This window comes from Equus asinus, chromosome 22 (assembly GCF_041296235.1).
Source record: "Equus asinus isolate D_3611 breed Donkey chromosome 22, EquAss-T2T_v2, whole genome shotgun sequence".
Taxonomy (NCBI): domain Eukaryota; kingdom Metazoa; phylum Chordata; class Mammalia; order Perissodactyla; family Equidae; genus Equus; species Equus asinus.
Window position 1 is genome coordinate 41,193,834 of NC_091811.1, and position 144,179 is coordinate 41,338,012.

Genomic DNA, 144,179 nt, shown 5'->3' on the forward strand with positions numbered 1-144,179 from the left:
ATCTAAAGAAATAAGAATAAAGCAGGGAAAAAAGAGCACGCATGAAATATTTAAGATGGCATTATTTATTTATTAATTTATTTATTTCCAAGAGCCCCCACTGAATTGCCAGTGATCTTTATTAGCATATTTAATGTTGGCCAAGATTTGCAAACTTGAAAACTCAGAGCTGGAAAATAAAAAATTAGTGTATATTACTATGATCTTTAAAAGCATTACATATATTGAGGTTTACCAAAAAATTATGCACAGAAAAAATAGAGAAAATAATTCTGAGATATTAATGTAAGTTTTCTTTAGTTAGAGGGACTATAACCGTAATAATGAGTATTAAGGGTAGTACACCAAATAAATATCAAAAGAATAATCAAGAGATGGTGTCAAGATGGTGTCATAGGCAGACTCTGAACTCATCTCTTCCTACGGACACAACAAATTTACAACTACTCTTGGAGAAATTACCCCTGAGATAGAACTGAAAACTGGATTTAAAAAAAACCCACAACAAGGGACTGTGCTGACTGATTCGAAGAGGGAGAAACTCCATTCTGGAGAGAAAAAAGCAATGTTTAGCTGCGGTGCTTCACAGCCAGCCAGGAGCAATCTTTTTTTTTTTTTTTTTTTGAGGAAGATTAGCCCTGAGCTAACTACTGCCACTCATCCTCTTTTTGCTGAGGAAGCCTGGCCCTGAGCTAACATCCGTGCCCATCTTCCTCCACTTTATATGTGGGACACCTACCACAGCATGGCTTTTGCCAAGCAGTGCCATGTCCGCACCCAGGATCCAAACCGGCAAACCCCGGGCCGCTGAGAAGCAGAATGTGCAAACTTAACCGCTGCACCACTGGGCCAGCCCCCAGCCAGGAGGAATCTTAAACTATGATGAAGCCTTCCCTGGAGGAGTGGGGCATCTGAATGGGGGAGCATTACCACAATGAGCGGCTTTTGGACTCAGCACAACCAACACGAGTGTCATAATATCTGGCTTTGTTAGCTATTAACTACAACAGCGACTATCCCCAGAAAAACTGTCAGACATAAGGGAAAAGACAGGCTGCTTTTAAAGGGCCCATGCACAAATTCACCTGCTTTGGACAGCAACTTAAAATCACAAAAAATGATGATTAGTGGCATCATTTATAATAAAAATAAAACAACTTAAATGTCAATAATAGGGAAAAATGTCAACGATTGCTCTTAGCAGCTTATTTTCAAATACCATGGCTGACTGGACAGGGGAAACAGAAAAAATAAACAAATGGGACTATATCAAATTAAAAAGCTTCAGCACAGCAAAGGAAACTATCAACAAAACAAAAAGACAACCTAACAATCGGGAGAAGATGTGTTCAAACCATATATCTGATAAGGGGTTAATATCTAACATATATAAAGAACTAATACATCTCAACAACAAAAAAACTAACTACCCAATTAAAAAATGGGCAAAAGATCTGAACAGACATTTCTCCAAAGAAGATATACAGATGGCCAAGGGGCACAAGAAAAGTTGTTCAACATCACTAATTATCAGGGAAATGCAAATCAAAACTACAATGAGATATCACCTCACACCTGTCAGAATGGCTATAATTAACAAGACAGGGAATAACAAGTGTTGGAGAGGATGTAGAAAAAAGGGAACCCTCGTATGTACATGCTGGTGGGAGTGCATGCTGGTGTAGCCACTATGGAAAACGGTATGGAGATTCTTCAAAAAAATAATGAATGAAACTGTCATATGATCTAGCTATTCCATATGATCTAGCTATTGGGTATTTATCCAAAGAACGTGAAAGCATAAATATGCACCCCGATGTTTGTGGCAGCATTATTCACCGTAGCCAAGACTTGGAAACAACCTAGGTTCCCATCAAGGGACAAAGGGGTAAAGAAGATAAGGTGTATATATGCAATGAAATACCCCTCGGCCATAAAAAAGGATGAAATCTTGCCATTTGTGACAACATGGGTGGACCTTTAGGGTATTATGCTAAGCAAAATAAGTCAGAGGGAGAAAGTCAAATACTGTATGATCTCCCTCATAAATAGAAGATAAAAGCAACAACAGATAGAGACAGAGATTGGATTGGTGGTTACCAGAGGGAAAGGAGGGAGCAGCGTAAAAGCGATGATTAGGCACGTGTCTAGTGATGGATTGTAATCAGTCTTTGGGTGGTGAACATGTTGTAATCTACACAGAGATCGAATTGTAATGATGTACACTCAAAATTTATATAATGTTATAAACTAATATTACCATAATAAAAATAAATAAATTAAAAAGGCTTTAAGAAAAATCCTCAAACAAGAATGGGATTAATGGAAAATAAAATTTTTTGAAAGCCTAAAGAAAAATAGAAAACTCAGGGGCTGGCCCTGTGGCCAAGTGGTTAAAGTTTTGTGTGCTCTGCTTTAGTGGCCTGGGGTTCGTGGGTTTGGATCCTGGGCGCAGACCTACTCCACTCATCAGCCATGCTGTGGAGGCATCCCACATACAAAATAGAGGAAGATGGGCATAGATGTTAGCTCAGGGCTAATCTTCCTCAAGCAAAAAAAAAGGAGGAGGATTGACAGTTGATGTCAGCTCAGGGAGAAGCTTACTCACAAAAAAACAGAAAAAGAAAAATCATTAATAACTAATAGCAATGTATTTTGTTCTGGGAACATGTATTTGTGGTAATATGTGTGCTATAATATAACAATATTTTCTGCTAGCAAAATTTTTCCAGTGTGTAGGATAGAATTAGATGCATTCATATTTCATTTGTTCTGCAAAAGACATCCTGTTCCATAAAGAGTCCCATGGCTTCCAGATGCTATGTTAATAAGGAAACTTGAGACCCACAGAGGGGCTTGTTTCATAAGGTCTGCAGCAATTCAGAACTTCTTTGTTTAGCCGTGTTATGTGGAGGTATGGGGACCTTTTATCTTCCCTCCCTGGAGAGAATGGAATTTCACTCCTAATATTAAAGACCATCAGGTATATTAATGTCATAATCACTTACATTTATTGAGCACTTATGTTGTTCCAGACACAGTGGCATACAAAATCTGTAACTAATTTAGTCTTTACAATGATGCTATGAAGATAGCACTATTATTCCTCTTCCCATTTTGCAGCTGAGGAAGTGGAGGCACGGAGGTTTAATAATCTGCTCAAGCTTGCAAGCACAGATGTGTTTGAGTTGGCTGTGAATTTAACCCTGGCTCTGTATTGTTCTGACTTTCCTATAATATCACATTGCCTAAAATCAGAATAAGTTTCAAAATAAAAACTCTTCTTTTTTGAGTTTTTATTCCTTACATTATGAAAACATTACGTGTGACGGTCAAAAATGTATTGAGTAAATTTTATGTTTTTTTTGAAAGAGTCTTCTATAAAGAAACACATGTTTCTGAGCTTTTCCAGGAATAACAATAACAATCATCTGCAAAAAAACAGTTTAATAAATAAAGTCAGCAATCTTTGGTATATGCTGTCATTTCTTTCCATGTAGGTAACTGAATCTCTATTAATCTACTATTGTAAAGTTATGGGTTAGACCCTAGTAGCTAGGTCTTTAAACTCTGGCCTTTTTTGATTGCAGGGTAATTCCTTAAACCATTTTATTTAGGGCCACCTTGTAGTGGACACTATGTTAAGTTTGCATCTACTGTGATGAATGGCACAACGCCTCCAACCTCAGGGAACTTATAGTCGCATGTATAAATAGACATTTGGTCAACAGTCATCCAACAATACAGTAGGATCCTGACATGGTGTTATATGTTGAAACTCACAATGACAAATAAGACACAGTCTATGGTCTCAAGGAGATGTAAATAGTTAGAATGCAGTATGATTACCCGTGGGTTACATGTAAAGTGTCTGATAGGATAGGAAAAGGATAGGGAAGGCTTCAGTCAGAAGATGATACCAGAATTCAGTCTTAAAGGGTGAGCAGGAGCCTACCAGATGGGCAAGATGGAAAGACCATCTGAGAAGGACAAATCAGCTGGAGCAAAGGCACAGTTATGTAGGAGAACTTAACGATGTTACAGGATGTGAATGGCTGAATGTGGCTAGAATATAAGGATATTTTGAGGGAGTAATAGACAGTGAGATTGGAATAATAGGGAGGGCTCATATCGTGCTTAACACTCATTTATTTCCTCATAATAATTTATTTCACCCTAACTATACGTCAGGTGTATATATAAAAGATACAGAATGTCCTTTTCATGCTGTGAGGATAGTTTGACCCTAAATTATTTTTTTGAAATTTGTACTCTTGAGTAAGAGTCAGCTTATGTATAGCTGCATATAACTTTATTTTGGTCTTTCAAAGATATGAGTAATTTGAGAAAAAACACACAAACTACTCAGAGACTGTTAAGCCATATTATGAGAAAAAATGAGAAAATTATTCAGAATGCTTGAGATTTATATTTATTTTTTGAAAGAAGAATACAATTGTATGTCCCGAGAACATTCTGATCAGTTAAAGAGATTTTATTACAACGTTTTAAACAGCCACAATAATTATATATTTTGTTTAGGTAGCATTTGTTATTTTGGTGTTCTTTCCAACCGTCTCTGGTCTTACTTTGCAGATTATTAAAAGCAATTGCATTTGTTATGATCTTGAGAGCCATGATTCTTTTTATAGCTGACATTTTAAATTTATTTGTAATCTCATTTGCTATTTGACTTGTATTTTGCTTCTCTTCTTATCTAACTGCTTATTTCTTATTTGCAAGCCTAGCGCCTGCTCTCTACTGAGAGCTTGTCTGCATTTTTATGTGCATAAGACAAACAGAGAAACTACTGAAACCAAAAAATATTCAAAGGCGACTCGAGTTCAGTTGCTCAGTGCTTTTGAGTTAGTACCTTTTTAACTCCAGGAAGCGTCTGAGTTAAAAGGTGGCTCCGTAAACAAGTGAAGATGATTCCGCTGATCTCTTATTCTCCAGGGAAATTTCTCCACAGTGCAGTCTCTTAGAATAAAGATTTGAATATTGCAGATGGTGAAGTATCTTTTCCTTTTTGGAAGTTCTTTCTGCATCTGAAATATTTTGTGGATGTCAGCAGGCATTGAACAAGTACAGGGTGATTAAATAATTGACATATACAAATATTTTTTCACTATATACCCATCAAGTTTCTCTGTGATATTTCAAAATTCCCAGCAATTCAAGAAGCCTACCCTAAGTTGGATTTTTCTTCTCTTCCCGTTTGCTTCTAATTCTCTATGAGACATTTGCAACAATATCATCTGGGGAATTTTTTTCTTCCATTCGCTCTGGGGTGGTGGATTGAAGGTAATACTAAGGAAAACAAGACACAATTCCTTCCTGGAGGAACTCCAAATTGACTAGCAGCTATCCAACTAGTAAAGATGAAACTCAATAATAAGATGAAGCCCCAAAAGATAGGTCAGAGTCCAAGTGAGGAAAAGATCACTTTTAAAAAAAAAGCATTAGAAAGATACGGGATTCTAGGTATAGATTGTGTGGGTGACATCTTCCTATGCATAAAAAATGAAAAAATAATGAAATCAAGAAAGTATGGGGACTCCTTGGAGGGACAGAGAATTAATTTGGCTGGAATATTTAATTAATTGAGGGTAATTGTAGAAGATAAGCCTGGAAGGATAGTTTGGGGCCATATTGTGGGGGACTTAGAAAGCAAGGCTTGGAGGTTAAGATTTAATATGCTGAGACAAGTAAGGGAATTTGAATAGGGGAGGAGCATGGACAAATATGCATTGAGAATATTTGGCAGCAATGTGTCAGCAGACTGGGGTAGGAGAGACGCCTGAGTTGAAGGTCCAGCTAGAAGGTGTTTGCATAGGTAAGAACTAATGAGGCTCTGAATCGGAATAATGGAAACGCATTCTGGAAACAGCACTTCGTGGGGCCAGCTACAGGACTGACCATGTTTGGTCTGCGTGGCATAGGGAGAGGAAGAACCAAGACTGAATTAAGGTTTTCTTTGTGACCAAGAGAACTGTGAGGCTCTCATAAAAAAGAAAAGAAAAAAAAAACGAGTCAGGAGGAGGAGTAGTTTTGAAAGGATAAGATGATAATTTTAATTTTGTTTATATCAAAGAGGAGATTTTGGCAAGACGTTTTTGGTATAGATTTAGAAGCCATATGCAGGGGCCGGCGCAATGGTGCAGCGATTAAGTTCACACCTTCTGCTTTAGCGACCGGGGGTTCACCGGTTCGGATCCTGGTTGTGGACATGGCACTGCTTGGCAAGCATGCTGTGGTAGGTGTCCCACATATAAAATAGAGGAAGATGGGCACGGATGTTAGCTCAGGGCCAGTCTTCCTCAGCGAAAAAGAGGAGGATTGGCAGCAGTTAGCTCAGGGCCAATCTTCCTCAAAAAAAAAAAAAGAAGCTATATGCATAGATAGTTGAAAGCATAGGAAATTATAAGATCCTTCAGAGATAGAAACTAAACAAGAAAAAAAAAAAAAGAATTTCAAGAAGAAACAAATAGGCACACATCCTTGGAATTGAAATACACTGTGGTAGGAACTACCATAAGGCAAAAAAGGGTTCTGTAGATGTCTACAGGGTCATTTAGGGTCAGGAGAAGCTTTCCAAAGGAAGGGAAGGTAGGTTGATGTCTGAAGCATGACTAGGGGTTTGCCAGAAAGAGATGAGGGTGACAGATAGAAGGCACTGTGGATTAGGGAGGCGGACTCCTCAGTGGGCCCTAGGAAGGCCTCAGTCCTTTGTGAAGTTCCTTCCTTGGAATCTGAGAACAACATCTACATACTCCTTTGGGCATAATTCTCTTACAACATTTACAACATTGGGCTCCGCTCACCCCCCCCCCCCCAACGCACACAAAGAAGCCCTCTGACTTGTAAAACAATTTTGTTCTAGAAGATCTTGTACAACTCTGATTTTGCTTAATTCAAAATTGTACATCTAAGTTGATTTTCTGGGTAATAAGCAAACAGAGGTTTTAGTTAATAATTACCAATATATTGGCTATAAGCAAAAATTTAAACCCATGTTTTACAAAAAATCCTGCCTTTTAAAAATCTTTTTTTGAAACATATGCTCTACCTGAAATTTCTCCCATGTCTATCCACTTTTTCCCATTGAACATTGGCTGTACTCTTTGACGATTTTCTTCTGTAATTTTTCCTAATATATTAAGATGCACATCTGCTTTTATTTTTCTTACTTTTTCTAGCATCACTGGAAGCTTTTAGATTCTGAAATTAGCAAGAGATTTTAAATTATTTTATGATTCCATTAATAGTTATAAACTCTGCTTAGCATTATTGTAAGAATAATAGGAACACCAATACAGTAATACCAAGTAGTAGTGATACCAATCCTACTATAATAGTTAATGCTAAGAAGTCTTTGTGGAGTGTTGACTACATTCCAGAGCGGCTTTCTTCAATACAGTACTTGTCAGCACTAGTGTTGGGGCCCAGGGCAGGCCACCCCAAATATCCCACAATAGCACGTTGATTATTTTGAATTAAAGTTACTTGAGAAGCAAAAAGGACATTCTGACCTTCCTGTCTGTGTTGCCCCTGAAAGCAGGAAATAAATCTCCCTCTGGAAAGGGCTCCCTGTGCATCCTTACCACTAGAGCTACGGGATTCAGGGCCGAGAAGAACGAACCTTGCTAATTTACTACCTGAGACTTAAACTCTGCTTGGATTCCTCACTAATCACGTAACCCAAACCTAAGTTTCTTGCCCTGTTGTTCCTCATAAATTTATTGTTTCTTTGTATAGGAGATATGTATGCTGCCTGCTTTGTTTACTCTCTCAGCATCATTTCTCTATGATCTCCATTACATATGTATTCAAATGGGTTTTTCTCCTGGTAATATGGCCTTGTGCCAATTTTATTGTTAGTCTGGCCATAAAAACACAAGAGAGATAGAAGGAAGGATTTTCCTCCCTCCTCAACACTAGTGACATGTGGCTATTGAGTATTTGAAATAGGGCTAAGCTAAATTGAGATGTACTCTAAAGTGTAAAATATGCATCAGATATAAAAGATGCTGTATAAAAATATAAAATATCTCATTAATAATTTTTATATTGATTGCTTGTGAAAATGATGATATTTTGGGGGGCCAGCCTGGTGGTCTAGTGGTTACATTTGCACATTCCCCTTTGGTGGCTCAGGGTTCACTGGTTCGGATCCTGGGTGTGGACCTACACACCACTTATGAAGCCATGCTAAGGAGGCATCTCATATACAAAAAATAGAGGAAGATTAGTACAGGTGTTAGCTCAAGGTGCATCTTCCTTAAGTAAAAAGAGAAAGATTGGCAACAGATGTTACCTCAGGGCCAGTCTTCCTTACCAAAAAAAAAAAAAGGGGGATATATTGTGTTAAAGAAAATATATAATTAAAATTTATTTCCTCTGCATTTTTTAAAAAAATGTGGCTACTAGAGTATTTATAATTACTTGTGTGGTTTGCATTTGTGGCTAGCATTATATTTCTATTGGACAGCACTGTGCTAGGGCATGGTGATAAAAGCTTTATACAAATTCTTCTTTTTTAAACTCCACAAAGTCTCCAGTGGGGTAGATATTATTATTATTCCATGTTATAGATGAGGGAACTGGTCCCATTCCAGCTAATCAATGGTGGAGAAGAGATCTACTCACTCTCTGGCTTAAACCAAAGATTGGTTGTCAAATAGAAGAGAGAGTTGTTTTTAGGCTAAGAAGCACACATTTGAGAATTTGCTTCCCTCTTTACTTTGATAGTAGTTTTTCCATTTAATATATGACACCACCATTATCACTGTCAGTTTTATGGGTACAGAGCCTTTCGCATAGGTGTGCACTATTCAAGTGTATTATGTATACCAAGATGTATTACATACACCACAATGTGTAATGTATATTAACCTGAGTCTAAATACAAGGCTAAGTAACTTACCTGGATGTGGAAGTTGTTGCAGAGACAACGGAAAGGCCGCTTTTAAATTCTGTCCCAGCTGTATGTTTCAGTGTTAGAATCTAGTTCATGAGTGTAGGCAAGTGTATTGCTAATATCTTTGTGATCCGTTGGGATGAAACTTGATCCCAGTTGAGATTCCATCCTCTCCCAGTTTCTAATGGGAGCTTGGAGCTCTCATTGCCCAACAGATCCCTAGGTGGTGCTTCTTTTTAATGAATTATGGAAAGCTCCTTTGGGTCTAACTTTGATACTGGTTCTGCTCTTGCATGGAGATAAGGCTCAGAGAAATCATGCTTCAATTTTTTATAAAGACACTTCTTTAGTCAAATGTGATCATGCCTATAGCTGTCCTTTAAGATAGAAGAATTCGGAGCATACTCTGTAACCCTATAAGCTGTCAACTCTGAAGAATCTTAGCTCCTTTCTTCTCTTTCCCCCTCAGCCTCCTAATATATCCAGAACCCGGGAGACTGCATCTTCTTTTCACTTGGTCCACATTTACCTCTTTGACTTTCGTGAGTGCCCCAATATTTGGTGAAATCATGAATGTGCTCATCAATTATTAGTATCAATATATGCAGTTGTACATTGTGTCGTGGCTCTGTATTAATCCCGTGTGGTCAGGATGAACTAGTTTTTTATATTTCAGACTCGGTAAGAGGTGTTTTGCAACTTCTCTTGGGGAGCGTTGTTCTATTGATGTCCTTTCAATCCTACGGCACATTTGTTTTAAATGTTAATAGTACAACACAAAAGAGACAATGATGATTTGTTGAAATTTATTTAAAGGACCTCAGGAAGTATTCAAAAATATTTACCATTTTTGTTTCTTGGAATACTCGTGTTTCTTCAGTAAACCATGCACGATTATAATTAGGCTTCTTGATAATTCTCAAGTTTTAGCAACAGTTTATAGTATTTTTTAGAACAATTTATGTAACAAGCACATACCTAGTAGTACTTTCTCTATGCCAGGTACTATTCTAAGTGCATTAGAAAATATTAATTCATTAGTACTGTGGTTAGAAGATGTAAATATATATATCCTGGTGACTTGAATGAATGGTTAAAAACAGCAGATTCTTGGGTATAAAATATACCTTATTAATTATTTTAGTAATAATAAATATTTTTGTTGCTTAAAAAGTATGTTGAAAAGCATAATACAGCACTAACATTGACTATATTTGAGGATCTAAGTTTTTTAGATAATTAGAAATATCATGTATCTGGGAAAACATCTACCTATCCATTCATTCATCTGTCCATCCATTTATTTATTTATTTATTAATAATTTAGCATCCTTTTTACTTCAAAAGAATTTTTTAACGACCTGTAGTGTTTAAATATATAAAATATAATAAAATAAATAAATATAATAAATAATAAAAAATAAAATATAATATAAAAGAACAAATGGCTTAAACAAATGATAAGAATGATCAAAAATAATTTGGAAGAAGAAAAATATTTGTTATGGGATCTCTGGAGAGAGAGTCACAACAACAGCTAAACCCTCTATTTTTGTATTCTCTCCCTCACTAAAAAATGGAAGGAACATGGGATGAATCATAATTTTTGTATGATAAAAATTCAAATCTGAGTTTGTCTGGAAAGTTATTTTTTTCTTGGTACTAAATTCTAGGAGAAAATTTTTTTGGTGGTTTCTTACTTAAGGGATGCCAAGTGAAAACATACTTCCACCGTGAGAACTAAAATCTTCAAATGGCATAAGATGGCAACTCGATAAACAGCTTTCTGCTAGTCACCGTGCTAACATCATCTAGGTACTCTATTTCACTAGATGGAATTTAATAAATAGAAAGCACACAGAACACCTAAATAAACAGGCAGGGCACAAATCTCGTTGGTGCTCACAGTCTAAACTTCACTGGCACACTTTCAGCTGAACTTCAACATAGTCTTAAGAGCAGTTAGTTTAAGGTAGTGCTTTCTGGTTGGTGATTATACTTTCTTCCAACACTTGGGAGGAATTCTATATTTGATAGATAGTTAATATGCATTCTGTGACACTGAATAATGCTGTGATATCCATCCTCACCATTCAAGGCTCAGAGAGGGTTAGAACTTCTAACATACTATTCTCCCTGTCTTCAAGAGATGTCTCTCTATGCATTCCAAAGTATCATAAACAAATTTTATCATAGCACTTACTATGGAGGGCATTTAAATTTAAATTAAATTTATTTATTTATTTTTTTGAGGAAGATTAGCCCTGAGCTAACATCCGCCACCAATCCTCCTCTTTTTTGCTGAGGAAGACTGGCCCTGAGCTAACATCTGTGCCCATCTTCCTCTACTTTATATGTGGGATGCCTGCCACAGCATGGCATGCCAAGTGGTGCATAGGTCCACACCCGGGATCTGAACGGACGAACCCAGGCCGGCAAAGTGGAACATGCGAACTTAACCACTGTGCCACGGGGCCGGCCCCTTTTAATTTATATTTTGATCTGTCTTCTCTGGTCTCTAAGCTACTCAGGAATGGGCATTCTCATACTCATCATTGTATTTCCAGCATCAGAACAGGTGTGACACAGAGAAAATACTCAGTGCACATTTGGTAAATAAATGAATGAATGCATGATTAATTTACCACTGATTGGTATTTTCGTCTAAAGGATTGTGCTCAGCAGAGACCTCTAGGGATACAGATAACAACGCCCTGTAACATATTTTTGAGTTCTGTGATGATTTTATGCAATTACTTTTCAAACTTTCTATAATTATAGATAAAGTCGTATTCAGCCAGGAGGCTGTTCAGTGGGATTGTAATTTACCCGAGGCTCTGTTCTTCAGTTTTCCAGCACCAGAGAACTGATTTGTCATGATTTTATCTAGGATTCGGTTTCATGCTGGTCAAATTCACAAGAGATGAATTTGCAAATCAAAATGCAAATTTATTGATTTATGAGAGAGATCTTTACTTTGGAAATCAGAATTATTGGTGGCAGGGTCTTTCGCTTCTGGGAAGAGCATTTCATATAAATTACAAGTTAGAAGATTTCATGATGAACAAAGGCATAAAACGATTTTGGGTGCTCATGAAGTTGTCTGGGTTATGATAGCCAAATGGATCTCTCTCTATTTTTTTTACTATAAAGGGATTTTTTTTTTTTAAGATTTTATTTTTTTCCTTTTTCTCCCCAAAGCCCCTCTGGTACATAGTTGTATATTCTTCGTTGTGGGTCCTTCTAGTTGTGGTATGTGGGACGCTGCCTCAGCGTGGTTTGATGAGCAGTGCCATGTCCGCGCCCAGGATTCGAACCAACGAAACACTGGGCCGCCTGCAGCGGAGCGCGCGAACTTAACAACTCGGCCACGGGGCCAGCCCCTATAAAGGGATTTTTGCATAAGGAACTGTCCCTGTCCATTGATGAGTTGATGTTTCTGGTGGAGGGATCATAGAACATACATCTAGCAGATGATGACAAGTGGACCATGAAAAAGTAGTTTCATGGTGAAATAAGTCTGAAAAAAAAGTAAAGTATAGCCTATTCTCAGTGATTCACAATTGACAATAGGAATCTTTCCATAAAGAAATGTTTCCCTTGGTTTTACCTAGGTTTCATTTAATGAATTTAACCTTGGAACAATTTCTACTGACTTATCTATAAAAATCTATTAAAAAGTGTATGGAGCAAGGATTGTGACAGTTACCTTGCAAGGAATTCGGGCGATACATCTGTGAATTAGACCAACACGTCCTGTGATTTCTCAGCACTAACAATGTGGTGAGATGGGAGGGGGTTGTAGTGGATAGTTGATAGAGAAGGAAACAAAGAAACAAAAAGAAATTATGACTTGTTATATATGCTATAAAGGAACCAAACAAGATGCTGAAATTCTGAATCACAGGAGAGAACTATTTTACATGGGGGCAGATCAAGGACTGTGCCTTTGAGGAGGCAAGGTATAAACTGTATGGCGTGGAAACTGCGAAGGCTGAGAAACAACCAGCCACGCAAAGTAGAGAGGATTCAGGCAGAGAGAAGACCGTGAAACCCTAGGCTGAAGTTGGACAAAATTATCACACAACTGAGAAGAGTACATGGAGATATCAGTCCACTTTGGAATCTAAGGGTCACTTGGAAGGAAGGAAGGAAGGGAGGGAGGGAGAGAGAGAGAGAGAGAGAGAGAAAGAGAGAATAGCACAACATTCTTTCGGAAGCGGTGTGGGCTGCAGTCCCAGCTGAAGGAGGTAGACTCAGGAGGCCCCAGTGATTACCGCCATGTGGAAACGTGATTGTGGAGGACTAGATGTCTCAGTTTCGAAGGGAAACTGAAACTGAAAACTCAAAATTTCCTGTGAAATATCCTTATTTTTTAAAGACTGGTAACTCACTCATTTTGTGTTTGTTGTTTGAGTGGGAAAAAAAAATTGGACCATTGGCTACTACTTTATAGTCTCTTAACTAGCGAGTAGATTGCTGACCTTGCTCCTAGAATTAGTGATTATTTATTTGTTTACTTTTTGCAGGGGGAACTTGTCCACCACCCTGGGGTCTACAATTATAAAGATATTTATGAATTTTTGTTAAATGAAAAAGTCAAGAAGCTAGGGTTGGGAAATGTGGAAAAGCCTAAAATCAGAAAAGGCTCAAAATTAAACACATGGCCATTTTTGAAAGAGGGAAACTCTTCAATGAAACTTATGTTAAAACTGGCATTGATTATTGATTCATTCATTGAGACTCTAGCATTGAGGAATAGGCCACCTTGACAGGAGCCTTGTAATGGAAAGCAGGAGCAGTGATGACTTCTCCTCAGCTGCAAATCGTGTTAAGGTGACCTTTATTCAGTTCACACACATTGACTTTAAAATGGGTACCTCTGGGGCTGGCCCCGTGGCCTAGTGGTTAAGTTCGGTGCACCCCACTTCAGCGGCCTGCATTTGTGGGCCCAGATCCCAGGCATGGACCTACACCACTTGTCAGCTGTGCTGTGGTGGTGACCCACAGATAAAAAAAAAATGGAAGAAGATTGGCACAGATGTTAGCTCAGGGCTAATCTTCCTCAGCAAAAAATAAATAAATAAATAAAAGAAAATAAAAATGGACACCTCTATACGTACTTCACTGAAATACTGATGATCAGAAGGAATGACCTGAATAACGTGAAAAGGATAGATAATGGTAAAGTTATAGGAGAAGGTTATTATCAAAGAGTAAACATCAGCAAGTAGGTATCAAGGGAAATGTTAAATTGTAGAACTTAAATGTTTTATTCTAATTTACACATTGTTTTATGTATTTTTCTAAGGTACTAGATCTCTAATAAAGAAAGCATGGTTTTTGTACTCTTGGGAGCATTTATATATGTCTCTAATTTATATATGTCTCTATATGTTCCTTGTCTGGTTTAGTCTATGATACACAATATTACCAAACTAAAATCGAGAGCATTTAGATTTTTCATAGTTGGCTAATTGCAATGAATAAGCTATCATTTCCACTATTTTTATTTTCCAGTACAATATTAGCATCAAAATATTTACAGTATTTAAGAAATCAATTTTTCTATTATAAAAGAAGAAATCTTTGCATTTAAAAGTTCCTTTTGAATGTTACTGCATTTGAATTGTCTTCAGCAACCGTGTTAATGCTGATAAGGAAATCCTTAGTCTCTGTTAATACACATTGTTCTGAAGCCAAAAGAAATAGGATATATGTGAGAGTCAATTTCAATCCCTGGTTTCATCAAAGTGATGGATACTCTATTAATAGTCTGCTTTTCCTCTTGTAATTTTTCTGCAGAAAGGCCCTAGATGACCTTGCATGCACTTGGTAATAACGTTTCATTTACACATCTTTGAAAAGATGAAATGATTAAATTGAAAAGTATTTAAAAGAGGACTCAAAGCTCATAAAAATAAATCTTAGTCAATTATGATAGATCTCATAACAAGCTGCTATATGCCAATAGTCGTGTTTAGAGTTCATATAAAATAAGGATTAACTTCTATAACTGGAGGAGAAGATTCAAAATTGAATTATCAATGCCATGAAGTTTGTCTTTAACATTTTTTAATCTTAGGTAGTAAAAGTAAATTTGAGCATTTTAATTTCAAATTCTAAACCAAGAAAATTGAAACTAAAAGTAAACAAAATAATTAGAAATGATAGAAATTTAGAGTAGCTTGACTAGTGTTTGACCTGTCGAAAAACTAATGTTGGGTGTGTGAAGATTAATGATAGAGAAGAATCTCTGTGCAACAGAAATCTCTATTTTTTTTTGTATACAGTATTAAAACATTGTTTTCTCTATTTTATTAGAACTGGTAAATGGGAGGTGGTTAGCGGTTTATTTTGAGGGTAATGGGCAATGGACTAAATGAAAGGCAATAAGGAAAGTTAACATATTGAGGTATATAAGCCATTTTGGTTTAAACCTGATTTGGCCTGTTTTTCCAGAATGGCCTGATTTGTCCTGTGAAGCATGCATTGCACATCTGCTGTAAACATTTACAGTATCTCAAAGCAAAGAACGCTCTTTAAAGATAAGGATGAATGCCTCCCTCCCATATCAGCATTTCTTTAAGGATGAGCGTTCCTTCCCAGAAACCAGGGTCAGATTGACCTGCTATGTACACAGCAAAACATCTTGTGACTGTAGTAAAAAAAAAAGAAAAAGTATTCCTGTCATATTTGATGTATGTTCCTTGTTCCAAAATGGTGTATAACCATGCTGTACACCTCACTTCTCCAGAATGCTTCCTTCCCTGGTGCAGGTTGGTCTCTCGGGCTATAGTCCTCAGAACTGGCCCATGTATTAAATTCACCTCAATTTTGACCTATAGATTGATTATTGGTTACTGCATCAATAGAGTTACCTTGTATTACCAAAAGACACTGGTTTTGCCTGCCTTCGCGTAATATTTTAAAGGCATAGAGCTCGTTCATATTTATAGCATTTGGTTCTCACATCACCAACTTGAAATATGTAGGGCATCTATTTGTATTCTCATTTTACAACTGAAGAATTTGGTTTGCAACAAGTACTTATAGTAAGTACATAGTGGAGCCAGGGCTTGAAGCTATGCCTCTGGATTCCAAGTTCAATTCTCTTGCAGAGGATTTACAGTCTTTTCTCAATAGTAGTCCTAAAGTCGTCCGTTATTAGCTCAGACTGGACTCCAACCCGGTCTGACAAAAATATAAATTCTAAATTTCTTTTCTCCACTGTCCTACACTTATTTTGACATCCCCATATAATACCAAGGCTTTAGTTGTGTGCCTTGGAATAAATTAATCTTCCTCTCTCTGTAGGTAAGTTTCTCTTGGGTACAATCGATGCAACGGGACTTTTGATTTTTTTGGTATTGCCCAGTGATCCAGTGTGAAGTGCTCTTGAGTAAAAGGCAGTCTACACTTGGGAGAACACATATTGGCAACCTAAGTGCCATATATTATTAATATGCAAAGAAACAGAAAAAGTAGCTTTCAAATACATAAGAAAAAATGCGCACAATAAAAGTGTGCAAAGGATTCAAATACGCAATTTGTAGAATTATAAAAATGACCAATAAATGTATGAAAAGGAACACAACCTCTCTGGCAAGCAATAATAAGATTTTTTTCCCAATAGGTTAGCAAATATTAAAAATTATTGTTAATACTAGGTATTGACAAGGTTGTGGAGGAAACAGATTCTCCTTATAGAGTAAGTAGAAACATAAAACAGTCAGTTGATTTAGAGGGTAATTTGGCAGAATCTATCAAAAAAATCAAAATGTCATATCTTTCAAATTTTTCATTCCTAAGTATCTATTCACAGAAATATTTGTATATGTACACGAAGAGACATATGCAAGAGTGCTTATTACAGCATTGTTTGAAATGCTAAAAAGTTGGAGGCAATCTAAATGTGCGTCAATTTAAGGATAGTTAAATTATGCTTCGTATATACCATGAAATACTAATCATCAGATAAAAAAAATGAGCTGTGAGCTCTCATGAAAAATACCCTAAAATATATTAAATGAATAAAGTAAATTGCAAGACAAAATATGCACTATGATTACATTTGAATAACTTCGCCCCATGACCAAAAAAAGCCAACCCTAGTATATATTTCACACATGTAAAATCACAGAAAGAGATGTGACAAATATCCACCAAACTGTTAACAGCAGTTTTCTTTGAGGCAAGAAATGAACTTGAGTGTTGGGATGATAGTGTGACTAGAAGTTCCGTTTTGTGGTGTATATTTCTTTATTTTTTAAAAAAGTATAACCAAGAATGTATTTATATTTTATATCAGGTATATTAAGACTTCTAAATTTGGGTTTATTATTCTCCATTCATTATATCAAGAGGAACAGGATGTCAACTTGTCCCATTACTAGTAATTTTATTTTATTTATTTATTTAAAAATTTTGGTGAGGAAGATTGGCCCTGAGCTAACATCTGTTGCCAACCTTCCTCTTTTTTTTTTTCTCTCCAAAGCCCTAGTACGTAGTTTTATGTCCTAGTTGTAAGTCCTTCTAGTTCTTTTATGTGCGATGCCACCACAGCATGGCTTGACTAGCGGCGTGTAGGTCCGTGCCCAGGATCTGAACCAGTGAACCCCAGGGCACTGAAGTGGAGCACGTGAACTTAACTGCCTGGTCACAGGGCCAGCCCCCTATTACTAGTAATTTTAATTTGATCATTTGATTAAGATGATGTCTATGCTATTCCTGTCAAAGATACCTAACCTGAGTATAATTATGAGGAAACATCAGACAAACCCAATTGTTGGAGGAGGCCATGGAAAGGATGTGACCACCGGTTGACCTGCAAGTTGGACCTGGGCAATTGGAGCCTCCTCTCCTGCTCTTTTGTCTTTGGAATGTATGTTCCACCCACCCTTCCCATAGCCAAAACTGGTTCAAGGACGCAGCCTTGAGAGAGTAAGATGTTGTTGAGACCATCTGGACTGAGTACATGACTGAACCCAGTTAAGGCCTCTATATACACTTTTAAGATTCTGGTGGGCAGGGTGGAGATCTGCTCATCTTGAGGCTACCCAAGGCAAGCCTCTTATGTAAGGTCCCTTGCTTATTAAACCTGTTACCTACCGATGTGAAGTGGTCTGCCTTCTTCTTCAGTCTCTTCTTGCCCTTCCTGTGTGGAGGCCAGTTTGTGAACCAACACCAATTTGAGAGAGCTTTTCTTTAAAAATGTCAATGTGAAGAAATGCATAAAAAGATGGTGGAACTCTTTCAGATTAAAGTAGGGTAAAGAGAAGTGACAATGAAATACAATGCATCATCTGAGATGTTCCTTGGCAATAAAGAATAACATTGGAACAACTGGAGATATTCAAATGAGGTCTGAAGATTAAAACATGCTAATTAATAATTAATACTTGACTAGTATAAAATTCTAAGGTCATTCTTTCTTCCTTTCAAAATTTGACTGCATCATTACACCATCTTCTAGCAAGAGTTCTTCTGTTGAAGTCTGAGGTCGACTTGGCCTGTGAATTTTTGTTTTCCTGCCTGAAAGTCTGTATGATTCTTTCTTTGTGCTTGTAATTCAATAATTTCCTGAGGGTGTGTCTCAGTGCTGATCTATTGTATTGATGTTTCCTGGAACATGATATACTTCTTTGATCTGCAGACGAAAGCCATCATTTCAGGATTATTGTCTTCTGTTTTAGATTTGAATATGTTTTCTGTTCTATTTGCTCAGTTCTTTTTTTCGGGAAAACATACTAATGATGACTGTTAAATCTCTTTACCTCCCTGTCTATTATCATCTGTATACTCAATTTTAAATCATTGTTCTTTTTCATTTTGTTTGCTGTGAATTGCAGAATTCTATCACTATGTTCCTGACTGTGTCTTTTCAATTACGTGTGTATGCTATTTTGTCTCTATCGTGTTATTTTTCTCTTGCTTTTCTGTTCTGAACTCTTAAGCTCCCTTTTCACCTCCTTCTATAATCTTCTCTTTGAATCTTTGAACCTGATCATTGCCTTTTTTAAAAAAGAGAATTCAGAGCTGTAATTTTTTTGAGAGAATAGAAACTCTTTATTTGTCTGACTTTTCACGTTTCAGTGGATAAATTTCCATTTGGTTTCTTTTCCTCATCTGCCTCTTATCACTTTTTTCCCCAGATTTTTTGGCATATTTCATATTGACTTCTTTCTGATTACGACTTATTCTCAAGTGGAATTGTTTAACCTCTGGATGAACAGAATGGAGCAGGAGAAGCGACATGAGGAGGGAAGAGATCTATGACTAAATGAGTTACCATTTGTGGCCTTCAAGAGACTTTCATCAAATCTGCCATTTTATTGCTTAATCTGGGATACATCAGTTTTTCTCCTCATCAGGAGGACGGTATGGCTCAGAACAAAGCTCCTGCAGGACGCAGGCTCTCTGTGTTGCAATCTGGTGACTGTTCTTCCTCCTAATCACTATTCACTGCTGGTGATCTTTGCTCTACTGAGAATCTAGGGGTAAATAATAGAAATAATGTGACAGCATCATTTGGCCCCCGACGCTGAATGATGCTGTATGAATATTAAAAGGAATGAAATCTTTACAGGACCTCCAGCTCTTCTCCTGTTGCCCATCCATCCTTCACATTTTGACGTTCTAATCAGAATCATAGGTTAAATTCTTCTAGACTGGGGTACTCATTTTGGGGGGAATTCTGTACCTGCCAGAGTCCCAGTAGGCGTGAGTTGAGTCGTAGCACTTCTGTTCCTCCTGGTCCAGATGCCATGGTGTTTGGCCAGTGAACTTCATTGTATGAGCTTTGGAATTCAGAGGGTTATCTTAACTCATGGACTATGTATTATGTTTTCTGTTTTTCAATCTTTTTGTTGCTTTTGGTGAGGTTTTTGTTGTTTTGTTGGAAGGATGTGGGGGGAACAAATAAAAATACCTTTATTGAACAGTGTAAAGATAAGGTTATTTAGGAGGTAAACTATTATTTTTTGTATTCTTATTTTCTTTATATTTAGTGGAGTCTGTGACATTATGGAAAGCAGAATATGACTTATAATAAATGGAATTCAAAAGAGTTTGCTATCTTGGAGGAAATAAAAGTTGTTAGCTTCAGATCTTTGATGTGAGCTTTACAATCTCACTTGGGTTTATCGGCAATATACTGTATGCTTATGAATATGCATTAAGTACCACACAGATTTTGCTTGAAATTTTTTTGCTTAATTTTGTAGTAGCAGACAGCCTGAATCTGTAATTATGCTACCATTTACTGTTGTGTAAAATTCCACTCGATGCTAATTATACTTAATGATTATAGTTCTTAACAGTAATTACAGTAGATAATCTATAAAGCAGAATTATCTTTACTCTTTTAGTAGGCTGGATTTTTAGTTAGTAAGAAAAGAGATCTAAAACTTTAGGAGTATAGATGTCTCAGCCATAAGTTATATTTAGCATCTCAGTAATATTCAGACTAAATCATTTAGTGCTACGTTAGAATTATAGTGGACTTCATGGTGAGTTTTATATGCCTTCCCTTATCAATCTCATTTTATCTTTATGAGGTAATGATGAGAGGTAAGTAACTTTCACGGCTGTAATACTTAAAAAAAATTAAAGACTGAATTTGAAGGCTATCTTTGGTGGTGACAGCTTACATAATTCAGACCAGTCCTCCTAAAAAGAGAACAAATAGATCTGGGGGATATAATTATTTAAAAACTATTTAAATTTAAACATGAGAGCTGATACTGTAAAACTCCTAGAAGAAAATATAGAGAGGAAGCTCCTTGACATTGATCTTGGCAATGGCTTTTGGATATGACATCAAAAGCACAAACAACAGAAGAAACAATCAAAAAAATGAACAGACAACCCATAGAATTTGAGAAAATTTTTGCAAATCATGCCTCAAACATGGGTTAGTATCCAAAACTTATAAAGAACTCATATAGCTTAATAACAAAAACCCAAACAATCTAATTAAAAATAAAGAGAGGATCTAAATAGACATTTTCCAGAGAAGACATTCAGATGGCCAACAGGTACATGAAAAGATGCTCAATATCACTAATCATCAGGGAAATGCAAGTCAAAATCACAGTGAAATATCCCCTCACATCTGTTAGAATTGCCACCATCAAGGAGAAGAGATATAAGAAATGTTGGTGAAGGTATGGAGAAAAGGGAACCCTTGTACACTGTTGGTAGTATTGTAGATTAGTGCAGCCATCATGGAAAACAGTATGGAGGTTCCTCAAAAAAATTAAAAATGGAACTTCCATAAGACCCAGCAATTCCACTTCTGGATATATACCCAAAGGAAATGAAAACAGGATATTGAAGAGATATATGCTGTCCCATGTTTATTTCAGCGTTACTCACAATAGTCAGCATATGGAAACAACCTAAGTGCCCATCATCCAATGAATGGATAGAGAAGATATGGTATCTCTCTCTTTATATATATATACACAATGGAATATTATTCAGCCATGAGAAAGAAGGAACTCCTGTCATTTATGGTAATATGAATGGAGCTTGAGGACATTATGCTAAGTGAGATAAGTCAGACAGAGAAAGACAAATACTGTATGATATTACTTATATGTGGAATCTAAAAGAGCCAAACTTGTAAAAACAGAATAGAATGGTGGTTACCTGGGGCTGGGGTGGGGAAATAGGAGAGATGTTGTTTAAGGGTACAGGCCTGCAACTAGTAGATAAATAAGTCCTGGAGATTTAATGCGAAACATAGTGATTATAGGCAACGATACTGTATTATAAACATCAAACTTACTAAGAGATTATGTATTTTTTTTATTAGTTTATGTGGCTTTCCAGGATTTCTTTATGAGGATATAGACACTAAGAGATTATATCTTAATTACTCAAAAAAGAAATGATAATTATGTGACATGATGGAAGTGTTGGTTAAAGCTACAATGACAATCATATTGCAATATAAATGTATTAAATCAACATGTTTTACACCTTAAACTTTCACAATATTATAAATCAAATATATTTCAATTAAAAAAACCTAAAGAACAAACAGGATAGCACATAACGAGTGGGCTAGAAATAGGGAAGGACAGAGGCCCAGAAAGGTGAGGTGGGCATTTTTGGCCTATTTTTCTCTGGGTTCTTTGCAGATTCTGCAGGAGGTAGATGAGTGACCAATTGGCTGAGGTACCATGTGTACCTGTGACAGTGTCTTAAGTTGAGTGAACAGCAATTGGCGTCCAGGAGCCCTGGGGGGAGAGGAGGATTGCAAAACTCCTTGCTTTGAATGGGCCCCAGAAGGGACTGTGTGCATAGCGGTAAGGATGAACAAGAAATGGGCATGGGTTCTCTCAGGTGGCTCAGTTTAAATTCACCTCAATTCATGGAAACTGGATTGAGGAGATCTCAGTCTGCTAGTGGCCCCAGGTGCCTGGCAGAAGCAAACATAAATATTCCCTAGAGGAATGTTATTTCCACCAACAATTTTGCAAATAAAATGCTTGTTTACAATAAAATATAATTTGGGAAGTGAGAAGACAAGACAGCACAAAAGAAAATAAACAGAAATGGTGAACAATAGAAAAAGACCATTAAAGACTCCTGCTTTTAGATCTATCAGACAAAGACTAAAATATACAATGTTTAAAAATATTGGCTAAATGCCAGGGCCTAAAGCCAATGTCAAAAAATGAAAATTATATTTAGTGTTAATTGCCACATTGTTATTATGCTACAAATCAGTAACAAAAAGATACCTAGGAAATCTTCACTTTAGGGAAATAAGAAATACATTTCCAAATAATTGGTGGGACCAAGAAATCATAATGGAAACCAGATAACATTTTAAACTAACTGATAATAAAATAATACCTAATAAAACTTGTGGGAATCAACTAAAGCACTGCTTAGAGGAAAATATACAGCTTTAAAATAACATCCTAGAAAAGAAATAAGGCCAGCAAGCAACGAGCTGGAGAAGAAAAAGCATGATAAACCAAAGACAGTAGGAGAATAAAATAATAAAGATAAAAGTAGAAGTTAATTACATAAAAAAGAACATACAATAAAGAACAGTAATAAATCCAAAAGTGGAGTGGTTGTTCAGAGAGAGAAAGAGAGAGAGAGAGAAACCATCAGTAACTAATATCAGGAATGTAAAAGAAGATATCATTACAGATCTCACAGATATTAAAAAGAGCATAGAGGGGCCAGCCCCATGGTGTTGCAGCTGAGTTTGGCATGCTCCGCTTTGGTGTCCCAAGTTCATGGGTTCGGATCCCATGTGTGGACCTATACCACTCCTTAGCCATGCTGTGGTGGTGACCCACATATAAAAAGTGGAGGAAGATTGGCACAGTTGCTAGCTCAGGGCTAATCTTCCCTAGGCAAAAAAAGAGGAGGATTGGCAACAGATGTTAGCTCAGGGTGAATCTTCCTCAGTAAATAAAAAAAAGAAAAAAAGCATAAGGGGATATTAAAAACAGAAAAATTTTATAGCAATAAATTTGAAAATTTTGATGATGTATATAAATTCCTAAAAAGATGCATTCTAACACAATTGATAAAAGGAGAAATTTTAAAAATATAAATATCATAATATTGAAGAAATGGAATCCATAATATAATCCATTATTATAAATACAATTCCCACAAGTCCATGCTGATAAACCTTAAATGATGAAACCTGCCAAATATTTAAAGTCACGCACAATCTCTTCTAGGAAATGGAAAAAGAGGAAATACTCTGCAATTGATTTTATGTAGCCAGAATAATCTTAATATAAAAACCTGACAAGAATATAAAAGGAAGAAAATTATAGGACTATCCCACACAGATGCAAAAATCCTAAATAAAGTAATAATGAAATGAATCCAGGAGTTATATACGTGGTGCATGTGTGTGTGTGCGTGTGTGTGTGTAGAGAGCGCAAGTTATGTGTAGGTGTGTAGTATGTTATGTGTAAGAATATGTCTGTGTGGAGAGAGAGAGAAGTTATTCGAAAAATACAAGCTGGGTTTAACATTGTAAAAACCCATCAATGAAATTTCCATGTTAAGAGAATAAAGGAGAAATATCATATGATCATCTCAATAGATGGAGAAATAACATTTGTAAAATTCAACATCCATTCATATAAAACACTATTAAGAAGCTAAGACTACAAGTGACCTTTTAAAACCTGATAAAGTGTATCTGTCTGCAGGGAACATCATATTTAATGGTTGAAGTTTGAAAGATTTTCCTTTGAAATTGGAGGCAAGACAAGGGTACCCTGACATCTTATCTCTGTTCAGATTGTAGCAGAAATCCTAGCCCATGGAGTAAGGCAAAAAAAAAAGTAGGAGTCAGAAAAGAGAAATAAAACCTGTTGTTATTCAGTGATACAAATAGGAAATCCAAAATCACTTATGGATAAAAAATTAGAATTAATTAAAAAGTTTAGGAAGTTTGCTAGATAAAATATCATGTTATAGAAATGAATTTAGTTTTATATACTTGTAACAAACAGGAAATGACATAATAAGACTACTAAAAATTAAAAAAATATATGATAGACATCTAGGAATAAATTTCAAAAGATGTGTAAGATGTCTACATAGATAACTGTAAAACTTAATGGAGAGAAATTAAAGAAGATCTAGAATAATGAAGAGACATAATATATTCATGGATTTCTTTGAAAGTCTGATAAAAATCTGTAAAAATACCGATCCTCACCAAAGAGATCTATAGACACGATGCAAATGAAATCCTAATTGGTTTTTCATGGATCTTTCTATGAATCTTGACAAGATGATTCTACAGTTTATACGGAACACTAAAACCAAAAAAGCCAAAGAGGACTTGTTCAAAGGGAGAATATGAATTTGTAAGAAAACTGCAGTAATTAAGAAAGCATGATAATGGTGGAAATGTAGACAAATAGATCAGTGGAAAAAAGTAAATAACCCACAAAGAAACTCAAACATATATGGACACTGGGTTCATGACGAGTGGAACTTCAGAGAAGTGAGGAAAGGACAGAATATTCAGTTAATAAAAGAGCAACATCATTGAATATGCATAGGTGAAAAAATTAAACTTGACTCTATCTAACACTATACACAAAATAACCAAATGCTGGTGGTGGATTGTAGAAATAAAGGTGAAAGGTGAAACAAAGCCTTTAGAAGATTATAAAAGAGATTTTTTTCATGATCTTGTTATAGGAAAAAACTTCTTCACAGGAAATAAAAAGCACCAAGCCAAAGAAAAAGATTGATAAACTTGACCACCTTAATATTAAAGACATTTGTTTATCAAACACCATTACAAAAGTGAAAAGGCAAGTCACAGAGTGGAAAAAAGATATTTGCAAATATATAACCAACAAGGGGATCATATCTAGAATATATGAAGAACTCTTATAAATCAAAAGAAAAATAACTCAGTAGAAAAGTGCACTAGGCGCCTAAACAAGCACTACTCAAAGGAGGATATCCAATAGCCAACACACAGGTGAAAAGATAGTCAAGCTCTCTGGGAATCAGAGAACTGAAAGTAAAAACCATAATGTGATACCAATATACAACCAATAGAATGGCAAAATTACAGGCTGTCAATACAAAATATTGTTGACTATGTGGAACAAAAGGAATTTCTTCAGTGCTGATGGGAATGTAAAATGGTGTAACCAATTCAGAGACAGTTTGACATTATCTCAAGTTATGTATAACCTATTGCCTAGCAATTCACTCCTAGGTATACACCCAATAGAAATATATACAAATGTGTACCGAAAGACATGTATGAGAATGTTTGTATCACCATTACTCATAACAGAAAAAAAATCTAATCTAGAAAATTCCTAGTGTCTATCAACAATAGAATGGATAAACACATTTTGGTATATTCATGCAATGAAATGTACAACAATGAAAACGAACGAACATCTGCTATTTAAAGAACATGGATGAATTTTTAAAATGTAATGTATTAAGAGGTCATACACAAAGTGATACATGTATGATTTTGTTTATACAAAATTCAGAAAAGCAGGCAAAATGAAACTATTGGGTTTAGAGATACCTAGTAAAATGAAAAAAAAAGGAAGTGATACCATAAAATTGTGGCTATTTATTACATCTTCTGGACAAGAGAGATGGGATAGGAGGGCTCCTTCTAGGGGTCTGTCAATGCTCTTTTTTCTTGACAGGGGTCATGGTTGCATGGGTGTTCATTTTGGGATACTTTACTGAGCTGTACTTTTGTTTTGTGTATTGATGCTCCCATTGGTGCAGCAGCGAAATGTACTCCGCTGTGTTGGAATACAAATACAAAGAAAGTGTGGCCCCTCTGAATTTTAATCTATAATGGTGACACACAACTTAGAGATTTGTAGATGAGAATTTAAGAACTTTTAGAAAGTCATGCACAATTTAGTACGAATTAATAGACTTAACTATTTAATATTCTGTCTTATTTAGAGGTTAAATCTCCTGGAGCATGAGGCATAGTTCATGGGAACACAGGTGCTCAATTCTTGTAAAAACAATAGTTCTTTGTGACACACGCCTATCCAAAGATTCTCATTGATGAGAGTAATCGGGAAGAGCAATAAACTAGCAATGACTGAGTGAAAGAGCCTTAGAAATCACGGAAAGACATTTCACAAAATGCAATCAGTCATACACCAAAGCAATCATTAGCTCTTCTAAACCAGCCAGTACACAGCAACGTGTTTCATGACACAATCCAAGCAAGGAAGTGATTGAAATAAAGACTAAGGCAGGAGTGAGAAAATGTAGGTAAACCTTTTTTTATTCTTTTTTAACTTTAGAGGAGTTTTGGGGAAGTAACATGTCCGGTGAGAGGATAAAAACATTTTCGTAAAGTTTAGAAAGTCCTTGAGTTCAAATTTATTCGTCTCATTCCCTTCAGTTAAATTTAAGTAAAATTAAATTTTCTACTTTTATGAAAAATCCAATGTATCCAAAGTTCTCTTGCCATTTTCTTTTAGTATGTGCTCACATAATGATGTGTCTGGAGTAATATTTACCCAATTTTAAGACCCTTATTTTGGTATCCTGGTATTTTGGCAAAAATTTTTACATTCTTTTTACTTTTGGATTACTTAAAACTTTTATGGTGGACATGTATAATTTTTTTCTAAGTTAATAGTTTTGAAAAGATTAAACTGGACTCTGAAGTTGAAGGATCAAGAAGTGGAGGTTAAATATACTAAGCGTATTATTTAAATTTATAAAAATAATGGGAAAAATAAAAATAAAATTATAACTGAGAGATTGGGAGGTAGTCAAGAAGAGGTAAATTCTTTGTCTTCCATTTTATGGACTCAGTAAATATTATGTGGAGTTGATAGGTCATCAACTAGGGGATGTAGGATGGAGGATAGGATGTAATAATACTATTTGCTTGTGCGCATATTGTCAACGCTGCAACTAGGTTGACTTTTAACAAATTTAAATCAGATAATGAAATTTCCTTGCACAAAGCACTCCAGTGACTTCGCACTCCACTTTGAAATCTGAAGCCCTTATCGTGGAAAGCTAGTCCCTGTGTGGCTGGAAAAGCTGCTTTCCCCTCATTCCTACCACTCTCCATCACTCACTGGGCTTGGGGTGACTGCCTCCTTGCCCTTCCTCTACATGCTTTCAGCATCTTTACCTTAAATGCTCTTTTTAAAAAATGAACTATTGTCCTGTCATCAGCCACTTCATGAGGGGAATTTTGAAAAAGCGTTTGGAAAGAAAAGAGGGAAAAAAATGACATAGCAGTGTACTTAGTCATTTATCTTCGTAATGTAAACAAAACATCTTTGTTTTAGGGATATAACATTTTGTTTATTAAATTTCTAAATATGTACAGTGCTTTGGAATGTGCAATTGTCATTGCTGAAAATAACTTTCTTTTATAGAATCATGTTCTTAAATAATTGTGTATATTTGTTTTATTGAAAAAATAAAGATTGCCTGGAAATTTTTGGTCTTATCTCTTAGGTGTTTTTTAAAACAAATCGTATCAACCCAACTGCTATCTGGACCTTGTATGTCACAGAAATAATAAAAAATAATCTTAGCTATCATAGGTTATTTACTACGTGCTGAGCACAACTATATATAAGACCTAAGTTCATCTTGAAAACAAGTGTATGAAGTATTTGTTATCCACATTTTCTCGAAGATGAAACAGGTTTTTAAAAAGCCGCATTGGACAAGGTTAACCAGGCTACGTGGCAGAGCAGAGCTTTCAAACTGAGTTGGCTTAATTCTGAAGTCTTCTGTGCTCTCAGCTTCCAACTTAAACTGACTCTCAATGTCTTCTTTCTAATGTCATAATCTTGCCTTGATCCAATCTGACAATTCCTATCAAAGATAACTCTTGGGGTTAAAATACACAGAGGTTAGTTGTGGACAGAAAAGATTTGTTTATCTTTAAAACTGTGAGCAAAGGTTGATTGCAAACAGACACTTCAGTCATTAAATGATGATAGTAATCTGTTAGTATCAACTACTAATTTTGGAAAGAATTTTATTCAAATTCACCTAGTAAATTTCAATTTTCCCCTAATATCTATTGTTTTTTCTTTTAAACTGAATGTTTTACATTTTCAAAATTTTAATAAAGGTTTGAAATTCACTTATATTCTGTTGAAAGATCTAGAATAGAAAATTATTTTATCGAGTTCATAATATGGCACAATATGATTATTTTTAGGAGACACACTGTTTTTGCCAGCAAAATGATATAAACAGAGAAAATTTTCACAACCACGTTTTAAAAATGCTTTCTCCAAGCATGCAATTCTTTCAGAAAACTTTTTCTTCCTTGATAATTATTAAATATCATTTTCACTTTAAAAGGCAGGTGTGTGTGTATATGTGTATTATAGAAAATATTTGCTAGGTAGAAAGCACATTGTCACTACCGAAGAGGTCAGCAAATTTGAAATACTTCCTTTTTGTGAAAGATGTATGTGTAACTCATCTTGAGGTTTGAGTGCATTTTCAATACCACATGTTTCACTACGATCGCTATCACATGTTTCAAAAGTTTTTCAGGCCTCTCCATGTCATTTCAAAGCATCACAATGATTATTGGGCGTTAAGTATCTTATTATTGTGAAATCAAACACATTGATCGCATCCTGTGGCAATTAAAAAGGATGCACCCTGATATAGGCAAAGAAAACAAATGAGTGATGGAGCCACTCTTTACTCGTCCTCACTGAACTCTCCCGTTCCTTGAGAATAACGCTAGAACCACATATGATGCCTGGCTGGCTGACATGTGAAACGTAGGATGAGCCAGCCTCAATTTATTTATTACATTCGAGTAGAACTTGGCTTCTCTAAGGAAGAGAACTTCATATAATTTCTAATAATTTATCACTACACTCCAAACGATTATCTTTTGTAATCTCCTGGTGTGGTCTCATCTCACTTTTCAAAAAACTGTCTTTTAGGAAACTACTGTGAAAAACACTCATTTTCCTTTATAATTTTCTTTCCTTTACTGTGTTCCTTTACTATGCTCTTTCCTTTACTATGTTAGAACTATCTTCTAACATACTTCCTCTTTTATCACCATGGTACACATGCTTTACATACATAAATACATTACCATGTTTTATACAATTTCTTCTAACTTATTGTCTTCTCTAATAACCTAAACATCATTCAGTTTCTCACCAGCCCCATTCTTGGCTAGGTTCCTTCTTTCTCCTAGTCTCTTTTACTGCATTTTGTGGACCCCTTACTCATCTATCTATAAACTTCAACCTTTGACTTTTTCTCACACCATCGTTTCCTTCCTTATCTGGTCAATAAGTGCTGCCTCAACTTTCTTTCACTGTTTCTGTCTCAATCATTCTATTAAAATTGCATTTATTCTTGGTTCCTACCTTCCTCCCCGTAACTTTCATCAATGTTGGCTACATTCAGATATTTGAATTTGGTCTTTTCTTACCTGCCACTACACTCCTGTGCTGTTTGCTGACTACCCTCTTATTTTTTTAATTAGCTGTCTTTTTTAGATTTTGGGGGCAGTTTGTCCTTCACTGAAAGATGTTATGGTGTTCAGGGTTCGCACCTAACTCATTGCTCTTCACAGTTTACAGACACAGAAAGTAACTTGGTTGTATGATTGATCACTTATTGCATTATCATAAGAGCTGCTGACAAGCTTTCCTTCCCTTTCCACTGATAGATAAGGATTTTAAATGTACTACTTTTAGGCAAAATTGGAAAGGAATGTAAGGGCAGTGAATAAGTATACAGGTAGCTAGCGGCAAGAAAGAAGCTTTGTTTCCTGGATTAGAGTCTACCAAGTAATTGCAACAAAACCCTGCCATAGAGTAGGGTTTATAATATCAAGACTAGAAAGAATACAAAATTGAGAGTCCAGAACTCCAAAGAGAGGTTAAGAATAAAGATTGGTAAAGATAGTGTGGTAGATCTGGCCAGAACTGCCATGCTCAATCCCTCCTAATCTTCATAACATTAAAAGTAATAGACCACACATGTGCACAGACTGGTTGCAAAATGACTATGGACATAAGACAGATAAAAATTATTATATAGTCATGGTCAAGGTAGGAAGATGACAGTGATGGGACTAAGTCCAGAAACTGATGACCAATCCAGGTTCTCTGCTTACTAAAGGCAATCTTTTCAACCATTTAAACTACATTTAAAAATTTAAAGTAATGATACTGCTCTCTTAGAGTGACACTATTTGTTCATTTGTCTGTTTATGTTTATGACATACACTGTGACTTCCATATGCTTCATGCTTGAGAGTGCTCATTTCACCAAGGCTCCAATTTAGTCTCTGGGAGAACTTCATCGGGTCATCCACTTGCAGGTGATAGTCCTATAGAAGATGCTTAAATTTAATAGGCTTCAAAGGTCTTTCCAGCTCAAAGATTCTATTTTTCCAAGCCATACTTTCTTTTACTTTAAAGAAATTGTAGCTTGATTACAGAATTTTTCCAGTTTTCTAAATTAATTTGAGGGGAGACAATAGAATCTAATTAGCTTGTTATAATACTTCTTAATGTGTGTAATTTATGCATATGTGTATATAACATAGAGGATGATATGAATATATATGTATATGGAGTGAAATTGTTACTGAGCAAGGGCTCACTACCCAATGCACATAGAAGCCAACACTATGGCACTGGCTTTTGAGAAAAGAAAAAGCTTTTATCGCGAGGTCTACCAGCAATGAGACAGGAGGCATGGCTCTCAAATCTGTCTCCCAGATCCAGGGTTTGGGGTGAAATTTGAGGAGTTAGGGGAATTTCAAACTTGGCAGAAGCTGATTGGCTAGTCTCAAATCAGCCCATATATGGTAATCAAGCTAGTTGGCTTGCTGGAAGCAGGATTTTCCTTACTGAAGGACTTCTTACTTCATAAAGGGCTCTGGTGGCAACATTTCTGAAGATTCTTGGTTCTGGGGTCATCCTGGGGCTATGAGCTCACACCTGGCACTTGTAAAGTGTTGTCTCTGTTATTGAGAAAGGTTTTATTACTCAACAACATGTTTAAGGAAACAAAACCAGTTTAAACTGGTCAATGTTTTATGTGCTATTTCAATATGAATATGCATGAATATATATGAATATATATGGTATATATATGAATATGTATGAATAGCATATATACATGAATATATGTGGTATAAATATATAGGAATATACATATACAATATGTAATTGTGATTTTTTTTCCCATTGTAAATATGCATGAGACTGATTATCAATCCTGGAGTTATTTGCCAAATTTTTTTCTACTATGTCTTTATATATTTAAAATCTTATTAGCTGTAGATGGGTCACTGTTATTGATTATCCTTGGATATGTGGTATGCTATATGGAGTTTTGAATGAATATCAGTCCAGTCATGTCTAGTAAGTTGACTACCTGTAAATCAACATCAGAAATTGATTCTACTTTATTAACAGATCAGCAGCAATCAATTTGATTTTAGGTATTAATTGTTGATAGGGTCAATTACTGTTTTAACTCTCAGACTGGTCCTTTTAGAATTTTTGTCTAGTTTATGCCAATGCCTGCCCACATAATACCCAGAAGATAATTCACTCTTCTGTAGAGTCAAGAGAAGTCTAGAGATGTCTTCCTGTGCAAGTTAGAGGATACTGATTGTCCCTGACTTTGTTCGTTATAATCCTTAGAAAACTTTTAAAAAGTAATCTTTCTGTATTTGTATGTTTTTGCAAACTATACTTAACACTTTTCAATAGGAGTTTATGTAATCCTTTGAACACTTTTCAAAAAATGTGACTTACCTAGTAATGCAGAATCGTCAATGATAATGTGCATAATTAATGCTGTCTCTTTCACAGAGACCACATTCTTTCAACAGCTTTTCTCCTTATAAATTTGCCAAAGAAGTAATGAAAAATAGAGCTCCAAGTTGCTGTATTTAAAGTAGCTCATATAACATATAAAATTTAATTTTTATAAACTAAATATTTAGGTACCCTGTTGGAAATAAAGTATGGAATGAGTAAAAAAAAAAAATCTATATTCTTATGTAATGGCAATGAAATAGAATATATTCATTTGATGCATAATTGTTTAAATGTATTTTTATGTATATTTCATTGAAAAACGATGGGACTTTATACCTTGACATATTTTTCAATAAGTTTGCAACTCAATGAAATCAATATGATGCAAAAGCAGAATAGCTTTCTGAAATTAATATTTGGGAGTCTTTTTAGTTTTCTTTAAAATATTGCAGACACCAGGTATTTTGGAAAAATGACCTGCAAAGTGTGCAAGTCCCAAAGCAGGTAATATGCAGTCACCAAAATCAGTGAAAATCTGGAAGATATTCATGGACATAGACCTCATTTCAAATTAAGCAGGTTATAGATTTATGAGTTCTAAGTAAGAAATTTTCCACTGCACATAACAGAAAAACTTGCATTAAACTAGTTTAAAGTACAAGTAAGCTTATTATCATATAGGATAAGGCAATCCAGAGGTAGGGAGCACCTCGAGCATAGTATTGATTGGGACTAAACGATGTCAGCAAGAATCCAGGGTCTTTGATCTATCTGCTAAGCTGTCTCCAGAACCAGCTTCATCCTAAGGCTAATTCTTCCTTCCCGGCAGTAGGATGTCTCCTGTGGCATTTTGGGCTATTTGCTCTCTTTTTCATCTGCAGGATGAGAGAGTAAGAAAAACATACCTCTTCCACCTCTGAAGCATAAGTCCACCAAGTTTTATCACATACCCATGCTCGGGTCAATAGCATATTCCATGGGACTGTCCTGAGATTATAAGTTTAGACAAAATAGGATCAGTTGGAACCCAGGAATTGGGAATGATTCAACTTGCTGGACACTCCCGGTTGGGCAGGTAAGGAGGGGTATCTGAATAAAATCAGACTTCCACTGGGAAGGACTAAGTGGAAAAATGAGTAGATAATAAACAGTACCTGCTAGTACTCACTACAATAAATATTTTGAAAAGTTGAAGGAAATAAAGGACTGTCCATAAATAGTGTGAGGGATAATGGCAACTATATTTTGGGTGAAATAGTAAAAATATGTATGAGACCCACACTTTTTTGGTAAAATCCAAAAGCATAACCACAAAGCATTAACTAAAAACTTTGATTCCCTAAGAGTAGGGCTGCCCTCATGTGTTGGTCCAGGGACATATTCGATGTCTGAGAGGGGGTTTGGTAATAGTTGCTGCTACAAGGTCATAGATGGTTGTCAAATTTATTTTATTTATGTGGCCCATATGATCTATCCTTCTGAGTGTTCTGTCTGTGTTAACTCATCTAATCCTCATAGCAACCTTAGGAGGTAGTTACGGTATTGTCATCTACATTTTACAGATGAGGAAATGCAGACGGAGAGAGGTTGGGTGACTTGCCCACCTGGTAAGCTGGACTTTGAATGGAGGGGTCTGGCTCCAAAGTCCGTGTTTCAAACCACTACCTTATGTTCCTGATGGTTATTTTCTAAAGGAAGAAAAGAATGATCCCAATACTCTCTCCCTGGAGCTGAGTCCGGATGGAATTGTCTTCTGTGTTCAGGAGTGCGCTGGAGTTTGGAACATACATCCCAGGGCAATCCCCAATCAAAGGTCGTACCGTGCATCTGGATAGAAGGAAAATCTAGAACCATGCAAGTGCAAACCAGCCAGGCATGAGGTGACATCCTGTTTGGAGAAAATAAAGCTTACTCAGAGTGATGGCCTATTCCCTGTCATGAGTGCGTTCACACTAGCACAACGCAGAGACGTTGAGCCTTGTTTTTGAGCAGTCAAGTTCTGTGCTTACAGACAATTGACAGTCAAGAAAGACAGGGAGATAGAACAAATTAGAATAAATGCATTTGAAATACAATAGACATCTTTTAGTAGCCTTGTTACTCATTTTGTCAAAATGCTGGCAAGCAGTCACAAAGTGGTTCATAGCATATTAGTTAACAGAATAGCCATTACAGCCAGACTATGTAGGTTTAAATCTGGGATTCACCAACCTACTAGCTGTGTAACCTTGGCAAGATAGTTAACCTCTCTGTGCCTCAATCTCATCTGTAAACTAAGGACACTGTTATTACTTTCCTTATAGGATAACTGTGAGAAGTAAATGCATACATATGTAAAGTATTTAGTATAGTAGCTGGTATATGACAAATGCTATTGAAGTGTTTGCTATGATTCTTAATAATTGATTTATATTCCACATAAATCAAGTGGTTACCATCTTGTCATTTCTATAATAATATTTATTTTACAAATGGTATATTTTGAGTTTAATAATTTATTATTTGGGATAATAGAGTGTCAGCTTTTTCAATGCTCCCCCTTGCCAAATACTGGAAAGAACAACTAGGAAGTAAAGAACTAGTAAGAACTAGTAAGAATAATTTACTAGTAAGATATTAAAGGAGAGAAAACAATATTCATTGGAGTAAAGCTTTGCCTTTTAAAAAAAGTTGTTTCATAAACTGTATTCTGTTTATTTTTATAAGTTGCCATTTGATTAGTAACCTAAAAATAAAAATATACTGTCTGAAAAAAATGCCATTGCTTTCTTTTGGGGAAATACAAATATCAAGTTTTTGTGATTAAAAATAAGACAGATTTAGATTACAGATAGAAATGACTTACAACCTGCTCTTCTGGTAATATCTTCAAATTCTCTCTTCATTTGTATCCAGGATCATTGTTCATTAATCTAAGTGTTTCATATATTTTTAATAAATAAATGTTTTCAGACAGATTATCACAGCAAACCTGAAACTTAATAGAAGCTAATTTTATACAGTGGTTATTTGATATTTAGAGAAAACTCTTAGCACTTACTATTTGAATTAATTTTCACTTTTTATTTTTAGAAAATTATTAGTCTTGCAAAGATATGGACAGTGGGGAAAGAAAGTACTTTTTAATAAATGGTAGTGAGGCAATTTTCTATCCATATTAAAAACGTTAAATGACTCCCTTTCACACTGTATACCTGATTACTTGTAGGTGAGTTATGGATTATACATGTTTTATGTAAAGCAATGAAATAAAATTTTTAGAGGATAACATTGGAAAAGATCTTCACGTCCTTTGGGTAGGGCAATATTTCTTAAACAGAAAACAGAAAGTACTTGCCATAAAGGAAAAGGTTTATAAATTGAATTTTATTAAAATTAAAAATTTCTGTTTATCAAAAGACACCATTCAGGGAGTGAAAAAGTAAGCAATAGGGTGGGAGAAGATACTTGCAATACCTTATCTGTCAAAGAAATCATGTACAGAATGCATAAAGATTTCCTTTTAATTAATATGAAAATGACAGACAATTCAAAGACGGGCAAAACACTTGACTACTATTTCACTAAAGAGGATATCCAGTTGATTTTTAAGCATAGGAAAAGGAGTCAAACATCATTAGTTATCATGGAAATGCAAGTTGAAGGCATAATACATACCTCTATGCACCTGCCAGAACAACAAAACAAAACAAAAGAAAAAACTATTATTATCAAGCATTGGCAAAGATGTGTGGCAACTAGAACTCTCTCTCATTCACAGCAGGAAGGAGTATAAATTAGGCCAACTACTTTGGAAAATTGTTTGGCTTACCTACTAAAGCTGAACATTCACAAGCTCTATGACACAGCAATTCTACCTCTTAAAAAGAAAGACATTCCATTCCTACCCAAAAGAAATACATACAAATGTGTTCTAAGAATACATTTGCTATATGTATATTTATGCATATAAGTGAAATACTATCTAGCAATGAAAAAGAACAAATCACTGCTACACACAACAGCATGAATGAATCTCATAAATATAATATTGGAGGAAAGAAGTCAGACATAGAGCAGTACATACTCTATAATTCCATTCTTATGAAGTTTAAAAAGACAAAACTAGTCTATGGGATAGAAGTTTATGTGGTTTCCTTTGTGGAAGTGACTGATGTTTGGGAATGAATGTGAGCAAGGCTACCATAGATGCTAATGGTGTTCTATCATATCTTAATCTAGATAGTGGCTACATTGTGTATTTATGTTTGAAATGTCTATGGAGCTACACACTTAAAGTTTATGAACAATATTTTATGTTACCTGTCAATGAAAAGATAAAAAAATTCTACAGTGCTAGTGTACTCACACACAAAAAGAATTTGTGCAAACAACATACAATTTACTGGTATCAAAAACTAGCTGTGAGCTCAAGGGAATGCCAGAGGTTTGCTCTCAAAATGGGAGTTTCTCAAGGACAAAACAAAGTTTTGAAATTCCTGTACAAATTAATGTGATTGATATAATTCAAGATTTTAGACATTTACTGAGCATCTGCATTGTTCTTATCATTTTTCTAGGTGTATAAATAAGTCATTTTGGGGTGCCAAATGTTCAGAATTGTTTTAGAATTATTAGAGCCAGAATAGTAAAGTAAGATCGTAGTTTATGTACTCTTCTATCTGTCCAGTGTTGAGTGAAATTCTTGTGTGTCAGCTGAATGAGTAGCTGTAGCTACCGCAATCCTTCAGGCTAGTTGGCAAACATGGGCAGTGCTGCTGCCAGGGTGACCGCCAAACTCTTTTTCTCTGATGGTCTAGTCTCTGACCGAGGATTGGTTTAGACAAATGGATGTGATTGATCTGGATTATGAAATGTGTGAAGAAGCAAGGTGATAATTAAGTCTGAGTGAGAAGACATAGACCTATCTTTGACCCTTTGACTTATGGAAGCGGGAACATGGGGCAGGCGGGAGGGAAGTTATCTAGGACATTTTATAATCTAAGGATAAACTGCTATAACATTATGGGCAGTGAACTTGCTGGGTTAGGAAATCTTTAAAATCTATCACAAGGCTAATTTAATTGATTATTTTGAAAAGACAAAGCCAGTAAGGACTTTATTTGGAACTGCATAAAACATTGATTCTTTAGAATATCATTGATGTATGATTAGACAAGACATGTGTCTTTCCTACAATGAGCAACAAAAGAGTTTTTGTTCCAAGAGGAGAAGGATTAGATTGGTGGAGACTGTGTTTAAAAAGAATCATTCCCTTCATTAGAGTGCCTGATCAATTATTGTGAATATCATTTTACTAGCCCCGTCATGACTGCTCATTCATTATATCAATATGAAATTTTCTTTCTTGGACAGATTTCAAAACATCTTAATCTTGGTAATAGGCATTCGCTACAAACTTAGAATGATAATCTTAGTCAGATATATCCAATAAAACAATAAATAAGTGTGTTTACTCTAGCTGGCCTGAGTTTCATATGCCAAAAAAGCATATCCTATTTCCACATACAAAATAGCAGTTGAATGTGTAAGCTCACCTTTTGGACAGTAAATTTCAAGACCTCTAACTCCTACCATCTTCTATGGACCAGAGTGTCTCTCAGCAAAGTCAGGTTGCTTTGTCTTTTTGAAAAAAATACAACCCTCACCCATGGTAATTTGCTACTGGTGTTTTTGTCTTTACTACGTGTTTTATAAACACATTGGTAATACCATATTATTATGCATATTCATTGGTGAAATGTTTATGAGTCACAAAAATGAATTGAGGTGTATAGGCTGTGGTAGAGGGCTCTTGAGTGGGGTCCCTTGCCCTCCTGCCCAGTCTTTTATCCTCACCGCTTCAGCCTTCTACAACTTTCTCACATGTTGTGACAGGTACAAAGGGGAAGAGGTAAGTAATTGAACCCAAAAGGAGTTCTCAGCTATTCTTAGGAGAGCAGCATAACAAGTAAGAACTTGGATTGGGAATCACATATGCCTGGGCTCAAATCTCAGCTCTCATACATACTTTCTGTGAAGACTTGAACAAATTATTTAACTACCAAGAGCCTCAGTTTCCCCATCTGTACACTCTTCCTTGTAAGTCTACTGTGAGGATTAAACAGGATAAAGTATGTAAAGCCCTTAATCAGATCTGGCTACCTGGGATTAAATCTTGGTTGCACAAGTGGCTATATGTGTGACCCAGGGTAAAGTACTAAATGCTCTAAGATTTAGTTTTCTTATCTGTAAAATGTAGAGAGCTAACTGGACCTCCTTCTAGGACTGCTGGGAGCAATAAATGAGATGACGTACAGTCAGCTCTCACTGGGCTACTGGGGCGGTAGAAAAGGCTTATCAAGTGTTAGCTACAGTAGTTGTGCTGCCTGTACTTCTCCTTAAACAGCTAACACAACAACCAAAGCGGGCTGCTCATCACTCCCTCACATTCCCCATCCTGCCCCCGCAAGCTCTGAGAATAACATTGATAATTATTGTAATATTGTAATGACAATATTAGTATAATGATAAATATTGTAATGACAGGTTATAGTTTACAAAGAAGACCACTTTCTGGCTTTTTGACCTTAGGAAGACTATTTAACCTCCCATTGCCTCTATTTTCTCATTTGTGAAACAGGACTAATAGCACCTATCTTCCAAGGCTATTGTAAAGAAGAATAAAGTTATTCAAGTAAAGCTCATAGGACAGGATTTCGTATCAGTAATACTCTATTAGCTTAAAAAAGTGTTTTTACATATATAATCTCATTTGGCTGTGACAGTCGTTTTTTGGGGTGAGACTTCTTAGTAGATACTAAGACATCTTGGACATTTTCTAAGACATATGCAAATAGACATTTTACTTGAACTGGTTTTGGCATGGACACGTCAGTGTGACTTTTACAAGTTGAACAGTCCTCTGGCCCAAACATACTCCTCCTCCTCCTCCTGTCAGGACTGAAAGCCAATAACTGCAGGTATTCCTGGAGTAGTTCCAATTAAACAACATCCGTCATTTATACTTGAGTGTACATCAATTTATTAAGACATTTCCTGAGAGTTTTGACAGGAGATGTAGGGGAAGTTGGATAAAGCAAAGCATCTTGAGTGCCTGAAGAGGGAGATAAGGATGCTAAAAAAAGGAAAAAAGACCTAAATCAGGGAAACTAACAATGCTAGGTGACACATGGCTCCTACTTAGAATGTTTGTCTGTGGCTGACCCCAAATGTCGTCTCGTTCCTGATAGACATCACTCTAACCGTATTGGCAGCTCCTCTGAGGATGTTTTGGCTCTCTGCCTAGAGAGGGTGTTTTCGCTTGTATCCCAGACAATCGAGATGAAAGATGTGTCATGCCACTGGAGGAAGTTATTAATTCTAAATAAATCAGAATCTCAAACATGCTTAAGTAATTTCTGACAAAAAGTCATTGGAGAAAAACCAACAATTCAAAAACAAATCTTAAGAAAAACGAGAGTGAATTACTTATACCTGATGTATTGATTACAATTCTTGTCCTTTCAATGCTAAGAATTGCAAGGAAAAGAGAGGAAACTTCCGATAACGACTTTATGTGCCCTAGCTCAAGAGCGCCAGATTTTTCACTAGGTAAGTACCATAGTGCTTTGCTGGAGCTTTGTGTGTGTTGAACAAATGGCTATAACCTGCCAGTCTACGTTGGGGAGGGGGGTCCTTATGAAAATTTGCTCTTGTTTTGTTTTAGCTGCTGTAGAAGAATTGAAAGAACCAGACATTTTTTCCTTGCTCTGCATTTGCTTGACCCTCAGAAGATGATCCCTACTTAGATTTTGGTTGGAGAGAAGGACCACTAGAGAGAATGGAGAGCGATGAGAGCAAGGAAAGAAATGGCAAAGGTGGCTTGATACAGGGAAAAGGTGCAAGTGTACCCAAGACCGGGAAAGGCCCAGAGATTTGAATTTTTCATCTCAAATCTAGTGCACCGTCCTGGATGGGAGAGGCAAGAGGTGGCTTTGCTGTCTAAGGTGGGGTCAGGAGAGAAGGCCACTAGGAGGTGCAGGTATGCCACATGCAGCACAAGGCAGAGAGCAGAGCTCAACAGCAGCATTGGTAGCAGAAAGAGTAATCGTATTGACACCAAAGACCAAGCCTCAGGCCTTGTCTTCCACTTTCTAGATATTATAAAATTTCCCAACCTTTGGGCTCTCCGAATAGGACTGGATTAGATTTCTCCACACTCTATTAAACAGGCTCAGAAGAATATTTAGTTTGATTTAGAAAACAGAATGATTATTCTTTCACCTACGTGTTGTGGGACAGACTCTTAGCTATGCTCCATGAGGTCAGCATCCAGATATATAATAATGTATACAATATGTTATATAATTATGTATTATATTACTATATGTTATGTAATATATAAGTATATTTGTTGAGAATAAATAAGTGAAATGACTAAGTGGAAATATATTAAAACGTAAAAGATTCAGTTGAATCCAAACTGTTTCTAATACTCACTAGGTGAAGCTTTGGTGGAGGGTAGAGTTTCTCAACCTTGGTCCTATTGACATTTTTATCCAGATACTTCTTTTTGTGTGTTTGTGTTAGGGGGAAGTCTTCCCTGCATGTGGTAGAATGTTTAGCAGCATCTTTGGCCTCTGTCTAGAACATATAGAAATAATCAAGCATCAGAAAATTAGAGTTTAATTTTCTAAGTGAAGGTGGTTTCCACAAGTAATGTCTTTGAAACTGAGATTGTTGTTATATAGGACTATCAGGTTTTCTGAGTTCACCTATTAGTTAGCCTTATAATTGAGTTTTGTATGTATGGAATTTACTGATATGAGGCAGTGATGTTTTAAAAAGAACATGACTCAGATTTATAGATAGAGGATTGAATTCTGACCCTTGTCACTTACAACTTTTGTGACACTTCCAACTTTTCTGTCTCTCGATTTTTCTTATCTGTGTTTCGGGAATAATGATAAACACCTCATAGACAGTTGTGAAAATTAAACCACATGAAAATATCTATTCATTCTTAACACACATTGATGGGCTATTGCGCGTGGGCTACCATTTAAAATGCTAATATCCATGGGAGTGGTAACTGAAAGTAAAAATGGACAGAGTCAAAGATTGAAGAGGCTAAAACCAAATTTCTCCTCCTTGCTCACAGTTCAACTGTGGATATGGGTAAATGCATGGAACATATAATATTTGCCAAGCAGTCACAGAGCACACATGCAGACTTCAGGGAAGTTTGAAGATTAAATAATCTAGAGTCAGGGAAGCAGGTCTAGATGGAAGTCGTCTAGAAATCATGAAGAAGTTTTAGAGGCAGAGAGAGGCCTGGCCTCACAAAGGTGATACTTTCACAGATGGGAAGATATCCTGATCAGCCTCCGGTACAGCTCTGGCCAAAAAAGGACTTCTGGGTAAAAAGGAGATTCCTGGTGTTTGGAACCATGATTGTCACTAAAGATGTGGGGTGGTCCTGGGAGAACACTCATTTCAATGCGAAGTGACTCCTGGCTTTATGGTGAGGAAAAAGGCATAGTTCTATATCATCAGCTTTGGTGATGTCTAGTCTTATGGAAAAATCATATAATGAAGATTTGATAGTGAAAAGACAGCTACTAAAGCATAGATTTGGGGTTATATTTATTTTGTTTTACATATTGATTTATGTCCTGGTGAACTTTCAGGAAACATACACTCTTGTACAGTGATATACTGCATTCCTAGTCTTCTTCAGTCTTGCAGTTCAATAAGTTATTCTTATAAGTTAAAATAAAATCAGTAATATTCAAAACCTAATCTACAGCCTGAAAATTATGGTCTGAGAAATGAGAGTATTACATAACTACTATGCCACATCTAGAACTGTGCAGTTATGTAAGCATCTCTATCAGGGTGAAAAAAAATCTTTTGGAGGAATGGTTCACCGTACCAGTGCACAGAATTATCCAAGGAAACTTTAAAACTATTGTTCCAGATATGATCCTGAAGAGATTTGAATTTAATAGATCTTGGGTGAGACCCAGGAATCCTTATTTTTTTATTTTGAAAAAAACTCCCAGGTGATTTTAATGCACACTATGGGTTTTAAGAAGTATTATGGAAGGAAGTTTTAAATGCCCAGAAATTTCCCTTTAAATTGTATGAGGTGTTCCTTAAATGGCCCAGTGAAACTTTTAAAAATTTTTAAGGCATTTGCTTTAGAACTTAAATTTCCACAAGGCAGTCTTATTTTTCTTATGTACCTGAGAAATCAATCATATCCATTCGTCAGGATATAAATCCATAAACCTCAAAGCAGGGAGCTTGGCTCTGTGCTTCATGTTGATGATTCTGCTTCACCTAAAATGCCTCTGATGTGATTACAATCCCTCCATCAACAGACAAAGGACCCTCTGTAGGTTTTGGAGGTTGAATTTTCCATTCCTGTTTTGAGCACATTTTGCTCATGCCTGTTATGGTGCTCTGACCATCTGTCTGCCTCAGTGGAGAAACACTAGGTGCCACCTGCACTTTCAGTAGACAATTCTTTCCCCTCCTCTAATCAATATAAAGAGTCTGGTAGAAAGGGACTTATAAGTGCTACCACAACTCTCCCTTGAATGTCTATTTTGGCTCCTTTATTCGTGTAGCTGAATGATTATGATGAAGTTGAAAGATCATGGACTTTGGATCTGAATTTGAATTCAGGTTTCGTGGTCTCATTCATTCACTCAACAAATATCTATTACGTGTCTACTCTGTGCCAGAGGCTATTCTTGGGCGTAGAGCTAGAAAACATGAGACTGTGTCTTCAAACACCTCTTAGGCTTATGGGAAATAGACAAGTAAACAATTATTACATAAAGTGATGAGCGTTAGAAGAGATGGAAGCACAGGGTGGAAAGTCTGAAGAGGGTGTCATAACATGAATTTGGTGTTGAGGGTGGGCCTGGTTGGGAGGGTGTTGGAATTTTGAGAGAGTCTTTCAGGAGAAGGTTTCATCTTAGTTTAAGGTTTAGAGGAATTTTAAGCTAAGTGAGGGGAAATGTGGGGTAATTCAGTCTAAACAAATGTGTGTGGTGTGTTTGAGGAAACTCAAGGAGTTAGAAGGGCTAAAAGAAAGGACGGGAAAAAAAGGATAACAGGTGAGGCTGGAAAACCGGGTGAAAGCTAGGTTATTAAAGGCTGAGGACTTTATTCTGAAGGCAATGCAGAGTGATTGAGTGGGGTTACATGATCAGATTTGTATCTTAGATAGATCACCTTGAAGAGGGACACGACTTTTAGGCTGTTGAAGTAACTCAGACCGGAGAGGCAGTGGTGCTGGTGATGGTAGTGAGGAAACGGATTTCAGAGTTATTTAGGAAGTTACCTTGACTGAACTTTTATCCTTAATCACATGCATGTGAAAGGGATAGGAAGTAGTTTAGGATGACTGGCAGCTTAAATGGTGGTGTCCTTCACCAATTTAGGTAGCAGAGGAAAAGGAGCACTTTTGGGGGTGGGGGTGTTCTGGTCCACTGCTCTTTGAGAGAGCTTTTTTCAAAGGCTTACCATAAGCTACCAGATGGTATGAATTGAATTTCCCCCCTATTGTGTTGCTAAAGGCAGAAGTAACAACATCAGTTCACAGTCACCAAAGGCATAGATGTATTGAGATTATTCTGATCAGATGTGATGCAGCAGAAATATAATATGAAGTAAATTGCATGTAATGTAATGCTCGAAGACTCTTTCCTGTGTCACCAGTGCCCAGCTGTCCAGGTTCTGAATGTGACCTTATGAAATTAGCCTGGAAAAGAAATTAGAAAGAGGCAAATATTCTGGTGTTTGGGCAGCATGTAGATGCACCTTCCCACCTGGAAATTCTGCCAGTTTTAAAATATTTATGAAGCTAAAGGCTGCCACATGCCCATTGACAAGGGCTTGTCTGATTTCTAGTGAGCTGGAAGGGGATTGTGAAGTCAGTTTTGGGCTGTGCTTCAGACAGCCTGAAAAGTCTGGTATTGTGACCCCTAGCAGGATCACAAGTGGGTGTGACCATACAAGGGTAGATAAGTGGGAGATAACTTTACGTATATGAGGTCTGGGCCTTTATCTTCATCAATGACCTTATCCTAACCTTGTTTCTGGGAGCCAGGTATGATTTCCCAGATTATAGGGACCTGTTTTTTTTTTTTTGGCTGAGGAAGAGTTGCCCTGAGCTAACACCTGTGGCTGATCTTCCTTATTTCGCTTGAGGAAGGTTTGTCCTGAGAAAACATCTATGCCAATCTTCCTCCATTTTGCGTGTAGGTCACTGCCACAGCATGGCTGCAGACCAGTGGTGTAGGTCCTTGCCTGGGAAGTGAACCTGGGCCGCCAAAGTGAAGTGCGCCAAGCTTAACAACTAGGCCACAGGACCCGTAAGGGCCTGTTTTGTGGTGGAAGCATTGCAGACATGTTGGTTTAGGGAGAGATTTAGGGGGCAATTGCAAATATAGGTCTGGAGTTCAACCTAGCTATCTGGGCTAGATATTGAGGGAGACTTTTCTGTATGTCTTGTGAACCTTAAATTGACTACTTTGGATATCTTGAACTCATTTTTCCTCAGCGTTTTAAATAATAGATCATCATCTACCAAGTACAGTATTATAAAGTCCTTAGATGATCTTCGAAAGGCCACTGAAGATTTACCATTTTAAGTTCAAGTACACCTAAGCCAGAAGTACTAATTTTTGAATTTGTAATAGGACTTATAGATTTTTATGTTTATAGACAATAAAGCAGTTCCCGTTATGAACTGAAGTGTATTGCAAGTTGAGAAACTTAATTATGCAGAAGATTAAAGCTTCTCAAATTCTTAATTACCTTTAAATGTTTGTAGAGTTTAAATACTACTCATTAAATTTTTACCTATACAAGTACTATATTTTGTGCTATATATAACCAAGGAAAAAAAGACATAGCCTAGTCTTCTAGAACTTTAAAGTCCAATATGAAGTAGAAAATATAAAACAAAAATATAGAGACGTATATTCCAAATGAAAGAATATGATTGGTGCTATTAGATGCACCAACATAGTTAACCAAATTGCTAAGTGTTGGCCACTTGATACCAAAGAGTGCTAATGTAATCGTGTGGCTTACGTGTGGAATCTCAATCTTAATTATAATCACTAGATAGAAAATGTATTATTACTTTTTTACTCTGCTATGTCTACAAAACTTAAACAGATCTATTGAAAATAGTAACAACAACAAAACAAGCACAACTAAAACAAAGCAAAAAGCCCAACATTATGTTTTTCCAGTTTCCTTTTGTCTTCACCTTACTCTCACATCCACGTGGGCAAAAGATACTGCAACCTTTTAGATTAAGTTGTCTTGCACTTTAAACTTTAGCTAATAACTGGCAAAACCCTTTCAAAAAAAGAGGAGTTCACACTGCTTGAGAACTGCCCCTCTCGACCCAGGGACTGTACGTAAAGATCTTCCATCTTTAATTACATCCTGGCAGCTTTGCTGGTGAAGTGAATGTTATCTATGTTTTAGGACAGGCCTAATTGTGGGAGAGCTGTAGTGACATTTATACAAATAAAGGCTTAGCCTTACAATTTCTTCAGCTCCTTTGGAGGCTGTGCAAGGAAAGACTTTACTTTTAATTCCTTTTTCTTTGGATATGCTTTTCATTCTTGCTTGTGATCAATAGATAAAAGAGCAAAACATCTGTTCCATGACACTTTTTAAAGTGGGTCAGTCTACAGCGAACCCAGGACTCTTGGCCAGGCAGAAGCATTTGGGGATCTTTGGGGCCAGAAGAAGTTTTTATGAAATTCTTTGGGTCCTCTTTAGCTCGATGACGCTTACTGGCAGCAGGCAGAGGTAGGGCATGAGGGAGGGGCTGAGCTGAGCGCCACCTCCTCCGGGTAAACAATGCTATTTGCTGGTGATATTTTTCTTGGAAAAAATGTGGCTAAACAATTTTCTTACATTTTCTGAGTTTTAGCCTACTTTTAGGGGAAAAAGTAAGAGACTAACATGAATCTACTTTTTTTTATTATCCTGTTGTAAGCATTCAGCTAATATTATTGAGCTTCACTAAGTGCCAGGAAGTGGTTTAGGTGCCAAGAATATAGTGTTGAACAAGATAAAGTCTCTGCCCTTGTGAAGATTAGTTTTTCTAACAGAGGCTCTTTGAGACTGCAGGCTGTTTTTGTCATTTATTCACTTCTTTCCTTCCTTTCTTATTTTGTGGATGTTGTTGCGATTTGAGGAGGAAATGGCCCTATGACTCTCACTCCATCTTTCTTCCCTGCTCTTGGGATGCTGCTGGCTGAAGAAAACACTCTTCATCCTGCATGTTCAAGGGGCAGAGACGCATGTGGGAAGGAATGAGGTTGTTCAGTGCTGCCTGTGGCGAATGGTAAATTGAATTCAGGGGTTTAGTACGAGGAAGACCATTTCCGCTACATGCATAAGCATGTTCCCTGATCAAGACTTTATTAACGATGTTGATATCTTGATCTTTATCTGTTAAAAAAATTATTTTTGGTCTTATTTCTCAAATGATTTAGAACTTGGGCAGGAAAAATAGATGCTATTTATAGGCCCCCTTGAAACATCAACTTCTCATGAATATGTCAGGAATTTTGAGATGTGGATAAAGCCCAGCCTTTGGTGAGCAAAATAACTTTGACTAGGCCATTTTTAGTTTGATGCCGGTTTTTCAAATTGGATTTTTGAACTTTGCCATGATTCATATTATTCCACGAGGCTGGATTTTTGCAGTCAAGTGTCCGTATTTAACTGTTTAACCTACGCAGGCAGTTTTAGAATTAAGCATTATCCATATGGGATTTTCACAGTGACAAGTCACTACAAGTTAAGACGGTTTTTCCCCAAGGAAGGAGCTCTTTTTAGCTGGAAAAAGGCTATTCTAAAGAAAGAGCAGTATTCATGAGACCTTGAGCAAATGGTGCATGAGTCTCACCCACTCTTTCGATGATGGTTTAGTGCAGAAAACAAAATACTCTCAGAACCTCAAATGTGGTGGGATTTACATTTGAAATTACCTTAGGTGTGTTGATGCTGGTGCTGTCTTGATCTTAACAGAAGTCGTCAATGGAAGCATTTCAAAAAATTGTGTCATGAACATTACATGGTTAACAGAGATTGTAGTAAAGTCATTGATAATATGATGTACCCCAAATTCAGGAATGTAAAAATATTTAAACACCCCCCCAGATCTTAGAATTGATAAAATATATAGGTGCTTTGAAAATTATTGGAAGTGCTAAAGAATTAGATGTTTAGTTGGGGATCCGAAAAGATTTTCAGGACAATATAGGGCTGATCTGCTGAGAAAGTTACTACCTCTGATGTCACGCTTCAAGTTATGTTAAAGCCCGAAGCTACTGCCACCACCACAATAGCTTTTCATACTCAGGAAACTGGAAAATAGACATTGAAATTCTTCCCAAGGAAGCCTCATATTTCCAAATTCTTTTTTGCAAAAAACACCAGCTGAGAGCAATAGTAAGATGACCTCTGCCTTATGTTTATTTTTGCAGGATTATAATAGTTCATCGAATTTGTGGAACTTAATTTGCATCAAGAATTCTAGCTGCAAAGGAGTTTGGTGAGTGTAGATTGTAGCTTTCCAACTTCTCCTATTAGAAGAAATGTAGAATGAGGATTGGGAATCCTCACTATTAAGTACCTTAAGCGAAAATGAAAGTCTCAGGAGGTGCTGAACAAGCTGCTCTTAGTGTGCAGGTTGCTGCAGTTTGAGCTGAAACTATCTAGGTGCACATGTAAGGGCACCAAGAATGCCTTGAGAGACCTAGGTAAGTGCCACCACCTTAATAAGTGGGTGCAGCTGGGGAGGGAGTAGATTATAGGGAAAAGATTAGCTCATAGGTGGGATTATCCATCCCAGGAGAATGAAAGCAGACAAGATTTTGTGAGCAATGGGTTCTTTTCACAGATTTTTTTTCACGGATTTTGTCTTTCTCTCTATGGGACATCTTAAAGACAAAGTTTGGATGAATATCATAGGAGAACAAATGCCAACTAGAATTGAAAGAGAAAATAGAAGGAATGCAGTCATGTAATTCCAGACAGCGTTGCTGACCTTTCATGTTGTAGAGAAGGGAAGGGATCAATTTCAGAAGTAGGTTGCATTATTGGAAACTCATGTGAGCCTCATTTGCTATAGGAGAAGAGCAGAGGGAAATGAAAGACTAGAGGTATCTCATACATCTACATAAAAAGATGGCACAGAATGAAAATCTCCTCAAAATTGGAAAAGTTGCAAAGTACAGAGAGACGTGTCTTGAAAAGCACATGGGGAGATATTGGTCCTCAGTAGGCCCCAAGAGCACACGCTTCAGAAGCATCAGCAGCAGCTTCAGTCTGGCAGTCTGTTGGGGGTGATTCTCCAGCTGAGGTAATTGTAGGGATGAGGGACCAACCTGTCCCAGAGGCTTACGCAATTCCAAAGCAAGCGGTAACAACAGCAACCACTGGGGCCCAGGGCAGAAAGCGTCTACACCCAAGATATGATAGTTTTGACAAAGTTGGATGTTAAAACAGGCACCTAAAACAAGACTTGGCCAGTGGGACTGCCACCATTATAAACTTATAAACTTTTTCAGAGGGCAGGCCAGTCACCGACGCTACTGTCAGACAGTGTACAGAGGTGGATTTCTCCTCAGACATGGTAAATACATGCTAACTATTTTGCTGGAAAATTTTTCTAACTACGTTTATAGTTCAAAGACTCGAGGTATCTGGCAGACTGGTTGGCAACCTGACAGGATAAAACAAATAATTTTTTCTAAAAAGGACAATATATTTTATTTTTTTAATGTATAGACTTTGTTTTTTATTTTTTAAATAGACTTTAATTTTTAGAGAAATTTTAGGTTCAGAGCAAAATTGAGTGAAAGGCATACAGATTTCCTTTATACCCCCTGACCCCATGCATGCACAGCGTCTCCTGTTATTAACATTCCTGACCAGAGTGGTACATTTGTCATAGCTGATGAACCTACATTGATGCATCCTTATCACCCAAAGTCCGTAGTTTACATTAGGGTTCACTCTTGGCTTTGTACATTCTATGGGTTTGGACAAATGTATAATGACATGCATCCGTTATTATAGTATCATATAGAATCGTTTCACTGGCCTAAAAATCTTCTACACGCTGCCTATTCATCCCTCCTTCCCCCCAAACCCCTGGTAACCGCTGATCTTTTTACTGTCTCCATAATTTTGCCTTTTCCAGAATGTTATATATTGTTGTCCCTCAGTATCTGCTGGAGATTGGTTCCAGTATCCCCTCACAGATACTAAAATTCAAGATGCTCAAGTCCCTTGTATAAAATGGCATAGTATTTGCACATAACCTACGCACATTCTCCCATATACTTAAAATCATCCCTAGATTATTTATAATACCTGATACAATGTAAATGCTGTTAAATAGTTGTTATACTGTGTTGTTTAGGGAATGGTGACGAAAAAAAAGTCTGTACATATTCAGAACACATGCAATCATGTCGGCCTTTCAGTCCATGGTTGGTTGAATCTGCAGATGCAAAGGGCAAACTGTAGTTGGAATCATATGGTACGCAGCCTTTTCAGCCTGGCTTCTTTCTCTTAGTAACATGCATTTAAAATTCCTCTACATCTTTTCATGGCTTAATAGCTCATTTCTTTTTAGTGCTGAATAATATTCCATTGTTTGGATGTAGACAGTTTATCCATTTACTTACTGACAGACATCTTAGTTCCTTCCAAGTTTTGGCAATTATGAATAAAGCTACTATAAATATGCAGGTTTTTGTGGAGGCATAAGATTTCAACTCATTTGGGTAAATACCAAAGAGGGGCGTTGTTGGATTGTATAGTAAGAAAGTGGTTAGTTTTTTAAGAAACTGCTAAGTTGTCTTTCAAAATGGCTGTACCATTTTGCCTTCTCACCAGCAATGAATGAGAGTTTCTGTTGTTCCGTATCCTCTTAAGCATTTGGTGTTGCCAGTGGTTTGGATTTTTCCCTTTCTGATGGGTGTGTGTTGGTATCTCATTGTTGTTTTAATTTGCAACTCCCTAATGACACGATGTTGAACATCTTTTCACATGCTTATTTGCCATCTGTATATCTTCTTTGGTGAGGTGTCTGTTCTGATCTTTTGCCCATTTTTTGATCAGGTTGCTTGTTTTTTATTGTTGAGTCTTAAGATATTGTTGTATATTTTGGATTACATTTCTTTATCACATATGTTTTTTGTAAATATTTTCTCCCAATCTGTGGCTTGTCTTCTTCTTCTTCTTAACAAAGTCTTTCACAGAGTAGAAGTTTTTAATTTTAACAAAGTCCAACTTCTCAATTATTTCTTTCATGGATCATGGATCCATGGATCACTTTTTTCTTCTGGTTTCATTCAAGACTCTTTCTTTATCTTTGGCTTCCTGCAGTTTTAATATGAAACGTCCAGGTGTAGATTTTTGACATTTATCTTGAGTGGTGTTCGCTGAATTTTCTGGATCTGTGGTTTGTTGTCTGTCAATAATTTTGGAAAAGTCCACTGTGGCTTCGAATCTCTTTTCAGCTCCTTTCTCTCTTTCTTTTTCTGGTATTCCACTCATACCTGTGTTACTTCTTTTCAGATTGTCCCAAAGTTCTTGGTTGCTCTGTTTGGTTTCTTTTCTATTCATTTTCATTCTTTTATCTCTTTGCACTTCAGTTTGGGGAGTTTCTGTTGATTATCCTCAAGCTCATTGATTCTTTCCTCAGCCTAGTCCAGTCTACCAATGAACTTGTTAAAGGCATTTTTCATTTTCATTATAATGTTCTTGATTTCTAGTATTTACTTTTGAATCTTTCTTAGAGTTTCCATCTCTCTTCTTACATTACCCATCTGTTCTTGCATGCTGTCTACTTTTTTCATGAGGGCCCTTCATGTATTAATAGTTATTTTAAATTCTCTATCCAATAATTCAAACATTTGTGTCATACCTGAGTCTAGTTCTGCTGCTGGTTTTCTCTTTAGAGTGTATTTCTTCCTGCCTTTTAGCATGCCTTGTAATTTTTGTTGGAAGCCAAACATGATGTGTTGAATCATACGAACTGGGGTAAACAGGACATTAATGTGAGGTGTTTCGTTAATCTGGCTGGGAGTTGGGCTTTCGTTAACTTTTACTGTATCTGTAGGTGCCAGAGGCTCCAGATTCCTCTGGTGTCCTTCTGCTTGTCTTCCCTGTTGACTTTGGGCTTCCCTAAGACTCCTCCTCAGAGAGTCTGAGACTCGCAGCTCTTCTAGCTGTAATCCACTGTTATTATATTGGAGCCTGGTAGGTGTGGTGAAAAGGCATGGAAGAGGGGAAGCATTTTGTAATCTTTTCATTAAATCTCCGTTTTTATTGGGACTGTGTCCCTGGGCCTTCACAGATATTTTATAGCCATTCCTTCCCTTTCAATGAGACAGGAAGGTTAGAGGGAGCTAGATGGTAGCAATGCTCCACCTCCAGGTGAAATAGGACCGTGGGGAAAATTTTCCCCCTGGAGACTTGGCCTTTTTTAGCAAGAGTGGCCTGGGTGTATTTTACCATGACTATCCTTCCTTCACCAGCCAGACCCAGGAGGAATCTTTCTCTACTCTTCACTGTGAGTACCTGGTGGGATTCCTGGTGGTAAAGCTCCCAGAAATTTCTTACTCTCATGCTAATGCACACTCTTTAGTCCCCAGCAATTTGTCAGAATTACCCTCTAAGTGTTCCTCCTAGTTTACAGTTCTGGTTGAGTCTGCTCCAGGTAATTATATCTCATCTGTGAATCTTGGACTCACCTGTCTCTAGATTTCAGAGTGGCAATTTTCCCTGTGACCCCAGTTCTCTAACTGGTGGGAGAGAAGTCATTGATTTTCAATTTGTTCAGCTTTTTCTTGTTGTAAGGATGGCTGTGATGACTTCCAAGCTCTTTACACGTTGGAGCTGAAACTGGAAATCCCTCTGATAGGCTTTTATGGATAACATGGACATAATATAGGATGAGAAATAGAATAGAAAGGGAATTTTCAATCTTGGAGTGAGTGATCTCAGAGTTGTTTTGATTGAGGTGCTGTTTGGAAGTGTTTCAGTGCGTTTTAGGGGGAAAATCAACACCACCTATCAGGTGGATCCTAACAAGAGAAGTTTGCATGGGTAGTAGCTTCATGAAGGTGAAAATAGGATTGTTCAAGAACTTATGATCGCCTCCTCAAAAATGAGATAACTGTACCTTGAATTTACCCTCATCTTAATCATTAAGCTTAAATGGCTAAGAGATAAAACACTGAGGAAATGCTAGGAGGGGACATTAATTCTCCATTTCTGTTTCCTTCTAGGCAGCTCTAGTAGATTTATACTCTGGGTCTATCTCTGCCTTCTCATTCCTTTCCAGGGTTAGAACAATGATTTACTCTTGATGAATTTGGTAGAGAAACTAGGCATGCATAGCTCAGCCCTTTTACTCCTTTTAGAAGCTAGTTACCTGTAGAATGTATCCATTCTGTTCTACCCCTCCAAGCTATTTGAAAGGTAAGACCCTACCTGGGGAAGCCTGCAGTGGTCCCATGTAACTCTAGCAAGTTTGCCTATTTCTGGTTGTGTAATTAAAAACTCTATATCACTCCACACCTAAGCCATCTCATCCAACCTAGGCTCTATTAGTAATGGAAGAAATATTTTGATTAACATCTCATTGACTATTACTTTTGATAGACTTTATTTTCAAAGAGTTTTACATTTACAGAAGAGTTGGACAGTTCCTGTATATACCTGACAGTTTCCCCTATTCTTAACCTCTTACATTACCTTGGTAATTTTGTTACAATGAAGAAACAGATATTGTTACATAATTTGTAACTACAATCCAAACTTCATTCAAATTTCACTAGTTTTTTCATTAATGCCCTTTTATTGTTTCAGGATCAAATTAGTCATCAATTGGTCTAGAATGGTTTGGCAGACATTCCTTGTTTTTTAATGACCTTTACTGTTTCGAGATGGTTATTTATGTTGTAGAATGGTCAATTCGAGTGTGTCTGATGTTTCTCTCATAGTTATATAGGGATTATGGATTGGAGGAAGATTACTACAGAGGTGAAGTGCTGCCCTCATCACATCATATCGGGGTGCATGCTATCAGTATGACTTATCACTGATGATATAAGCCTTGATTACCTGGCCAAGGTAGTATTTTCCAGATTCAGCCATCATAAAGTTTCTCTTTGCACCCCCTTTCCCATACTGTAGTCGTTGGAGGCAAGTCATGGATTACAGTTCACACCCAAGGGGGATATTTAAATATTTTTGGTCTAACTTGCAATTAATTTATAAATCAGGCAGAGCAGAGAGTTGATATTTATCAGACCACATGAAACCTCAATATTAGTAAATATCTACTTGCAGAATTAGTCAGGAGAACACATCTGTTAAGTGGACAGAAGGGGCATCGTGGTGAGATGAAAAGGAGTGGGATTCATGGCCAGGGGCTTCTTTGAGGTGAACAACTGGCCAGAGAGTGGCCAGTAGTACAAATATGGTCTAGAACCAAAGGTAGAGGCAGTATGTTCCCACTGGAGGATTTTAGTACATTGAGCATCAGCTAAGGAATGCAACATTTGCCCAAACCCACACCAGGCAATCAGTTCCTCAGTGAGTTCCACAAATGAAAAAAAAAAATCAATTTTCCTGTTTTGATTTATATGGAAACTCAATGTTCTTTTGCTTGTTTCATCACATGCATGCGTGACTGATGGCCAGGAAAAACCAAATGGATGAAATTTTAAGGGCGACCTCAGCTCTGGGTCATCTTTGCTAAAGAAAGACAAGTGGGTGGGTGAAAAGACAAATTAAAAATCTTCCACTGTCAACTAAGTTATCTCAGTTTATATCAAATGCCAGGAAAACTAATTTAATTTTATGCTGTTTCCTTCCTAAAGCTCTTTCTCTCAGTAGGTTATTGCGACTATAAAACTGACGTTATTTATGACTTCTTAAATGAATTAAAAAAATGGAGTCTTAAAGGCAGGTCACTGGCTCGTTAGTTGTAGAATCTTACTCTTTTCCAACTAAAATGACCTTAACTTTTATACTTTTTATTCAACCATCATATAATTTTCTTTTAAAATTTATATTTGTCAAAATGTGTGTCTGAAATGGATAGCTTCACAGACGAGAATCACTCAAATATTTCAAGCTAACAAATGAATGGTTTGAGATGCTAAAGCTTGAGTCATTAAAGTCTCTGGATTTGCTAATATTTTCCTAGATTTTTCTATTATATTCCTAATGTCCTTGAGGAAGATAATTATATGTACATTTATGACTTTCCTTATGCTCATTTTAAGATCTTTTGGTTATACAAGGAATTCATGCCCATCATGCAAAAATTGAAAAACAATATTAGGATGAAGATGATTCTGAAACTGTTTTCAACAAATATTTATGCAGCATCCATTATTGGCACTCCTCTCAGTGCTGGAGTTACAGCAGGGAACAAAACAGAGAAAAATTCATGCCCTCATGGAGCTTTCATTTTAGTGGGAAGAGACAGACCAAAAAAATAATGTGTATGTTTTAAAGGATGTAATAAGTGCTAAGAAAAATAAAAAGGCAGGTGGAAATGGGATTGTGTGGGGGGAAGTGCAGCATTTTTACATAGGGCTGTGGGAGAAACTTTACTTAAAAACTGACATTTGAGGGGCTGGCCCAGTGGCGCAGCGGTTAAGTGTGCACATTCCCCTTTGGTGGTCCAGGGTGCACTGGTTCGGATCCAAGGTGCGGACATGGCACCACTTGGCAAGCCATGCTGTAGTAGGCATGCCACATATACAGTAGAGGAAGATGGGCACAGATGTTAGCTCAGGGCCAGTCTTCCTCAGCAAAAAGAAGAGGATTGGCAGCAGTTAGCTCATGGCTAGGGTTAATCTTCCTCAAAAAAACCCAAAAAACAAAAAACCTGACATTTGAGTAAAGAATTGAGAGCTGAGGGAGAGATCCGAGTGTAAACCTGAAGCAAGAGGATTCTAGGCAGAGCAAACAGCAAGTCCAAAGGCCCTGTGGTGAGGTATTGACCGGGGTGAGTGAGCTGGGAAGATTTAGAGAGTTCTAAGCAGAGGAGAGACTTAATGAGTTAACTTTTCAAAGAATCACTTTGGCTGCTCTGTGAGAACAGACTTAACAGGGTAAGGATGAAGGTGGGGAGACCATTTTATGGCTCTTGGCTAGGGTTGTAGCTTGGAGGTGGTGAGAAGAGCTTGGATATGAAACATATTGACGGTGGAACCAATACAGTAGCCAGAGGATTGGATAGGGAGTATGAGATTAAGCGAGGAGTCAGTTCTGCCTCAAGGTTTGATCGGAACTACCAGAAAAATAGAATTGCAATTTACCAAGATGAGAAAGATTGCAGGAGAAGTGGATTTACGGCAAAGATCGAGTTTGGTTTGTCAACATACACTCTTTTTCCTTCAAATTTTCTTTCCTTACGTTTTTAGTTTTCATGAATAGTCTCCTTTTTACCAAGGAAATAACATGTTATTTCAAAGACAATTTTTTTTCAGTTGTGGAGTGAGGAGAAACTCAGTGTGACTACAGATGGTCAATACAAAACAGCATTTATTCTGCTGGAAATCTGTGAGCCCGTAACTGAGTAACAAAACTCATTTTATTTTAAATAATATTTTATAAACTCTCTTAATATGCGTTCTATTACCTTATGTCTAACCACTTCTGTGAGATTAAAGAAACGAAAATCACACAGCAAAATCTGCCTATGGATACTGGTGGAGTTTAGGTTCAATGATAGCTCTCCTGATTCCTAGACTTTTTGCTTCTGTAATAATTGCACTGTTCTTCCAACATTATGATTTGTGGTCTATAACAATGCTCAGAATAATATTCCTAGTTTATTTTTTAGTGATGATTTTTTTTTTAAAGATTTTATTTTTCCTTTCTCTCCTCAAAGCCCCCTGGTACATAGTTATGTATTTTCAGTTGTGGGTCCTTCTAGTTGTGGCATGTGGGACGCCACCTCAGCATGGCTTGATGAGCGGTGCCATGTCCACGCCCAGGATCTGAACCAGTGAAACCCTGGGCCACTGAAGTGGAGTGTGTGAACCTAACCACTTGGCCATGGAGCCAGCCCCTTGGTGATAATTTTTAATTCTAGAGCATTTATGCTTGTTTTGTTTTTCAGTCAACTAAAATAAGTTTTTTTTCATGAAGGTTATATGGTGTATTTTCTGAGTTCTTGCATTATTGAGAATTGTTTTTTAAGTATCAAAACAAGACAAAGCCAATTTTGTTGAACATACAATTTTTAATCACTGTCTCACCACTTAAAAATTTTACAGATATTGTTTTATTGACTTCTTGGCAGAGGAAAAATTGGATACAAATTTGATTTGTGTGTGTGTATTATATTTTTGGCTTGAATGTACACAGACTTTTCTTTATTTAGAGATATAAAACAAATTGCCGGTATGGTTCTAAATTTGGTCTTTTAAAATTAAGTTTGACTGGAATTGAGTGATTTCTTTCAGTCTGCATTTATTTACATAAAGGAATTTCATCACAGGAATTTTTCTTCTATTTGTTTTTTGATTATTGTATTTTTTCTAAGTTATCTGGTGTATTACTTGGACCCATGATCTTATATTGTCACAATTAAGTCTCATTGTGTTTTCCTCTCTGTTGGTTTTACTATTTAAATGAGAACTCACAAAATTTGCCCTCCTCGGAACGATTAGATTTTTAAAAGTTTTGCTGTGTCAGTTCTGCTCTCTGTTCACCCTATTGAAGTTTTAAACCCCACGGTTGCATTTACAGTTTCTCTGCAATGTGTTTTGAGGCAGATTTTAATGAAAGTATGAGTTATTAGTTTGGACCTAGAAAATCTTGGACAAAGACTCTTATGGTCATGCTTAAATTGGTAAATGTTTACCCTCCTTCACTCTACCCACCTCCACATACAAAACTTTCAAATCCCTAAGACAAAGGAAAATAGAAAAAAACCCCAAACAGTTATATGATCAGTAGTGGTGAAGGCCTATATCAACCAACGATGTCCATTAACTTTGCTCAGATTTATACCTCCTGCAGACACAGCAGAGGAACAAATGCAGGCCTGCCTGGAGAGCACATGGTTGGTGAGCTTTTCCAAGCCCTGCTCACTATCATTTCTCTAAGTGCTGCAGCATAATTTTATACTGCTTTACAAAATTGGCAGAATGAGGACCTGGGAAAGGATCTCATTCTCTCTTGGTTTTCTCTGCCCAACATCTTTTATTTAAAAGAAATATGTAAACATAGATATCTCCTTCAAACAATTGAAAATTAGTAATAAAAAGTCTGCACAGAAAATATTTCTTATGGATTTCACACATATTGGAAAGGGGTAATGATGAACAATGCAATTCAGTCAAGGAAAGTGTTTCCATCATGTTATAACTCTGCATCTCACCTGTCTCCTATTGATCTAATGCTGCATTAGTTATTTCCATTTTCTTCTTTCTTTCTGGCTTTCCGGTCCCATTTCAAGAGGCTATATATTTGCTAATGCAATTGAGGATGCCAAGTATTTTTCTAAAATTTTCTATGTACATTTCCTCTTTTGGTTTTCTTCCCCCGTCTGTATCATTTGGTATGTTTTTGTTTTACTCATTCTCAAATAATAACAAATCTATTGAGCCTGAGAATTTGCCAATGGAGAGTGTTTTTGCAGGGCATGCCAAGGAATTGCCTTGGGTGCCCTTCTGTCTACTTGTCTGAATCAATTCTCTACTCATTCCACAGCTGGAAGGCAGATAAATAGGCTAGCTCCTAGCTCAGCATCCAATAGTCTTTCATTTGTTTTAGCTTTACTAGCCTAAGATAGGATGACCTCCTATCTCCACTGTCTGAACAGATGGGATGCATGAAATGCTACAATTTCCAGTATTCACTGCTACCAGATGGCTTCCATCTTTGCCCCAATGTATCCCTCTTTATTTACGGGGACTGCACATTCCAGACTGTAATGTATCACTGTCCATCTCATGCATAACTTACCTACTGCCATTTTTCTGAGTATTGCCATCACTGAATGCATGCCGAAAGAGGTACACATGGGAGAAGCTCAGGACCTTGACTGCCCCAAAATCAATCTCCATGAACAAAAGGAACAGATACTATATATTCGGGTGCCTTCCAAAGCTATGTTGCCCTCTTTTCTGTTGCTGCTGACACTACTAAACACTTGGGCACTTCTTTTGGCCCACACTTTTGACATAGCCACCACTTGAAAAATGTGTCAAAATAACCTCTTAAGTGTGGGCAACTTGATGATTGCTTCAATAAAAAATGTCGCAGAGGCCAGCTTTGTGGGGAGCCCACAGTGGGCCCTCTGGCTCTGTTGTTCTTGACGCCACTCCAAGTCAGAGACCCACAGAAGTATAACATCTACATGGGTAATTCCCCAACCTGTCTTTCCAACTAGGTTTGGCAGGGGCTGCATCAGGGCTTCTGCTGTTTTTTGATCCTTCATTATCCTTCTCTCTAAAACTTACTGATAGAAGAAGGCTCAAATTTGAGCGGCAGAGACTCATGGTCTCTAGACTCATATTCTAAATGTTAGTGGGAGCCAGCAAGTCCACTCTACCTAGCCTAATGCCTATTCAGCAACAACTTCATATTAGCTTCCTTCAGTCTAGTATTTTTCTTTCTTTCTCCTTTCCTCTCCTTCCTCCCCAACTCTTTCTTTCCTGCCGATTTTGCAATTACTAAATCCTAATCAGTTACCTGGTTTTTGGTGGTGCTATTGGTTTTTCATCTTTTGTGGTATCTTCTTAGTTATCCAAAACAAGAGGCTCCCCAGTGGTGACTTTCACTGTCCCATGGAAGAACTAGGGTCCACAACAATCAGGTTTTTACTGTCCTTTTTCAGTTTCCTTCCCTGGCATGTTGACTAACTTTCACTTCTGCCCAGGGGAATATGATGATTTATTTCTAAATGTCTTCTTTAGGTCAGAACTGTTTTGCTTATACAAGCTGAATCCCAGATCTTATGGTTTTATTTGCCTCTGACAGAAATCAAGTACCTTTTAATTAAATTTTCTTTCTAGACATACTTCTGTTTTGTGTGGAAACATCCCCCACCGTGACTCTTCTCTGTTCCCAGATTTTTCTACTGGATTTATCTCACATCCCTGAGTGTGCTCTTTCCTGCCATATGTTGAGACTCTCTAACTTGGATGAATTTACTACTTTTTTCCTAGTTTCTTGAAGCCAGTGATTCTCAAAGTGTGGTCCCTGGACCAGGAGAATCAATATCATCTGTGAATTCATAAGACGTGCAAATTCTTAGGCCCCATTCCAAACCTACTGAATAAGAAGCTTTAAAGTTGTGTCAGGCAATCCGTGTTTTAGTAAGTCCTTCAGGTGCTTCTGATGCGTGCTGAGGTTTATACACGCCTGCTCTCCCAGGGCATTTTAGCTTTGTTGGAGGTAGGAAAAGGAAGAAACTTGGCTGGAAGGATAAATAAATAAAAAAAAAATGTCCTCAGGGTTTTTGATATGCTGGTCTTGTTTAAGAACCATGACTCCAAATTGCTTCCCTTTTTTCAGCTTGAAGACTCTATCCCATGTTACCAGCTGGCCTTGTTCTAGTAACCATCTGTCAATTTATTCTGTCATTAGCATTTCCAAAGCGTATTTTACATTGGATAGGTTTTCATCTATGAGGGAAAAACAAAGATTATGATACACCATCACAATGAAATTTGATGAGAGAAAGTATTCTCACACGTAGTTTTTGCTGCTCTGGAAAATCTGGGGACACAGGCCATGAGGAGCATCACAAACCAATTTATACCTGGTTGACATCGATTTGTCATCACTACATAACATAATGGTACAGAATTAGTGAGAAGTAGTCTCACCTGCTAGCTGGCCATTCTTTTATTCTTGCACTATTTATGTTTGCTTTTGCAAGGAAGAAAAGGTAAATTGTCTTAAATCTCTTGATCTTCATAAAGACATTTAATGACCAAGGCAAGTCTTTCAAATAGGAAGTCTAACAAGCATTCTCAATTAGAAATTTCAATTAAAATGGCATGAACTATTTTTAGGCTGATGGAGAACAACCTGTTTAGCCAGTTGGTTTCATGTTGATTACAAAAAGTATACAATTGTAACCTAGCAACACACACAGAAAGCCAAAAAAATGAGATGAGTAGGTAAAAAAAGGCAGCATCAGCCCAATCTGAGTGCTCTGCATGCACGCCTCATATATCTTTTTCACCTTTCTTGTTTTCATTTTCTTACCAATTTCCACCACCTGCAACATGATGTCTTGGAACAAGAAAATTAAAATACTTGCTCCCAAATATACTGCTTTTTATGTAACAGAAAAACAGTGTGTGAAATAGTTTTAAAGTTGGCAGTGGTTAAACACAATACTCTACAAACAGATAGAAATGCTTACAGGCACTTTCTCTTACATCACCTATATCTGGAACTACGAGGTGACTGTTGGGTAATCCAGGGCCTAGCTCATGCAAATGGTTTATTCTATGAAAAGTTACACTTTAGCTTTTAAATCATTTTGGGCTGAAAAAAGTTTGATTTGTTAGAGGATACCCTTCTGGTTAAAGGGAAATTGTAACAGATTGAAATTCAGATCTAAATGAAGGAATAAAGAGAACGAGAAATGGTAAATAAATGGGTAAACACAAAAGAAGGTGTGTTCTTTTTTTAAAATTTTTTAGATTAAAAAATTTTTTTAAATGTGTTTTATTCTTGTTTTTTTTTTAAGATTGGGACCTGAGCTAACATCTGTTGCCAATCTTCTTTTTTTTCCTTCTTCTCCCCAAAGGCCCCCTGGACATAGTTGTATATTCTAGTTGTAGGTCCTTCTGGTTGTGCTATGTGGGACGCCATCTCAGCATGGCTTGATGAGCGGTGTCATGTCCCTGCCCAGGATCTGAACTGGCGAAATCCTGGGCCGCCAAAGCGGTGCACGTGAACTTAATCACTCAGCCACAAGGCCAGTCCCTGTTCTTTCTTTTTATAATTTACTTAAAAATAATTGCCTGTTTAAAGCAAAAATAATAACACTGTAAAATAATGTTTGTAACATATAGAAGTAAAGGTGATAATTATACAAAAATTGAGTAGGTGTGTAAATGAAAGTATACTCTTGCAATATGTGAGGTTATTCAATTTGTGAAGTGAGGAGTATAAAGTGTGTGATAGACTGAATAAGGGTCTCCCAATCATATCCATATCCTAATCCTTAGAACCTGTGAATAGGTTACCCTACATGGTAAAAGAGACTTTGTAAATGTGATTAAGTTAAGGGTCTTGAGGTGGGGAAATGATCTTAGATTATTTGGGTGGGCCCAATGTAATCATGTGTCCTTATAAGAGGGAGACAGGAGGATCAGAAGCAAACAGAGATGATATCAAGATGGAAGCAGACGTCAGGAGAGAAGATGGCACATTGTTGGCTTTCAAGATGGAGGAAAGGGCCACAAGGCTGTAGAATGTAATTGGCCTCTAGAAGGTGGAAAAGGCAAGGAAATGGATTCTTCCCTAGTGTCTCCAAAAGGAATGCAGCGCTACCAACACTTCAAATTTGGGCCAGTGAAACTGACTTCATACTTCTGACTTCCGAACTATAAGATATTAAATTTATGTTGTTTGAGGCTCAAAGTTTGTGGTAATTTGTTGCAGCAGCAATCAGAAACTAACACGTGGGGCCAGCCTGGTGGTGTATTGGTTAAGTTTGCAAGCTCTGCTTCAGCAGCCCAGGGTTCGCTGGTTTGGATCTGGGCGTGACCTACACACCACTTATCAAGCCATGCTGTGGCAGGTGTACCACATAAAGTAGAGGAAGATGGGCACATATGTTAGCTCAGGGCCAGTCTTCCTCAGCAAAAACAGGAGGATTGGTGGCAGATATTAGCTCAGGGCTAATCTTCCTAAAAATAAAAAGAAAAAAACAAGAAACAAAAAACTAAAACAAGTGTGAAGTGGGAAGCATCAATATTTCCAAGGTCCTCTGACTTTGTGAGACTCAACCTCCAAACCTTATTCCATGGGCAGATATGGTGGGAGAAGGTGGAAAGGTGAATTAGGATCTGGAAATATCAAATGTGAAGTGTGATGTGTGAAGAGGGAAAGTATTGATTCTAGTCTCTGACAAAATAAGAATGCAAAATGTTAGCTCTAGAACGAATACTAAGAAAATAATAAAATGAGATATAGCTAAGAATTCAAAATAAGAAATACAATGGAACATTAAAATATATTTGATTAATCAAAAATAAAGTGAGAAAAATGAGAAAGAGAAATAATAACGAAAAAGGAAGAATCGAAAAGAAGTAGTAAGAGGGTGGGCTTAAACCTAATAATATGAATATTTTCACTAAATATAAGTGGACAAAATAACAGAGCATCAAAATTCATGAAGCAAAAACTAACTGAATTAAATAAACAAATGAATTTACCATTACAATAGGATATCTTAACAATCCTCTCACAGTAACTGGTAGACCACGTAGCCAAAAATTTAGTAAATATATAGATGCCAACAGTATACTAGATTCTTTTTTTAGTTTAGGTTTTTTTTTTGCTAAAAAAAAAAATCTAGTATACTGTTGGCATCAGGATAGGCAATGAAATAAATAAAGAGTCCAGAATTAAAACCACAATTAAAAAGGTCAATTGATTTTAGACAAAGGTGCAAAGACAATTTAATGGAGGAAAAAATAGTCTTCCAACAAATGGTGTTAAAACAACTGGATATCTGTAGAGTGAAGAAATTATTGTTGACCCCCTACCCTACACCATACAAAACTTTAAGTTGAAATAGATCTTAGATCTAAATATAAAAAGCTGTAAAGCTCTGAGAAAAAAATATAGTAGAATATTTTCATGATCTTGGCACAGGAAAAGATTTCTTAGACAAGATATAAAAAGCACAAGATAAGAAATTTTTAAAATGCTAAATTGGGCTTCATCAAATTAAGTCAGTCTTCTTACTATTACAAAAATAAACTGGCAAGTCACAGATTAGTAAGAAGCAAGTCTTCTTTTACAAAAATAACTAGGCAAGTCACAGATTTGGAAACTTTGGAGAAAATATTTACGATACATACATTTGACATAAGAACTTATCCATAATTTATAAAGAATTCCCCCAAATCTATAATAGACAAACAGCCCAATAAAAAGGGAGAAGGTCTGAACAGACACTTTACAACAGATGCAGGAATGGCTGCTAAGCACACAAGAAGTAGTACAACATAGGTATTTATCATGAAAATTCAAATGAAAATCACAATGAGGTATCAGCACAAACCCCCTGGAATGGCTGAAATTAAAATCCGACAATACTAACAGTTGTTTAGGATGTGGAGCAACTGAAATTCTCACGTGTTGCTGGTGGGAGTGTAAAATGATACGACTTTGGAAAACAGTTTGGAAGTTTTTTATAAAGTTAAATATATACTTACCCTAGGATCCAGAAATTATACTCCTAGGTATTTATCCAAGAGAAATGAATAAATATCTCCAAAAGAAAATATGTCCAGAATGTTCATAGTGGCTTAATTTATCACAGCCAAAGCTAGATTTAATTCATATGTCCATCAACGGGAGAATGGATAATTTGTGGTATATTCATGCAAAGAACCACCACACAGAAGTTAAAAGGATGAGCTGCTGACACATTCAACAATATGGATGAATTTTTATATATGCTGGATGAAAGAAGTCAGACAAAAAAAATAGTACCTATAGATGATCTGTTACGTATGGAGTCCTGGAATAGGTAAAACTAATTTATGGTGAAAGACATCAGAAAAGCGGCTGCCTCTGATTGCTGGTCTGTGCAGCTGGAATTGACCCAGAAGAGGCATTAGGGAAATTTCTGGAGTTTTGCAAATATCTTGATAGACATATGGATTATGTGGATGCATATATTTGTTTTATTTGCTAAACATCAAAAGATTCATGCTTAGAACAACCTGATGGATGTACAGATTATGTGTCAAACTTTCTTTGTCATAAAGCCATTAGTAAACGTTAGAGAACTCTACAGGAGAGCAAACAGCCATACCAATAAATATGCATTTCTTAGAGCAGTAGCTTGCAATATTGTTATGCGTGTATACCTCAATTAAAGTAAATGGCCCTAGCTGTATTCTACAAATTTCATGCCAAGTTTCACATATTTCCATAGAGCACATTTACATAGAATCCATCACAATTTTAATGGTTTTCCCTATTTCATTATTATTTTCCCATAAAATCTCTTACCTTCAACACATAATTTACATGTCACCCAAACAGCAAGAACGAACGTAGAAGCACCGAAATATAGCTCAGGGTGTGTTCAGGTTTAACAGGTTTAAAATTTTTGTTGATAGTCAACAATGATATATTTTTTTCTTTTACTTTTAAGTAATTTCTCTGGATGTGTTTTTGAATTCTGGTTCCCAAACTATGGAAATGAGTGTCATCCACAGAGCTGATGCAAAATGCATTTACTAGATCCCAACCCAGATGTACCAAATAAGATTCGATTGGTATTCTTCCAGATAATCATATTTTTTTAAAAAAATCTCTTGTTGATAATTCTAATGTACAATAAGGTAGGAAAATCTCTTTTCTAGGCTAGAGGTTCTGGGTTTGGCTGCACATTAGAATTATCTGGGGAGCTTTAAAATGTGGACCGACTTTCGCCAACACCATTCCTCAACTGTCTTGCATCGAGTCGGGCTGGCCTATCACATAGGTGACGTCCATTTGGTAAGTTTCAAAGGCACAAAGAATTCCATGTCCATCCATAATAATTCACTTGTTTCCTAGTAATGCTTGATTTTTCTTCCCTCTAAAAACAACATCCACACTTCTCCATTAAAGATAAAGCTTAAAATGCAAATATCGCCACGAAGAGAAAACTTTTATTTCCTACGAGTGGTGCTGTTAAGTACTGAAAGGAAGAAGGGAAGAATCACCAAAGAGGACGAGGTGCGGTGGGGGAGGGGCGCCTGCAGGGTTACTGAGATGCTCAACGTAGAATTTTTCTGTTCATAGTTTTGCCGTAAGTTAGTCTGTACTGGAAAGCGGAAAACGTTATTGGACTCAGATTGCCGTTACGGAGAAGAGAGAAGACACAGTGTCTGCCTTCCAGGACTTTATGATCTAGTAGTAATGAGGGGCTCCCAGGAGTTATGGAATTTACAGAGAGAATGTGGACTCTATAATTTGCCATTGACTTTTTTCTGGAAGATCTGCAAAACTTCTCTATAATCCACGGAGCTTTGTCTAGGAAGACTGACTCTGCCTATGTAACTTGAACGCCAGGAGTCATCCCCATTCTAAAGAAGCAAAAGAGCGTTCAAATAAAAGAAGTTTTCTGGACAATACATCATTAACTGGAGAACCAAGGAAGGCTTGTTCTGCATTTAGTATCTGAATAAGCGCAAATCTTTCTATCCTACCAAGCAAAGTAAATCTCTCTTAGTTTCTAATTTGAGCAAATGTCAAAACCATATAAGAGATAAAGTAATACCTGAGTTGAGTTTGAGGGTTAAAAGTTGGATTATGGACTAATCTAAGATTTATTGGTAAAAACCGGTGCAGTTCCTTGCATTTTTTTTTTTTTTGAGGAAGATTAGTCCTGAGCTAACATCTGCTGCCAATCCTCTTCTTTTTTGCTGAGGAAAACTGGCTCTGAGCTAACATCCATGTCCATCTTCCTCTACTTTATATGTGAGGCACCTGCCACAGCATGGCTTGACAAGCCATGCATATGTCTGCACCCAGGATCCGAACCAGTGAACCCTGGGCCACCAAAGCGAAACGTGAACTTAACCGCTGCACCACCAGGCTGGCCCCATCACTGAATTATTTTAAATGCTGGTCCCCAAAGTGAAAGATGTGTTAGAACTTTTATTTATACTATGTTTGTCTCAAAAAAGAAAGTATGCTTTAGTAGTATCAGATTGATAGTAATAAAGTATGTTGTAGATAATGTATAAATAAGCATTTATATGTTGGAGGTACATGTTTAAAGAGTTGTTACTGATGGGGTACGTGATCAAAAATTTAGCGATTTAAATTATTTCAAAAAATTGTGAGTTTTACTTTGGGAGGACTTGTTTATACATTGCTGCCTTTCGCTGATGCTGATTATGACGTAGAGTGAATGGCAGCACCTAAGAAGTATCTGGGATTAAGCCAAGAAGGGGGCTCCTTGATACCACAAACAGTACTGTTTCTATTTTTCTGTCGATGTCCAATGTGCTCACCAGGAGATAGGGACTGTTAGCACTAAAGGGGCATCTGCTTTGCATCTAACCTGACAAAATGAAACCTTGGGTGTGATCACTGCTTACTATTTCTGACAATCGTAGCTGCCATCTGGCTGGTAGGACTGGAAGGAATCTCTAAATATTTAGCTATTATTAAGAGGAAAGTGAAAATAATTTTCTCTCTAGTGGAAAATAGGAACATTTTACACAGAGATTTTTTCCTTTTACTCTAAGTTTTCTGTATTATATATGCTTTTGGATATAATGGGAACTGTATCTGTAGGCTGCTTCTTCAATAAAGACATATTTGTTATTGTTCCAGGTTTTCTAGCATCTATGTTGACATACAAAGAAGTATAAGACATCTGTGGGGAATCAAGACTAACTCACATTAAATAGTTATTTGAGAACAATATGCCCAATTACAGTCTAATTTGGAAGGTATAGGTGATATATAATATGGGTGATATATAATATAATATGATATATAATATAATATCTAATATATAATAGTATTAGAAATCAATTTGCCTTTTAAATCAATGCTTCCTCAGAGAAAATTAGAGAAAATGCTGTAATATTTCATTTCCCTGGCCTCTGACTCCTGTCGCCATTCAGCCAGGCCTTGGGACAGCAAGGATTTAAGCTGCCTTAGTTGCTGCTCTGACTCAGGTTCAGAATTAGTCGCCCTCAGGAACCCTTTGTCTGACGTCTTTCTCTAACGTCCTTTCTTCCCAATCAAGCTTTGAATCTGGAACTCCTGAGACTGCTGGGCTCCTGTATTTCCCGGAGCTCTACTTCTTCCAGAGCTCATGTGTGCCAGGTTCTCAGATTGAAATTCTGATTAGTTTTCTGCCACTCTGTCTTATTTTGTTAGTTTCCAATGACTGCAGTCTGACCCTGCAGTCTTAGCCTTGGCTGGGGTCTGCTACTGCACGCTCCTAAGGTTACGGTCTGCCTGCTGGTCATTAGAAGCTCTGATTCATCATATTATTAGGAGACGCTTACTAAATGCCTACAATATTCTCGCCAAGAGAGAGTCTTTAATGCTCCTTCCAGAAAGGAGGATCGGAAACTTGGTTATAATACCTTGAAGTTTGGCTCTTGCATGCAGAGTCACTGTAAGGGAAAGATAATTAATCCTGGAGAAATGGACACTAAGCATGGATGTATTTTATTGCTGTCACCCACTCTCAATGCCAGAAACCTAAAGCAGATGCAGAGGTTTTAGCATGAAACATAAAACATACGCAATACACTTTTAGCCTCCCGGGAGAATGCATCTCGTTGTCCTGGCATGCTGGGTGCCGGTCTTGTGTTCTGTGGTCTGGGAAAAGATGGGGCAATGCATTTGTTAGCAACAAGCCACCAAGCAAATGCAAGCCTCTGTCAAAATAACAGCCGCTTATTTTTGAATTTTTTTCTTTTAAAATAATGTCAAATTTATGGGAAAGTTGAAGGAGTAGTAGGGAAGACACCCATATTTTTACTTATTTTCCGCATTTCTTTATCAGGCCCTTTTAGCCCTTAATATTTCAGTGTGTATTTCCTATGAATGAAGATATTCACTTTCATAACCATAGTACAGCTGCCAAATTCAGGAAATTTAATGCTGCTGAAATAATTTCTGGGAAATTTTTGTGAATATTTCATGTGCATTAAAAAGCATATAGTGATGTTTGCTATCCATCCACAAGCTCAACCTTTTTGTTTCTTCTGTTTAGCTCATCTATACATTCATTTGCTGGTTTTTTTTTGGTCCACTTAACCTGTCTTGTACTGAGTGTTATGCTAAAGTCTTTTTTTAACTAGTGTTGTTTTATTTTTTCTTACATTTCCTGTATTTTTGGCTTTATATAGGTGGTTGCTAGTTTTTTTGTGTATGAAGCTATTTATAATTTGTGCATCTTCGTTGTACATTGTGCCATTATAAAATAATTTTCTTAGTCTCAGTTAATGATTTTTGGCCTGAATTCTACCTTGTCCAATATCGGGATCATAACCTGTACCTTATTACTGTTATCGTACATCTTTGCCTATCTCTTTATATTTTACCTTTTGAATCATTCTGTTTTGGGTGTGTCTTTATTGATAGAAAAGAGCTGGATTTTACTCTTTGAGTTAATTAAAACTTTTAATAGCAAGGCAAGCCCATTAACATTTACTCATGTGACTGACAGGTTTGGTATTGACTCACCAAAATGTTATTATTTTATGTTTGTTTATTTTATATTTTAATTACTATGTGTATTATGTTACACATACGCTTCCTTTCTAGGAGAGTCTCTTCTTTTCTCTTTTTAAAATTTTTCTTTTCTTATTTAAGAAGGATTGCATTTAAGCTTTCTATAATAGTCTTCTTAATTCTGCTCTTTTAGCCAAATACTTCACTGTCTGGTTTGTCAGTTAAATGATATACATTGACTCCAACCTATTACCCACACAATAATCATGAGTCTTACGTACTGTCTTCAGTATCCCCTCCTAAGTTACTTAGAGAGTAATCTCAAACCTTCAGCCCGGTCTTCAATGCCTAAGGGAGTTATTATTGAGAGATGTGTAACTTGGCACTGGGATCCTAAAATCTTCCCCCAACCCAGAAAACTCTCACAAAGGTAGCAGAGAAAGAAAACAGTTTTTTTTTTTTTTAAAGATTGGCACCTGGGCTAACAACTGTTACCAATCTTCCCTTTTTTTTCCTCTACTTTATTTCCCAAACCGCACCCCCCCCCCCCCGTACATAGTTGTATATCTTAGTTGCAGGTCCTTCTAGTTGTGGGATGTAGGACGCCGCCTCAATGTGGCCTGAGGAGCGGTGCCATGTCCGCACCCAGGATCCGAACCCTGGGCCGCCGCAGCGGAGGGCGCGAACTTAACCACTCGGCCGTGGAGCCAGCCCCAGAGAACAGTTTTATCATTGAATAAACATTAAACCAAAAAGGGGTACACATCAGAGGCAATCTGCTAAGAGATTGCAAAGACCTTATGAAATCTCACCCTTTTTGTATATTTTGTGCATATTTTGGGTGTATGTATACACACATACATGCATACATATCATACATACCCTGTGCATCTCTTCATCTGGATGTTTGTATCATATCCTTTTATAATAAACAATAAATAGACTATTTTCCTGGATTCTGTGAGCCGTTCTAACAAATTTACCCAACTTAAGCTGGAGGTCATGGGAGCCTCTGACTCATGGCCCATTGGTCAGAAGAACAGGTGACAAGCTGGACATTTAATTCACATCTGAAGGAGTTAGGGAGTCTTGTAGGGCTGAGCCCCTAACCTGGGATCTGACGCTATCTCCAGGTAGTGTGAGGATTGAGTTGAATTGTAGGACATCCAGCTGGTGTTGAAGAACTGCTTGGTGACATGGAGAAAAAACACATATCATGCCTCCTTAACGGCCTCCCTTGTTAGTGCATTGTGTCCGATACAAAACAGAACCCAACAAATATTAATTTTTCAAAAATGTTCAGCTAGATAATTCAATATGCTTTTTTTTCCGTATTATGAGTTCCAAAGCAAAAGTATATTTATCTATTATGTGTATACTCAAGAACTAAGATAAATTTGAAAATAGAAAGAAGTAGGCAAGAACAGTGTGGCATGGAAGAAAAGGCAATGAGAGACCACAGCTTTGATTCTGTCTTCAACATTATTGATTTGTGTGATTTTCCTAAAACTTTATACGAGAATTTTGACCTTTAAAATCTCTTCTAGATCTAAAATTATATGATTCATTTAATTTTTATTCATCTATTCACTCATTTTTAAATTCAAACTCTGCCCAAGCTCTGTGCACATCACGAGGGATACCAGGGAGCATGAGGCCAATAGACTGTGTCCTTTGTGGAATTTACATCCTAGTGTTTCTTTCCTTTCTTGTCATTAAGAAAAATAAGATTAGAGGAAGAAATTTTGAATTTATTTCTGATGGTTTTTGTGAGATTATATTAATTGGATGTGAAAGACAAACATATTCTTTTTTTTGATTAGCACCTGAGCTAATATGTGTTGCCAAATCTTTTTTTTCATCTTCTTCTTCTTCTCTCCAAAGCACCCCCAGTACATAGTTGTATATTCTAGTTGCGGGTCCTTCTGGTTGTGCTATGTGGGACACCACCTCAGCATGGCCTGACGAATGGTGCTAGGTCCACGCCCAGGATCTGAGCCGGTGAAAACCCTGGCCGCCAAAGCAGAGGCCATGAACTTAACCATTTGGCCATGGGGCTGGCCCCCAAACACATTCTTAAAATTAGGAAACATCACTGTACTTTGTGGTCACTTATTTTCTATGGGAGGTAGGTGGGGAGGACAGCCCAGGGCAGACTGACTGCTGTCCACCCTCCCCATTTTATAGTATTTTGCTGCTCCTGCATTCTTAGCCTACTGGCTGTCACTTAGATTTTGAAGAGAAAGTTAAACTATGCCTCGGATATTCATTTGTCTTCCTTTTACGAATTCTAAATAAGTGCATCATGGGTTGATACATTGCTGTCCAGAAAATATGAATTCTACAGCATCTACGTCTTCCAAGGTAATGCTTCTATACATTCGCCCCAGCAACAAAGACATTTTTTCATAAATTTATCAAAAAAAGAACAATATGAAGGCATACAGCTCTAAAACCTGTCACACATCACAATGTCAGGGTAACTGTTCTTCCAGAGAAATGAAGAAATATTGAACAGCAAAATTTCAGAGTGGAAGACAAGTTAATATAGTTTCGTGCCACTAAACATAATGTTATTAAACATCAGACTGTTTTACTAGCTGGGTTTTAACACATTTTAAAAGCTAAACTAATTCAATTCTAGCAGAGTTTGGGCAAGGTTCATGAAAAAGTTGAATCAAGCACAAACAAGCAAGTAGAAATATTCAAATACATGCAAAATACCAAGTGAAACTAGTAACTGAGATTGAACACAGAAAGGAGCTTAGAATCAGAGAATTTTACTGCCAGAAGGGGCCTTAGAGACGATCTGATTCAATTCTTAGTGAAGCAGGCAAAAAATAAAGAAAACAACTTTTCTGTGAATGTGTGATTCCATCACCACAATCTGCATTAAGGGAGAAAAAATATAATCCTTACTATATAATTTTATATGTCATAAATAACAAAGATGATTATGGTTAAATAAAATACAGAAAATAGGAAATTTAGTTGCTTGCTCCCTGTGTTATATTTTACTCTGTCTTTGTAAGAAAAAGGTATGAAATACTTGAATGTGTGGGCAGGAAGAAAAACACATTTCTATGTTCAGGGAGAGACTTGCAAATAATAATGTTTTCTACTTACAAAAGAAACAAAATGAATGTTTATTTAATAACATTTGGCAAAAAAAGAAACAAGATACCTCTGGAACGTGACCGCTTTTTATCATTTACTATCCATCCTTTCATCTTTTGTTTGTTTTCCACATGTCTATTTTACATAGTTGAACTTACACTGTTTCAATTCTGCTTTGTACTGAGTTGGGTCAGTGCAGGGTCTGTGGGTGTGTGTAGTGTGACAGTTTATGAGAACCCACCAGAGGCCACATACCGTGTCTAACAGGAGAGGTAATTTAGGCTGGGGCCAGACCATGAAAAGCCTTGAACACCACACTGTTGCAATGAATGCTCTGAGACATCCCCTAAATTGGGAAGACTGTAGCCACTATTCTACCCCTACTCTGCACGCTGATGTGGGGACCTCCCCTGGGGCCCTTGTGCAATGCTTATTTACTAAGCCATGAAGAGAGTTGGCTTGTGATGTTCCTTGACTACAGAGCCTGTTTTACAGCAGCCCAGTCATTCACCCTGGCAGAGTCCCCTGGACCCGAAAGTGACCCAAATGACACTCCAGTGTAGGACCCCTCTTCCACACTCACCCTCCAAACTATGTCCACTTTGCGCTTCCTTCCCGGGGATCAACGCACGTGGGAAGGCTGGGGCTGTCGTTGTTTCTCCTACTGCAGTGCACTCAGCAGCCCAGGAATAGCTGCCCAGATATTTAGCTAATTTTGTTGGTCCTGCAAACTTTTTACAAATGGGTCATTTTAACCACCCCCTAATCTGCCTACCTAATAGATAATCTAGTTACCTAGATTTAGAGAAACCACTAAATTATTTAGATAAATTATTTAGACAAACCACTAAAGAAATTAGAATTTGAAAAGGTCATTGCCATAGTTCTGTTTTGATTTTGAAAAAATCAAATAGGAGATTTTAACTGGTCATAATTGCAAAGCAATATAGTTTGACCCACATCATTATTATTATTAGTTATAATTTATAATTATATAATAATAATTATTATTATTTTCACTTTTTATCTTAATGTTGTATTTAAAAGATGTATTTTTAATACAGATCTTTGGTTTTATTTGAGATGTGTTATGGCTTAAGCATTTCCTAGGCTAGTTCTAAATATATTCAAGTCAACAGACAAACAAACCTTATTTTCCTTTCTATTATATTTGTATTGTCATTTTTTTCAGGAAAACTCTCCAAATTTTGTCCTGGCAAACTTCACTGATCTGCAGTAAGAACTAATCGTGCCCATAGAAGCACTGAAGCAAGCAGAAGGAAGAAGCTACACACTGAAGTGCAGGGCAGAGCGAGTTTAATTCACCCACAGAAGTTAATGCTACTTAAAGAATGATATTTTTCCGCGGTCTGAGGATACGTGGTATGTAATTATTACTGATATTTTAAGAACTTGAGACTTTAAGCAGCCACCCACTTTTCTTCATAATGAAGTCCCAGTTTCATTCTTAAGCTGCAACCTAGTGTATGATACATAGTATGTATGTGCAGCCTAGTGGCTCTTAACTTGATTGTCTCTGGTGCAGACATGTTCCTTGGGTTTTTGTTTTGATATGGTCAAATCAGTGACCAACAAAGCAATGTAAGAAATCCACTACTTGCACTGCGTTCCTGTCAAGGGGTCTGAATTGCTCTAAAGCTTCTCTCTTGGGTTTCTTTGGAATCATTTTGCTATAAAATAGCTTTGGTGTGATGTTAGTGCCAGAAAGTATTAATTGCAGAGAGCCTGCCTATGAGAGCTGTAGGACTTTCACAGGTGTTGGAACCACAGGATAAGAACAAGACTGACATTTAACAGTAATTTTCATGAATATTAATTTCATTCAGCTGTCCTTTTGGGGAGCCATTTATCATTTCATTTTTTAATCCTGGTAAATGGAGGCAAGTTTATGCTCAAGAGACAGATAGGAGCATCAGGAAGCCTAAATCTAACTGAGAAACTACTTTCAAACCCATATTTTACAGTAAACTTAATTGCCAGGACTTATCACTGGGAAGAATTATGTCTCAAAGTTAGTTTTAATCATTCTGAGTTGAATCTATAAGACCTGAGAAATTATTCTTTTTTGCTTTCATTTGATGCATCACACAGTTTAGGTTTAATTAAAAGAATTGATTACCTTTTTTAGGCACTCAAAGTGATAATAATATTTCCAGAGATATTTTATTCCATCTAAAAGGGGGCACCAACCTGTTAAATAGGCCAAAACTTGGAGTCCCGAGAGTGATTAGCTGTTTGAAGGGCAGCCTAGGGCAAAGCATGAGAGAAGAGAAGAATCTGTGAGCACCAAGGAGAGGAGGCAAGAGAGACAATAGGTCCAACTTTCCTCCTGTGAAAGAAAATGCTGCCTGTAGGAGGGGAAATGGCAACGTCTTTTGATTCTGGATTGCACACAATTTCCTGACCATTTCATGATGTTTTTACCACCACTTTTAAATTGTTTATAGGATATTTATGAAATATTTGAAAGATGTAAAGAAAATAATGAACCAAATGCCATTGCATGTCATCCTATTCTGTGTCCAACTTAAAAAAGAGAGCATTACTATTGATGCCGGGCCCTGATAACAGCTCCCCTACGTTAAACCCAGCATATGTGGGGTTAAAACCAAAGCACTCTTTCCCTGCTTACTCCCTGGCTCCCTGGCTCCAGAATCCACTATGCAGCATGGACACAAACAGCCAATGTCGCCCACCTGGATTCCATATCATCTCCTCCTGCCCCCTGCAAGCAGTGCCCCAAGGCTGAATGCAGGCTGGTGGGAAAGCTCCGACCAGCAAGGCCACTGACTCCCTCCGTCTCTCTAGAAGCAGCCACATTCCTCACAAACCTTTAAAACTGCTCGACTCCCCTCTTTCTTGGAGACGAGATGAAACAAGACAAATTTAAGGGCTCACTCTTGTCTCCTGGCTGATGTCATCCGAAATAAAAACACTTTCCTTGCCATAAGCCTGGTGTCCAGTTTTTATTTGGCCCCTCTTGTGTGGCAGGTAGAGAACCTACGCTTGTAGGCACTAACACTATTACCTTTGAGGCAGTGAGGACTTCTCTGGCTGAAGTGGTAGAAATCTGTTAGAGTCAGTGGATAGCCGTGGTAGATTGTTGAGCAGGAGAAAAGATAGTCTAGAGAGTTTGTGGCTGCATGCAGAGGAAATCGCTTCTGAATTTTATGCGTATTCTTGCTTTTCTTTATAGTTTGTAACTTATGTTTGTATCTCTAAACACTAGTTTGTTCAGTTTTGTGTGTTTATATAATAGAATATATAAATGGAATCATACTGTGTTAATCTTCTGCAACTTACTCTTTCTTTTAATATTATGTTCTTGAGGTTTATTCACGTTATGTGTAGACATAATTTATTCAATTAACTGCAGTTGTGTTCCATTGTATGAATATACCACACCTTGCAATTATGGGTTTGCATTTTTCTTCCTTATTAGACTGAGAGCTTTTTAAGGTGGAGGAAAAGTTTTGTTTGTCATTGTAGAATTGGCATAGGCTTGGCCACAATGCTTGCCTGGAAGAGAGTATTCAGTAAATGCTTATTTAATGGTAACTTTTCAACAGGGCAGTAGAAAATGTAAAAAAATTCTCTGAGACCTAAAAATGTAATTTAGACATTCATACCTCTAGTCCAATAACAGGGCAATCCTCAAAGAAAAAAATTCTGGATGCATGTCTTCTTATGATAAAATGCATTTTCTCCCCCAGGCTTAATATCCTTAGCAATAGTCTCTAATAGGCATGGCAGGATTGGATGTTTTGTTTTTTCCTTTGAGTGGATGTGTCCTGATGATCTTTATACAGTAAGTTTGAAAAAGGAGAAAGTGAAGGTTGATCTTAAACTGTTCGTCCTCTGTATTCCCAAGGAGCTTAGTTAACATGTTGCTGCATAATCTAAGCAATTAAATGCCTTAGCAACATGACAGATAATTAGCTACTCTACAGAGCAGGTAATTTTTCAGGTTTGTTCTTTGCATAAAGAAAAAAACCCCAAAACACCCCTGGGTGTATTTTTTTGTTTGTTTCTGAGCTACTCTCTTATTCTTGGAAGTGGGATGGAAAAAAGATTGGTTTAATTTTAGGGCTTTATGTTTTTCACACCCAAACACTTAAAATCATCAGCTTTATTACTATAGATTTTGTTATATTACTCTCTTCCCAGAAAGTACCATTTTTAAAATATATTTCATTAACTGCAAAAAATAAGAAATATTGTGTTTCATAACCAATTTTCCTATGAGCAATCACAATGGCTCCTTTTCAGCTAGACCTGCTGAGTTAAAGTTTAAGATTTAAAATAATGCCTCCAAACACATGGGTTGTGGATTCTTGGAAAGCTGAAATGTTAGTGCCAGAATTGTGGAAATCTGTTATGTATATACATCATTTTTCTGTAGCCTGAAGACAGTTTATATATTTATATATTAAATTTGCATATTTATATATATAGGTTTATATATTTATATACTAAATATTCAAATATAGGTAGATGCAATCATGTTTTTATAAAATAAAAATGAATTTGAAATTCCTACTAAATATGTTAAAGCTATTTCTACTTTTCTTTTGAACTTTATGTTTTGTGTGTGTTAAATATGTATGTAAACACAATTTTGAAAAATCAATGAGCTTATACTGGAAACAAGAGGACTTCTGTTTCAGCCTTATCTGCCCCTAGTGCTGCCTCTTCATAGGCAATTACTTCACAGTTTTTAGTTATTTCTTCTGATATTTGTTTTCTAATTTCTAAGTAATATGCATATACTTCCGCTTGTGGATTTTTCAATTTTAGACATTACTCATTGATTTCTAAGTAAGGAAGATAAGCATTTAGCCCTCTGCCTCTCCAATCATCTGTACAATTTTAAAAAGTAATCAGATTTTATATTATTAGGACTAAATAAGCATTCATCTTAGCTGAGTCACATAATGATAAGTATGATACGATTATCTTTCAATTTTTGAACAATATGTTTTGTTTTGCCTTTTTTTGGGAATTAATAACTATTGTATTTTTGGCATTCACTTAATTAACATTGTGCTTAACACTAATCCCTAATTTCCACCAGAAGTGTGTCCCTGATATTCAAATCATCAGATAGTCTTTAGTTGCAAATACCCACCATCTGTTAATCTGTTATCATTTCCAATCTGGACTAGCTGTTCTTGAAACCTGCTGTACCACTGACTTCATAATGCCTGCTTCTCCCTCATCCTAGATATCTTGTGTGCTGGATTCTCTGTTTCCTGGTGCCTAGGAGGTAAAATGTTTGGGATCTTGCATGTCTGAAGATGTCTTCATTCTACACTCAGACATGATTGATAGTTGGGTTGGGTACAGAAGTCTCGTTTGGATATCATTTCACTGAGAATGTTTAAAGGTATTGCTACATTTTCCTCAATTTCCAATTTTATCTTGCCTAATACCATTCTGATTCCCAGTCCGTTGTCTGCGGGTTTTTTTTGGTTTGTTTTCCCCTCTCTGGGATGTTTAAGATCCTATATTTGTTGCGAGTGTTCTAAAATTTTTACAGTAAAGTAACTTGATATGAGTCTTTCAAATTCATTGTTCAGGGGACTTTGTGGGGCCTTTTAATAAAAGTCTTGAGCAATTTCTTTGAATAAATTATGGTAAAACATCATCTTCTTCATTTTATTTAGTCTCTTTTCCTGGACCTCTTATTATGGGATGTTGTATCTCATTGATTGACGCTCTGAATTTTCTATTTGTATTTCCTGTTTTCCAAACTGTTGTATTTGTTTTATTTTCTGGAATATCGTTTAAATGTTATCTTTAAATTCTTCTATGAATTTTTCAATTTGGCTGTCATATTTTTGAATTCTAAGAATTCCGAGTTGTTTTGCTTTGTTTTCTGTTTTCATTTCACAGATGCAATACCTTTGCTTATCTCTCAGAAGATATTAATTATATATTTTTTCAAATTTTCTTCTGTTCTCTGCATTGTTTCTGTTTCTCTTCTATTCCTTTTTTTCCCCTAAAACTAAATGTTTTATTTTATCTCTGGCTTTCATGTAAGAAGCTTTCCTCAGATTTCTAGTTACCCTATAGTCAGTCATTTTAGGCTTGCTCATATATTTAAAAGCGACATCAAAAAGACAATTGGAAGTTCTGTATGAGTGGGAGGGTCTTGTTCATGGTGACCTTCATTATAGGGCAAGTAGGTGAGGTCCTGGACAATTTGTTGAGTCCCCTCAAAGTCTGTCTCTCTAGATTTTTCTTCTTGGGCAGGTCACTCACTCCAGAGGCTTCCTTCAATCTCTTCCCTACAGAATATATTCCTAGTTGGCATACTGGGTTTCTAGTAGGTGGGAGTCTTATCAGTTATTATTCAGACTTACACTTAAACCCCATGTTTGCTTCTCATTCATCTGTGGCTGGTATCCCTGACTCCAGAACATTTCCCATTTAACTTCTTCAGAGTGTACATATCTTATCTTCTGTTGGTGTGGGACAGATCAGTCACCTGGGTGTTTAGATCAGAAGAAGCGTACATGGGCCTAAATGCCTCTTGCGTGGGCCTTCAACCATTCTTCCTTTTGTCAGTCCCACTTGAGCTTTGGCTTTCTCAGATTTGTGGTGTCTGCAATTTCTTGTTTTTGAACATCTCCGATTCACTATCCCCACCTGCCCATAGGCAATACGTTTTCAGATTTCTCCACTGCATTAGGTTAGTTTTCATGACTCTGTCTATTCTTCTGGTATTTTATTGACATCTTTTGTCATTTCTTATATACTTATTCTCTTTTTCCTATGGACATACACTTTTCTTATTCCTTTACTGACATTAGATGAGGATTTTGGAAGTGAATGAAGAGAAATGACTCTTTAAGACTGTCTTGTTTGCTTCACTATATTTTCTTCATCCATTGATTTTAAAAGTATTGTGGCTATTAATAGTTAAGGTGTTTGCGAATTGTTAGGGTGGTGTGTTGATGCCATAAAATGATGTCTGGTCATCCCTGGCCAGAAAGGACCGAAAACTTCAGGTGAGACCTCTTGTGTTTATGTCTTTAAAATGCAAGTAACCATAATTGTATTCTTTTTTTTGGTGAGGAAGATTGGCCCCGAGCTAACATCTGTTGCCAATCTTCCTCTTTTTGCTGAGGAAGATTAGACCTGAGCTAACATCTGTGCCAATCTTCTTCTATTTTGTATATGGGATGCTTCCACAGCATGGCTTGAATTGCAGTGTGTAGGTCCACGCCAGGGAACTGAACCTGTTAACCCAGGGCTGCTGAAGCGGAGCATGCAAACTTAACCACTACGCCACTGGGCCAGTCTCTATAATTGCATTCTTATAGTCACAAGAGGAGAAAACAAATTTATCATTTTAGCATCTCAGAGTCAGTTTTTGAAACTTTTAAAGCAAAAAAATCTAAAATTTGGGCTTTTCCTTGGTATACTTACTGAAACTATAGGTTACTTCCTATATTTTCTGAATTCCACAGTCCCCAGAAAACTAGATTAAAAGGCACAAATAGTGCAGCATTGTCAAAATATTAAACTTTCCATACATAAAGCAAAAGAAGCAGGAAAAAGTGAAACTACATATTTTTAGGTCGTTGCTTAATTTTCTCAAGAATATATTTTCCCTTTGGTCTCTTTCATGCGAATGTGCATGGTTTTGTCCACCTCATTCTCTCTCCCCTCCCTCAGTCAGGTCTCACTTTGGGCATTTAATTTAAAAGACTTTAATGATAATCTTATTCAACCTCATTTTTACAAATGAGAAAATTGATGAATGTAATTGAGATTTTGTAGCTTTCCTAGGTGATACCTTAGAAATGGAATTGGAGTTTAATTACATATTTTTAGTTAGTTTAACCTTAATGTAGATCAGACTGCCTTTTTTAGGTAAACATTCAAAGACCTCGCATGAACATAGTTGTATTTATTTTCTGTTGATAGAGTAAATGCACGTAGGTGAGAAGACACCTTTCAAAACTAGCTAAATAGCATCCCCACAACCACTATAGTCCCCATATAGTTCAGTCCCATTGGTTGGATTATTTACCCTAATAGGGAAGACCAAGGAGGATCCAAATCAAGACACTTTGATTTTAAGTTAAATTCTTAGTCTCAGGCTTATGTTAGTAGGATGGTGGTCACATCAAAATGCTGCATTCTGAAAATTTTATTGAAGAAGAAATAAGGTTTTACAACATTTAACCCTGAAAAATTCCTGAAATTCCTGGACAATTCCAAGAATAACAATAGTACAAAGAATACCCACATACCATTTACCCAGATCCATCCATTATTAACATTTTTATCTCATTTGCTTTATCATTTGCTCTCTGTTTCTCTATCAGTCTATATAATATTTTTAAACTATTTGATATTAAGATACATACATTGTGTCCCTTTAGTCTTAAATTTCAGTGAATATTTCCTAAGCATAGGTCTTTTATATCCTTAGTGTAGTTGTCACAGTTATCAACATGACAGCCTCTTATGTAGCCCCAGAACAGTTCTCAAATACACAGCATATTTATCACCTTCGGGAAATTTAGCATTGGTATATTACTTTTACCAAATCTACCACATATATTAGAATTTTGTCAGTTGACCCAATAAAAATCTCTACAACACTTTTCTTCCTTCCAATTTAGGATCCAATATAGGAACAAGAATTAATTTAGTTGTATGTCTTTATTCTCCTTTTGTCCTTATTATTTTCAGTTTCTTCTGTTTTTGATGGCATTGGCATTAAAAAAACACAGCCTTTTAAAAATTAATAGAATGTTACTCAATTTGGGTTCATCTGATGTTTTTTCTTGACTTTATTCAGATTACACACTCCAGGCCAGAACACTACATCAATGATGCTGAGCGCTTCTCAGTGTATCCGATCTGGAGGTGCACATGTCCACTGATCTTTATTGGTGATGTTGATTTTGATCACCCAATCAGGGTATTGTCCAATTTCTCTACTATTTTTTCCGTTGGGACTTACGAACCATCTGTGGGATATACTAAGACCATGCAAATATCTTGATTTTCATGAAAATTTTCCCTTAGATTTATTATATACATGCTCATATATACTCATTACACTTAAGACTGAGGGTATTTAGTGAAATTCTGTGTTTATAAACTACTCAGATTAATTCTTTCGTCCTCCCCTTCAATGTGGTTACAGTATTCATCTGAAACACAATAGGTATAGAAAATTCTATAGTGACTTTAAGTTGCAAACAGTCTTAATTCAATAATCGTAATAATTCAGGCTTCCAACCTCATTCAATGGCAAAAGTTCTCAATCTTTCTCCAGTCTGGAATCTCTTGTAGGTTGGTATCCTCTTTTAGGAGAAGAGGGTATAGAAATCTCTTTTCTTTTCACTTAGCACTATTCCTACTTACTAGCCGTAATTACGGACTCTTCAGGAGGTGGATGGGGGTTGAAAAAATAGAGGCAAAAAGAGAAAAAAAATCTTAGCTGACCAGTAGTGCTATTGTGAGATGGTTTTGCCCTCCTTGGGTCTGGTTGTGCTTAAAACTGACTCTCTTCTGGGTCATTTGAATGTGTGTGTTAGAGTCCCTTCACCAACTGCTGGTGGTTTTTCATATGCAGTTACTTTTTTAATAAGGGCAAACATGCTCTTCTAAGCAGTCACTTCCTCAGACTTCAGAGGACTTTTGCAGTGGTGAGGCCAGATTTTACTTCTTCTCTCCTGATTGTGCCTTTCCAAGAGTCCAGTAGAAATTTTTTCTTTCTTTCTTCCTTCCTTCTTTCTTTCTTTCCTTCTCTCTCTCATTATCTATCACAAGGAATTGGCTTACGCTATTGTGGGGACTGTTAATCAAGTTCGAAATCCATAGGGCAGGCCATCAGGAAGGGCAGGCTAGAAACTCTTGGGCAGGAGCAGATGCTGAAGTCCACAGGCGGGATTTCTTCTTTCTCAGAGAAACCTCCATTTTGCTCTTCAGGCCTTCCAACTGATTGGATGAAGCCCGCTCAGATCATTGAGGATAATCTCCTTTACTTAAAGTCAGTTGATGGCTGATGTTAATCAGATCTACAAAATGCCTTTACAGCAACATCTAGATTAGTGTTTGAATAATGAGGGACTGTAGGCTAGGCAGATTGGCACACCAAACTAACCATCACAGACAGGTACTCTAAAACATGCCTACTAGCAGCAACATAAGGAAGTGGAAGTGCGTTAGAAGAAAAAAGTTGTCTGGTTTCGGGCATATAGGTTTCAGTGTCCCTGAGTCACTGACGTATTCTCTTTGTGTTTTTGTATAAAGAGGCAGTTTTAGATGATTCTGAGCCTTCTTTCAGTTATAAAATAATTTCTAGTATTTCCACATGCAAAAGCAATAGAGATTCTTAACAAAAGGCAATTGTCATTGCAAAGAGAATAGCCTTGCAGAATTGACAGTTTTCCCTATCTACTGCCTCTCCCCAAAGGAAAGATAGTAGAATGAATGAATTATGGCAGAGAAATACAGCATTCATTTAGCCATTTACTTAACACACCATGGGCCGTACACTACGTTAGATGCTACAGATATAAAGTGGAATGTGAGCCAGTCCTGGACATGGAGAAATGTGCCTAATGATTATGAGCAAATCAATCATTTCAGTACAATGTGCTAATACTATGATGAGGATGAGTATAGCACTGAGGAGTGGCATCTGAATCAGGCTAGGCATTCAGGGAAGGCTTCCTGGGAAACACATATTTGGAACTGAAGTTGAAGGTTGGGGTTCAGATAACTGAGAAAGTGGCCACAGGGAGGGGCAGCTGCTGGGCAATGGCAGTGAGGGGGCAAAGAAACCTCGAGGAAGCTTCTGCCACAGCTGGTAAGGCAGACAGAAAAATCGTCATGAAATTTGATGGGCTATTTAATTTTTTGAAAAGTGCTTTAGGTTTGCAGGGAAAAAACGTATTTGGGGGTAATAAGGGGAGTCATGTGTTTTGATCAAAACCTTGAGAGAAGAGAAGGAATTTCGAGGTGCACGCTGGTGGGGAGGGTGGTTGGGGATAGGCATAACTGGAAGGGGCATTCCAGGCAGATGGTGGAACACAGCAGGTTTGGGGATGAAGAAGAAGCTGGATAATTAGTCTACTTTGGGCCTGTGGTGCCTGTTGTGTCTCTGTAAACACTGATGTGGTAGAGAGAAATAGCCTGATTAGATATACACTGGGTCAAAATCCAAAACTCATGTATTGAGTGACTCTCAGTTTAAGGTAGTCATGTTATACAGAAAAGTTCTAGAGAGATCAATGATTTTACCCGAGATTTATTCCTTTGGTCTCAAACAAATTTTATTAAAACCCTTTTGTCAAAATTGACAAAATTCTTTTGTTTTTCTTATTGTTTTTCTTCCTTCATCTTTCAGAGTTTTCTGGTTGTATTAATGTTCCCATTGATACCAATCATATTCAATTTCCTCAGCATACACAATATTAACTTTCCAAATTTTTGCCTGACCCCAGCAGTTCCGATAATTCTCATTTACTTTTGCCGTTTTCAACACTGATTGGAAGCAGAATTTTTACACTCTGCTACACCTATGCATTGTGAAAGCTGTCTTTGAGAATGCCATTCGGTTATTTATATAAACCTTAAATTGTCCAAGGACCTTTTGAATAAGAAGAATTTTATCTGTTCAGGACATTTTATCATCTTGTTTTCATTTGCAGAGCTAAACCATCATCGACTAGCAAAGCCTCAGAATGTCGTGATGAAGTAGGTGGGAGATTTTGTGGAGTGGAGAGCTATGTTGTGTTTGTTTGTGATTCTGTGTGCATGTGTGTGTGCATGCGTGTATGTATATGTTTAGTGGATTTTCCCTGTGAAGTAATGAAGAACCCTAGAGGAATGCCTGTACCTCGTGTTTTCCTTAGTTTGAGCTCAAGTGGTTTCTGTCCTAGTGTAAAATAATGTATGTGAATGCCCTTCATGTAAGTAATGCATTAAGGTGAAACATTACTTCTTTGCATTGTATTGAAAAAAAATACTTCAGGACTCAGCCACAATGAAACTGGATTGGCTAAAAGCCTCTTTTTGCAATATAAATGTATTTGTCCAAATTTAGGATTGACAAAACTTTTAATGTAACTTCTTTTTACTTTACTTTCATCTTTTGTCCTTCTTTCCTCCCTTCCCACTTTATCAGTTCAATGACTCCATCTTTCTCCTTCCTCTTACAGTGTCTTTTTAATGTCTGCTACATATATGTCTGCTACATATAAGGCTACACTCTTCATGTTGTAAGAGTTATAAAGATTAAAAAAACACTAAAAATAATTAAGCATTTTTGAATGCTTATGTATCAGGCACTGTTCCATGTCTTTTACATGTATTAACTTATTTAATCTTCAAGATAATCATATGAGGCAAACACTGTTATCACTTCAGTTCTATGGATGAGGAAACTGAGTCATAATGAAGGCCAATAATTGCCCAAGGCCATGTAAGGATTAAGGGGCAAAAGATTTAAACCCATATTCTTAATCAGATCCTCATATTTCATCTAATAAAACCTAGTAGTAAAGTAACAGGCACAAAAATTAACAAAAAATCAGATAGAAGGGGGTTAGTGCCAAGACATGTTCACACATAGAGCTCCTGCAGTGCAGAGGAGGGAAAAAGCTGTGGGGATGTTGTCAGTCTTCATGGACCTTGAGTCATGGGGAGGATTTTGAAAGAGAAAGGTAGAGGGGACGTTTCAGCAAGGGGAATGGTTTGAGTTATTTCATTTGGATGCGTCATGGAGCGCACAAGGGGGAGCAGTCAGAATAAAGCCTGGAAGGGTCAGTCCAAGCCAGGTTGTGCGAGGCTTTAAATACGAGCAGAGAAGTTGGCATTTAACAGGTCAGGCCGAAGGAAAACTGCTAAAGGTTTTGAGCAGGAGAGTGAGGTGATCAATGTAGCAATTTGTGAAAAATTGTATATTAGCATTCTGTAGAATGGATTTGCATGGGAGAGTTTAGAGTCTGGGAGATTAGTTAAAAGTTTAGTAAAAGAGGCTAAAGACTTGAATTCAAGGATTGGTTTTAGGAATGGAAAGGGGAGAAATGTAGGACAGAATAAGAGGCCCTATAGATGCATGGTAGGACTTGGTCATCGCTTGAAGGAGTTACTGGTGAGGTCTCCATGGTTTCTAAGCAGGCAGTGTAACTTTGGGAGAATGGTGATGCCATTCCCTTGCACAGGAAGGCAACAGAGGGAGTGGGTTTGAGGGGAGCACAGTGGACATGCCTTCGTGTTTCCACCTAGAAATGTCCAAGGGAGTGTTTCGCTATTAATAGGAAGTAAAATGTAAGATAAAGGGCAAGGATTTTTAAGAGGCCTCAGGACTCAGCCCAGATCATTTCCCTTTTCTTCTCTTTCCCCTCTCTGTGTTCTTCAACATCAGGCCTCCTGGCCATTTGGAAAGTTCCCAATGCCCAAACTGACTGCTCACCATTTATCTCCTCCTTCCAATTTTTCTCCATTGTCATAGTCAAATTCATGAAATTATACATTTTAGCTGTTTACACGTGCATAGTGCTGACCATTTGTTAATAAACTATGCTAATAAAAAAATAAAAAATAAGAAAAACAAAGGTTTCTGCCAACCTTTAGCAAAACGCCACGACAAAGCCAAAGCAGAACCAAAGCAAAACAGACCAGATAAACATACAGCCTTTAAGCAAGAGAAACAGGGAAGCCATGCAGAAATAAACCTTCTAGCAAGCGAGCAGACCCTGCCACAGAAACAATGCTGCCTGCATTTGTCTCCATGGATTTTATCTCAGGTTCTGCCAATGAAAACCCTGGAGTAGACCTTTTACAATTGCTTTACAGGGTCTGTGGACAACAGATTAGATTAAATAAAATAAAACTCTTGAGGAAGGCAGAGCAGAAAAGTTTGGTTTTCTGGACTGGGCAAATAGAAAATACTTAACCGCGTCACAGTGAGTTAGCCAAAATGAAAACACTGAAACATCGTTTTGAAAGTTCTATTACAGAATGCAAGTTCAGGATGCTTAAGAATAGCTTTATTTCATTATACTCCCCTGATCTCATTAGCGGTCAGCTAATGGCATTAATAGAAGGAAAAGTATTTTTAAAAAAGTTCTCTCAGTCAATCTTTAGCTAGTTCTATAAGATTTTTAGTAAGATTACTTCCTGGCAAGTATTTTGTTAAAAGTCATAATTAGCAAACAGATTTAAGATCAAGCTATTTCCTTAATTAATGGGATTCAGTCTGATATCAATTTTGAGATGTTGCCAGTCAAACATTTCGTCTTTGTTTTTTTCCCAGATGTGCTGTGTTCAGAAGTAATTCTGTGCCCTCTATATTTCTCTCTAGTGCTTTGCCAATTGCTGTTTACCACCTGCTTCTGTCTTCTGCATCCGTCTTGATCCATTACTCATCTGCTCTTACTCGAGTGCCCTCTCTAGCAAGAGTGTCCACGAGTCATCTTACCAATAGGTCTAAATTTCTGGTTCACTCCTGGCACCATTTTTAGATGATGAACTTCTCAGGGATGAACATTCTGCCTTTAATTACATCTCCTTCTCCCCGTAATAATTCCTCTGCTTTCCAAATTCGGGGCAGGCCTCTCTGAGCCCCTTTCTCCTCTGGCTGGGTTAGGCATGAGCTCACCTAGACCCTTGTACTTATGAATCTTGGCACTTACCGTAATCATTTCTCTCCTTGAATGCAGAGGCTGTGTCATTCATTTGATATCTTTAGGGCTTTGCACTGTTTTCAGCAAAACTGGGTTCCTCGATAAAGATCTGTGGCATGGAAAAAAACAAAGGAATTGCAAGGAAGCACTTATTTGCATCTGTTAAAAAATGCGTGCTTTGGAAAATGGACTCAGATATTCTGTTGATATAGTTACAAATTAAGTTCGTTTTCAGCCTTTCCCAAATTTTCTTTCTGAGGCTTCTTCCTACATACCAATCCACCCCTTCGGGGAGCCTGTGCCTTCATATCACCTTTAGGCATTGCTTTAGGCTCAAAGTGTCTATTTCTTTTCTTTCCGTTAACACTTTATATTCTTCCATTACTGTGGTAATAACTAGTTGTCAGCAGAAGAAAACAGTGTCTTTTAATTCACATAAAATAGAGAACTAATAATTTAACTTCCTCAAATCTACTTGAGTTTGTTCAATGGCCTTAAAGCTAAAGTTACACAAGATGAATAAGTTCTAGAGATCTGCTGTACAACGTAGTGTACCGATAAGTAACAACACAGTGAGCTTAAAAACTTGTTAGGAGGGCAAATCTCATGCTAAATATACTTACCACACACACACACACACACACACACACACACACACACGAGAGCAAAGGGATACAAATGTTGTGGAGGCGGTGAATATGTTTATTACCTTGAGGTGATGGTATCATGGGTGCATGCGTATGTCCAAACTCAGCCCTAATGGCCTAGTGGTTAAAGTTTAGCACTCTCACCACTTCGGTGACCCAAGTTCATTTCTGGTTGCAGAACCATACCACCTGTCTGTCAGTTTCCATGCTGTGACAGCATCTCACATAGAAGAACTGGAAAGATTTACAACTAGGCTATACAACCATGCACTGGGACTTTGGGGAGGGGGAAAAAGGTGGAAGATTTGCAATAGATGTTAGCTCAGGGCGAATCTTTCCCTGCAAAAAAAAAAAAAAGCGCTACTTTTTGTATATTAAGTATACCTTAATAAAGTTGAAAACAGTACTGGTGTTCATCTTGTGGAATCAACCTGTAATGGTAAGATTTGAGGCATCACCTGAAAAATGTTGCATAGGCTGCTAGTCTATCCATGAAACTTGGTCTGCACACAGCTGAAGTTTATGTTGAAACAGAGGTGGTTATTTGGATGGGGCGTGCAGCAGGAAATTCACCTTTTAGCTGCCGTCTTTAGTTCCCCTAAAGCTCATATTAGAGCTCTGCAAGTGTTACATGCCTAGTGCCATGCCTGGCTCCAGAAAAGGAGTCCAGGTTCCTTTCCAGGCTCATTTCCTGCCATTTTCCTATGCACTCACTCTGCTCCAGTGTCACTGGCTTTTGCTTGGTTTTGTGTACACAGCCAAGCCTGTTGGTGCCTCAGAATATAGCTTCTCTTCCAGGATATGCCCTCTTCCTCCTGTTCACCCAGCCCACTTTCACTCATCCTCGAGGCCTTCCCTCGAATATCACTTTCTCCTAGAAGCCTTCCCTGGAGTCCTCCAGATTAGGTTAGGCTTTTTTTTTTTTTTTTTCCCTCTATGTGCTGCCGCAGCATATTACCCATCCTGTCCTAGTCCTGGTGGTAGAGGCATGGCCAGCAGGGCATGTTAGGGGCATAGACTTGAGCCAGACAACCTGTGGTCAAATACCAGTTTTGCTAATGATTAGCTGTGTGAACTTGGGCAAATGTTACTTAACCTCGTTATGCTTCAGTTTCCTCATCTATAAAACCTGAAATGATCATAGTGCTTATCACATGTGTGTTTTATGAGGATTAAGTTAATTGAAACATTTAAAGGATTTAGAATAGTGCTTGACATGTAATAGGCAATATACATTAAGGAAATAGATGTTAAGTATAATATGAATAAATATATATTTTAATATTTATATATAGGTATTATATATGATACATAAAGTATATGTTTTATATATATGTGTGTGTATATATATATATATAAGCTTAAGTTTAATGTTTTTGTAATTATCTTTTTCCCATAGGGAATGAGTTTTCCATGATAACAGTTTTAGAACTGTGTCTATTTTCCTCACTACTATTTACCTAAAAACTGTGCAGTGCAGATAGATAAATAACCCCCACAGTTGCAGGAAGCAAAATTCTATTGCTAACAGTGTTCAGGTTTAGGTTCTGCCAATGGAAGGCATCCTGTCTGAGACTGGGAGGACTGGGAGGGGAAAATGACTTAGAACTTCTGTGGGCTCCCACAGACGTGGAGGCAGCTGACCAGGGCAGGCTCTTTTGGAGGGGTTCTCTGCAGTAGCAGAAGATAAAAACAGGCTTCTGGCTGGCCGCAAGTCAATGGCGGTCACATAAATGCAGTCTCCTGCAGCGATGGTAGGAGCTTCCCACAATTCCTAGTTTCCATAGAATGTGCCCATTTCCTCCCTGACTCCCTATTCCCACCCCATTTCTGTTCCTATAAGCCTCAAAAAATTTTGTAACTCATCAATGCCTTGCGAAGAAGTCTACCACTTTGCATTGAAATATCTAGAATGGTGTCTGTTTTCATGGCTAAAATGGTATTACAGGAACTCACCTAGACATCACTTAGAATTTTAGAAAGCAGCCAGATAAATACAGTGTATTCATTCCCAATGAAGGAACTATATATTCCTTTCCTATACAATCTTGATTGGGTGAGAAACTTTATTTATACAACAATATTTATTCAAAAGACATCCTGTACCAGACACTATTCTAGTCTGTGATGTAATCATATGTGATTCTTTTGGTGTTGTACGTGCTTGATTTCAGGGTGTTCTAGATTATATTAAATGTAACACCCAACATGGCTTTCTCCACTAACCCACACAATTGTAAGATCACTGTGAACTTCACTTGTGTGGGAGTATTCTGTATTTCTATATAATAGAAGATATTTTCTCTCTCTTTTCCTTGAGTCCAACTACACTATTGTATCTGGTTTACATTCTTATTCTCTCTGATGGGCCATAAGGCTGATGTAATTTCACATGCAATGTCAAATTGGCTAAGCCATATGAGTGTATTAGAAACTTTTTTCAGGAAAAATTACCAATATTTTTCATGATTGAAATAGCAATATTTTATGGTAAATCTAACAGCACTGCTATTGCATCATTGGAATGGTGTTACGTGTTTGGAAACTGGCAGCTTGTATTAGATGCAGTTCATTCTAAGTCCACATATATATATTAGGAAATTTTCTTTCCTTTCAAAACTAATACAAGTAAATATTACTTATTCCTTTTCTTCAAAAGAAGATTTTCCATTAAATCAGACCAGTATATGTTCTCTGAGTGCTGAAAAAAAGTCTGCCTCTTCTTAAAACATAATTTTCACTTTTGTCTCCACTTCTTTCCATGTTATTAAGTCAGACTCTTCCTCTATGTTTTACTCCCTTTAGTGACAAGATGGCTCCTTCTTGTATGTCACCTTCCTGGAAAACGCTATGCAGAAATTTCAACACTTCCACATAGGAAAAAACAACAGCAACAAACTGTAGACTCTAAGAGAAGTTATAACCAAGCACTGGCCCGAGAGTAAGGAAACCGGTTTATAATCCTACGTTGATTCCTTACTCTTTATAAGACTTTGACTGAGTAACCTCTCTGGACCCCACTTTCCTCATTTATAAAAGGCAGGCTTGGACTAGATTGTTTCTAACGTCTCCATGGGCTCTATACTTCAACATGTGTGGCTTTACCTTGGTTTTCCCACGATGTATGCATAGCATCGTAGCTCCACAGTACCACCAAGGACTGAGGCTGCTTCCAGTTTCATCTACCAACATCCTTGTAAGTGCAATGTCCTAGGCAGGATGAAGGGGTAAAGAGAAGAGGAAAAGGCAGAGACAGGGAAAAACAGATTTTTTTTTTAAGATTTTATTTTTTTCCTTTTTCTCCCCAAAGCCCCCCAGTACACAGTTGCATATTCTTCGTTGTGGGTAGTTCTAGTTGTGGCATGTGGGACGCTGCCTCAGCGTGGTTTGATGAGCAGTGCCATGTCCACGCCCAGGATTCAAACCAACGAAACACTGGACCGCCTGCAGTGGAGCGTGCAAACTTAACCACTCGGCCACAGGGCCAGCCCCGGAAAAACAGAATTTTACCATACTGATGCACCAAATGCAATTGGGATTCTGTTTGTAAGGAAGAGTACAGAATAAATATTGGATAAGCCTACCACATGGGACTAATAATGGTACCATCTTGTTCTTCAAATATTCATTCATTCAATTAGCAAATCTTCAGCGATGCCAGGCATTCTTTTTGGGTGATGGGCATTTGGTGGTAAACACCACAGGCATTGCCTTTTCTTTCATAGAGCTTAGTAGAAGCTACTAGAATTAGTAGGAGAGCTGTACATTAAAAACAAACAAAAAAATAAATATACAATTACACCTTAGGATATATGATCTGATGGAAAAAATTGGTCTTTATAAAAAGGCCACAGAGCTACCAAATTTAGATTAGAAGGTCAGATGCCTTCTGAAAAGGTGAGATTTAAACAGGAGTTGGATCCTCAGAATAAAAGATGGGGTGGTGAGAAGAGTCTTAGAACAAAAGGAAGAGTGTGGCTAAAGGCCTTTTGGCCTAGAGACTCCATAAAGGCCGGTGTGGCTGGAATGTATTGATGGAGGGGAAAGAGTAGCATGAGATGAGGTAAGGGTCAGAGGACACAGGAAGAGAAAAAAGGGGGCATCCTAGGCAGTGGGGACTGACCGCATGAACCAATATATGGTGGTGTCAGCTTTCATAGAAGTTGAGCATTAGTGACTCATGAAAGTTGCAACAGGGGGAACCAAGAGCTGTGACTGTTCTGGGAGGCATGATCAAGTTAGAGGGCATTATTGGTCATACTAAGAAAATTGGATTTTCTCCTAGTTGATGGTGAGCCACTGAGATGTTGTAACGGAAATGGTGGGTAGGGGTGGTGGTGGGTGTACAGGGAGCTCAAGGAGGTAGCTGTGTGGAGGGTGGATTTAAAGAAAGCAATATGAAAGGCAGGGAGGCATAGAAGAGATTATCGAAAAACTCTAGGTAAGTAATAATAAAGGCACAAACAATAGTATTAGGTCTGCATTTTTGTTTCTAAGGGACCAGGACAGAAGTCACCCAACAAAGAGCACAACAAAGCAGAACATAAGTAAAGTAACAATACCTGCTGTTTACTTGAGGCCACTATGAGTTGGGCATTGTTTTGAGCTCTTTCTTTGAATTCATTTTATTAATCCCTTCAACAATCTTATTCTACTTTTATACTTATACTATTACATCATTTTACAGAGAAAAATCATATGAGGGTAAGATCACCAAGCTTTCTCTGTTTAACAAAGAGGAGGGAGCCAACTGCTGTCCACTCTCTCTCCCTCGGTGTGCCCACTTATAAACATAGGAGGCCCAGTAAGAGGCCAGACCTTTTGAATTCACAAGCTATAGTCCTGGACCTTCTGATCCTTGGATCTGTAAACACAACCCTCCAAGATTAACTTGGAAGTCCCTCGTGAGGAATACAGGAGACAATCACAAGGTGAATCCTTTTGTCTCTCAAGGAGATAAGAAATGCTTAATTGTTCTCCCTTTTACTTTTCTGTAAACACTTGTATGAAATTCTCTCCAGACTTCATGGACATTTTTGTGCTATCTTTAAATGCATGTAAATTTGTAATGCTTACTCACCAATACTCTCTCTCATCTTCTCTTCTATACTGGTATGAGGGGATCTTTTGTTGTCAAGATTGTTTAATTTCCCCAATAATAGGCACAGAGAAGTTAAGTAACGTGTAAAGTCACACAGCTAGTTACTGCTAGAACCGGGAATTAAAAAAAAAACAAAAAGGCATTGTAATGGTTAATCTTAGCTGTCAGTTTGGCTGGGATATAGTTCCTAGTTATTTAATCAAATGCTAATCTAAGTGTTGTTGTGAAGGTATTTGTAGCTGCAGTCAACACATACAATCAGTTGAGTGTAAGTAGGGATTACTCTTGATGATATGGGTTGGCTTTCTACAATCAGTTGAAGACCTTAAGGGCAAAAATTGAGGTTTCCCAGAGAAGAAGGAATTCTCCCTGAAAACTGCAGCATCAGTTCATGCCTGAGTTTCCAGTCTGCTGGCCTGCTCTAGAGATTTCAGACTTGCCAGCCCCCATGAACGTGTCGGCCACTTCTTTAAAATAAATCTATTTCTCTCTCTCATCTCTATATCTATTTACATATATGTGTGTGTGTGTGGTATTCCCAATTGGTTCTGTTTCTCTGGAGAACCCTGACTGATACAGACATGTTTCAGGTGTTTTTTATTGTTCCTTAAAGGAAGAAATGTATGATACTTGGGAAAAAGTTTACCAATAGCAAAACTATACAAATCACCTAATGCCTTGTAAGTAGAATGCTTTTAATAAGCTCAGTTTAATGAAATGGAACTATTTCTTTAATAAGAATAACAAAATTTTTTTACCGTGAATGGAAGAGAACCCTTGAAAATAAAAGGGAAAGTCATTAGTGCAAAGGAGGAATGAATACCCCAATTATCGTAAAATCAGTATTCCAAATTCAGTGTACCCTTTCACCTCTTGGTCTCTATCAGTAAAGAAATAGAATGTTTGTTTTCCTAGGTGATTAATAGATGTAAATTTGAAACCCATCCCAATATTGTAGAGTTTCCATGCTAGCATAAAAAAGACAATGACTAGAATGTAAATAAAAACTATTTTAGGTTGCAGCTGATCCACTTTTCTGGGATGGGGCAGGAGAAGTAAGATTTCAAAACGCGATTGATTTTTCATGCAATTGCACCAAAATTTCAAAAAGGTATTGGTTTCACAGAAAAGAATTTTGTCTCACTGTTTACAAAACGAACTGGTCTTTTACTGGGAGATTTTTTCCTTAAAAACTTTCCAGTAGCTCTCTCATTATGGCTTCTCACCTCACTGTGGGAAGTTTTAAAAGGAGAAGAAGGAATTGTAATTGATTACAATAAATGAAAAAAATGTGGGGCCAGCCCTGTGGCCACGTGGTTGGGTTCTTGTGCTCCGCTTTGGCAGCCCAGGGTTTTGCCAGTTAGGATCCTGGGTGTGGATCTAGGACTGCTCATCAAGCCATGCTGAGGTGGCGTCCCACACAGCACAACCAGAAGGACCTACAACTAGAATGTACAACTATGTACTGGGGGGCTTTGGGGAGAAGAAGAAAAAAAAAGATTGGCAACGTGTTAGCTCAGGGCCAATCTTTAAAAAAAAAGAGAAAAATGGCTTATTTACAAACTTAAGGGGATCTTTGCATTATTAAAAAGCAGTAGCAGCACTGTGATGCGGTACAGCTGTTGTGGGGCAGTCCTGCCATTTGTGGATATAACATTCACTTCAGAAGAAAACCGTTTGTCACTTTCTTCATTTTTATATTTTAGAAATGCAACTGTTCCACAATGATTTCAGTCAGGAATTCTGCTTTGGAAAACCAAAATAAAGTTGTTTGACTATTGGCAATTTCATATGGTCCATCCCAATATCGGTTTTTAAATGATCTCAGAGAGTTCACTGACTGCTTTGTTCCCATGTTTGTTGTTTCCTGTGGATCTTAGTAGCCCTGCTTTTGCTGCTTTCCTCTGCAATTAGAATGGAAGGCTTTAGGTATTAAAAGGAACAATACTGGTACAGATGACAGTAACTAATTGCACTGATTTTTACATCACTTTTTGGTGAGTAACATCAAAGGAAATGCATTCATAAGCTACTTTCTCTCTAATTTTGCAAACTATAATTCCTCCCTTCCAATAACTTTGATAGAATAGCTTACTGTTACCGAACCAAAGTGGGTTCCCTCCTGGCGAGTTAAATCCGACTCTCCACCAGAAGTAGTTGTCTCACAAAGTATATTTGCAGCAAATAGGAGACCATGAGGAATCATTTCCATAGTCATGGCGTCCCCAAACAAAAGGAAGCAAGGACACTTATTTTGGATAGGGAATGAATATTCAAAAGGGAGAGGTGGGTATCCTTTTGCTCAGGCTCAGCTGGACAACATGCTTCCACATACACAGCAGGTTACAGTAACGAGCCCTAAGCTCCTCCTGGAGAGATCTTAGCATTAAAAATAAGGCAAAGGTGTTGGGTGTAGCTCCCATGACGAGGCTTGGTCTGGTTCAGGGTGGTTGGTGGTTGCATCTTCCTAACATAACAAAACGGAAAAAAAATTTGGAACAACAGTTAAGTGCTTCCAAACCCACCCTTGAGTTCCCTGGGGCAACTTGTGGGTGACGTTACTTCTTAAAGGGAATGTTAAGATACGGGACTCAGTTACTGAGCCTTTCTCTTACTGGGCTTCTTGATTTTAACATTTTTAGTGCCATAAACTCAATTTTCTGTTTCACTACCATTGACTCAGTATGGCCTTGGACTCAGAATCACACGCACACATGCACACATGCACACACACAAATCAACTGTCAAACTACAGTGGAAACTCATGAGCTCTGACATTAGAGAACTCAGATTCATGTCACAGATCCACACACATAAACCAGTTTCAGAATTTCTGCACTTACAACTTACGTGAACTAAAAATCTCTTGGTGTCAGTCTGTCTGCTCTATTGCAATATGGGAATAATTATAGCACATGATGATTCATAATTAATTTGGTAACTATTAAAAGTGATTTCTCTGGACTTAAGTGGAGTCAAAAAGCACCACAAAAGCTTTGTTAGTTGCGTTTGAGGCTTTCTGGGGAGACTAGGGCAGGCATCCAACTTGGTCCCAAATAGCTTGAGTGAAGGGACAAATGAGTGACTTCGGTTTTATTGTGGATGGGGGTGAGACCTGGGGTGGGGGCAGGGTTGGTGTGGGTTGAATTTCTCACCTGTGCGCAAAGAGGGACCTCCAGGGTTTTTTTTTTAACAGCTTGCTCAGATGTGGGACAACAGGGAGGGAGGGGAAGGTGGGACGTGAAAACTGTTGGCAGTCAAACATCCAATATGGAGTCAGATATAATAAAAATCTGTCTCCTAAATTTTTATATGCTTAATATTTAAAAAAAAATTTTTAATAGATCTGAAAGTGTACTGTAGAGAATGAAAAGGTCACGCCATAAAATTGTGGTCCCAGGAGAGAACCTGAAGCTCCCAGATGGGAGTAGTTATGGCAGAGAGATTGGTGTTTCAGACTGAAGAGACAAAATTTGAATAACAAAACCTTTTCCTATATAAAAAGAATTTTTATGTTATTACACATTTATCTCAATTTCACTACCTCATTATTTTAAAAAGTATGCCTTCTTATTTAAATTCAAGTACTTTCCATACAATACAAATTTCCTGTGATGTAGGGCCAGAGTACTAATTACTGCAGGTTTTCTGATAGATTGTTTACTATCCACATTGTTGGGCTTCTCACAAAAGGTGCTTTTGCTAAAGATATCACAGAGAAAAGAAGCTGGAACTTTGAATTGAAAGGTCTCATTTGTAATTTAAATCTGTGACTAAATTAAAGTGGGAGAAACAATGTGATTAGAATAGATGACAGGAAACTAGAAAACGCCAAATGATAACTGAGAACATTTTAAAGAAATATTTAATATATTTCGTGATTGCGTTTAAACAGGGTACATCAATGGGATTTTAGATAATGAGGATGTTGCGTTTTAAGGCAGGTGACAGGAGACTATAGGCTGGAGCCAAATTCAGCCTACTGGCTGTTTTTGTACAGCTCGTGAGCTAGAATGACTTTTACATTTCTAAATGGTTATATTTTAGTGGTTATATAAATATCTATATAATATCCTTGAGTCTGCTTCTTGTCTTGCAAAGCCTAAAATATTTACTAAGTGGCCCTTTATAGGAATAAAGTTTGCTAATCCCAGTTTAGGGAATGGATTCAATTTGGGGCTCATCTTGGGCTGGAATCTTCAGAAATGAGCAAAATGAGAACTTGGGGAACAAAATATTGAGGGGAAAATATGTTCAGGGTGGTGCATTTAGAACCTTGCCTTGTAATCTATGAAACATTATAATCTTGTAATTGTCTTTTGGAGGCTTAGAGTGAGCCATGCAGCGAACCTACAGTTGACTTCGGGGTTTTTTTGAGGAAGACTGGCCCTGAGCTAACATCTGTGCCCATCTTCCTCTACTTTACATGTGGGATGCCTGCCACAGCATGGCTTGATATGCAATGCTAGGTCTTCACCCAGAATCTGAATGGGTGAACCTCAGGCTGCCAAAGCCAGGTGTGTGAACTTAACTGCTACCCTCCCCGGGCTGGCCTCTACAGTTGATTTAACTGTTGTAGACAGAGCAAGAGACTTCAAGCCTTGATCCCTGAGGTCTTTACGATTTGGTACCTTTGATCATAGTTGATTATTTCCACAGAAGCAAGGCTTCACAAAGAAGATCTGAATCAAAGCAGCGAGAACCTGAGCAAAGTCATGGGAGCAGAAGACTTGGGTGGCTGGAGCCAAATGCTAGGCTGGCTGCACAGATGAAGTTAACATGCATCCTTCTGTAGCTTGAGCAGCTGTCCTTAGTCCACACGTGCTGGTCATGAGGGGATCAAAAAAAGATGCTAGTGGGCTGTAGAAGTCCGTTTAAGAAGGGGGCACTGAAACAAGGACGTGATTACATGAAAAAGAGAAACTTTATTCAAGCTTGGCATTTGAGGGCAGAGAAATGTTGACTGTTTTTCAAATGTAACACAGCTGAGGTTTGCATATAACAGACAACAAAGTGAAAGGCTGGTGCCAGTCCCGGGGAGACAGCATGAGATTGGCTGCCTCAAATCCCATTCTGTGTTCTGCACCACATAGAAACTTGTGGAGGAGCCAAACTTGGATTTGTGTACTTGTCCACAGGCTCAAAAACACTCCCAATAGATGGTTCCAATTGGTTCTACTTGAAGAACTCTTTCCAGGGAGGCAGTTTCTTAGACATAAGCAATTCTTTAGCAAGACATAATTCTTTAGCAATGCAGAAACAGTCAAAATGACACTGGACTGAACGTAACTTCTTACACGATCCATTTAATTCAGTACTGGGCTGCCAAAGGGAATGAACATTAGGAGGTTTGGACAGATATAGAAGAAAGATACCCTAAATATAAACTAGTGACTGCAGCTGCTACCACTGCAATTTGCTAAACTTTGCAAGAAGGGAGTAGTTTCTCCAATGCCATTCTCTGAAAAAGCAAATAGAGTGAACAGGTGGTTTTTCTCCAGATATGATTCCTTTATCATGTGAAACAACCTCTTTCCGAGAGATTTTTTCCAAAATCATTTTATGTCTGTAGGTCAGGGGTCCAGGCAATTGATACAGACTGACCATTTTCTCTGCCTTCCTGGGGTTGAAACCACTGAGTTTCTGGCTCAGTCTGTGCTTACTCCAGGTGTTAGATTTGGGGAGCGTGATCTAGTCTGGGATAATCGTTTAAGGGTCTAAAGAATGTTTGGTTTTTTCCCCCTAAATTTAATGCCCATGGGTCACTGCTGTGGTAATCTCTTGTTTCCTATGAATATCTCTCTATAAAAGTGAGTGTCATGGAAGATGTGGTATTGGATTGGTGCAACTTCACAGACCTGTTGCAGCCAGAGACAGTCCAGGCTGCAGCTCCTCAAAAGAGCTCCCACTCCCCTGAGGCACTGAAAACATATTTGGGTGAGGCTGATCAGAATTAAAATCTGAGAAGAGAGAACTCTGGACGTAATGCATACGAACTTTACTTCACAAGGCTCAGAGAATCTGCTTTCTGACTTCAATTCCATTGGATTTTGTTATCTGCAAACTTTAACTTGCAAATGGATTTTGTTTTTGGACTTTAAATTCTTCCTGAGAATTTCATAGTAGGAGTTTGTTTGCAAATTTGAGGCAACTGTAATATAGGAATTTTATTTTTAGAGTGACTTCATGTTGTCTTTTGATTTCATTGCAGATCCTTGAATAGATTCTGCTGGATAATGTGACTGTGTCTACTTTAAGGCGAGGTGGGAACTAGACCACAGAGTGAGCTGTCGGTCTTGTACACAGAGCGGCTCAAAAGTTAATTAAATTATTTTCTGTTCATGCTCACTTCAGAGGCTTCTGGGAAAAATCTGTGCAGCACACTCATGGTCCTAGCAGAGTATCCAAATGTTGGTTGGTGTGAAATACAGCAGATATATTTGATTGCTGATCTCATCCCTAAGGGAAGAGTCATAGGCTTTGTACATTAGAGACTTAAGGTTTGAACCCAGTGAAGAGAGAATAAAGAACTGAGATATGCAAGTGGGATGGGGGAGATGCTTTTTTCCAGCTCCCTTCCAAGGAAAGTCAACTTGCTCTTAGCTTGTGGACTCCATCCACCTCCTTGCTTATTTCATCCAGAGGCTTGACATATCATATGTGACTGGCGGATTTTGGAAGGAGAAGCAGGGCATGTGTAGCCCAGGCTCTTCCTCTTTTCTTGTTTGAGAGTGAGGCTGCCTTCAGACCACACGTGTTAGCCCTTCCTTTTTCACACCCAAAGTTTTCCATGCCCCTCAGTGGAGAGGCTGTTCCCGTGCTTGGGAAGTGAAGTCCATCTAATTCTGGGATTCAGTATCAGTCAGGCCATTTGCCCACGGATGTAAGTCATGTTCTCCAACATCAGTTTAATTAGTAATAAAGGTGATGTGTTGGGCTCTTTAACTGATAATTATTTTACTTTATATCTTAATTCCTTCAGCACGTGGGTAGGAAAGGGAGTATCATTCACTGGATCCTCTCAAAGACCCCAAAACTCACTATGCGAGAGCTCCTAGAGGAAGCACTTCTAATGGAATAGACACAGTGAAGGAGACTAATACAATAACACATCATCTGAGAAACAAGGGCAACTATAACAAATACAAAATAAGATCAAGTAGCTTGACGAAGAACTAACTGGAAATATTAGACATGAAAAATAGACTTGTCAAAATAAAGACGGTGATTTGGAGGGAAGTAATATTTGAAGAACAATGTTAAAGTATTTTTCAAAACTAAAGAAAGACATATGCTATCAAAGTCTGAAATAGGATAGAGAAGAAAAATTCAAAATTGGGCACATTAAAAATGACGAGAAAGTCCTAAAAATTTCCATAGAGAAAAAGCAGATCTCTTTTACAGAAATGAAAATTAGGTATTTATTCAACAAAGATTTATAGAGAGTTTATTATGGGCTAGAAATTTTCTAGGTTCTTTGGATAATTTGTGCTCAAACACCCTAAGATCTCTGCTCTTGTGGAACTTACACTGAGGTAAACAGGATGAGAAGACTACAATTTATAAACATAATAACAGAGGTAAACAAAACAGAGTAAAGGGATCTGAAGTTCCATGGAGAGTGATGGGGGATGAGATGATGGCAATTTTTAAATATGCTCATCAAAATTGTCCTCCTTCCCTTTTAGTCATTATCCTCCTGATAGTAACCATTATCCTGACTTATAACAGCAAAAGTATATTTCTTCTAGTTGCTGTAATTTATTTATAATTAGTGATTACATGCATATTTAACTCATCAGTTTGGCACATCCAGTGGGTTATTTTAAGTTTAGTGACTGATAACTCCAAATGCAGCTGCTATTCCAGATGTGGTCTGGTTACTGGAGCAAATAAACAGAGACTCTGGTACCTGATATGCAACTACTGAAATATGTTACTTTTCTCTCTACCAATAAACTAAGATTCCAGAGCAGCATGCTTTCACCAGGGAGGGACAGCAATATACCTTTACTGTCTTGATTCAGGTCTACATCACCTTTGGCTCTATGCCATGCTTTAGTCAGTCATCTCACTATTCAACAGGGCAGCACTCTTGTTCATTTCATTGACAGCATCATGTTTATAGGACGTAATTAATAGAAGTAGCCAGGACCTAGATGCTTATTGAGACACATGTATGGCAAGGATGGGAGATCCATCACACAAAAAATTGATCTCAGTCTCTTGGCTCTGAGGAGCCAGCACATCTAGTGGTGATCAAAGTGTCTGCGACTAATGGGATGCTGTATGGAACTTCTAACAAACTTCTATAGGAGAAGTCCTGAATAGTCTTAAGGTTTTGAAGTAAAGCCATGACCTCTTTGGAAAATAACTATTTTTTTTTTTTTTGTGAATCTGATTTGGCTTGTTTTGAATACTTGGTAGAGAATACTAAATGACCATCTGACACGAGTTTTCTGAAAGTAACTGAATTTTATATGGTTTTCAGCCTACAGAATTGGAGATACCAACAAATTTACATCACCAAGAGGTAGCAGTATAAATTAGATTGGGCTTAAGATGGTCCTGGAAGTGCAAAAAATTGCTGATAAACTTGTTTACATTCTCAAGACATTCATTTCTCCTGCACTGCCACTTCTCCTGAACAGGCACCTGCGGCTCCAAGGAAAATTCCCTATGGGCATGTGGTGGAGGAAGATAGTTTATGATATAGATTTGCTTTCCCTCCTTCTCATGTTTCTCCAAGCAACATCATTGTTGAACTTACTGAATGCTTTATTCACCATCATTGTGTCTCACACAATCTTATTTCTGTTGTAAGGAGATCATTGTACAGGAAAAAATAAAAGAGAGATAATGGGCTAATTTCTATAATATTAATTCATCTTACCACGTACCAATCAAGGTCTTGGAAAATGGTGGCTTAGCCTAGTGAAGATATTGAATCTATTGAAAGAAATGCTTTACAAAGTTAAAATCTTATCCTCTAGAAGTATGATATGTTCTCTGCACTATGAAAAATATGGTACTTATTTTTCTAACACCATAGTAGGTGGCTCTGGGAGCCAAGGGGTAGAAGTGAAAGTCGTACCTTTCACCATCACACCGAATCACTCACTAGAAAAATATGTGCTCCCACTTTTTTTTATTCTGGTTCTCAGTTCCTAAGAAAAGACAACTTCCACCAGAGGAAACAACAGAGATTCCACTGAACTGGGAAGATAAGATTGACGCTAGCTTGTTAAGGCCTCCTCTTGCATAATCTAATGTAAAAAAATAGAGATACTCTATTACTGGGGTAATTAATCCTGATTATCAAGGGGATGTAGGGAGGCTACTAGGTAAAGAGCATAGAAGTGTATGTCTAAAACCCAGGGGATCCTCTCAGAGCCTACAATTACTAGAGTGGTAAAATTTAATGAAAGGTATAGCAATCACATGTGAGCAGGATCTTTAAGAATCCAGCATCTCAGGAATGAAAGGTGGGCTCAGATATCAAGTAAAAAACCTTGATCAACAAAACTTTGACTGAGGTCAAAGGCAATATCAAATAGGTAGCAGAATAATGAATTTATAAATGCTAATTACAATCTGTGTCCAGTTGTAGAAACAAAGATTTTATAAGATATCTATATTTTCTCCTTGATTTATTATGTATTTATTAGTACTAATCAATTTTCTTTTTTTCATTTTCTTTTCCCGTATTTTATGTAAGGAATTTTGCTGGTAGTTAAGCTTATTATTTAGTTAATTGCTCAAAATATATCAAGATAAAATTGTGACTGAAACAGAGGAGCAAAGAATAGCTCTTGGAGAAGGGTGGTGACTCACAAGATGCTACATTTCCCCAAAGGAGAGGAGAATAGTTGCATGTTTATTTGTACAACGGATTGTCAATGTATTACGTTATGTGGGAGCAAGTTATTGTTTGTTCCTTCTTCACTAATTTGTAATTTTGTAATTGTCAATTACTGGCAATTACTATATGCCAGATATAGTTCTAGGCACTGTAGATATCATAGTTAACAAAATATAATTTCTGCACTCCTAGCCCTACGTCTTAGTAGGAAGAGAAGAAAATATACACCATGAATAAGGAAAATGTATAGTGTGCTAGAATAATGCTGAGTTCTGTATAAAGTAGGAAAGAAGGATTGAGAATTCTAGAAGGAGGGAGGTTGAGGAGGATGCAACTTAAGTAAGTTGATCAGGAAAGGTCTCACTGATTTAGTGAGATTTGAAGAACCATAAGCTGAAGAACATGAAACAAGAAGCCATGCAAATATCATTCCGTAATGAGAAGACATTCTGGGCAGGTGAGCAGCAAGGCTGTGAGGTGGGAGTGTGCCTGACCTACTAAAGGAACTACGAGGAGGCTGGCATGGTTGGAAAATATGTGGCAGTGGGGCTGGTGGTGATGCAAGAAAACTAGTTCAAAGAATTAAAAGGGAGCCAGATTGCTACTTGTTAGTCACTCTGACAACTGGATTTAAACGGGAGAGAGTTTAACCCTAATAGAGGGTTTTAAGCAGATAATTTATTGCTATTCTTCAAAATAAACGAGAATGATGATACATATTGATGTTGCCAGAAGGCAGGACCATGGTGGATGCCATAGAGTGACTCACTCAACATCTTTCCAATTGCATTCTATTTTGCTTTTTACATTAGAAGGCTGAAATCTACACCTTCCCACTAAGGTTTTCTCGTAGCTCCGTTTTTGGATGTGGTTTAGTTTGTGCCAAGCAGATGCATTTGTGCAAGGATCAGATTTGGAACTGTTTACTGTGTTATGTAGGGAGGTTGTATCGCCGCAGGTGTCCATTGCAGACTGAACAGGTGCTTCACTGCTCTGGAGATGTCAGCTGTGGTAATGACTTGCTGATCCCTTTATTCTAGTTAGAGCCATACCTTCCCTCAGAAAACAGTCCTGGTGATGGCTTCTTGCTCTCCAGATCAGAGCTAAGGTAGTGTGCTTGTGAAGGCAACTGTTGGAAATAATGGTTTCCCATTTCCTCAGCTCCCTACTGTTCTTTAAGAGCAGTTACCAGACAGACCTGTTTTGTGGTGTGGTTCTAGTAGTTATTTCTGGAAATCCATCCTAGAATCTGCTCCTCCACCTCTTAAAAGGATTTTGGAAGCACATAATTTTTTTGGGATTTTTATAGCAAGGGACTCGCTATTGATTGAAACGTAACTCTGGATGGTACAGAGAAGTTGAGAGTTTCTTTTACTCTTGGAGATATCGATATGAAGTATCATTTGGATTCATGCACTTTGAAGCCAGTCCAAAGACCTTAAAGGAAAAGGAAAATAGAAACTTCCAAAGAGGTAGAGAGGAGCACATTGTGATTTGAACACATGGTGTAACATATTATACAGCATAGAAGCGAATGGGGAGAGAAAAAATGAAATTAATAAACTCTAATTTAAGAGCAAGGTAAAAAAAAAAAACTTTTACAAGCATGAATTCATGAGCCTTGGACAAAAAGTGAAATTTTCTTGACATGCCACAACATCATCATGCCTAGTTTGGTGTCCAGAGTTTGGTCTTCAATACTCTTAAATAGCATCAGAACTTTTTATAGAATAGATGGTTCTCTATTTAGGGTAGAAATATTCAACCTAAGCCTACAATGCCTTATCATTGTCAAAAACCAGAATGCTTTCATAATTGCTTTTGGGTAGTCTGTGAAGGGATAAAAATGCAAGTCTGAGGAGAAACTGCTAGAAGATAAGTAGTGACAAACTGCATATCAAAAAGAAAACAGTGATTAAATTAGAATTTGTTTTGTTTATAAACTGTCCTTGATGATAGTTAAAGAAGAGAATATTAGGGGATGGCCCCGTGGCCGAGTGGTTAAGTTCGCGCGCTCCGCTGCAGGCGGCCCAGTGGTTCGTTGGTTCGAATCCTGGGCGCGGACATGGCACTGCTCATCGGACCACGCTGAGGCAGCGTCCCACATGCCACAGCTAGAAGAACCCACAACGAAGAATACACAACTATGTACCGGGGGGACTTTGGGGAGAAAAAGGAAAAAATAAAATCTTAAAAAAAAAAAAAAAAAAAGAAGAGAATATTAGTTTTATTGGAGAAAAGCCCATCAAGAACAGCGAAGGCGCTGAGATTTTACCCGTTTTGCAGACTAACGAGTTAGCCTGCCAGTTTCCCAGACTCTGGCAGAAGACACAGACTTCCCGGGTCAGAGACACGGGACCTTGTTACTCACGGCATGGCAGGCAGCATGATTCTCATGTTTGCGTCAGTTCCCCTACTCCTTCAAGTCCCATGGCGGCAATGCAGAGGCAGGCCCAGGTGGGTACCGCACGCACAGTGTGTTTGTGCCACAGCCGAGGAACCCTGAGATTAGGAAACCCCAATTCTTTAAAGGGGATGCTAGTGAACCTGTCTAACTTCCCCCCAGAGACGGAGACATTATCTTAATTATCCTAATCAGGAAACAAATCTGTTCTCTGCCCAGAGGCAGACACTATCTCTATTTTCCAAGTCTATTTGTGATACAGTCACCAATGCAGGATACTTCCAAACAAAGGACAAGATGTGCAAAAACGTCATGGAGAATTGTCTTTCAAGAAAGCCAAACCTGCAAGTGTAAGTACATTGGTTGGTGAATGATTTCCCACAAGATTAAAAAAGCCAGATTATTCAATTGTTAAAAGAAGGTGACACGCTTTGCTTTATTTGGCTAATCTAATGCCCTCCTCTCTGGGTAGTTCAGTATTTGTTTGAGTTTACTTGACATGTAAATTATGTTCTATCTGCTGAGCTGTTATTGTGAGAATATGGAATTTTAGTTTAGGGGAGGATTGAGAATAGACTTGAGTAAAGTCTGAATTCTGGCCCACTGAAGGATAGTAAGCCTGCAAACTGACCTTGACTTCAACCAGTCAAACAACAATTCAGGAAAGTTGTGGATTTATTTCTCACCAGAAAGTTGAACCTGGTAGCAGGAAGACATGATTTTGGAGTCTTGAGGGCCTTAAAGGAAAAAGAAATTGTATGGGAAGTTGTGTGGACCATTTGGCATGGGAGCAGGTAGGAGAGTATGAAGCACCCATGAGAATGGCAAAGCAAACTCTCGCACTTGCTGGAATCATCGCTCCTTCACTCTACACAGCTGTTCACAGTTAAAGCTCTACCCCACTGTGAGTACCTGGGGCCTGGGAAGTCTGCACTTCCTTCTGAGGATCCTTTATCTTGTTCTCTGCTTTGTTTAGTCATCACTATAATTTCCATATTCTTTGCTATTAAAGCAACTTTCTATGCTCTGATTGTACCTTTAGTGTCTTATTATTCACAGGGCAATCCCATTGTGTTACACTCTCTTTCTCTCTCTATTTAAAGAGTTCCGTGCATATTCCTTGCTATTTTACACCTCCATGCCACTATTCATATAATACCCCATCCCTCTGTTGCACCACCAGGAGATTGGAGCATCTACGAGATACTGACATCATCATAGACTCCTTGAGAAATATCAGAGGGGAGGGAGAATGGCAAAGTCTGGGCTAATTTGCTGCTAAACTAATACGGGGAACCCCAAAGCAATCATCATGTAGAGGATTGGAGTTAATATTACTTCATTTGTATCTCAAACTGGTGAGCCCTGTAGACATAGGAGCCACATATTAGTAATCCATGTGAAAGGTGAGGAATATGCATCTCAAATAACACTAATTTCAAAATAAGGCAATATTAATGTAGTGATATTGTAGTAAATTCCTTTCCTTTTTTTCTATCCTGTCTTTTTTGTTCCTCTTAAGGCAAATATAATAAATTTTCTGTTTACGGGTAATAACATTGCTACTCTTTTTCTAGTGAGATTCTCAATTGCATTTAGGAGCAAACACTCCCCTACAGGGTTATGATAAAAGTATAATTGAGAGCTAGCAGAGAAAGGAGCTCAATTCCCATATTATATCCTCTCTCTAAAATGAGGCATAAAATGTGACTTTACATAAGGCTTAATATCTAACCGCACACATGAAAGGTTTCTTATATTCCTAACATACTTTTGCAGACAGAGAGAACAGATTCAAAAAACATGTGCACGTATTCTCATACAAATGTGCAAAATTAATTCGGGTACTCATTGTAGCTCTTGTTGAATGTAAAGTGAAGAGATGCACATGATGGTATCCAATATGACATGACAAGTGCTACTCAGAGGCTGTAGAGCTTTGTGGTGGAGTGCGTGGTACTGGAACTGAGCTTTCTGGGGTAGAATTATGGTTCCACTGCTTATAAAATACGGGACTGTGAATAAGTTATTAACTTTTCTGCACCTTCATATCCTTGTGAAAAATGAGTATGATTTTTTTTTTAAAAAAAGAATATGTACTCATGGGTTGCTATGAGGATTTGATGAATAAATCTGTGTCAGATAATCAGGATAGTACTGGGCACATATATTTGCGTACAATATTTCTGTATGTTCACATCAGAACTTTGATAATAGTTGTTGACTCTGGGAGGTGGCAATGAGAATCTGGATATCAGTGTTCAGAAAAAGACGGTTTTCCAGAGTATGCCCTTTGACTGTTTACAATTCCTACTAAATTCATTTTTCTATTGGTTAATTAACTTAATTAATTTGAAAGGGCTCAAAATAAATGAGAGTATAACAGAAAAGCTGTATTTATCAGTACAATCACAGAAAAGTAGATGGCAGGTTTTATGATTATATTTTGGACATTTGATCACATTGTTTTACACTACTGAAAATTAAGAAAACCATTCAGGGCCGGCCTGGTGGTGCAGCGGTTAAGTTCACACGTTCCGCTTCTCGGCGGCCCTGGGTTTGACGGTTCGGATCCCGGGTGTGGACATGGCACCACTTGGTACGCCATGCTGTGGTAGGCGTCCCACATATAAAGTAGAGGAAGATGGGCACGATGTTAGCTCAGGGCAAGGCTTCCTCAGCAAAAAGAGGAGGACTGGCAGTGGTTAGCTCAGGGCTAATCTTCCTTGGAAAAAAAAAAAAAACGTTCTTGTCAGAAGTGCTGTCCTATCTTTTTGTATCCTGTAAAATTCTCGTAAGATTTTCTTTTTTAAGATAGTTCAAATATACTTAGATGGTGCATATTTAAGATTTTTCCCATATCTAACTACATATTCAATGATCAGTTTGCTCCATTTTGGACAGCCTCCTTTTTGAGACAATAGAAATTGATTGACAACAGTGTCTCTACAACCTAAATACTAAGAATGACTCAGAAAAACACTTAGAACATGTGAGTAAAGACAATATAGTACCAGGCAGCTCTGTCTCTGACATTATGAGAATGTTTCAGAGGGCCTCTAGTCTATTCAGATGTGCCCAGAAGAGGACAGAATGTCAGGTTTGAGCATAGGTTTGTAGTACCTTTGAGTTGAGAATAAAACGGAGTAGATCCAGTTCCCAGGATTGGCATTCCCCACACATCTCCAGTTAGCAGAAAGCTGAACCATGAGAGAGAGAACAGGTCGTCGTTGTATTTCTGAATTTTGAAAGGTAGGGAGAGTTGAGCTGGAAGTAGTGAGGAATACAGCAAGCTGGAGAGGCACCACACTGTGGGCCTTTACTCAACCAGATGGCTGTGGGTCTCAGGGGAAGGAGGGAAACGCAGAACTGGCAGAATGGAAAGCTGAAAGCCAAACGAATTCTCATTTTTGCCTAAAGGTTTATCATCTTGCTATCCCTGTGATTTAAGTCACCCGTTTAACTACTACTATCTCTCCCTTTGGCATTCATTATAAAGGCTTTAGAACGTCTTGTCCTTACTCAATGTATACATTTTCTAGACTTATTTATTCTCACCTTGGTGCTAAGCATAAGCTATTCCTGAATGGATCTCTGTCTTCCAAATATCTCAATGCTTTTTCTTCATTCCTTGGCACCTGACATTTGTCAAATAGTATAGAGAAAATGTCTTTCCCTATTGCTACAGCAAGCCAGATGCCAAATGTTCACATTTCTTTCAGACGATAACCTCCAAGAGAACTACACACTTGGTATTTGACTATAGGCTGTAGGCTCCTGTGCGTATTTGCAGTAAGTTCCAGGAGGGTCATCTGGTGGGGACGCAACATAATTCCGCTCCCATCTCCAAGGTTACACTTGGTAGGAACCACGGTGGTGTTCAAATCTTTGGGAATATGATTTCCTGACTTCTTCATCTGGTTACTTGTTACAAACTAGGGGTCCAAAGTAAAGACATAGAACACAAGTGGAAGGAGTGTCTCAGTCACCCTCCAAGGGACTGCTGAAACTCACTATGATTTTTGCAAATAACCCATGTGAGTTGAGTTAATATTTCATGTAATCTATAATCTAATATTTGGTTGATGCCTTATAGGCTTTGGGCATCTCTTAGCTCTACCTTTACCTGAGGCTTAATACCCCAAGACTCTGTCCCTTCTCCAGCAGTCATAGCAAAGCAAATGATGCATGGTGCTATCAGGAAATACTTCTCCTGTGGTGACACACGTGAAGAATCCCTCTTCTATAGGGGTGACTAATATGTGTTTGGTTGGGGATCATTGGTTATGGAAAGGAAATAATGCAAAGGATTCTAGGACACCTAGATCGACTCCCATGTAACTGAGGTGGCAAAGTGGGTACTATGATTTAGGATTTGGAAAATATATTAGAGAATTAGATTTTCTAGTTCACCTTCTTTTTAGGTGCCTGTCCAGAGTCACATATCAGAACTTAGTATATGCATATTTTATGTCCTAACATACCTTAATATTATGAAAATTAGAATTCTACTTGCTACAGAGACATTCTCAGTTTCTGACGAACGTAAGAGAAGGGAAGAGAGAGTGAGCTGATGGTATAGGCCCCAAATAAATGGAAATAACATGAAAAATACAGCAGGGGCTGCTGTGGGGCTTTAGATATGGTGAGTCTAGAATTCTCTCTCTATAGCCAACTACCTCTCTCACCTTCCCCTAACACTGTGAATAATGTGGATTCCACAGAGTTTCAGTATTTTCTTTTAATTCATTTCTAACCCACAAGCATTTCAAAACCTAACACTATACTAGCTTATTTTTGTTCTTTTCTTTTGGGGATAAAGAAGGGAGGCTGCCTAGATATGCTTTAGATGTGGCTCCGGTTTTCATACAGTGAAATGTGCAATCAGAAGAACATTAGAAAAGAAAGACTCAACAGAGTTTTCTTCATTAAAGAGGTTCTGTGGTAAAGGGGGATATAGTTTATCATAAAGGAATGGCTATATCTGGCTCTGGTTCAAGAAAGGGAAAAAGAAAGAAATGAGCTGGTAACTTCTTCCTACCTAAATATATGCCCGGAATTCTTTTGGAATTGTCAGAAAGAAAAGACAAGTCCTTAAACAGAGGCAAAGGGCAAGCAGAAGCAGGCTGCCTCTTCCGAGTGTGGGGTGCCCTGTCCATCACAGGGGCCAGCTCCATGTTTCCATGGTGGCCAGGAGTTTGCTCCTGGTGGTCTTTGGCTAGAGGACATTGACATGAGCTAATATATAAGAAGTGCTTTGAGTAGTGGCTGGCACTCTCATCATGCTCAACAAACAATACAGGACCTGGAAAATCATTGGTAGTTAGTATCTATTTGTTAAATTAATATTTCAAAAACTGCTGGGTTCATGTAGCACAGATGTTCAAAATAAGTGAGTCCTGTGTTATAGACATATAATCGTGGAAATGAACTAAGGAATGGAATGGATCAAATCTGCAACTGTTAGCATGGAGCCTGTAAAGACAAAGTGAAAGGGAAAATTGAGAATTTAGAGTCTTTCTGCGTTGGAAATTTTAGCTTTATTTTGGGATAACATGGATGCAAATAACTGTAAGACAGTCTCTGAAACATAGCATTTGCAACATGCCGTGAAGAGCAGAACACTAAGTATGTTTGATCTCACAAGTGAATAGTCTAGTTAGAGACATCAAATAGAAATAGGGCAGTAGAATCAAGATCCACGTACACATATGCTAACATACACTGTGATACGCAATGTGTTTTTAAATGTTCTGGAAAAAATTAATTGATTATGCAGACTATATGGACGTTTAGGAAATTCTTGCGGGAACAGGAAAAAATGAAATATAGATCAATGTAATTATAAGAAGGAAGTCTTATTTTCTTTTCTAGAGGTAGGAAAGTGATGAGATAAAAAATAAATGAGAATTCTCAAGGAAAAGGGTAAAAGATGAAATTTAAAGAGCAAAAACTGATATTATTCACTACAGCTCAATTGAGCTCTAGATAAAAAACTAAAGGTGAAAAGATGGAGACAAAAATAGCAAAATCAAAGAACAAAAGAGTAATTTTGTAGATAAGTTTAAGGTTTATGATGTGGATTAAGGCTGCCCCAGCTAGAGAAGCCCAAGGTGACCTGGCCTACATGCCAAACTATATGACCCAGTGGACTTTTTTTATGGTATGAATTAGCACTGCCCCAGGGAGAGAAGCCCAGGGCATCCTCACCCACATGCCGATCTATATGGCCAGATTCGTATCTAAAGTTATATGACCGCACAATAACCAGACCCCATCTGCACTGAAATCATTTAATGACTTTTTACATCATCTTTTCTTTTTTCCAGTAAAAATAAGTCACGTACCCATGCCTTATAAAATTAGCCCTAACCCTCAACTCAGGGCAGCAGAAGTCTGACTGCCCATGGGTCCTGTCCCCATGCTATTCCACACTATTCTCTAAATAAAAAGAGCACTACTGCCAGATCTTGAGAGTCCAAGAAATCTTTCTTTCGACTCCTCGGCTCACCGTTCCCGCATCAGTTATGAAAATAGACAGCAAATCAAGAAAGACTCAAATACTTTCCACATGGACACAATCTTTGATGATTGCCCAGGACAACTTTTGGGTGCAATTAAAATGTGATAAAAATACGAAACTATAAAAATATTGAGATGAAAACAAACAGGAAACAAGAATAATGAACAATTAACAATAATACCTTAGAAAGGGGAAAGAGAGGACACAAAAAATTAGTATGATTGCAAAGTTTTATTCAAGAGTGTTTTGTAGAAGTAGATAAAAGTAGCCCGAATTGTGAACACCTAAAATACAGCAATATATAATAGACCAAAAATAGATGATTTCTATGGGGACTTAAGGAAATGGATCAAAGGAGGAGGTGGGGAGAATATTTATGTTTAAATCACTAAAATGCTTCTGTTTTAATAAGTTTTGATTTTCTCTTTAAGATGCCAGTTATGTTAATGGAAAATTAGAAGATTTTATTTAATGAATTAATCATCTGTATAATAGCACATATTACTTTGATAGACAAGGAAACATAATGGAATAAGCATAGATTTTATGTTTTGACATGCCTGACTTCAATTCCCACTTCTGCCACACTTTAAGTGTATGTGAGTGTGTCACTATGTGACTTTGGGCTAGTTACATTTTTTTGACGTTATGCTTTTTTCATCCAGTTAGAGAGAAAAATAATAACAATCTTTCAGATTATGAAGAGTAGAAATAAAATACAATACTGAAGATAAAATACTTAAGTAGCACAGAATCTGTTCTTTCCTGTCTTCCAAATTACACATTTTTCTCTACTTTCTTTCTGAAATTGGAATATATCTTACAAAAGTCAAAGGAAACGTGCTGGCCACCTGGGCAAGGAGTAAGTTTTCATTGCCTTTGCGTGTGAGAACTCAGCTTTTTACAGAGGTTCCTTTGATTGTCACCTCAATAGAGATACTTGCATTGATAACTCCACAGGCAATTGAATTTAAGTTAATTCTGGATTCCTAATTTTTGCTTAAAACGTCTTTGAAAAGATTACATTGTGATACAGCATTGAAATGTAAAGTTACATTGTGTACAGAAGATTACCTGTCACAAGCCAAGTAATTTAAAGACAGAAGAAATTGCCAAATCACTCAGAATAGAACATAGAATTTTTCAAATCTAGGAGAGGTTGGAGTGACTGATTCGTGTGTCATAAAAAACTGTATCACTCAGGTGCCCATCAACGATCTGTCAAAAATTTCCAGGTGACTAACAAGAGAAGTGTTTAACTTCCATTGATATATGCTTCAACTGAAGATAAAAAAAATTGAGATAACCTAATAGGAATTGCAGGAAGAAAACCCAGAATTCTTCAGTTTGCCTTATTGTCAAGCCCAAAAGGCACAAAGAGGTAAAGAACACAAACTATAATAACTATGAAAATCTGCAGTCTCCATGAAGCCTTAATTACATGTTGATTTTAAATTTATTTAAAACTTAGTTTTATAATACTTACTGATGCGGGCTCGGTGAGCCAAGGAGTCGAAAGAAAGGTTTTTTGGACTCTCAAGCTCTGGTAGTAGTGCTCCTTTATTCAGAGAATAGCATGGGGAAAGGACCCATGGGCAGTGAAGAGCTGCAATGTGTTGAGGGTTAGGGCTAAATTTATAAGGCATGGATATGTGACTTTTTTTACTAGACAAAGGAAAGATGATGTAAAAAGTCATTAAATGGTGTCAGTGCAGGTGGGGTCTGGTTATTGTGTGGTTGTATAACTTTAGTTATGAATTGGGTCATATAGATCGGCACGTAGGCCAGGATGTCCTGGGCTTCTCTCCCTGGGGCAGCCCTGATCCACACCATAAAATCCATCGGGTCATATAGATCGGCATGCAGGCCAGCACACCTTGGGCTTCTCTACCTGGGGCAGCCTTGATCCACATCATTTACTATGAGCCAGTCACTTCTAAATATTAACTCATTTAATTACAAGATAACTTATTCAATCACAAATTAACTCATTTAATTCACAGATATTAACTCACGTAATTCTTCTAACAATCCTATGCGGAAAGAGCTCCTTTTATGTTCATTTTACAAATGAAGAAGTTGAGGGATTGAAAAGTGAAATAAAGGTCACAGAATAAGTAAGTAACAGAGCTTGGATTCAAACCTCCAGGGTCTATGTTCTTAATCACTCAACTCTGTTGTCTTTGAGACCTTGTATATTAGAGAAACCTTAGTCTCAGTGTTTCTTAATTGGCTCTATTCTAAGTATCTTTTATGTAGGAATGGGTGTTAATCTTCCAACAAGCTCAGGAGGTATATACAATTTCTCAGAGCTGCAGAGAGGTGAGGTAAACTGTCTAACAACCAGGCTGGGATCTGTGCTGAGGCGGCTCAGCTTCAGAGCATGCACACTGGCTTCTCTTAACCATTAGGAGCATGCCTCTGAGTTGTAACGCAAAGCTTCTAGAAGAATTTAAGTAATTCAGGATGCACTACATCTGAAGTTGTCCAATTATTTCCTTGTTCTTTCAAGTGCTATCATCCCTTCTTTGCCTTTCTGTTCACTGTGAACTGCCCACATAAAAGAGAAATTCTTTACAAGTGGGGGTGGGGAGGAGAAGCAGATAGGAGAATTTTGGCAACGAGCCTGAAGAGAACTCCGACACACTGCCATGTTAGAGACCCTCAGATAAGGTCCATTTCTTTGTAATCTGCTTTGCTGGCTTTGCTCATTGTATTGGTTAGAATACATGAGACTATTCTGCAGTAACAATTAAATACCCCAGATTTCAATGGCTGAACACAACAAAGATTTATTTCTTGCTGCTAGCACAGTTCAGTGAAGACTGGCCTTCACCTTTAGACCAAATTTTCCTGGCATGTCCTGGTTTTGAACATTGCCTGAAGCTGCTTTTAAAATTTACCATCGTTTGCCACCTGGAGAGGCTGAGAAATTTCATCACCAGCATATAACATTGGGTACATTTTCTACCTTTCACATGACGGAAAGTGACAGTGTTCCTAAACTTTTTGCCACAGCAGAAATCTTCTTTTCTCCAATATCCAATAACATCCCTTTAAGCCCTTACCCAGAGCCTCCTCAAAGTCCATTGATATGTCCTAATAGTTTCTTTAAAGCTTTTCAGTCTTTCACTAACTCTTTCTTCAAAGTCCTTCTATCTTCTACTCACTGCCTGAATCCAAAGCCCACTCCCAAATTTTAAGTTTTTCTTGTAGCAGGAACCTCCTTCTAGGTATCAAAATCTGCATTAATTTTCTATCCTCGCACAGCAAGTTACCTGAAAACTTGAAATAGCAATGGGTAGTTCCTGTGTGTCAGGAATTTGGGAGGGGTTGTTCTGGCTTGGGGTCTCTCATGAGGTTGCAGTCAAGACGTTGGTTAGTGCTACTGTCATCTGAAGGCTTGGCTAGGGTTGCAGAATACACTTCCATCCAATTAGGTCCACTCATATGGCTGGCAAGTCATGTGACTGTCAGTAGGAGACCTTAGTTTGTTGCCACATAGTCTTCTCTGTACAATTGATTGTCTTCACAAAATGGAAGCTGGATTATTACAGAGCAAGTGGTGTAAGAGAGTAAGATGGAAGTCACAATGTCTTTTATAACCTTGTCTCACCATCTCACTCTGTCGTTTCTGCAATATATCCTACTGGTCACATAGGTCAGCTCTATTCACTGTGGGAGAGGACTACACAGAGACTTACAATGAAGTCAAGAATCCATGGGGCCCATCTTGAAAGATGGCTACTATGGAGGAGAGAAACATTATGATAATGTAATCATCTATAAATGCTACAGAAGAAGTTTGTCCAAAGATCTGTAGTGCTATGGAAGATGGAGTATGCAACTACCATGATGTAGATGAAGATCAGGAAATTCTTCTAAGAGAAGGTTAACATTTGAGGTGAATCATTGCAAATGAGTGGGAATCCAGTAGCCAGAGAGAAAGAAAATGACTTCAAGGAGAAGAAGGAGATGTTGTAATACTTGGCTTTTAAGTATTAAAATATAACAGGGAAATCCATGGAGAAAGAGTAGGTGAAAACAATAATTACTCCTATCTATAAAGTTCTGTGCATTTTACAAAAAGAATCATAATCTTTAGAATAAACAATCTTATGTATAGCAAAAATTCTGAATTATTTTTATGTACTAAAAAGTTGTGGGAAGAACTGGCCATAATGACTAAACACAGATTATATAAAATATGCAGATAAATTAGCAAAAATTATTTTTTAAGTTATTTATCATAAAAATGTATGTTGTGATGGCTTAGAAAATAGGATCGAATCTCATCTATTATCCAAAGAGCCATCGTTATTTCTACCTAGATTTAAAAAATTTTGATCTCAAAACTTTTCTAGATTTTATTCTCTATATATTTTTACATCTTCCTATAAGAATATACCAACGTTATTAAAACTCTTTGTGACGAAAGTAACATTTACCCAATAGTTCATTATGTAGATACACTAAAATTTAACTATATCTGTATCCCAACTTATATATATATAGTATATGTGGTCTCCACATAGTCTCTCCCAACTTCAGAGCAAAAATGAAGAAAGAAAATCATCAATAATGAAAATAATAAAGACTTCCATCCAAGATTTCATTTATAATATATTGACTTTCCTTCATGAAAAGACAAAAAAACCTCCAAGTAAAAGGCAAGAAAATGTTCATTTTAGATCAGAATCCTGAGAAGCAGATCCTAAGACAGTGCATTGGGTCATGTGATTGCTGACAGAGTGTTCTCGGGGGAAAGGGAATGAGGAATGCCGGATATTACAGATAGAACACGGGAGAAGAAGTTCATCAAGGGATTAGCCCAGCGAGAGAGTAACTTCAGCCTGAGCCAGTGGGGAGCTCTAGAGGATGCAGTGCAACATTGAGCTGGTCCCACAGAGGCAAGGGCGCCAGACTTCTGTACTTCAGATGCCCTTAGGGTGGAGGTGAAATGTCACCTCCAGGGCAAGAGGGGTTTTCTTCCCCTTCGTTCTAATATTTCTGTAGGCCTAGGTGGCTGACTTTGTTTTGTGCTGTAAAGCCTCATTCCTGAGGGTTGTGCGTCTTGATAACTATAAATTTATTAGTCTGTAGTCAAAACTGTAATATAAGTAATATAAGAAACAACCTAGTAGATTATTTGAGCGTTAAATATATTCCTACCTACCCCTGTATTTAGTAGCAGCCTTTCATCATGATGATCAAGATCAATTATCCCTGCCAGTGCCTACTAGTGAATTAGAGACTAGGTGGCCCAAATTAATGCTGATGCCTAGGAAACAAATTGCCATTATGGCCTCCTCTGTTAGAGAAGAGGCTTTTGGGGGTCAAGTTATAGACGAGATCCATCTCACAGTGGGTCCGCAGATACACCCAGTCGTCATTTCCACAATTCCCAAACTTATAACTGGAATGGTCATACTTAGAAGTTGGCAGAACCCTCACATCGGATTCATAACTTCTAGAGTAAGAGCTATTATAATAGGAAAGGCCAAATGGAAGCCTTTGAAACTCAGCCCACTTCCCCAGATCAATGTAAATCAAAAACATCCTGGAAGAAAAGGCAGAGGGTTTTAAGTGACATCACCAAAAACTTGAGGGATGAGGAATGGTGGTCTCTGTTATATCTCCTTTTAATTCACTGGACTGACCCCTACAAAAACCATATGTCTCATAACATATGACAGTGGACTCCTGCATACTTAGTTATATAGTAGCTCCAAGTGCTAGATTGAAATAAGATGCTCATATCTCATTTACTCACCAACCCTAGACAATCTCTAACTCCCTGCTATGAAAGGGGAAATTTATCTCACCTACACCTTCTCCCTTTTCCTCCCTCAAATGTTTGTCATAATTTTGTTTGGGTTCTTCTTTTGGATACTTCTATAATTTTAAATAATAGATGTACCCCTATTTTGTATTTAGTCAACATTTCCCAATATTTTGCCTCAACTCACTCTAAAATGAGAATGATCAATTCTATGCTTCATGACATCTTTCTTTGGTTTTACCCCCTACCTTCTGTCAGCTGTGCTTTCATTTTCATGTTGCAAAGGCTCCCAATATTTATATTCTGTTCTGCAACCCCAACCAAGTGTTTGTGCACTGTCCACAGGTTGAGTTTAGATGTTGAAAACCGATAAACAGAATTTACTTTATTGTGATACCAGATATGGTTTACAGTCAGGCCAAGAAGTACACAGTGTTTATTCAATATTTACTAAGAATCAGGTACTGTTTTAGGCCCTGGAGATATTACAGTAAACAGAATAGGCAAAAATTCTATGCCCCTAGAATGCTTGTATTCTTCTGAGTTTTATACTTACCCAATTTCACTGTCACTTGCTTACTTGAAGGAGAATATTTCTAACATGAAGGTCTAAAAAATTTCTTCTAATTACACCCCATCAATTGCCTAGACTCATGCCCTGTGTTATTTGTTTACTGTCTTACAGTAACACTGTACTGTTTTACAGTATGATGGAACTGATTGGTAACTCTAATTTGGCACTTAATGTGTGACAAGCATTCTGCTAAATATTTCACATATATTATGTCATTTTTCTTACAACATCTCTGTGAGATAGGTATTGATATCATTATTCTGTAGATAAGGAAAAGGGTATTTAGAAAGGCTAAATATGCCACAGAAGGGACTATGACTCTGTAGTTACCAAACAGAATCACACTCAAATACATAAAAGAAGAATATTTTCAGAATGCAATTATATGGAACACTTTTTCAAGCTTTAAAAATAAATCAATCAAAAATAATTACAGAAAACAGAGGAGTGAAATGATAAGGCTTATTTGAAATCTATAAAGAATAAACTCTTGTAATTTATAGATAGAGAATATAACCTTTTCCAAGTGGCAATGGAATGATTATAAATATTTTATGCAGTTTAAATAGTGATTTAAAATTGCAGAACTCACAAGAAATTTTTAAGTTCCCCAAATTCAGGAATTATTGAGACTATAGTGGTTGGCCTTTTTCTCGTTTTGCCTCCTTTCCTGCTGCTTCCTTCCTGGAATATTTAAATGATGACCAGTACTGCAACATCCGTGTTGGAACGTGAGGCAACCTTGAAGGTGAAAGTCATGCACTTAGAAGGGCTGAGTAGAAACACAAACACTGATGACAAAGGAACAGCAATACTAGCCCTGGACTCTCTGTTTCAGGAATTCTTTTAACTGAGAGGAAAAATAATTCCATGTGCATCTAGCCAGTAGTATTGCTGGACTCTATTATTTCTGTGATGGGCAATGCACCTCATTCTCACTGATAGACAACATTGCTGTCATTTTGACTCTATTTCCCAGCTCTGACTAAAATGGTCTAAAGATACATGGGCTATATCTAAAGATGATATTGTCTATTAAACAAGGTCTTGATATAGAAGATGAAAGACTATGCCGTCTACTACGTAACCACAGCCCCGGGTAGATTCACAAGGCAGATCACTTAGATAACGTAATCCTTCATTTTCACCCCAGTTGCAATCTCTTCCCACAGCTGTTGAAATGGCCCAACTTAACTTAGGCATTACCACTTCTTCCCGGCGACCTATTTGAAGTAAAAAGACTATAAATCAATTTTAAGGGAAAGGAGGTGTAAGGAATCTCTGTGACTGTAAGTTATCTGATGTTTAAGGAGTTTCATAGCATAACTTCAATTTAACTTGAAATAACTGTTTGGATTTCTATTGGAAGTTGCAGTCAATAGAAAAATATTTTTAAGAGGTAAATGGAAAAGAAATATATACTTATTTAGAACCCATTTTGGGGAAGGTCTATGTTGCCATCTGACTTAACAATGGGTATTTTGTTAGTCATTCAAATAGTCTCAGTATTTATGAGAGTTTAAATCTTCTGTTCTGTCCACACACAGCGCTCTTGAGTTTGACTGTCATAAAAACAAATATTACATGGATTACTCATGCATTTGATAAAAATATGCATTTTATATAATCTCTCTTACTTAACAAACTCAAACTACTGCAAGACAGATTTGAATGAGAATGATGAGAAATGAATAGATTTTTTGCTGTGATTTTTTTGACAGTGTTGCAATTAAGCTGCCAAAAGCTGAGAGAGAAAGAACCCATGTGCATACCGTATGTGACTGAAGAATGGCTGCTCAGGCAGAGAACATCATGTTCAACAGATTCCAGGAAGCGTCAGCATATCTGACATAGAATAGCTGGGTGACGGGCAGTGAGATGTTAGTCACTGGAAACAGCTGTAATATACTCAGCTCACATGGTCTGCAGTCTTAGGCCTTTGTGTCTGAAAAGAATGAAAATACAAACACATCTCAAAATTAATACTGTAGTGAATACTGCTTTGGAGAGAGTGAAGATTTAAGCATTTGAACGATCTCCCTCTTAAATCTCGTGCACCTCGAGGTGTGTGGATAGGCACCAGAAGACTGAATCTCAGTTGACCCCTCTGGGTTGTTGAAGCAGCCATCTTTACTGGAGGTTAACTGTTCTCATGCTTCTGTGTTAGCATCTCTGTAGGCTCAGAGCCCAGCATAAGTTATAAAAAAAAGGGAATTTTAATGGTGGTGTTATCAGTTTTTATTATGTGAGAAGGATGCTTGATCTATATAGCTTATGTTCTGCAAATGCTCCTTCGCTTTGTCTAAGTCATAGATGTTTTTTAATGAATATAAAATTTCATGGACACTTGTGCCTAGTTTTTAATGCTAGAAGGGGAACTAAACTCACAAAGAAAATTCAGTGATCTAAGGAATGATAATATAGACAAAAGCACATGTTTTCACAAGTTTCTACCACTTTTGAAAAGATATAGATATAATTGTCAGCAAGTTGCAGCATCAAGAGATTCCTCTAACTTGTCGGAGAGAGGCAGAGGAACTGCAGGGGTTTGAATTACTTTAAAGTGGACCACAGCTCAATTTAACTGAGGTAGAATACTCTCATGTTCTCAGGAGTAATTCCTAAAGTCTCTCCCCCAAAACAGATTTAAATAGATGGTTGATTAAAATCCATGCCAGCGTCTTTTCAGAACATAGCAGAATACTTTAGCCTGGTTTTACCAATTCTTCTCACTCGTGTCTTAGCTCCGTTACAGCTCTAACAATACAGAAATGTTATCTGCAAATTTGGAAGCAACTAGCCTTAGCCGTTTTTAGCTTTTTAAATTTTTGACTAGATAATAAATAAGAATATGAGAAGATGTTCAATATCATCAGTCATCAGGGAAATTCAAATTGAAAATGCAGTGGGCTGTTACTACACACCTATAAAAATGTCTAAACATTTGAATATTAATAATAAAACTGACGATACCAAGTACTAGAGAAGATGGGGAGCAACTGAAACTCTGATCTATTGCTGGTGAAAATGCAAAATGGTAGAGCCAAGAGCCAGTTTTAAAAACAGTTTGGCAACCTCTTTTAAAGTTAAATATTCACTTACCTTATAGTTTGGCAATCTCATTCCTAGGTATTTATCCCTCCCAAAATGAAAGCTTATATTCATGAAATAACCTATATGTAAGAATTTATAGTCACATTATTCATAATTGCCCCAAAGTAGGCACAACCCAGATGTTCTTCAACTGGTGAATGGTTAAAAACAACTGTAGTCGATCCATACAATAACATGGAGTATGTGTATATATATATATTATAGAGAGAGAAAGAGAGAGAGAGAGGGAGGGAGGGGAGAGGGAGAGAATGAGAGGCAGTTCTTGTAATTAGTACCTAAGCCACGAATCCACTGAGATTTCAGATATTTACAAAAAATGTTAAAAGAGCAAGCAAAATAGGGCTGCTGAGATTTTTTTTGCACAGGGAACCTAAGATATTGGCACTGTAAGAGATGGTGACTAAAGCAGAAGTTACTATCAGAAGTCAAGACAGCAATTGGATTGTTATAAATCAGGATTAACAGAAAAATGTGGGTAAAGGTAATCATAGGTCTTCATGAACTCATGTGAAACATAGTATCTCTTGAACTAGAGGGTGGAATTTGGGGATGAAATTTCCCTGAATTTTCTGGCAAGAGCTAAGCCAGGGGAAGCTACTTTATTCATTCATTCATTTATTCACTTGCTCATTGATTTATTCTCTCACATATTCATTCATTCTCTGCTTTGATGCACAAAAGGCTTGAAGTGGTTCTCAAAAATAGAAGTGCTGTACAAAATAAAAATTTTTAAAAAGTGAAATTGGAGAGTAGAGATGAGATAGCAGGGTTGGGGGAAAGTAAGAATGATTTTTATAATAGAATTATAAGTATATCTCTGACCTTTCCAGTTGCCAAAGCGAAAAAAGAACAAAACCAGTTACATAATTTGCATTGTCTGCCAAAGGAGGATGCTAATATTTCAGGAGAAGCAAAATGTTTTCTTGCCTTAAGAACTGAAAATAAATTTTTTTGGAGAATAGTTACATGAGATGTACCGAGTGATGTAATTCATTTCATACTTAAGTATAATCCAACAGTAAATAGAGCTGTCTGTTTCACACAGCAAGCTCTAATACCATTCTGCAACTTAAGCTAACTGCAGAGCAAAGACTAAGTGAGAGAAAGGAAATCTGGGAGTGGCAAAGGATAAGTGGTTTCAGGTTACCTCTTTCTGATATTCTGGGTGTATCAGTTCAGACATCTTGGTTTAATCACTGGAAACCAAGTCAATGTAGAGTGACCAACTAAAAAATATATAACAAACAGAAGTAGGGAACTGATTATCATGATGCTGGACCTCTCAGCATTTCCTGGACAATCCAGGCCTTTTCAAACTCTGAGCCTTCATGCTTTTCCATCTGTCTGGAAAGATATGACTTTCCCAATTAACTTGGCAAACTTCTGATTGTCCTATTGTACAGCGTGGTGGTTTAGAGTGCTGAATTTCAACAAATAAACCTGGGTTTGGGTCCTGGCCCTGTAATTTACCAGTTTGTGACCTTTCGTAAGTAACTTCCCTAAGCCTCTGTTTTCTCATCTGGCAGATGGTCATAATAATAGCACCTGTCTCAATGCCCCCCAGAACACTTTGCATAGTGCTTAGTACACAGTAAGGCTCAATAAATGCTGGTTATTAATAATATTTGAGAATTTGGAGGATAAAATAGATCTTACAGAAAACTAGGAATAAAATCAATCTACCAAAAAGTCTGTCTTCAGTAAAACTTAGTCTTCTTTTTAAGTTTTTGTATTTTTCTGGATGACACGCCATTGCTCACCTTGTTTTGGCAGCCTGTGATTGACTCAATTTGAATAAATATGTGCAATGCCTTATTTTAGAAAGGTGTCAGCAAAGTAATTAAAAGACGTAGGTTCTCTTATTTCATAAAAGATGATCTTCAATTTTAAAGGTCTTGAGTTTAAAATATTTAAAAACTTTCTTAAGGCAACTTTGCTGTGAGAGGCTTTGGAAAAGGGGCAAGTGATGGTTAGTTTTACGTGTCAACCTGACTGTACCACGAGATGCCCAGATACTTGGTCAAACATTCTGGGTGTTTCTGTGAAGGTGATTCGGATGAGACTAGCATTTAAATTGATGGACTGAGTAAAGCAGATTGCCCTCCCTAATGTGGTGAGTCTCATCCAGTCAACTGAAGGCCTAAATAGAACAAAAGGCTGCCCCTCCCCCAAGTAAGAGAGAATCTTTTCTCCCCAACTGGGAGTTTGGTCTTCGAATTGGGACGTCAGCTTTTTTCCCGCCTTTGGACTCAAACTGAAACATTGGCTCTTCCTGGGTCTTAAGCATATTGGTCTTCAGATTGAAACTACAGCACTGGCTTTCCTGGGTCTCTAACTTCTCAGTTCATGCTGCAGACTTTGGGACTTGGCAATCTCTATAACCGCACGAGCCAATTCCTGATTACAGTTTTCTTTGTATCATCCTATTGGTTGTATCTCTGGAGAACTGTGACTAATGCAGGGCACTTCATCCTTTTTCATGTTTGATTTCAGAATTGTTCTTGATCGCAGGTGGTCTGCATATACGTGAACTGAAGCAGTCATCGTGTATGGGGACTTCATTTAATCGGTTTGAACAAAGCTGAAGAGTTGCAACTCTTTTAGGTATGACCTTTTCCCCAATATTATCAGCTTCTATTCTGGATTTAGCCTTGAAACACTGCTTATACTGTCTCCAACCTTCTGCATCTGGTCTTGCACACACTCTGAAGTCTAAGCAAGACAAGAGTGTTCTGTTCATAAGAAGACTAGAAACCTGAATGTTGTGTGGCACCATGAGGGTCAAACCTCTTTTTTTGTTTTTGTTTTTTTTTTTAAGATTTTATTTTTTCCTTTTTCTCCCCAAAGCTCCCCCGGTACGTAGTTGTGTATTCTTCGTTGTGGGTTCTTCTAGTTGTGGCATGTGGGACGCCGCCTCAGCGTGGTCTGATGAGCAGTGCCATGTCCGCGCCCAGGATTCGAACTAACGAAACACTGGGCCGCCTGCAGCGGAGCGCGCGAACTTAACCACTCGGCCACGGGGCCAGCCCCCAAACCTCTTTTTTTGTCCAGTTCCATTTGTTCTCTGGACCAACGTCATATTCTCAGGCTTGTGGTTAATCTGGCTGCATGTTTGGAGTCTAGCAAGTGGGAAAAGGAGATCTTTTCTGCACCCACAATTCATTTTTGGACCAGCCTTCTTATATTCTTCCTCCCATTACCTAGGAAGTGAGCCATATTCCCTACTTTTCCTATGCTTTTTTAGCTCTTGTAATTTGGTTAATCCTTAGAGTGCTCTTTTTTTCTATCAGACCAGGGACCAGAAATGTTAAAGGCACTTATTTCAAAGAAATCTTCACGAATTAAAATTAAATTCCTTAGTACATCAGGATATTATTACTCACAGGTAATACATTCCAGTTCACATTGATGTCTCCTTTGAACTTCAAAAGAATTTATCTCTGCTATAGATTTTGGCATTAATGGGAATATGTTTTCATATTGTTTATTCAACAAACTCTTATTTTGATGAGAGGGATTATAATGCTTCTTTGGATTCTAATATAGCACAGATGATGACAAAATATGACATGCTTAATAAATACAATGTTGTTGGATTCAATTAGAGTGTTTTTTTTAATTGCCTTGTCTCTGCCGATCTTTTGCGAACAAAAGTTTATCAGAGGAATTTAGAAGGAGTTTTAAATATTGCTAATCTCTGCCTGGATTATGACCATATGTTGTTGCAAAATATCTAGAAGAAATTTTCTATGCTCACTCATAATGGAGAGTAAAATCACTACTGCCTGCCAAGAAAGATGAGTCATATTCAATAAGACTGTTTGCACCACCCTCATGGGTTTTACATATGGGCGGGAGGGCCTGAGCCTAGTTTAGGGGTGGGCTGGAGAGAACTGAATTACTCTGTAAAAAAAGAGTAAGAAACAGTACAAATTCTCTAGACCATCCAAGAGAGAAGGGGTGACGTGGGGATTTGAGTTACAGAAAGGGAAAAATAAGATGATGTGAGATTGGAGCAGTCCATGGAGTAAGTCGTCAGAGAAAAATATCTGCCGCAGTAGAATGGTGAATTGAAGATATTTTGAGTAGAGATATCTACTCTTCAATTTAATTCTCTTGAGCAAAAAAATGTCTTCTACACATATTGACACCTTATGTAAGTGTGGAAATTGAGGCATAGACTGCATTTCATGACTTGGTACAAATGATGCGGGAAACACATTGTTCATGTGGGCAATGAAATAACTCATAACCTGAACTGAGTAAATGGAAGAAGATCTTAGGAAAGACGTAACTTTGGACATATAAGCCCTCCAAGAAACTGCAGAAGTCTTGGGAAGAGTTCTAGGCTTCCAGATATCAAGCATTGGGAGTTTGAGTCAATTTTATTTATATCCCAGGAAGCATGAGCCCTGATTTCTGGGTCATATACATTTAAAGAAGTATGGGCCCTCTCTCCCTTATCTATTATTTTTGCTGATTTTTGAGCTTTTAGTATTTTATCCCAATGGCCACCGTTGTGTCTACAACAAAGAGCAAAGGTATTAATAAAATAACACATGTTGGCCTAAAATGAAACATATAAAAATATTTTCCATGTGTAGGGGAGGAAGACTTTTCGTCTACCTAAATGTGGGTTCGTCTGGCTGGGGAACGAATTAAATTCACATGAGACAGAATAGCAAGAGAAAATTAAACAAAGCTTTATGAGGACCATGGCCCGGGGCCTTTCTTCCTGAAGGAAGAAAGGGCACTGAAGCAGTGGGGTGCACAGAGTGGTTATATAACCCCAAATAGGATATGTCACATATGATTGAAATATCCCTCCCACAATAGTCACAAGATTGCCCTGTTGGCACAGCACTTGATGGACACAGCAGATAGTGGGTCTGCTATCTCCGTGGGCATAGCAGGACGCAATTCTATTGTCTCGAGCTGGGTGGTCACAGGTGAGCACAGCAATCAGTTCCTAGCCTAAGGAAAGATGCTTAATCCTTAAAGAAATGCCAACAGTGGGAGGGGGAGGGAAGTCGGTTACAGGAGGTTACCAGACTAGCACAATAAAATGCAGATTTAAGTCATTGCCTTTGGCATTGATTAAGAGTTTCTAGAGAGAAGGTCATCTCCCCTTCCTGGTACAGAGAGGGAGATATCTTTACAGATGGAGAGTTCCTTTACAATGTAAATGTACCCTAACAAAGGGCAAGCAAGTTCTACTTTTCAGTTGCTTTCCTGTCTGCAAAGAAACCAGCCTCAAATAATCATGCTAAAGAGATGTATCTTGGGGTGGCCATTTCCAGGTCCCCACACATGTCATATGGGAAAAGTAGATCCTATACCCACAGCCATGCATTTATTTTTCAGCAATAATTTATTCAGTGGAGGTAATGGAATTTCAGACATTGTCTTGTACTAATGTGACAACAACAGGAACATCAGGTAAATTCCATTGGAAAGAGTCATTACCTTAAGCTAACAGATATTTATTATGACCTTAGATTACTCTTGGATTTTCTGCGGACAGATAAAATTGATGGGGTTCAGGGCACACTACCCCAAAATATGACACTTTGGCATATTGAATATCTTAAACTGGAGGAATTTGAGACTTTCTGACTTTCCCCTGAAGCAGGTCATGAGACCCATGTGAGAGATGCCTTCCCTATGCCCAGAAGAAAGGAGCATCCTTATCTCCAAAGATGAAGGGACACCAAGAGGAATCTGAACAAACAGCCCTTGCTAAGTTTACCACACTTGGTTCATGCCCTTTGTTCTATCATATTTCCCCACGACTTTCTACTCTTCATCAAGCCTAGTATAAAAATACTCAGGTTTAACCTTTACTTCAGGTCTTTATTTCCATATGAATGCTCCCATGTCGCATAAAACTTAAATTAAAAAGTTGTATGCTTTTCTCTTGTTAATCTGTCCTTTGTTACAGAGACCCAGCTGAGAATTCAGAAGGGTAGAGGAAAATATATTTTCTCTCCCCTACAAAATGTATAGGTCAGTGTTTGAGGGCCGTAGCTTTAACCTTTGCAGCAAATAAAGCATATGTTTATAAATTCTGTTAAATTTGGTCTCATTTTAAAATTTTCTTAAATTAGAATGCTTACAACAAGAATATCAAGGAAAGGAGAACTTACATTCACAAGAAAATTGCTTTTTGATGTTAATAATAGGTTCATAGTGCATAGATGATTGGTTGAAAAAAAACAAACTGCCAGTAAATGTGTAAAGCAATGAAAGTTTCCCTACTCACTCTCAGATTATGTAGGTGAGAGATAGCAGAATGTGCCACCCCAAAATATGCCTCTTTGGTGTAAAGATTATTTTGAGAAACAGTGGATACTGGAGAAGCTCTGGAAACACAGTGGAAGTGACCCTTTTGTAAGGCGAATTTACACTTATAAAGGAAATCTCCATTTGTAAGACTATGTCCTTCTCTGTGCCAGGAAGAGAAGGATGAGTAAATCACAAGAGAATATTATCAATGGACAAAGAAACAACTTAAGTCTTCAAAGCAAACTTTATCCTTGATTACCAAGCTTTTCCTGGTAACTTCCCCATAACTGCACCCCCACTCCCCGACGCCTTTATTCTCTTGTCTTTAGTTGAAGATGGTATTTAGACTGGAGTTCTAAGCCACCTCCTTGAATTATTCAGTTTTTCCTGGATTTCTCCCATGTATGCATGAAGAATACAGGTTATGAAATTCTGTTTGTTTTTCTCTTATTCATATCACAGGAGTCTTAGCTAAGAACTCAGGTTAGAGGGAAAATTATTTTTCCTCTACTATAATATGGTAGTTCTAGCTTTAATTTTTTGAGGTGCCTCCATACTGTTTTCCTTAGCAGCTACACCATTTTGCATTCCCACCAACAATGTACAAAGTTTTCAATTTCTCCAGGTGCCTGCCGACACTTGTTATCTTTTGTTTTTTTGGTAACAGCCATCTTAATTGGTGTGAAGTGACAGCTCACTGTGGTTTTGATTTACATTTCCTGAATGATTAGCAAGGTTGAGCATCTTTTTATATACCTCTTGCCCATTGTAAGTTTTCTTTGGAGAAATGTCTATTCAAGTCCTGTACCTTTTTCTTTTTTTTTACTGAGGTTATGATAGTTTACAATATTGTGACATTTCAGTTGTCCTGTAGCATTTTTAAATCAGATTATTTGGGCATTTTTTTTTGCTTTTGAGTTGTAGGAGTTCAGTGTCACATTTTAAGCAGTCAGCTATACCTTCTGCAAAAAGGCATATGGTGCTTTTGACTTGTTTTGAAATCAAGAGGTTAATTTTTAGTTTATACTTTCACACCAAGGTTCATTGTCTCCATGATTTTAAATGGCAGTTTACTCTAGGATGAAACTAACCCGAATTATATTTTTTGTTTTTCCAAGTAATTTTATTGCACTTATAATGGTTTATAACATTGTGTAATTTCTGGTGTACATTACTGTTTATCAATTCCTGAGTACACTTCATCATGTTCATCCGGAGTAGTCCAATTTTTATCCATCACCATACATATGCGCCCCTTTATCCCTTTCACCCACTCCCCAACCCCCTCCCATGTAGTAACCACTAATCTGTTCTCTTTATCCATGTATTTGTTATCTTCCACATATGAGGAAAGTCATGCTGTATCTGTCTTTCTCTGTCTGACTTATTTCACTTAACCTCATACCCTCAAGTTCCATGTTGCTGCAAACGGGATGGTTTTGTCTTTTTTCACGGCTGAGTAGTATTCCATTGTATATATATATACACCACATCTTCTTTATCTATTCATCTGTAGAAGGACACTTGGGTTGTTTCCACATCTTGGCTATGGTGAATAATGCTGCAATGAACATAGGGGTGCATAAATCTCTCTGGATCATTGATTTCAAGTTCTTTGGATAAATACCCAGTAATGGGAGAGCTGATCGTAGAGTATTTCTATTTTTAATTTTTTGAGAAAGCTCCATACTGTTTTCTATAGTGGCTGTGCCAGTTTGCATTCCCACCAGCAGTGTATGAGTGTTCCTTTTTGTCCGCATCCTCTCCAACATTTGTTGTTTTTGTCTTGCTAATTATAGACATTCTGAGGTATAAGGTGATATCTCATTGTAGTTTTGATTTGCCTTTCTCTAATAATTAGTAATGTTGAGCTTCGTTTCATGTGTCTGTTGACCGTCTGTATATCTTCCTTGGAAAAATGTCTGCTCATGTCCTCTGCCCATTTTTTGATCGAGTTGTTTGGTTTTTTTGTTGAATTATGTGAGTCTTTATACATTTTGGAGATCAACCCCTTAACTGATAAATGATTTGCAAACATTTTGTCCCAGTTGGTGGGTTGTCTTTCTATTTTGTTCATGGTTTCCTTTGCCTTGCAGAAGGTTTTTAGTCTGATGTAGTCCCATTTGTTAACTTTTTCTTTTGTTTCCCTTACCTGAGTCGACATGGTATTCAAAAGATGTGGCTAAGACCAATGCCAAAGAGTATACTGCCTATGTTTTCTTGTAGAAGTTTTATGGTTTCAGGTCTTACATTCAAATCTTTAATCGATTTGGAGTTAATTTTTGTGTATGGTTCAAGATAATGATCTACTTTCATTCTTTTGCATGTAGCTGTCCAGTTTTCCTAACACCATTTATTGAAGAGACTTTCCTTTCTCCGTTGTATGTTCTTGGCTCCTTTGTCAAAGATTAACTGTCCATAGATGTGTGGTTTTATTTCTGGGCTTTCAATTCTAATCCACTGATCTGTGTGTCTGTTTTTCTGCCAGTAGCAAGTTGTTTTGATTACTATAGCTTTGTAGTATGCTTTGAAGTCAGGGATTGTGATGCCTCCAGCTTTGTTCTTTTTTCTCAGGATTGCTTTGGCTATTCAGTGTCTTTTGTTGTTCCATATACATTTTTGGATTCTTTGTTCTATTTCTATGAAGAACGTCATTGGGATTTTGATTGGGATTGCATTGAACCTGCAGATTGCTTTAGGTAGTATGGACATTTTAACTATGTTTATTCTTCCGACCCATGAACATGGAATATCTCTCCATTTCTTTATGTCTTCTTCAGTTTCTTTCAATAATGTCTTATAGTTTTCAGTGTACAGGTCTTTCAACTCTTTGGTTAAGTTTATTCCTAGGTATTTTTTTCTTTTTGTTGTGATTGTAAACGGGATTGTATTCTTGATTTCTCTTTCTGCTAGTTCATTGTTAGTATATAGGAATGCAACTGATTTTTTAAATTGGTTTGTACCCTGAAACTTTGCTGTAGTTATTGATTATTTCTAATAGTTTTCTGTTGGATTCTTTAGGGTTTTCTATATATATAGAATCGTGTCATCTGCAAATAGTGAAAGTTTCACTTCTTCCTTTCCCATTTGGATTCCTTTTATTTCTTTTTCTTGCCTGATTGCTCTGGTGAATACCTCCAGTACTATGTTGAATAGGAGTGGCAAGAGTGGGCACCCTTGTCTTGTTCCTGGTCTCAGAGGGATGGCTTTCAGTTTTTCGCCATTAAGTATGATATTGTCTGTGAGTTTGTTGTATATGGTCTTTATTATGTTGAGGTACTTTCCTTCTATACCCATGTTTTGAGAGTTTTTATCATAAATGGATGTTGGGTCTTGTCAAATGCTTTCTCTGCATCTATTGAGATGATCATGTGATTCTTATTGCTCCTTTTGTTAATGTGGTATATCACGTTGATTTGCGGATGTTGAGCCACGCCTGTATCCCTGGAATGAATCCCCACTTGACTTGTGGTGTATGATCCTTAATGTATTGCTGTATTCAGTTTTCCAATGTTTTGTTGAGGATATTTACATTTAAGTTCATCAGTGATATTTGCCTGCAGTTTTCCTTCTTTTCGTTGTCCTTGTCTGGTTTTGGTATCAGGGTAATGTTGGCCTCATAGAATGTGTTAGGAAGCATTCCATCTTCTTCAATTTTTTGGAATAGTTTGAGAAGGATAGGTAATAAATCTTTGAATGTTCGGTAAAATTCTCCGGAGAAGCCATCTGGTCCTGGGCTTTTGTTTTTTGGGAGGTTTTTGATTACTGTTTTAATCTTTGTACTTGTGGTTTGTCTATTCAGATTTGCTATTTCTTTTTGATTCAGTTTTGGGTGGTTGTATGGGTCTAGGAATTCATCCATTTCTTCTAGGTTATCGAATTTGTGGGCATGTAGTTTTTCATAGTATTCTCTTATAATCCTTTGTATTTCTGCAGTATCTGTTGTAATTTCTCCTCTTTCATTTCTAATTTTATTTATTTGAGATTTATCTCTATTTTCTTGGTGAGTCTGGCTGAGGGTTTGTCAATTTTGTTTATCTTCTCAAAGAACCAGTTCTTAGCTTCATTAATCCTTTCTACTGTTTTTTTTAAGTCTCTATTTCATTTATTTCTGCTCTGATTTTTATTATTTTTCTCCTTCTGCTTACTTTGGGTTTTGTCTGTTCTTCTTTTTGTAGCTCTGTTAGGTGCATTTTAAGATTATTTATTTGAGATTTTTCTTGGTGGTTGTGGTGGGCCTGTATTGCTATCAATTTCCCTCTTATGACTGCTTTTGCTGCATTCCATAAGAGTTGGTATGTTGTATTTTCATTTTCACTTGTCTCCAGGTATTTTTTAATTTCCCCTTTGATTTCTTCAATGATCCAATGGTTGTTCAATAGCATGTTATTTAGTCTCCACATATTTCTAACTATCCCAGTTTTGTTCTTGTGATTGATTTCTAGCTCCATGGCATTGTGGTCAGAAAAGATGATTGGGATGATTTCAATCTTCTTAAATTTATTGAGGCTTACCTTGTTTCCAAACATATGGTCTATCTTTCAGAATGATCCATGTGCACTTGAGAAGAATGTATATTCTGCTCTTTTTGGGTGGAATGCTCTCTATATATCTATTAAGTCGATCTGATCATGTGTTTCATTTAAATTGACTATTTCCTTGTTGACTTTTTGTCTGGATGATCTGTCCATTGATGTGAGTGGGGTGTTGAGGTCCCCTACTATTGTTGTGTTGCTGTTAATTTCTCCCTTTAGATCTGTTAATAATTGCTTTATGTACTTTCGTGCCCCTGTGTTGGGTGCATATATATTAATAAGTGTTATGTCTTCTTGGTGGAAAGTCCTTTTTATCATTATATACCGCCCCCCTTTGTCTGTCATTGTCTTTTTTAACTTGAAGTCTTCTTTGCCTAATAAAAGTATGGCAACGCCTGCTTTCTTTTGTTGACCATTAGCTTGGAGTATTGTCTTCATCCCTTCACTCTAAGCCTATGTTTGTCTTTGGAGTTGAGGTGCATTTCCTGGAGGCAGCATTTTATTGTGTCTTCTTTTTTAATCCATCCAGCTACTCCATGTCTTTTTATTGGAGAATTCAATCCATTTACATTTAGAGTGATTATTGATATATGAGGACTTAAAGCTGCCATTTTATGTCTTTTTTTCTGGTTCTATGTTTCCATTGTTTCTCTTCCTTTGTATTTCTGAGTGCCATTTCATTTTGGTGGTTTTCTGAGGGGGATTTCTCAGTTTCCTCTCTTTTTCTAAATTGTGGCTCTGCTCTGATTTTTTGTTTAGTGGTTACCATGAGGATTGTATGAAAGGTATTGGAGATGAGATGGTCCATTTTCTCATAGCCTCTTATCTCCATTAACCTAAGCAGTTTACTTCCCTTTCCTCTCCCTTTCTGAGTAATTGCTGTTATGAATTGTTCTGTTTTTAATTTTGTGAGTTTAATTTTGTGGCTAAGTTGAAGTGTTTATCATTACTTTTGATGCTTTCTTTCCCTTTCTCTTTTAAGTTGTAACTGAGTCTTTGCCTCCCTATTCTGGTAGAGAGCTGCAGGTTTCTGATCATGGCTGTCTATTTATCTCCTTGCTCAGAGCTTTGTAGACTTTTGCCTTTTTATTGCTGATGTGAGGGCATCTTTATTTCTTGTTGGGGAGATCTAGTGACAATGAACTCCCTCAGCTTCTGTTTATCTGGGAGAGCTTTTATTTCTCCATCATATCTGAAGGAAAGTTTCACTGAATAGAGTATTCTTGGCTGAAAGTTTTTGTCTTTCAGTATTTTGAATATGTCATTCCATTCTCTTCAGGTTGTAGGGTTTCTGCTGAGAAATCTGCTGAAAGTCTGATAGGGTTTCCTTTGTAGATTACTTTCTTCTGCCTTGCTGCTCCTAATATTTTTTCTTTATCATTAACTTTTGCCATTTTTATATTATATGCCTTGGAGAAGGTCTTTTGGCATTGATGAAGTTGGGTGTTCTATTATCTTCATTTATCTGTAAATCTGGAACCATCCCCAGGTTTGGGAAGTTCTCAGCAATTATTTCTTTGAACAAGGTCTCTGCTCCTTTCTTCCTCTCTTCTCCCTCTGGAATACCTGTAATCCTTATGTTGTTTTTTCCCAATTGAGTTGGATATTTCTTGAAGAATTCCTTCATTTTTTAAAATCTTAGTTCTGTCTCCTCCTCCACCTGTAGAATTTCTACATTTTTATCCTCTGGAAGGCTAATTTTTTCCTTCATAAGATCAGTTCTATTTTTTAATGATTCTAGATTATTTTTTATTTCATTAACTAAGTTTTTTTATGTCCAGAATTTCTGCTTGATTTTTTTTATAGTTTCAATCTCTTTGGTGAAAAGATTCTTTTATTGCTGAGCTCCTTGAGTTATCTTTCTGTGTTTTCTTGTAAGTTGTTGAGTTTCCTTATGATGGTTATTTTGAATTCTCTGTTATTTAGGTTTTAAATTTCTGTGTGTTCAGTGTAGGTTTCTGGAGAATTGTCATTTTCCTTCTGGTAGGAATTGTTGCTGCAGTTTCTTATGGTGTTTGACAAGCTAATCTTTTGTCAGGGCATTTGTGGTATTCTTAGGATGCAGATTCCCCTGTTATTGCTAGGGGAAAGCAGGAGCAGAGTTTTTGGCCCCACCTTGTCAGCTGGAAGCTATGGGGGTATTATGAGTGCTTGCCCTGGCCTGGGGTGTGCTCAGGCACTTGTGTGGACTGTCCTTGCTGGGTGGGGCTTCCTTTCTGGTCTGAGTTAGGGCCACTCTTTGGTGCCTCAGGGTCACCCTGAGCTCCCCCTCCCCACCAGAAAGTGATTGATAGTGGGCTAAAAACTGCTGCTGCCTCTTCCCACAGCTGCCCAAGACATGTTCTCTCTTTGGGGGCTCAGCAGCACTACAAGCACTTGTGTGCAGGCCTGAGCTGTGTTTGCCGTAGCTGTAGATCTGCTGCAGTCTCTGTTTACAGTCCACAGGTCTGCTGTGCTTGGTGGGCAAGGTTTCCTTGCTGGACTGAGATAGGGCCACACCTTGGTGGCACAGGGGCAGAGTGGGCTCCCCCTTCCTGCCGGAAGAGTGGTCACAAGCGTAGGCTAAGGGTTACTGCCGTCTCTTATGGTCACCCTGGTGCATGTTCCCACTTTTCCAGGCACTTGCACCAGGCTAGAAAGCATTCATGTGTGTTCACAAGGGTACCAGGGGAGAGCAGGGCATGCTCACCTATCTCTGCCACTTCCCAGGGGGCCAGTCCATCCACCCTCAGATGTATAGCTGTGTGTGTCTCTCAGGCATCCTGTTGTGCTGTGTGGGCTTCCTCCATTGGTCAGTGAACGCCCATTTAGTTGTAGATCAAAATGGGGAGAGACAAAGGGAACAGTTCACTCCACCCTGTTGCTGACGTCCTATACTTCGTTTTGAAAAAAAAAAGTTTCCTTGTTTTCTCCAGTCTTGCTGGCACTCTTCTGGAAGACCTCGCATGGCAAGAACAATGCTGCATGTTTATCAAATCTCATTTCATTTTCTTCTTTCTGGGTAAATAGGAATACAACATTTTCCAGGCTCCCTTGTAGTTAAATTTGGGCCAAATAACTGGGGCCTGGCCCATTGCCAAGGTAAGTCACACCTAAACCTGTCCCTTAAAACCAGTTGTTGAAATAATTCTTCTATTCTCTTTTCTGAGGTGGGGACTTTGGAAGCCATACATTACAGAGACAGCTGCAAGATGGAGGAGGCGTTGTGAACTCACATTGGACTTAATGTGAGCAAGAAATAATCTTTCTTGGATTAAACCATTAAGATTTCAGGTTTCTTTTTTTTCTTTTTACTAAAGTATACCCTAGCTTATCATGGCTAATTGAACTCTCAATAAACATTGTGCTAAACCTCTACAAAAATTGATGCAAAAACGATTTATTAAAAGTTAAAAAAAGTTTTTATAAAGTCATTTCACAATATAAATCAAAATTTCTCCAGTAGTCTTATATCTTTAAAAAAATGATACTTTCTCAGATAAATGATAATGAATTAATGCCAGGAAAAAAAAATTGTTTTTGAAATTCCAAAATGCAGATTGGAGAAGCTAAATATATTTAAGAACATTGAATAAGGCAACATTAGCTGTAATTGTATTTAATTATATGGTAACGATTTTTGGGTTAACGAATTTAAGAAAATAAATCTTTGACAGTTGGAGCATTGTTTCTTCTTTTTTTAAAAAAAATCTCTTTAACCAGAGGATGAAAAGAATAATACTGTTATATTAGACAGTTAAATTCAAAGTTCTAATAGGCTGAGGCAGGAATCTGAGGAATACCCCTAAACCTAGTAAAACTAAATGAATCTATCGGCAATGAAGTTCATGATAAGTAAATTGATGACATTTTGTAATTTTTTTCCTTCATAAAAGTCATCTGCAGAGCCTGTAAACTGAAAAAATTGAGGAAGCAATAAGGCAGCCATCAACTTTACTACACAGATCATTCTGACATTAAAAAGCAAGGAGCTACAAGCCATTAGAGTGTGTAAAGATCAGTGAAGGGTACCAGAATATGCTACCCCAGTGAATTATTTGGCATATGGATTATTTTGAGTCAAAGGACATCGAGAACCAGCAGGTGCAAGAAGAGCTCTAAAAAATAGGGCAGAAGTTTTCCTTTTGAAAGGAAATTTACAATTATAAAGGAAATTTCCATTTTTAGAGATGTCTCCCTCTCTTACCAGGAAGAGAAGGACTCAACTCAGCAATGGAAAAGGCATGAACTTAATTCTGCACAATAAACCTTACTAAAAAATTCTTGTTTACCACCCTTTTTCTGGTCACCTTCCCGTAATTTATCTCCTCCACCTAGAAGCCCAAAATCCCTTTTCCTTTGTTTTAGCCTTAAGCTATAAAGACGGTTTATAAGCCCAAGTTCTAACCACCCCTTGGAGTTACTCATCTCTGGGTGCTCTCATCTGTAAGTGCAATGCACATGCTAATAAACTTCTCTTTGTTTTTATCTTGTTAATCTGCCTTTGGCCAGTCTAATTTATAGGTCTCCAGGTGGAAAACCTGGGAGGTAGTATGAAAAAGAATTTTTCTTCACCTATATCAGTATCACCATTATGGTCATCTTCAAATATGTAAAATATACATTTTAAGGTCTATGAATAATTTGCTCCATTTAAAGGACTACAGACATGTTTTCCTACAGAAAAATGAATGCCAGTCTATTGTAGGAGACAAGAATATGCCAGCCCAGAATATGCCTCTTTGGAATAAGGATTATGTATATGAGATATACATGTTAATAAACTTCTGTTTGTTTTATTCCTGCCAATCTATCTTTTGTTACAGGGGCCTCAGCTGAGAACTTATAAGGATAGACAGAAAAAATTATTATTTCCTCCCCTACATTGACAAGTTCATCCTTGTCAATTTGTAGGGACTGTACACCATGTATATTTCTATGTTCGTATAGTTTTATGTAACACACGTACACACACGACTCATCAATTTTCAATGAACCAGATCAACTTTGGTTATGTTCTTATTCTGCTATCACCAATTATATTCAGCCAACCTTGATTTTTGGCAGCTGGTCTTAGAACAATGTGTACTTTACCATAATTAAATAAAGATTGCTCAATTATATGACCTATCTTCCCACTATAGTGACATTTATAGTTTTTTGAGTTAAAAATTTTTAAAGAGAAGGCTGACATAATTATAGACAAAATATTGAAGAATCAATATTATATGAGCATTATTCTCTAAGTTTTCATTCCTAAAAAATCACAGAGAATTAACTTATTCTCTGCTGGGAAATTTTTCCTACACATGAATAAATGAGTGATACATAGAATATGCTTGGCATAGTATATTGTGGCTACATGGTATGGGTATAAAGAGATGTCAGTATCTTAAATGATAAGTCACAAATTAGAAATCATTAGAATTCAAGTACTATATTTTCCTCATAACTAAATGTTATTGACAAACATCAATACTACAATGATAGGAGTCAGACATTTCTAAAATAGGTCTCCTCTTTGCCCTTCTAATCCTTATGAAGGTATGTATTTTGCATTGTTTTATATTATGTAAAGAGCTAGAGACGAAACAAGTATGACCAACTAAAACCAAAAATGTTAAGACATTTGCCATGAAGACCTTTGCTATGTCATGCAAGACAAAACATAGAATAATTCAATTTTTAGAACTGGAAAATATCTTTGAAATCAGCAAATTTTTGTCTTGGCTATCCCTTCTCAGCAATCTGATTCTCATCTTTTTCCCGTTGATAGATTGAGATAGTCAGTGGTGTGCTTGGTGATGGAGGCTGCCCACACAGCCTGTACAATTGCATTACAAAAAGGTGCCTAGGTGCTGGAGAGCAGAAGGTGGGCCCTGCCAACCCAGGCTGGGTGGCCAGAATTATAAACTCTTGCTTTTGCTCAACCTGTACCAGTCAATCTCTAGATAGCCATCAAACTTTCCTTAATTTCCCCTCAGAATTAATGTCCTCTTTCTTTAAATGAGCTAATGAATATGCCAAAGTCATACAGAGAGACGGGTAAATAGTAGAAGCTTTTAAAATGTTTTTACCAGAAATGATTGCACTTTGTACTTCTGATAAACCCCATAGGATATTCTACTTAGTATTAGTACCAGTAGGAAGTTAGTCTCTGCCAGGAAATCATAAACTTTTCTGGAGTGAGACTTCATTTCATCATCTCACAACTCCGTGATTATACTGTAGGGGATGAAGAACATTTCCTCTACCCACTCTAGGTTCTTCTGGCTGGGCTACGAATTAAATTGACATGAGACAGAATAACAGGAGAAAATCAAACAAAGCTTTATAACATGTACACATGGGAGACATCAGGAAACTGAGCAACTTGCCAAAATGGCGGATGTTCTCATCTTAAATACCATCTTCAGCTAAAGACAAAGGAGGATGTTGGGAGTGGGGAGGGTCAGTTATGGGCAATTAACAGAAAAGTACAGTAAACAAGAGTGAGGTTATTATGCAGATTTAAGTCCTTGCTTTCCATGTTGATAAGAGTTTCTACAGACAAGGTCATCCCCCCTTCTTCCTGGTACAGAGAGGTTGTACATTTAAGATGGAGATTTCCCTTACAAATGTTGATGTCTCTTAAAAAGGGTAACTTCTATTTTTACTTGGTTTTCAGAGCTTCTCCCATGTCTGAAGTTTTAAAAGTAATCAGCCCAAAATAAACCTTATGCCAAAGAGACACCTTTTGGGGTGGCCTATTCTGATCCCCCACAGTACCTTATTGTGTGCATTATGGAGTCTATCTTGCATGGTTTGTTTATGTTTCTTCCCATCCACTAGATTACGAGTTCCTGGAGGACTAAGCTGTGTCATCTTCATTTCTGTGTCCCTCACAGCACCTAACACTGATTCATAAATAAGTGTTCAAAAATTCTTTGTTGAATTTGACTGATATCTCCTCTGGGTAATCTAATTTACAAGACATTCACGTTTGGATGGGGTTTATTTTGTCAAAATGATTTATTCTGAAAATTAAAGTGATAGTGAATTAAGTTAGAAAACATGCAAAACTGTAGAGTACTGCTTCAAACTTCATTAGGTATTTAATAGGATCAGTACAGTTTGGCAAAATGTACAGATGCCATTTGGTACCTAGTCATCTTCAGATTGTGTTTCTGTGAGAAGGTAAGGCACCACTTCTGGGAGACTTTGTTAAAAATGGGGCAAAGAGGCCCCAAAAACTATGTCTTTAAAAGGCTCATATTCTTTGTACACAAATTTTGGCATTTAGCAACTTAAATTTGTACCTTTCAACAGAAAAGAATAGCTAAGAAGCTAGCTAAGCTAGACATTCCAATCAGTCAAATCATTGAGCTTTTTGAATTCTCAAAGAGGAACGTTTGTTCATTTAATTGGTTGCCTATAGCTGATGTCTGAGGCAGGAAATCTGTCAGCCAAATGTAGAAGGACAATGGAAGAATTTCTAAGAATTACTTATTTTTTCTTCTTTGACTTCTATTTTTAAAAAGTGCAAATATTCAGTTCTATAAAGATTTTGTAAAATGCCTACCTGTTATGTAAAATGGGTTCACATGTATAGAGTATGCTCTTTTCTGATTTGGAAGCTTTGCTTTCAAAAGGCTCAATCTGTACTAGTCAGTTTCTAGGTATGTCTGAAGCCTTTCTGAATTTCACTTCAGAGTCAATCGTTGGTTTGTTTGATCATTCTATTAAGATTATTTGACATCATTGGAATTATTGAGATTAGTCCTTGAAGTTGGCGAGGATCAGGGCTGAAGTCTTGTGCTTCAATGTCTCATCCAGGGACTAGCTAGTCTCCTGAGTATCAGGACAGGCACAGCACAAAACACCCTCAGTGACTGACTGCTCTAAACTCAGAATAATGGAGGGTTTAGGTGTTTGAACAGGTTAGGGTGCAAGCAGTTTTCCCCAGACACTAACTAATATTACAATTTAAAGCCAACTCCTTTTAAAGTAGCAGCCTGAGGTTAGCAGACATCTCTCCTGAAGAATTTCTCTAGCGAAAATCTAGTTATTATGAGTTCCAATGGATATAGGTCAACTCTGTCTTTGAAAAGGCACTTCTCCAATATTAAAGTTATACCTCACTCTACTTTGCAGATAGATATGGCAAACATAATTTTTCATCCAAATTGAGACAAGTAAGAGTGAAGGGCACCCTGTTAATAAACACACAGGGATCCCAGTCATAAACCAGTACTATCTCTGGGCACACATGGTCACCATACGAATAGAAATGCTTATGTTATACTTGATTCTATTACTACATGAATAAAATTTCTTTTTATTTGCTTGTTTTCTTATTTAGAGTCTAGACTGGATAACGATTGAGAATTTCTTAGGTAAAGAGACTATCTTTATTTCATTTTGAAGAAATAGCAGCATAGTCTTTTTTCTTTATTCCACATACGTTGATATGACAGGAATAAAGGAAAAATATATAATTATTGGAAGTCTTTCCCTTTCCTTTTCACTTTCTTCCCCTCTCCAAAATCCCTCTCTGCTCTGCCCAGGTTTCTAAGGAGGAAGAATGCCTTGTAGCTGGGTCAGCTAAAAGTCTCTGTTGTGCCTAAGAGACCCTGAATGTGCTGGGTACAGGAGTAGGGGCAGTGGAAGAACCTGAGAAGATCTGAAATCACTGCTATGGAAAATGGTACAAAGAAACTTAGAAACTGGAAAAGCTTGGTCAAACAGGGGAAAGGGAAGTAAGAAGAAAGTCAGGAGCTTTGTTAAATTTTGCCAGTAGGAATGATTGAAGAGATGTGAGTAGCTGCTATTTAAAGTGAAACTTAGGGGGCGTTTGGAAAGTTTTACTGTCTAACGTGGAAAGTAATTCCACTACATCTTCAAGAGAACGGCAATAAAGGCCAGCAATAGTCTCAATATTTCATGGAGCTGGACTTCTATATCTTTTAATGTAATAAGATACCCTAGTTTTATGTGTCTTATACCTGTTAAGCACGTATCGAATAGCAGGCATTCTATTTGGAGAGGTAATGGTGAGCAAGGCATGTCTAACAGGTGACGCTTATTGAATGAATGAGCAATGAATGCGTGAATGAATGGCCACACTAGGAAGATCAGGAAGTTTTTCTCCTCTGAAAACTTTAAGGGCAAGTTACGTGCATCATGGCCCTTTACCCCTAAATATTTTAATTATATTTTGTCACAATAGGAAATCACGAGATTGTTATATACTCTCTTGATTTTATGGGTTTTAGAGAGAGTATGGGGACATTCGGAATCAGGCAGTTGCTATTCTTCTCCCGAGGATTTATTAGTCATGTATTTTCTCACACAGATATGACTCCTGATCGTTATTGCAGTGCCAAACACTGGACACGCACCTGTGAGCCCTTTCATTCTCTCTGCCGCAATCACGATGTTCGAGAGTGCAGGCCCTCATGTTCACCATATTCTTTCAAATGTGTCACTTGCAAGAGTGGACCATGACCATAGTTCACAAAAATTTTTTTCTACTACAACATCAACAATAGCAACTGTTCCCTTCAAGTCTCAAGTCCTTCTAGCAGACATATACTCTCATTTAGCTGTTCTCAACAAGTCTGTTACCATTACTTTCAGTTTATCACACCTGCCACTCCCTCCTATCAGGACCCCCTATTATGTTCCCATGGGCCTGCTCTTCAGTTTCACATATAAAATCACTGTGGCATAGGAATTCTATATCCTCTTCCCTCTTTTCTCTCCTGCATGTGTTGCGAGGACATTGTGTGAGATTTTTTTCATCCTGCATTTCCCATGTATTAATTTTAAATGCATACTTTTCAGTTTCTACTTTTCTACTTTCCATGATCTTATTGCTTAGTCCCCTACTTTATTTTTTCATTTCAGTTCTGATTTTGACTCTCTTTCAATCTTTTATTTTTCCTTTGTTATTCTTACCGCAGTCTTCAAGAAAAATGCTTAATATGAATATTCCTGGGTCCACCAATGTCTTGTTTCCTGCATTTTCTGAGAAGTTGGTCTAAATCTTAGTAGACTCTGTTGGTGACTCAGGAAACAGTAGGAGGTCTGGATAGATTTAAACAGGTGTGAGCTTACAAAAGTTCTTGAAGGGACAATTTACAAACTTGTTACTGACAGATCAGATCCAAGCTGCAGGACCGCAATTTGTTTTCTTTTTTAAAAAATTTGACCCATATGGTGATTTAAACAATTTGCAATTAGTTACTAGGATGTAACATAGAGATTTTGGCTTCTCTTTAAAATATGGAAGATTCTCTTTAAAATAGGGATTTATAAGGCAACAACCTGTGGTAGCTAAGTAGCTGCTGACCTCTTTAGGTGGGGTATATGATTTGGAGTTTGCCATAGTTCCCACCACACCTGTTTCAATCATTTATAGTCCCAGCCTGGCTCCTGTAGGTATCTGAGGTATCTGAGTTTTTGACGTCTATATTAAAGGCTGGGAAGCAGGGTCATGTCAAGGTAACAACTGCCCTCAAAGGACACGCGGAACCCAGAGTGTTTCCTCTGTGGCTCCTTCTCCTTATTCCCTGCTGTGTGGTGTTATTTTGTTGAAAAATGACTGATTGATTGAACTTCTCAAGAATCATTGTGATAGTTTGACTTTATAATCTTCTGAAAGGGCTAGTGAGGCATTTGCCATCCTTTCAGCCCTAGGGATTAACAGCTCAGATGGAGGAGGCAGTGCCCTCGCTTAGGTACCGGATTCACCCATGAGGCCCAGGCCAAGGGCAGACTCATGGAGCTTACAGTGTGTCTTCAACTGTCAGTGCTCCTGTCTTCTCATTGCTTTGGATTGGCCATTTCCCAACAGCAGGGCCGTTAGAGGAAAGGAAGAAATATAGAGGCCATTGCGATTGATCAAAAATAGAAATGACTTCATTTACATTCATGATCTTGATGAATACCCTTCTCAGGATTCCTGCTGCACTTGAGTAATACCTAAACTCCTTATTAGGTACTCCCATTGCTCCTCACCCTCCCATATCATAGCTCCAGTATGATCTTATATTACTTTATCCCATTCACTTTGCTTCAGGCACAAGCGTAGGTCTCCTTCAGGTTTTAGATGTCTGCACTAAAGGTTTGGAAGCAGTCCCTTTTGGGAGGTGGAGATTACGGCCATTTCAAGGTAATAATTTTCCCTTAACGGAGAACCCAGAATATCTCCTTCAGCTTCCTCCAGCACATCAGTCTCTTTGTTGCCTAGGGGATTGGCTTTTGCTGTCTGTCTGCTTTCATCTTAGGTGCCTCTTGACTTGTTCTCTTCTCATCTTTTAGGTTTCAGCTTAAATGTGCCATCTTCTAAAAGATCTTCTTGGACTGTCTTATTCAGAGGAGACCCACTCATTTACTCTTCATCACATCACCTTATTTATTTTTATCTTAGCGTTTATCACAATCTGGCATTATCTTTTTACTTATTTATTTTGATTGTCTTTCTCTCTACCTCAGACATGAATATAAACTCTCTGACCACAGCAACTTTGCGTATTTCCTGACTGATATATTCCTAGCATCAAAGCAGTGTGTGGCCCAGAGCAGTCATTTTGACAGAGATAATAGAATAAATAAATGTCTACCATATGTTGAGTCTCTTTTGTTACTTTGTAGTTTCTGCCACCAATTTCTAGAAACAAATTATATTATTGGAGATCTTATATTAATTATTCTCACTATAAGTGTAAACTAACCTGAGAGTGCCAAAGTACTGAAAAGAGTAAATTTACTCTAATTAAATATTGATTTAATTTTCTTAAAATATGAATCAGCAGTACCATACACTTCTATTTCTAATCATCTTCTCCCATGATTCCTTTTGAAGGTGACAAGTTTAAAAACATGAGAGTAAACTTTGAGGATAAGATTGTGTCAAGGTAATTCAATTTGAAGCATGTTTATTTGAGGGGTGTGATTATTGTGTTAGTCACATGAACAGTATGCTTATCAAATAGGTTTTAAAATATAACTAAAATTATTTTAAGTCAATGTACCCTGAGATTGTAATCGCCAATGCTTTATTTTCCTGTTTTCACTGGCATTTTGTATTCTATAGTTCTCAAATATCAAATTAATTTTTTAAAAAAAATCTAGCCAACTTGACTGTTCAAGAATGTATTAGTTCTCAGAACTCTCACCTTTACATTTCTCTAAGCACTGAATCTAAGACTGTTCAACCTCCTCTGTAGGTGTCGACATACTCCATATTTAAATGTAGATCATTGTCCAAGGCAAGAGAAACTTAGCAATCTATGCCAGTTTCATGTCTACTTCATGTACGGAGTCAGCTGTTGCTGCTTCTGATATAGCCTGAGATCTCCAAACAGTATTTTGAGATTTGTTGCCCTAAGGCCATAGAACCCAACATCCACGTCAATCAGGCCCCTTCTTGGCTATCTGTCTGTATTTTTGGACTCTCCATCAATTAATTGCCTTCCCCATCATTGTTCTAGATCATGGGTTTTACTCCAATTTATATTCATGTTCAACTTATTTTATCCCCATTTGGACATGCAGCCAGGTATATAAGAAAGATTGGTTTTTTATATTGGTCCACTTTTTTTTGCGTTTCACACGATTTTAGTCACTACGTCATGCTTGGAATTTCTCTTACAAATAACCCCAAATGAAAAATACTAGATATCATTACATTTATATGATTCACTTTGATTTTTGAGTCTCCTTTAGAATTAGAGTATTGAAGTTTTCAGGCATCCTTATTGTGATTATGGTTCTCTTGATGAGTTACTCCATAGTCATCTCATCTCTTATTGACTTACCCTCTAATTTCTAATTTTCTGAGGTCTGCAGATATGTCATTA